The sequence below is a fragment of the Eleutherodactylus coqui genome, chromosome 1, assembly GCF_035609145.1.
Source record: "Eleutherodactylus coqui strain aEleCoq1 chromosome 1, aEleCoq1.hap1, whole genome shotgun sequence".
In the NCBI taxonomy this organism is placed as follows: domain Eukaryota; kingdom Metazoa; phylum Chordata; class Amphibia; order Anura; family Eleutherodactylidae; genus Eleutherodactylus; species Eleutherodactylus coqui.
In genome coordinates, this window is record NC_089837.1 from 452,726,233 (window position 1) to 452,870,411 (window position 144,179).

The following is a 144,179-nucleotide window of genomic DNA, read 5'->3' on the forward strand; positions in this document are numbered from 1 at the left end:
ACCACACTTTGCAGAGTGTGACATTCACCCAAGGCGTACTTTTGGCCACAGTCGGGCTGGTACAGGTCGGTATCCTTTCTGTGCTATCCTACACAGTAGAGAAGTCTGCTTCACCATTTGTATACAAAGACATCCAGCAAGACAAAAGCAAGCTATATACCACAACAGGATGTGTACACATTTTTTCTTTCAACATGGGAGCCTATGGGAGATGGATGCCACCTAATGCCTATGCAGTGGCAGCTCCCCGAGTATAAACCAAGTTGGGATATCCTAGAATAGAGAATCCTTCAGCCATGAGACCTGAACACAAATACGGGACTAAACTCCAACATAAATCTGTCTCCGGCTCAAAAATGGGTGAAAAAAGTAAATAAAAATTCATAAGTCTGGTCTCAAGCCACATTAGTGGGCTCTAAATAGGTCTGCAATACATGCCAAACAGAACATGGCCACGTACGCCGAATGAAGAACGTACAGGTCAACAGAATGTACCTAAGGTCATGTGCATACAGCGCCCATCACCATGTACAAACCAAACCGTGGACTCCAACCTAATCTGTCAAAGGGCTTGAGGGGCTTTTTAGATTCTTGGTTTACTAGGAAGCTACAATGTAATATACTGGACGGCAGACCCTTGTAATGTGCTGTGTCGAGTCTATAGAAACGCACCAACTTCACATTTAACAGAAATTTTACAATTTTTCCGACATAAATCAACCCTAACCGTGGGTGGTGGAGATGGACAATTCTAATCAAGCCTTTAGTCCTCTTTAGTGCTACCAATGCCCTGAAATCACCGTCTTTGTGCAGTATGCATAGTGAGCACACCAATTGGGATGGTCCAGGCCCTCTCCATTATCAGTAGAGTCCACTTCCGCCATCTCCTGACCCCCCCTTCCCCCGTTTGTGTGCCTATTCTGGAAGTGTGGTGCATAGTGTGTGGACCACATGCCATCGCCCGCTGAATGGAGTCAGAGCCACCAATCATTAGGCATGGGGCAGGGTCTTGTGGGGTGAGGAGAGACCAACTCCAGCAAGCTGATCAACAAATGCACAGACAGTCCGAGCCACCTGTCAAACTGATGTGGGGGCTTTGGCAAAGCGCATGTTATTATTCATCCGTGTTCAGAATTTATAGATATAATTTATGTTCTGTTTATTCGTGTGCTTCTTCTCATCCACAGTGGGACAGCCAAGTGTGGTGGCTCAGTGGTTAGCACTGCTGCTTTCAGTGTTGCAGTTGTATGTTCAAGTCTGACCAAGTGCAACATCTGGATAAGTTTTCATGCAGACGTTACCCGTGAGGGGATTTGAACCCAAGACCCCCAGGCACTGGAAGGCAACATCGGAGTCACATTCCTAGGACAATGGGGATGTTCTAGGAATGTGACTCAAACCTCTTCTGTTTCTATTTGTAAAATGACTTTCAGTTGACTTTTGCCAAAGATTGGGTCGGAATGACCTGATCGAGTTCTGCGAAAATCAGCTCAATTTTAACCCATTAGTGACTAAGCTTTTTCTTCCAATTTTTGTTTTTTCCTCCCCTCTTAAAAAAAAAAAAAGCAACTCTTTTATTTATCCATTGATGTAGGGGTATGAGGGCTTGTCTTTGCGGGACGAGTTGTATTTTTCAAGGTAATATTTAATGTACCATATAATGTACTGGAAAAGTTTTTAAAAAAATTCTAAGTGGCAACAAAAAAAAAAAAAAAGGAAAAAGTTAAATTCCCCCATATTTCTAAATCCCACCCTGTTTCTATGCCGCACAAACTGCAACAAAAATGCGAAATTTTATGGGTCTTCATGATTACTACGATGCCAAACTTATAGTTTTTGTTTTGCTGTACCATTTGTATTTTTCTTTAAAGATATTAATTTTTTTTCAGCTATTTTCTGCCGCCATCTTCTGAGCGCAATCACTTTATTTTCCGTTGACGCAGTTGTGCAACGGCTCGTTTTTGCGGAACGTCCTGTGGTGTGCGTTAGTACCATTTATTGCATTTTTTTCCTGGAGACCGTGTGACCAAAAAAAGCGCATTTTTGGTGTTTTATTGGACAACGTTCACCATGCGGGGTAAATAATGCGTTAATTTGATAGATCGGACTTTTACGGACGCAGCAAATACCAAATATGTGTTTGTTTTATTATTTCAATTTTATCAACATGGCAAAGGGTTTTTTTTTTCTTTTTAAATAATTAGTAAAACTTAGACTATTCATCTTTACTGCGATCTGACAGGCAATCAAGCCACCCCACAAAGCTATTGCTGCCGGGTGTGGGCTTAAAGAAGCAGTCTGCAGCCAAGATGTATGGAGGGAGATAGCCATGAGATCTCTTCATACATGTCCTGCAACGGCAGGATGTAAAAACACCATATAGCGGTCACTAAGGTGTTAAGTCACCCGGCCGATCATAACAAGCAACATTATAACTCAGTATTAACAAAAAACACAAATAGGCAAATAAGATTCTGATTTACAACAATTTAAAAAACAATTGAAACCAAGTCAAAGCTACAAAAAAGAAAAAAGTAAAGTGCACAGGAGGAACTTCAGGGAGGTGCGAGACCCAGGGGCCGTTTTCCCAATTTCAGATTAGGATTCTACTGTGTATAGGGAGGCACCCGGATGAAGACCTCTTCTGCACCTCACACATGGGCGTTACCCACAGCAAACCTGTCCGATGGGGCAGATTTCATATTCACTAGTCTGCCCTACACCAAGATCTGTGTGGATGTTTACCCCCACTTGTAAGGTTTGTAACACCAACCACAACATACTTCTGAACTCTGGATTTTTAGTGTAAGATGTCAGCAGAGATGAAAACACTAAAAATCCACAAAGTATTATGAACTCGCCTGTATAGAATCCAGTCCAATAAGCAAGGAGGGAAAGGACTTCTTGATGGACGCCAACCAATAGGCACCTTCTAGCACCACAATTCGTCTTATGAATAAAATGAAGGGATTTTCAAGATTTTTTTTGTGGCGTTAAAAGATACATTTACTGGATCCTTTAAAACGTGAACATCTCACGAATGTGGCCTTATACCGGGATGGACTTCGGAAAAGGACCGAACACAGATCTACATGGAGTGACTATACGGTCCCCCAGAGCTCCACCACACTGTTGTAAAGCGGCGTAGAGCAGTATACCTGTCAAAAATGGCTACATTTTTGCACAAGTTGGCCTGTGACTTTTTAAGCCAAATTAAGTCTTCATACATCTGCTCTTTATGTACACATTGCATCCATGGAGATGGGTTCACAGATGAAGGCAGCAGGAAGCAGTCCTGGAGCATTACACCATTCCTCGGTTATTCTTCATAGAAATGTAAGGATATGTTGGAAAACTGGGTGTAACCAGTGGGGGGGGGGGGGGGGGGGGGGGGGTCCCTACACTATCTGATATTGCCCAATCAGTGCTGTCGGTATCACTGTATGGACACACCCCTTTGACAAAGGGAATGGTAACACCCAGTTGTACATTCATATATATTGAGCAGGAATAAACAAACAGCCATTAAAAAATTAGACGATCAAGTTAATCTCCATTAAATAATTATTGACCAGACTTTCACAGACGCAGCGATACCAAATATGTATATGTTTTATGATGTAGAATCTTATTATAAGTACACAGTACTGCTATCTGACAGGCAATCTATCAAGCCCCCCCCCCCGCCCCCACGGGGACAGCTTGACAGGAATTCTGGCATGACAGCCCGGGGGCCTTTCAGAAGGCCCCTGGCTGCCATGACACCTCCATGGCTCCCTGCAATCTCATCGCAGGTGGCCGCACGGGACCCCTGAACATCGTTTGGGTGATTTCAATGCCGCTCATTGCAGCTGTTGCCGTTGGGTGTCGGCTGTAAGAAAGAGCAGACACCCAGGATGTATGAAGGGAGGTCGCCCCGCGATCATCCTGCATACACGTCCGGCTTCTGCAGGACGTAACACTATAAGGTAGTCACTAAGGGGTTAATTTCTCGCTCTGTCGCTTAGCGATTGCGCGCATAAACATGTACACAATGTTATTGCGTATGTACAGTGTTTATTATGCTCCCATGGAGAATAGGGCTCTATTGGGCGTAACCCGCTGTAAAATAGAACATCAATTATATGCAAATGCGAGTGGATCAGCGAGAAGCAATGTACTTTAATTGGATCCAATCACTGCGTATTATGCCTGTGTAATACGCGATTAAACTGCGCTCGGCTTAGGCTTCACGGGGGCACAACCCTGTTTGGGACCCGCGCTGTGTAGTTCCTGTATATGGCGGCGATTTATATCAACGGGTGTAAAAATACAGCAGCAAAGATCTCTATTGTAAAGTCGGGACAAAAAGAGAGAATCCTCGTGGCGGCCGCTGCCTGGGTGACCGATGTGAAGAGCCTCTATCTCAATGGTCTCCATTCTAATAATACTCATGCCCAGATTTAGCACAAGTGGCCGCATTTTAGCCGATTTCTAAGCTACAAAGACTATTTTAGTAATATGTTGTGACGCATTTGTAACTCCAAGTCCCCTTCTGTGATAATCGGTCCCGGCATCCATCACTACAGCCGACAGGCCCAGATGACACCCCCCTCCTTACACCAGCGTCTGTCTAGAGAAGAGCTGTCATTTTTTTTTTTTGAGTTGTGCAGTTTTTGCTCCTTTTTAACCCTTTCAAGACCAGAGATTCTTTGCATTTTTCCATCCCAGCCATCCAAGATTCATAAGAATTTCTAAAACTAGCCGTACGGGGCCTTGTTATTGGAGGAAGTTTGGTTTAAAATGGTACATGACATATCTGTAGTAACTTAATACTATCCCCCTAGGCCGCGGGCTGCCACGCTACCCCATCAGTACCATCCCATTGTGTCCTGGGGAGGGGCTGATGGTGTGCCCCAGCTGCAGCTGGCCGTTTAGACGCTGTCACTTTGCACAGTGGCATCTAAGCAGTTAACTATTGACACCAACTCAGTGAGGAGCAGACACGGCTCCCGGCATTCACTCCATACATCCTACATGACATTTAAATGAGGTGAACCAGAAGGGGGGAGAAAGGGGTCAAAAAAAGTTATTCCTAAAAGGTGTCTGAATCCTGGCCTAGCAGCGAGCCCCGCCAACTTTCCACTTTAGCTTTGCACACTGTAACCGGTTGAGGTCTCCTGCGGAGGTTAGACAAGATTTTGGCGTGAAGTGTGCCAGAAAAGAGTGCAAATCCATTGATAAATGTGGGCCATGAAGGTCATGGGGAGCAGACCCCTGAAGCTACGTGCCTTCAGCAGACATGGATGTATTCTCCTCTGCAGAGTGAAGCCTTCTGGGTATTGTGAGTCCAGCGCAGGCGCGGCCGCCAGACATCTGCTGCTCATAAAGCGCCTCCTGCACAACCGCGATCTTAGGGGAATATTCACACATGGCACCGCTGTTGCAGAAAGGTCTACAACATATGACACCGACATCTCCGTGTAACCAGAGGCCGGATGGTTCGGCTGTATGACCGCACGCAGCGGGACCTGAGCCACCAGGCAGGGTTCTAACGCAACTGCATCGAAAAACACACGCAGCACTCTATGGCCCGCCGGAATAGCCAAACATTAACATCCAGCAGGCATACCGAAGGGTTTCTAAGGCTCGCAGTGTAAAAGCCGAGCGAATCTCATCGCCGGCCGATGTGTCATTTCAGGTAAAGAAATACTTTTATTTAATATATTTCTTTACCTGAGGTGACACATCAGTCGGCAAGATAGATAGATAGAGAGAGATAGAGATTATATCTATCTATCTATCTATCTATCGCGTAACCCCTTTCGGGTGGACCGCACAAACTACTGAAGGCACTGACCATCATATTAAGGATGCATTCAGACTGGAGTTAACAAAAAGGAAAAAAAAAAAAAAAGTCTTTTTTTAGATTAACTGCAACCAAATCAAAAGCCATGGCACCTTCAGATACAAGTGCATGCAGTTTTTTAATGAAGCCCGAATTGGATTGTCTGAATACTCTATCTGCTGCTTATAAGTGCAACCCTAGGTGTATGCTCACAGCCGGAAGGGTGTAAAAAAAAAGACTAAGGCCTCATGTCCACTGGGTAATTGGATTTAGCAAATCCGTGCGGGTGTCCCGGACTTGTGATCTGCGCCCATAGGGATGCATTGGACACCCGCAGGTAAGTAAATACCTTTGGATCGCACGTGCGGGAAGTCACCTGCAGCATGCTCCATTTTCTGTGGGTTTTTCTGCACGGACGGCTCCTGCAGGCTTCCATTAAAGCCTATGGAAGCCGCCCGGATTTGTGGCACACCCGCAGTTGAATTTCTGCTCTGCCGTGGGAGAGCAGGAGTTCAAAAAAAAAAGTGCTGAGCACATCTGCCAGGCCGAAGAAAGAAGATCCGTCCGCGACGGAGGAGAGATCCGCAGCGTCCGGACAGGAAAGTAATTCTTATTTTCAGGCCTCATGTCTGCGGGAAAGAAGGGAGCCGCTGCGGGATTTTGCATGGAGAATCAGCGCGGGCCCGAATTTCCTAGTGGACATGAGGCCTAAAGCCTCATGGCCACGGGGAAATTATATTTAGCAAATTCAGGCATGAAAAACAAACAAACAAAAAAAACCACACATCCGCATCCCATAGGAAAGCATTGACCATCCGCAGGTAATTAAATAGTAGCTGCAGGCTGTCTGCAATGTCAATTGCGGATGAGCTGCGGGTCAGACGGCTTCCATTAACTTTAATAGAATCTGTAGGTGCGGATTCCACGGAAAGACAGAACATGCTGCGATTTTAAATCCACTTGTGAAGAAAAAAAACAAAACAAAACAAAAAAAACAAAAAACGCAATCACTACCTGCTCAGCTGAGCGAATATGCAAATGTTCTATTTTTCAGTGTGTGTGGAATACTGCGTATTGTCCACGCATTCCACAGTTGAAATCCGGTCATGAGACTGGCATATAAAAAAAACAAAAAAAAAAACAAACAGGTAAATTACACACTGATAATGGGCGGCCATACTGAACAGATGAAACCCAGGAGGAGACCACCATACACCCATGACATCATGCAGAACGCCCCCCAGCATTATAGGGGGATGCTCAAGAATAAGAGCGCACTGTGCTGACAGTCCCGCGCACGTGGCCCACAAATACGTGATATGTTAAGCCCCGGATATGAGGCTTGTCTACCAGCGCTTTATTTCACAGCAGAGAAGCAGAATGTGCTTTACAGAAAACCTTGACAGTTTTACACCTCGTTATGGAACACTTAACCGAGTGACAAGATGAGCGGCAAATACACAAAAGACTAATGAAAGCATCTAACCTCGGGGCCAACAGATACAATGTAACCTCCCTAAGAGAGAAGGTAAACAACAACACACTGCAAATGAGCATTACTATACTACACATATTAACTGGTTAATGCCCTGTGCGTCAGGGCACGAGTGGCAGCCGCTCTGTCATGGCGCTCACGAGGTAGAGACCGGAACCTGTGGCATCCGGAGCACCATAGTGCCATTTAACCAAACAGTGGTCTACCGGACTAACGGAGTCAGTGGCCATATATGAGGCCCTCACAATCTAGGGGCTCATGTGTTAAAATGCTGTGGGTCTCTGCCGTGTCTTACACATTTTACAACCATACACTGTACCGGCAGAGACTGTGAATGGCACTGCCCACATATCGCCCACGCATGGACATGGTGTGTTTTTTTTTTTACATTTTTTATTTCATTTCTTTTCAGGGTACGGATGTGTATGAAAATGCTGCCCCTATCCAACTGTGTAACGATCATGCTGCGTACGCACGCAGTTAAATAGAGCATGCAATTTATTTCTCTTGCGTATCAGTATGCCGTATCCACACGCCGGAGTGCATCAATGAAAGTCTATTGACCATCGGGGACTCCATTGACCACGTATCACGCGGCCGTTCAATACACGAGATACATGGTGAAAGCTCTGTCGTGGACATGAGTCCTAAGGCCCAATGTCCATGTGCGGATTTTATTTAGAAAATCCGTGCGTCTTGCTGCCCGTAGGGATGCATTGGCATCGTTAGGGCAACTAAAAGCATGCAGATGGGATTTCTTCCTGGTGTGCGGGTCGCCTGCACAGGAAGAAATCGCAGCATGCTCAGTTTTCCTGTGGATCTGAAGCAGACGGCTCCCATTAAAGCCAATGGAAGCCGTCCGTATCTGCGGCACGGCCACAGCTGTATTTGTGCTGCTCCGCGGGAGAGCAGGAGATTTTAAAATAAATAAATGAAAATAAAATGAAGGTGCGCGTCGTTGTGCTGAGCGCATCCGCTGGGCAGAAAAAAAAAAGATCCAGCCGCGGAGGGGAGACCTGCAGCGTCCAGAGAGGTAAGAAACGTCTTTTCCTCTCCATGGCCGCGCCCACGCACTGCGGGATTCAGCAGTCGCATCCGTGCGTGCAAGTGGACCCGAGGCCTAAGGGGACACGTCCCATCCGGAGCCCGGTCGGATTACATGCAGTATTTAGCAACATTTTTAATATAAGTTTAACTTCCTAATATCGAAGCCTGTTTGCGCCGTAACCAACAACGGGGTTTTCAGTTACATTCATAACTTTTTTTAATTTTCCAATCGACGGCCACGAGGACTTTTTTGTCCGACAAGTTATATTTTTAAATGGCCTTTTTGGTTACATACAATGTATTGTATAAACTGACATTTGTTGTGGGATTGAGGGGGGGGGGGGGCTTCCATTTGTTTTTTGGATTTCATGTTTCTGATAACACTATTCTCTCGGTCGGCACAACTCCGGGGTTATACAGTTTGTTTTGATGTTTTTGTCCACAAATGACTTAAATTTAAATATGTGCTTTGGTGTCGCCTCATTCCAAGAGTGTTGGTATTTTTCCACCATTAGAGCTCTAGCAGGCCTTGTTTTTTGCAGGATGACCTCTAGTCTTCATTTAGCCAATTTTTGGGGAACATTTTTGTTTCTTTTTTTTTTAAGGCAAGATTAACAAAAATCTGCCCCTCTGGCGCGCTGGGTGTTCTTAATCTTATGTATTTATTTTTAACAGCCCTCACCATGTAAATATATTAAAATAATTCTGCAGGCCAACACAATTCTGTAAATACAATTTTTTTTTCTCCAAAAAAGTGAAAAATCTCAGGTTTTTTTTTGCAGGATAAGTTATACATTTAAATGGCTTTATTTGCTGATCCTTGCAAGGTTTAGATATTTTTTTTTTTTTTTTTTTTTAAGTCAAGAGGCAAAATTAGCTATTTGACATGTTTTTTGTATTTTTCCATGGCCTGTACTGCGCGGGTTAAATAATATACTAACTTTTCTCTGGGTCGTAACAGACGCAGTGATACCACATGTAATTGTCTTACATAGTAAATGGCGAAAGGAGTTATTTCTGTTTTCATACTTTAACTTTGTTTTGTCCCACTAGGTGCCTTGAATCATTCTTCTAATGCACTACTATACATCAGTAGATCAGTGTATTAGAAAGCTTATGAAGCTGGCAGACACAAAGGCTATATTCAAGCCTCCAGGTGCCTTGGCAACCCATTGGGACCCGGTGATAACTTTGCAGGGGTCAGATGGGCGATAGTGCCCCGTTTCCCCTCTCAGCATGTTAAAGGGTTAAACAGTGGGGATCGAAGGTTTCTCTGGTCCCCCGCTGTATGACCAGGTGCCAGACTATTTTCCAAGAGCCAAGGGCTTTAATGTTGAAAATGTATCGCATGAAAATCGCAAGTACGTGTCACGTGATGCGATACGGGAACCCTGGGCTACAGAACATCGTAAATCACTGCAATATTCAGCAGGCAGCCATTTATTTTATTCTAGCAACATAGCATGAGACAAAACCCTGCTAACGTGAAGGAACACATTGGAAACCATGGGCTTCACATACAATACAGACTCACAACATATTACAAATGGAATAAACTAAAAATGGACTAAAATTCCCAAGATCCCACATGATACACGTTATTCCCACAATCCGTACATGTATCAGCATGTGGGGAGTTTATTTAAAGCATTTGTTAAATGTATTAGCTTAATGCACAGGAAAAAAATAAAATAAAATTACAAAATCCGCGTCCCGTAATAAAGAGGGTCTCTGGCAGCGAGATCAGCCTAAGAGGAGAGGTGCGGCCCCGGCTGTCTGCATTTTGAAAATTTCTTCAGGTCCTCCGGGTCTGACTTTACTGGGTTTTTAATGCAGTCAACTAGTCAAGATATTGGGGAACCCATTTTATTATACAATGAGGTTACTAGTTCCATCAACCACCTCCATACCAACCAAGGCAGTTTTAGCACTAGAGACTGGAAGAATTTTTGCTAGTAGCATTTTTAACCTCTGGAGGACGCAGCCATGTTGGGCCTGGTCAAGTGCCTTTTTGTTTTCTTCATACCGCGGCTTTGTTGGCAGCAGGTGTGGGAGCCAAGCCCCGTCCATATACAGCAGGTGCCAGCTGTAAAAATAAAGCCCACAGCTGGAAATCGGGAAAGTGTCCGATCCCAACCGTTTACATGCCACTGTCAGTAGGAGGAAATCGCAGTATGCTTTATTTTTCTGTGGATCCTGCATGGACGGCTTCCATTGAAGTCAATGGAAGCGGTCCGATCCGCAGCACGCAGATTTGCGGGAAAGCGGGAGATTTAAATAAAAAAAAAAAAAAAAAAGCATGGCGCATGTGCACCACCCGGTGTGCCAAACGCATCCACCATACAGAAGGGAGAAGATCCGGCCACGACGGAGGAGACCCGCACTGCGTCCGGGCAGGTGAGTAAATATATTTTTTGACTCATGTCTGCAGACACGTGTGTAATCCGCTGCGGGATTCCACACTCAGAATCTGTGCGTGCCCGTGGACATGAGACCTTAATAGGCTGATGTTTAAAGTACAATATGCAGCAATACAACCGATTCAGCCCCTATGCGTAAGAGAAAAGGGGAAGTTTGCTTAGGCAATAAAAAAAAAAAAAAAATTTAAAAATACACCACACCCTTTTTTCCCATTTGGGGAAGGACTTGCCATGCATGTAAAAGTCCAGTTAAAATATGGAATTATCCCGCATGGCAAGCAATGCCAGAGTTGAGCTTGTAATCACTCCATCTCCACCTGAAAAAAACATTTGAATAAAAAGCAATCAAAGTGCCCCAACAAAAAGAATCTATGGGTGTCAGAACCTAGTGACCATTGCAGCATTAGGGTTTTTTTTGAAGTATAACCCCCCCTCCCCCTCCAAAAAATAATAATATATAATATATATATTTTCACACACATAATAAATAAATAAATTTATATCAGCCCACAAAGTCAAATTCAACATCATTTTTACTACTCTATCTACAGTTAGTCCCTAAAAAATTGCAATTGTGTTTTTTCCTTATTTCACACATTAAGTTTTCAATATGATATACAGTACATTAATGGTGCAATTGGAGATTATATATAATAATTTCCCCCCCTTTTTTTTTGGGGGGGGGGGGGTAGAAGAATTAGATAAATAACATCAACCCACTATTGCCATAAAGATAAAAAAAAAAAAGAAGAACAAAGCTTGCTTTTCTAATGCCCCGCTCCTTAACACTACAGAATGTACATTTACATCCTGGAGGTTCGGGTTATGTATGGAAGAGAGGTCGCAGGTCCATATAATGCGGGTGCCGTCTGTTTCATACAACAGACACCTGCCTGCAACAGCTCCTATAAGCAGAGCCGCTGATTGGAGCCGTTAGCCCCCAAGATGCTGCCATCAATTCTGACAGTGGCATTTAAACATCCCAATCAATGTTTGGTGGGCCACACTGCCCCCCTGCAATAAGATCACAGGGTGTCATGTGTATGCCATGGCAGGGCCCCAGGTCTACCATTGCGGAATGCCTCAAACCGCCCTAAAATGTAATATGGCATTACATCATACTGCAGGAGCGATCAAACCATCACAAGTTCTTGTTCCCTATGGAGAGCAAGTTTATAAAAAAAAAAAAAAAAAAAAAAAAAAAGGGTCAACTCCCCACTTTGCCATATTTATAATAAATCTACATAGGCACAAAAAACATATTTGGCATCGCTGAATCTGTAAAAGTCTGATATATCAATGTAAAGTATTATTTAGCCCGCATGGTGAACATGGTCAGAAAAATAAATAAAAAACAACGCTAGAATTTTTTTTTTAACACCCCGTCTCCAAGAATAATAAGCAATCAAAGAGTCATATGTACGAAAAACGGTACCAATAGAATCTATAGGATGCCTCACAAAAAATTAGCCCCCATGCAAAACAATCAGAAAAAAAAAAAAGTTATGGCTGCCAGAAAACAATTAAAAAATTACATGAATCTTTGGGGGGGGATGCCACATGTGGATAATAAATCGCAGCAGGCTCTATTTGACCGCAGATCACACGCAGACACACTCCATTTATCTCTATGGGAGCTTACAATCTGCAAATACAGCTGCGGATTTTAAGGTTAAAATCAATTAGGGAGGTGGGGAAAAAGGCTGGGAGGTGGGGTTGCAGATTTTTAAGTTTTTCTTCTGCGCAGATGATCCGCAGTACGTGCATCTGTGTACAATAAAAAAACAACAAAAAAAAAACCAAACAAAAAAAAAAATGCTATCTGCTATTTCCGCATGAAAAACTCACACATGCCGCGGACATGAGGCCCTGGAATCTCTTAAAGTTTTGTAAGTACATTATATGGTATATAAAATCGTATCATTAAAAAAAATCCAACTTGTGCAGCAAAACACAAGCCTGCAGACATCTACGGCGATGGATAAATACAGCATTAGGATTTTTTTATTTTTTTTTAAAGGGGCAGTGGGGAGGAAAAGACAAAAATTGAAAAAAGAAAAATAGGGTCGTGTCCTTACGGGGTTAAAGAAAAAGAAAATCAGTGTAAATACAACAGAAACCCTTTAGGACACTTCTTTGCACAACAAGGTCAAAAGTCTGTGGCTTTTATTGGCATCGTTTTGGGGTATTTTCAGGCTTTATGAATCCTTTATCTTTTTTTGTAACAAGAATTCCTACATTTTGAGATTCCTACAAGGAAGTATTTATCAGGTACAACATAGTGGGATTATCTTTACAGCAGTCACTGTGCAGGTTACTTCAGCTGTTACAACGGCACAGCAATGCCAGGTCTGCCCCCTTCAATAAAGTAGTAAAGGGGGTTTATTTTTCCTTTGTAATGACTTTTTGTGCTTAAAAAAAATGGCAATGTGTATGTCCCACTACAGCAGGGTTTCTTAAAGGGGTTGTCCCACGCCGAAAGATAACTTTTTTTTTTTGCCCAGTCCCCCAGTACCTGTAAAGGAAAACCGCTGACATGTGTTATTAAAAAAAAATTCTCTTACCTGAATCCCCGTTCAGCAACTTTAAAAAAATCTTCTGTCCAAGATGGCTGCCGCTGGTCTTCTCCCATGGTGCACTGTGGATGTTCTTCTGCTGTCTGTGTTCCACTGCCGATTCCAGCTACCTCATTGGCTGATCGGCACCATGTGATGGGGCAGAGCTACGTGATGACGCTGAGAAGGGGGAGGAGCCAGGACGTAGCTCGTGAGCCCGGACCATCCAGAAGAGGATTCCTCTCTGCGCAAGCCCGACTGTTCGTGCGACCAGAGAAGAAGTTTGATCGTCGCTATGGAGACGGGGACGCCAGCACCGGAGGGGGTAAGTGAATAACTTCTGTATGGCCAATATTTAATGCACGATGTATATTACAAAGTGCATTAATATGGCCATACAGAAGTGCTGAACCCCACTTGCTTTGGTGGGACAACCTCTTTAACTTCAGTCCTTAAGTACTCCCAACAGGCCATGATTTGAGGATATCCTACAGAGAGAACACTTGCGGCAATTTGAGGGGCTGACAATTACATCACCTGTGCAATACTATGGAAATCCTGAAAACCACCCCGCTGGGGGTGATAGGTGTGTAAACACAAGTCCCCAACCAATAGTACAATGTTTAAGGGGGCCTTTTTACAGTTTGTGCAGACATTAACAGGCAGTCCTTCATCTATGAATGACTGCCTGTTTCCTGTGACTGGAGGCGGGTGGCAGCAGCGATCTCTGGCCTGCTCCACCTCCATTCTGAGCGATCGCACAGTAGTGATTATTGCTTGAAGGAATGTGCTGAAGGACCCCAAGCTGACAGACTTGTGGGCCTTTGTAGTTCCCCAGATGACACAGTAACTCTTGAGCACCTCATGATCACATGGGCAGGGGAATAAATAAAAGAAATGTCCAAAACAAACAAATTATATATTTTTACACATACACGCCACTTCTCAAAGCAGATCTGACGCATTTGAAATTGCACATGTGGACGTTGCCCATCCACAAGGGCCAGACCCGTGTGCAGATCTGCAGCAGAAGTATGCAGCCTATGTGCGGAATCCACGTGGCAAACTCCATTGGATAATGCAATGCACATAGGGAATGAAGATTCGTCTGGGGGATATACCAATGGTTTCTATTCCACTTGGTTAAGGGGCTGCACAGTTGTAAAGGAACGTTCTGTTACATCACACAAAGAAAATTACTTCGTACAATTAATGATTTAAAGTCTTACTTTACGGCACACGCTGGAAATGTGAATGCCATACCAATTTAAATTTAGATTCGAGATTAAGTAAAAACAAAAACGCACGCGAGTATTTTGTATTTCTTTAACCACGTCTTTAAACTTATGCCAGTACTAGATAAAAACAGCCATTTTTTGCAGTGCACCTAAAGCATGCCCAATGCACAATGAATGGCACCTGACCACCGTAGCTTCTTCTAGGACCAGAATGGCTGGTACACATAAGGGACTAATCACACAGGAAGGGATTTGTCCATGCAGATCGTTCCATAAGGCCGCATTACCCTTTGGGGCTTGAAACCTATGCATCAATTCAAATCCACGTCTTTTCTGCAACGGAAATGGTTACAGCTGCAAAATGAATGCCGTTGTCGACCGGTTGCACATTGCAAACATACAGGTGGAATTATGCAATTAAATCCACAATTTCTGCAGAATGATTTACTACAAATTTCATAAACTGTTGCACAGAATGCAGTCTAGACAAAAGTGCAACAAAATCCACATTTGACAAAATTGGCAACTCTGCTCGCCTGTATGAACGGTCCCCACTGAGGTGTTTTTTTTTTTTATTACATTCCCTGCTTATTAAAAACATAATAAACAAAAAAAACAATTAAGTCCCAGAAAACCACTTTATGGTCCTTGTTGACAGTTTAAGAAATGAAAGCTGCGCTCTTGTTGGTATGAACGGTTTCAGAAAAGTGAATGTTGCCCAGGGATTGGTTATGGTCAAAGGTTTTAGTTTTTCTATTAGATGGTTTTTATAATTAAGGCCAACTATACATGGGGGCCTGGAGAAAAAAATGAACAGGAAGACTGAACCTACGAGGCCAGGAAGCTGGATGGAATGGCAAGAATTGATGCCCAGAATGACATTCACAATGATCATGTACAGAGAAAGGTGTAAGGTCACTGTAATGCAAGAATGGCGCAGATCCACTTACGGCGAGAATACAAAACCTGGTGTCTGTTTCATAAATGTGACAGATCTCCTGCACTGGTACCAAGTCCCAATGACTTTACAATTCCTTACAGGAGCACTTCTGTACAGGCCAAGTATTGCAGCAGGCTCGTGCGGAAGCCGTCTAGTACTGCTAGCTAGCAAAATACAAACCAGTCAACAAAACTAAAAACACGCAAGAAGTAAAACACTTTGAACTATAATACTCGGAGCATTTTGTCTTTTCCTAGATTAATCTAAGATCAGTGATAAGACGTCTACTGGTTTCCAGAGAACGATGGGCTACAAAGCTCTGGTCACACGTGCGGCATCCTTTTCATTGTTGTGAGGGATACATTGGGGAGAAGCGGTCCGCTTCCATCAACTGAAGCCACAAGGCTAGTCTGAATAGAGACCAGAGCTGCCATAGAGGTTTGGGGTTTTTTCTCCCTTTTCTTTTTCACAATTGAAGGGGTGAAATCTGCTGCAGATCCGCATCAAACGCTGCACCAATTGCATGGATTTCAACACTTAGGCTGGGTTCACACAAGGCGGATTAGCCGCGGAAATTCCATCGCGGCAAATCCGCCTGCGGCCTCTAAACCTGGGGTTGGCCAGTCACACGGGACGGCGAATCCATTGCGGCAAAGCCGGCCGCAGCATGTCCATCTTTTTTTTTCTGCTGCGGTCGCACTCTACTCTGTGGGAGCACCGACCGCGGTGGAAAAGCGTGCGGCCAAGCAGCTTTAAAACCCGCGGCTAAGTGACACGGGTTTTGAAGCAGCGCTTTCCCGGCGGAAAGCCTGCGGTTTTTCGCTGCAGCCAAACTGCGAGATTCCTGCCGGGAATACGTCCCGTGTGACCCCAGCCTTAATGCAGATTTTCTGCTGCGGAAGACTCACATTACTTTCTGCCACGTGCAAACATAATCTACCTTCACACTTACGATTAAATTGCTCAATGAAAACACAGAATTATGAAACCAATGATTGAGGAAGGGGGGGGGGGGGGGCAGAAAAAAAAAAGTTAAAAAAAAAAAAGAAAAATCACAGCATGTCCTATCTTTGTTTTTCGATCTTTTTAATTACCCATGTTTCCCTATGGAGCCTCATTTTTAATCGCACACACTAGCGATTTTTGTGCAATGCGTTTAACATTGAAAAGTCCTATTGAGAGCCGTGCTAAAAAAAAAAAAAAAAAAATTCTCACAAAATCACTAGCGGCAGCGATGATCTTGCAAGTAAAAATTGCGGAAACAAAGTTGTGATTTTGCCGTGACCGTCCGTGTTAAGGAGCCCTTAAAGTCCCATTTGCTGCGTGTTACCAGGAGACCAATTCTAAAGCAGATACTGGATGGTACTTTGTCCATGGGGATTATAAGACATCCTCTAGGGCCCCCACTGTACTATTTGAGCACCTGAATACACATTTAGCAGACATGTCCATTATTACCATCCCATTGATGTTCTGTTAAGACAAACGATCATTTCGGCACAAATCTCAAGTGAGACGAAGGTTGTATTTCTAAACTTCACACTTTAAAATGTATTCGTCCAAAATGGTTAAAGTTGTATTTTTTTAGTTTGTTTATTTCAGTCTATCAATATTTTTGTGGGATATTTCCTCAGTTCCTTCTCTTTGTACGCTATAATGTTTTTGGTAGAACCAGTTAAATGTATCACAAAATAATCCTCGAATTCAGGTGAGTAGCCATTTCTAAGTTACTTGTGACAGACCACCATTACTGCGCCGCAAAAAAAATACCTCTGTCATCTATGGGGCATCTGGACCTGGTGGAAAATTAGGTGGTTGCAATTTTTTTTAATTTTATTTAAATTTTTTTTTTGTAGGATTGATAGAAATAACAGAAATGGAGAACAGATTATTCTGTGGCGTTCGGGAAGCCCACAATGCTGTATCGTATGGGGAACAATGTGGCATCAGACAGCAGCATTCTGATCCACGTTATGCAGAACGCAGGATAAAGGTGTGCCTGCGAGGGAACAGGAGCTGCTCTGGTCATTTTTAGGATTTTTCCTAATAGGAAGGAGAGAAGAAATTTTTAACTTCTGGGAATCGAACCCTTAGATTTGTCACCATTTTTGGTTACAATTATTTCACTTTGTCACATTAGGTAAGCCAACTTATCACCACGACATCCTGATCCGGAAAACTGCAGTGTTCTTTTAAAAGTAATCAGCTAAACTGCTGACATGAATAGAAAGGTCATCTTTAAAAAAAAAAAAAAAAAAAAAAACTAAAAAAGATGATGTTCCTCTTCTTTGCAGCATGTAGTCTAGTTCTTAAGTACTGCAAGTCCCACTATAGTCCGACATACATATAAAATGTAAAATTACATATTTTAGTTTGTGTATAGCTAGATTTTTTACGTTTATTTTTAATCAGCCCACCAGTCCGGGAAAAAAAAAGGAAAAGCCAAAAAGCACATCTGCATAGCCCCATGCACTGTAATGGGTCAGTGTGCCGTCGGCTGCAAACACAAATGCAAGTGGTGAAATACGCTGTATATTCTGACGCAGATTTTGCACATGGTGGAAAATCTGCAGCAAATCCACCAGGTGTGAACATAGATCTCAGGGAATTGTTGCAGAGTTTCAGCATCAAAATTCCACAATAATGTACAGGACAACGTAAGCGAATGTGGTTTAATAAACTCCATTCACGGGGGGGGGGGGGGGGGGGGGGATTACGCAGTTTTCAAACCCACAGAAGGGTCCGTCACAGAAAAGAGACACCTTTTTACTGCAGGTTTCATTCACTGCAACGAGTGAAATCCACACCAGTCGCCACAAGCAGACTTATTCCACAATGTCTGCATATATCCTAAGGCCTCATTCACAGACTATGCAATTTTGGCAAGGAAAAAAAAAAAAAAAAAAACACCATTTTAACTGTGGAAAAAAAATGCTAGGCCCAATTAATACCAGTTTGTCACAAACCAGAGAAAACAAGCAGTATAAGAATCAAAAAACAAAGTGAATATGGATGCTAATGCATGCTCACATTTTTTTTTTATTTTAAACACCCCCCATTGAGTATGATAGGCAATTTTGGTTTGTGAACAAAGATATGCTGCGATTTTGTAAATTACAGAATTGGACTTCGCAAAAAACCGCACGTCTGAATACACCAATTTAATTCACTGGGTCCATAAGCAGTCTAAATTCAGTCAGTAAAACACAGACCGAATACGGATAGAAAATCCACCTGAATTAACGGGCCCCGAGGCTCATCTCATGCGGATCTATGTAATGTACACATAACATCTGCATGCAGCGTTTTTGCTAATAGTAAATTTGAAGCAACTCTGGCGGTAAGTTTTTTTTTTCTGTTTTGCTCAGGCATATTTCTAATAAACTTCTCAAAAAGAAACTCAACTTTGCTGGGAAAAATATAAAAAATAAATAAATAAAATAAATCACCACCCAAAATGCATGAAGCTTTTTCAAACAAGCTTAAACAAAAAACAAACAAAACACACACCAAAAAGGGTGTATGATGGAAGCCTAAGGGGGTGATATCTTGTCTGGTTTACACCCATGTTGGATGAGGTTTCGGCACATCCCGTATTCAGGGCTTCATATCAAATGTAGAATATTTCTGTAAGGAAGGTATAATCTGTGTTGTGACCAGTTATTTTCGTAGAGCGTGTTTTTGTATATGAACTTTGTATGACCACAATTAAAAGAAAATAAATGCTAGATATTTACGTAAGCTAAGGTTACAGGGGCTTTACTCTGCTTTAAAAGACTTTTGTTTAAAAAAAATAAAAAAAAAATATATATATATATTTTTTTTTTAAATATTCACTTTGGAGCAGAGTAAAACCTTTGTTACCTTTAGCTTACATAAATATCTCAAAAAAAAAAAAGAAGAAGATTCAATTGTAATTCTGTAAAAGTTCACATACAAAACCATAAATTCTACATAAATAACAGCACAGACCATACACCTTCCTTTTGGACATATTGTACATTTGATCTGAAGCACTGACAAGTGTGCTGAAGCCTCATCCAATATAGCTGTAAACCAGACAATATAGATTGCCTCTCTGTAAAAGATACAACACTAGTGAGATGGAAACAAGCCCACCATTAAAATCTGAAAAAAAAGGATTTTTGTAGAGCAGACAGAATTAAACAGCACAGTATGCATAGAACATGTGTGCACTGCAAAGTTACAGCCTACATGCATGACTATGCATACACAAAGTATATCACCCCCCCAATACCCCAAACTACAACAAGCTCATCTCCCACAATACAGAATGTGTTACATGATAAATATAGAAAACAAGACACTAAACTGACATATTCAAGGGACACAATGACTCATTTACTAAAAGCTCCCATCAGATTGCTGGACAGTTTTGGTGGAAAGTGAAAGGCTCGCAGTTCTGAAATGAATGATTTAACAGGTTGTGCCTTATGATCTGCAGCTCCAAAACACAAAGGCCATTCGCGGTCAATAGGATTTTAAACTGTCAAATTTTACCAGCCCCTATAGAAAAGGCCCAGCTCTACTATACCTGATGTCAGTCCGCAGGAATATCAAGTTCTGTTGTAGTTCTACCTTCAGGGCATCTAAAAGGGATAATAAAACAAAACACCACGATATTAAGATTAAACATCTAGTAAAAGTTTCCTCTAGCTAAGATTCTAGCAGGACCATCAATAGACAAGAACAGATTCTGTGTACATCGACTTCTAGCAGGAACACCCCCTCCCCTCGCATCTTAAATATTGTAAGGTCAAAACCTGCAATAAAAGTGCCATGTAACATCGCAAGATGACACTCAACAGATGTCCAGGAGCAGGATTCATTAGTGATCCTCTAACAGGCCTACAGGTCATCAGGCTGACCCCATGCTATAGGCCACCATTAGACATTAAAATTGAATGGGAATTTATAGATCACTATTAAGTCGCAAAAGGCAAAAAAAAACAAAAAAAAAAAAACATTCAAAATGATTATAGGGCAAGTCACATCTGATAGAGGACTGCTACGCCAGCAGTAAAGGACAAGCACACGAACATCGTTACTGTATATACAGTAGGCAGAGGAGCATGTAAGTGGAAAAACACAAGCCATGGACATCCGCTTCAACAGAAGAGGCCGACATGTGAAAAAAATATTAACTAAACCGACCCCAGTTATACGAGAAAAGAGTAAAATATATCAAAATCAGATGCAAATATTGCAGTGGGTGGGATGGGGCCAAGTCTCAGCTGCAGCTCTTCACAAGGTCACCGCTGAGAAGTCGGCCCGACACATTTGAATTTCCAACGAACATTAACCCCTTTTCCACTTGAGGAGCCACAGTTTAACCCATGGCTGCTCCATTACAAGAGCTCGGCTCTGTTCACACTCTAGTCACGGATTTCGCTCCGTGTAACCGTGGATGTTATGATGGAGCCATTTTCCAACTGATTTCAATGACCATCAATGACTAGGAGGCATAAACTGCACTTGGAGGCAACGTTATTCTGATTATATTTGATGGAACAGGGAAAAAAAAAATAACAAAAATTAGAACCAGTAGTATTTCAATAGCATCCGAAGGTGCAAGCGCAAGGCTACGCTCACATGGGTGACTGCAATCCAGAAAAATGGCACATTTTTAATGTGGTTTTTATCTGTTTTTCAAACATGTAAAACACAAAAATGTACAAGTTCTGCACTTCCTGATTCTTCTTTTTTTTTTTTTTTAATGGCTTCTGTAGTTATCGAACTCACATCATGTTAGAGTAGTCTTTTTTCCCAAAAACATCCATTGAGAGTAATTGTCGATTTTCATCCAAAAATATGGAAAATAAGCAAGCTGATTTTTTTGGTCTTTTTAAGATTCAAAAAGATGCAAAAAACACCCATGTGAATATCTATTCCAATCAACGGGTCTCATTTCGGGGCAATTTCAGTTTATTTTGTTTCAGCCTGACAATTTACAGAAGAAAAAAAAAAAAAAAGAAAAAAACACCATGTGAAGACAGCCTAAAACCTACAAGGATACCGACTGACAAGCTGGTGTATTTTACTCAATCAAGGCCCAAAGAAAATATTTTAAAAAAATACTAATTTGCCTTCTGAGATCAACTCTCTGCTGTAGAATGTTAGTTATTGCACAAAAAGTATTAAAGAATCTTCCAAGCCCTCTGAAAGCGGCACTAGTGGTTTAACAATGATGCTTTGGAACTCCTGTCCTGCCAGGAGGTGTTACATGTGGAACAAATAAGGATTCGAATTAGGAAGAAAAAAATATATATATTATAGCCCTGCAAATAAAAATGCAATTAAGTGCAAAACCTCCAAGTCCATAGGAGCCTCCGAGGGAGGCCCGATCTAGAAGAATCCACAGTATATCCATCAGGGCAGCCGCACCCAGGAGAACTAGAGGGCTGATGGGGATGACAGATGAGGAGCTCCGCACCTGCCGCCATGTAGTAACCCTGGCCTTGCCGGTAGTGTGATCGGCTCCGTACACCGGCCCCATCCGTCTCACCGCCCCGGGGTGTACCGTCCACAGCACCGCATGTCCCGCTATTTTTAGCCGCGTCCTATACTCCGCACGGCTGCCGGATTACTACGGACACGTGTGCAGAGCATACGGTATATCGCACAGCGCCCATACTGTACACTACATGTAGTTGCTGTATATCTGCTCCTTCTACAGCTACAAACAACTCCCTAACTATCGCGATATAACTGTAGAGTCCGGCTACCACGTATTCTATACCATCCATCAGCATACATATAACATCCACTATCTGCACGGATGTAGTGGCATATAGAATACACTATATATAGTGACCATTACTTGGCATCCGAGTTACTCGGCACTATACATTAATTATCCACCGAGCAGCGTATATACATTTATCCACCGAGCAGCGTATATACACATTCTAGTATCCACTAACGGATTCTACATTGTTACAAAGTATAATATGAAGGGTCCATTAATAGAGCCCACTAGCAGTATATACGAATATATTACACCGCACGAACGAGCAGTATATACACGTCCATCAGCTGGCACTATACACACATTTTAGAGTCCACTAACTAGAAATATATAACTATTACATGTTTTATTACACACGTCTTATATGGAGTCTATTAACTAGATGCATATCATGTATTAACCAGCACTATATCCAGCTGTACACCGCAGGTATAAGCGGGGGGTCGCGCACCCCTCCACCACCTGCAGGTGTCCGACAGAACCGCAGCGGTGCCGCCTCCCCGACCACACCAGGAGGCTGGAGGATACGTCCTGCAACTTATGGCAGGGCATCATGTAGACTGGCACAGATGCCCGGTATACCCAGGATGCCCCCACGTGCCTCCTGCCACCTCCACATGTATAGCTCAGCCCTCCCTTCTATACTGTCCACACATATAGAATGCCCTGTAAGTAGCTACTGTATATCAGCCGAGACTGACCGGACAGATAGTCCCCGCAGTCACCAGACCGGATCATATCCACACGTTCCATATTGCGGTTACATCACACGGAACTTAAAACAAACAGAACGTCCCATATATTATAGCATAACGTATCCCCGCAGATACAGAAAGTTGTGGTGACTAGAAAGTTACCAACACATGCGATACATAATAGAACTAGTGAGTAATCTCAGAACACAAGCGGAACCTACTGGTGGTGGAGAGGGACTTGCGTCCAGAGGTGCGATCAGCGGCCATAAACGTGTAACACGCTGATAACGGGGGAGATATGGTATCTGCTGGGGGCTTATTACACGTGTATTGCTTCCTTCTATACCCACCACTCCATCCTACACAACCACCGGCAAGCCTTCCCCGACCCAATACAAGACACCCCGGGGGGCTGAGCGCTGCCCCCTACCTCCTTACACAGCCGCACTCCCCCGTGACTGACACGCCACGAACAGCCGAGCGCTCCCGGCACCTTATATAGAAGCAGGGGTACACCAATGTGCAAGGGGTGTCCTGTCAGTTGCTGTCATCTCCTCCATAGAGCCCGCTACCTGCAGCCCTGGACTCCCCCCTCATAATGACAGATGCCCCCGCCCAGCCCCCCCCTCACAGTCCCGCTCAAACTGCAGCCCTGTAACCGTCGCCCGGCAGGCCGGCTGTGAGGGCGGCGGGGGCTCCGGGGGTCTTACCCGATTTTTTACGATTTTTTTCTGATTTTTCGGCGGGTCCTGACAGGTGTTGTGAGGGGAGGAGGAGCGGCGAGCGCCGGACGGAGCTGTCAGCACACACGGGGGAGCTCGGCGAGTGCAGCGCGGCACGTACAGAGGACTCCCGGGCCGGTCCCGGTCCTGACACGTTATAGACGTGTAGTAGTCCGTCCTGCCCTCCTTACCTCCTCGGAGTGACAGTGCCAGCAGCCCGCCGTCCTCAGCGGCTGCCTGCAGTCCTGCGCCCAGGCTGTCAGCACACACACGGCCGCCGGCACCGCCGTACATGTCCCGTCCTGCCCAGAGATCACCCCCGGACAGCTCCGGTCCAGTCAGGACTCGAAAATGGCGCCGAAAGCGCAGAGCTTCTCATTCAAATTCGTTAGTACCAGCCCCACGAGCCCCGGGGCATGCCGGGAACTACTCCGGCTGTCAGGGAAGCCACACCCACGGACACGCCCACCGCAGGCCGGCAGCGCGCATCTGCCTACAGCCTGACACAGTCCGACTGGGAGAAGTCCTCACGCTCCAGAGCCGGGGAGCCGTTAGTAGCTGCAGCCCCTCCTGCCGCCAGGACAGCCGAGCCCTGGCGCGGTTACAAGTGCCACGGGCGGCCAGAAACTTCTGCGTCCGTCCCCGCTCACCTCCCCGGCACTGGGGGACTACGGCTGTGCTCACCGCTGCAGGTTCTGCCCAATGAGAACAGAACCCAAACGGCTCCACTTCCACAAGGGATCATCTAACTTTGGGGAAAAAACCAAAACCATTCGCTGCTCGACCGACTTCTGTGCGATTCTTCAAGAATCGTCCATTATTTTGTATGTGAGTGAAGAACCAAAAAGGAATGCAGGGGCCTGACAAACGCATAGAAGCTGGGCTGCGGTCACACGGCACAAAGCTCGCACCAATATGATGAGCAGTGCTGTCAGGTAAAGCAGGGGGGAAATCCTTGACGATCCTTAGAATAGGTGCTTCACTGAAGTCATGCCAGGCGGTTTGGACTGAATCCCTCCTGGCATTTGTGGGTAAAAACGCACATTGACAAGCGCGATACTGGCTCGCCCGTGGGAGGGTAGCCTTAGACCAATGGAGTGACGAGTACATGTCTTCGGCTCTGGTCAAACTTCTCCTCTGGCTAAGAAGGTCAGCCCCCACCAATCTGAGGCCGGTACCACACGGGGGATGAAATCGCACAATTTTTATGCAATGTAAGAGTGAATTATGAAATTACACAAGAAAAAAAACCCCACAAATCGCAGCATGCTCCATTTCACTGCGGATCTCGCACGGATGGCACCCATTGAAGTCAATGGAAGCCCACTGATCCGCGGCCCGCCCACAATACAGCTGCGGATACTGCGGGGAAGCAGGAGTTTAAAAAACCTGCATCGGTGGTGAAAAAGAAAAAAGATCCGGACAGGACACAGAAGACCTGCCCTGGTAGAATAGTGTCCTCAGCCGTGGGCAGGGTGGGATTCCGCTGCGGGCTCCGACCCGCTCATGGACATGAGGCCTAATGGAGCTCGTTTACTAGAAAGGGACGGAGCTACAGCAAGGACATGAGAGATGGCCTCCTCCTCGGCCAGTAGCATCATGTCCAAGGGCTACGGCCTCTGAACCGATGAGCGGGGCAGCCCAGAATCGGACCCCACTGATCTGATATTTAGGAGCCATCCATGGGATAGATCATCAATATGCAGTACAAGGGGAACCGGTCACCAGGTTTGAACATTTACACCAGTGCCAGCGTGTTAGAAGGGAGGAAACTACCATTTAAAAAAAATTATGCCCTATTAGTTAACTTAAAAAGGTATGTTGTGCCATTTAAAAATCCCAACCCATATGCTAATTAGATCCAAACAGTCCAGTAGGCGTAACCATATCCTTCGCTCCACCCACAGCCTTCTCCAGAGGCGTAACTTGAAGGACCTGGGCCCCAGTGCAAAACCTGTAACAGGGCCCCCAACTATAATGCTTTATTCATAATACTGGACTCCCTATATGGAGAAGAGAGGTCTTATGGACCCCCTAAGGATCCTGGGCCCCCTATAGCTACACCAGTAGCTTTCTCTACTCAGCGTCTCTCCCTTAATATACATAACGTTTCCTACATTAGGCACAGGCCAGTGAAGATGCCAATGGGCTGGACCAGAGGTGTAACTTGAAGCTCCTGGGCCCCAATGCAGGATCTATAACAGGGCCCCCAACTATAATGCTTTATTCATAGTACTGGGCTCCCTATATGGAGAAGAGGCCTTAACATAGTAACACAGTATGTTAGGCTGAATGAAGACAATGTCCATCAAGTTCAGCCTGTTTCAACCCTGTTGTTGATCCAGAGGAAGGCAAATTATGGGCCCCCCTAAGGCTCCTGGGCCTGGGTGCAACCGCATCCCCTATAGTTACGCCCCTGGGCTGGATGTCAGCAGGACTGGTGCATGCGCAAGGAGGAGCCTGTTGGTCTGCCCACAAAAGGACAATCGATACTACAACTGTCCAGATGTCCATTTGCATCAGGGATATAGATCAGTGCTGAGCGATAGCCGTAACGCTGGCACACTTTCATCACTACCAGAGCAGACGCAGCAACTTCAGAAGCGGCCGCTCGCTGCACCAGGGATCCCTTCACATGCCAAGCAGCGCAGAAGTAATAAGTCTGGTATGACCACCTTGGAACATTACATTCTAAAGTAAACCAAAATTTACAGCTAGAAGTGAAAGGAGGGCACTTGTTGCTTCCAGCTCCAACGCTTCGCACTTGCTGAGATGTAGGCCGCCTGCAGATGAGCGTGTCGGATCCGGCGGCGAGGATTCTCGCCGCGGGACCTGACTTGAACGTCTGCAGGGACGAGCGTGTATTTACCCGCGCCTGGCGGCCCCGGATCTTTCATGTGCCGGCTGCCGGGCAGCTGGTGCATGTGCAGACTGGAGCCGGCGCACAGAAGTAGGACATGCCGCGGTTTGTTTGCTGCGTGAGATTTCGCACGGCCAAACCGCGGCCGTCTGCATAGGATTGCGTTTGTTAACGCAATCCTATGCAGGCTTTCAGTGGCGGAAATCCCGCCGCGGGATTTCCGCCCGTGTGCAGGGGGCCGTAGTCTCCATTTTTGTCCCGTTTACCACATTCCTGTTCTGTAAACAGATGCATAAAAGGAACCTTGTTTTGTGACTGCATGGAAGGACATCTTTGTCGTTAATGGACGTGGCTGCCATTGCAAAACAAAGCAAAAAAAAAACCAAGAGCTGGGAGCGCCAATGTTCTCCAGGTGATTTAAATGAATCAACTATAGAAAACGAAGAATCGGCTCAGCAGCGCAGTCCAGATCCACGGCGAGCGCACACTTGTTCAGGCACCCACATAAGCAAGGAATTCCAGCTCATCCAGAGACCCATAAAAATATTAAAAATCCACTTCATTAAAAAGTGAAAGATGACCGCCACTACAAAAACCTCTCCGTAACAGCGCCCTAGTCGTAGCAGAGGGGAACCACCAACACGTAGTTTACAAGCATGTCGAGAATTACAGACACTTGATCAATTAACTGGTGGCGATACAGCAGTTACCAACACCATGAGAACATCATGTTACATAATAGCCAAATAGGACTACAGCCCTACAGAAAAGAATAACCCTGTAGCTCACCCCTATACACCTAAATACAAGCTGAGCTAACAGACAAGACAGACTGCATTGGGCCCTCATGCAAGTACATGGGAGCTTCCTGCTCGCCATCTTGCACACCCATAAAAGGGCTATTCTGGGAGGGGGGGGGGGGGGAAGAGTACAGTTTTACATGCATCTTAAAGGGGTTGTTAGTTACAGTTTTTTTTTTATTAGCGTTCCCTGTGCCAACAGATAATAAAATAGCATATACTCGCCTTTCCTGGCTCCCCGCATGTCCCACGCTTTCCTCTCCATCCTCCGCGTTGGGTTTGTTAGTACAGGACATCACAGGCTGCTGCAGCCTATGAACACAGCATCAGCGGGCATGCAGGATCCAGAAAAGGGGAGTATACGCTATTTTATTATGTTGGCCACAAGGAATACTAATTTGTAAAAAAAAAAAAAAATGGTGGATATGTACTTAGAACATGGTTATAATATGTATGAATATATGAACATTGATCCATAAAGTGAGTGAAGGTCGAATGCGACTGAATGGATAATCAACATCACGTGTAGAGATGAGCGAACCTACTCGGACACGCCCCTTTTTCGCCCGAGTACCGCGATTTTCGAGTACTTCCGTACTCGGGCGAAAAGATTCGGGGGGCGCCGTGGGTGAGTGGGGGGTTGCAGCGGGGAGTGGGGGAAGAGAGAGAAGGCTCCCCCCCTGTTCCCCGCTGCTACCCCCCGCGCTGCCACGCCTCCCCCCCCCGCATCTTTTCACCCGAGTACTGAAGTACTCGAAAATCGCGTTGCTCGATCGAGTAATTACTCGAAACGAGTATATTCGCTCATCTCTAATCACGTGTTTTATATATAAACACACACACACTGAGGGGAAAAAAAAATAAAAGCCCCTAGAAATGCTTGTCGTCTTGTGCAAAACTCGGCATGCAGTTCCATCTCAGGCAGCTATGCAAAGGATTAGAGTTGTGGTGTGATTAGATGAACGGTCCTGCCATGAGGCCCTAAAACTGGTTCCCCCCTTGGTCTATAAAAAGGCTCAGCGGCTCGTGTGTAGTGACCTCTTTCTCGGCTTGTGTAGAGCTTGTTGACCACTAGACGCCTCTACGACGCACTCAGGAGAGATTTTGCCGAGTTACCCGAGTTTGAGAAGGGCACATTATTGGAATGCAAGGTGGTTGAGGGTCGTATCAACGCATTGCTGGCCACCTAGGCCATTCTGACCAGACACTTAGGAGGTGTTGGGACCACTGGATGCGCGAGGGCACTCACAAGGTAACCGGCCTCAGGATGCCCCAGATAGACCACCAGTAGAGATGATTGTTTTATCTTCCAACAAGCCCATCAGCTTTAACTGTTTCATTGTCCGCCATCCAGAGGCACATAGCATTATCGTTACAGGCCCCTGTATCTATTAGAACCACTTCCAGGCGCTTAGCTGAAGGACATCTGGTCTCACCGTGCCCATTACCGGTACGGTCTTTGACAACCACCCACAGTCTCCTCAGTTTGCAGTGGTGTCCTGAATTACAAAAACTGGACTGCTACGGAATGGAGCCACGTTGTCCAGCGACTGCATGCGCCCGGGTCGGATCCTGCAGTGGAGTCTGAACTGATGCCTGGCTGGTGAACCCTGCGTACCTGTCTGGCGTCTTCTGTCCTGTGCTGTGGATGTGCTGGCCAGCGCACGCGCACAGTACAGATGATGCCGCGCCGTCGCTGGGCGATGACATGGATCCTGTGACCATTTTGCAATGAAGATTGCGGAATGGCTGCGGGACGTACGGCTTCCCTTGACTTCAAACTCCAGGTTGTTGAAGTTGATCTAGAGCCTCAGTTACAGCATATTTGGACCAATAAGCCACAGGATATCATATAGAAACCTGTATGCCTCCATGCCCAACTGTATCACATCTTGTATCCAAGCTAGATGCAGTACAACAGGGTACTAGAGCCCCCATGCCTGCCCGTATCACATCTTGTATCCAAGCTAGAGGCGGTACAACAGGGTACTAGAGTCTCCATGCCTGCCAGTATCACATTTTGTATCCAAGCTAGAGGCGGTACAACAGGGTACTAGAGTCTCCATGCCTGCCAGTATCACATCTTGTATCCAAGCTAGAGGCGGTACAACAGGGTACTAGAGCCTCCATGCCTGCCCGTATCACATCTTGTATTCAAGCTAGAGGTGGTACAACAGGATACTAGATCCTCCATGCCTGCCCGTATCACATCTCGTATCCAAGCTAGAGGCGGTACAACAGGGTACTACATCCTCAATGCCTGCCCGTATCACATCTCGTATCCAAGCTAGAGGCGGTACAACAGGGTACTAGACCCTCCATGCCTGCCCGTATTACATCTTGTATCCAAGCTAGAGGCGGTACAACAGGGTACTAGAGCCTCCATGCCCGCCCCTATCACATCTTGTATCCAAGCTAGAGGCGGTACAACAGGGTACTAGAGCCTCCATGCCTGCCCATATCACATCTTGTATCCAAGCTAGAGGAGGTACAATACAGTAATTGAGCCTCCCTTCAAGTGTTCAATTCTCTGCAATAAATTCTCCTTTTGCTCTGATATTGTAATCACTTATAGCAACGTTACAGTTACATAGAGAAAGTTTTATCTGATTCCAACTCCTCCTAGGCGAAGGATTTTTTGTGACAATGTGTGTACATACAGTGTACACACACAAAGTAAGTGTTTTTGAATGGATCTAGCCTATAAATAAGCTGTATAGTGGAACCTAAGCCATGTTAGCCTTGGAAGATTCTATTGCTAGTCATTGTCCCTACAATGGTGGATTAGACACTGGTACAGGAGTATTTATTTACACAATCCATAATTTGAGAATTTTTCATCTGCACCAAAAAAAACACTAGTAAAGTATAATCCAAATCCTCGTAATTAAATCGCCTGATGGGGCAGGAGGACAGGGAGGGACGGGAGAGGAGGGGACAAAGTTTTTCAAGTTAGTTAACTCAAAAAAGTAACGATGCAGCAAAGTTTAATAGGAGTTATAACGATCTGTGCCGCAGTATTACTCTTCCAATTCATTTACAAATGCTTATGTAGCACTAAGAAAAATAGCTTTTTAAGGTCTTAAGAGGACGACAACTTTGTGGGACAAGTTACCACAGACAAGTTATAATCTGCTACATCTATAGGTAAACTCTTAGCAACACAAATTTCCAACTCGCAGCAAGGAAATAACATATAGGGCATTTGTAAAACAAGGTTGATGAAGATAAAACCTTTATAATGTATAAAACACTGTGTCTGAGTCACCAGCCACCACTAGAGGGCAGAATTGTGAGACAGCAATCTTCATCTCCCAGAAGTGCCCACTCAAAAATACACATATGACCCATGTATAGAGCTAGATGACAGATTTGTAATACAGGACCTCCATCTAACATTTAGGTTATATGGAGATTCAGGTTTTCGTGGAATTATAAGGAATACGTGAGGGGGAAATATGCCGTATTATTGAGGTATTTCGCTAGCAAGATTGCCTCTATGATATTACAGAGGATCCGCACCGTGACAGCCCAAAGCCCAAACTGTGCTACTGTACAGGGTACATGCATGCGGTTTCATCAGGGGTAAGTTTGCTGCAAGTCAACAGAATAAGAGGAGATCCACAACAATATGGGAGACTTATAAATACTACGCAGGCGTTGCCTAGAACTACCGGTATTGTTTCATTTAAAAAAAAAAAAGGAGTTTCTGAAATAAGAGATCAGAACATGGATTGGTGCGGTGAAAATATATAAAAACACTTGTAAACTGTAACCAATTCTGAGAAATCACCGGGAATTAGTTTTTGCTTGTGGTGTCTGACCCATCTGGTAATAATGGATGTAGGAGGCCTTAGGCCGGATTCACACTGTAGGCTGATCTTGCAATCATCTATCTGTTCCCTACCTCTTACCAGTTGCTGTTTTTGGTTTTAGACTAAGCAGAAACACCCAAGAGCTATAGCCTTATTAAAAAAATGCCCTAAAATTTTTTTATGGGATTTTCCATAGAAAAAAAAAAAAAAGGCCTGGGGCAGATGAATGTGGAAAAGAAAGAAAAAAAGCTACCGTCACCTGTCCAATGGCATCTTGTGTCCAGCGTTGCTGCTCTGATGGCCATGTGCTGGTGATTGCTCGCCAATCACAGGCTCAGTGGGCATCTATGCATGAACGGCACGTGACTGCTGAGACGTGATTGGTGAGGATCACATGAGCAACGGATGAGCGCGGTGATGCTGCGCAGATAAGGATTTCCTTTCCTCCCTTTATTTTCCACCATTCTCTGCCCTGTTTTTTACTCATCTGAAACCCCCTCTAAGTTGCTTTACTGCAGATTTTGCTGGGAAAGTGTTAAAGCTGATGCAAATACACAACAGGCAGTATACTGCATCCACACAGCATACAGATTTTTTTTTGTAAAGCCTTATTCAGTCCCACTGTCCTGTCTACATTGTGGAGGACAACAATTACCCTATATGTATACTTCGCCTAAAGAGTTATACGCTCCTGGCAAAAGGTCAATGACTAGAAAATCTGCAGTTCTGTAGGGTGGAAACCTAGAAGCTGCTCCCTTGCAGTGTAAGTTTTCAACACAAATCCGTCGTCCGCTTAAAAGGTTTTCTTTTTGAGTCCCGTCTGCTTTATTTTTCCAGATGTTGCTAATAGCTTGTGGGAATGGCCAGTAATGTCATTAGGACAAGGATGGGTAAGCCTAGTCTATAAATATGCCGTCAAATGGGTGATAAAACCAACATAAAGGACAGGAAGCGCTACAACCACCCAACACAGGAAAAAGCATAAGTGGTAAACTAGTGGCATGCTAATACAGTTCAGAGAAATCGTTACAAAGTGATTCATGCAAGACACTGCTATAGGCAGCCATACACACCTCTATATGAAATTAGAGCCATAGTGTACCATGATGCCCATAGGTCAATACTGGACCAGATTCCCAATAGGGGTGTTTGGTAGTACATACATATCACCTGGGCTTGCTTATTTACCATGTCTAATATTGTTATTGTGGTGTCAGATGAGATGTAAGCAAAACAATACAAACTAGGCAAGGAAAAAGGGCTAAAGCTCTCTGCTCATTCTAATGAATCTGATGGCTAGAGGGATTTGTCCAAAAATTTAAAAAAAAAAAAAAGTATACACTTGGCTCCTCTTTGACAGTTTTTTTTAATAAAATGAATGGATTTCTTAATCTGACTGAGGCAGACAAGTGCTGTGTACTTCTGCACATGAGATACCTTGAACTTACATCTTTGTGTGGGCAATAGAGTACTGCTTTAGTTCCTGTACTTTAACAGTTTCCATAAGCGAATATAAGAAGCTTTGTGGTATAATCTTATCACAGAAATATGCTTCTTTCCTTCTCCCACCTTCCTAAACTGAACAGAATATTTATGCTGCTCTAAGAAGTCTATAGCAGGGGAGAGGTGCGAGCAGCAGCCGAGTAAGGGCTCAGTCACATGGGCACCGATCCGCCCGTGTTCTTGCATGATGAGACGGCCGCACCGTGTGCAGACGACGCTCTGTATGACCGGCTCCATTGCCGGCCAGGTGTTCTTTCTTCCGGCCGGTGCGGAGAGTCGTCCGCAACTGCAGTGTGGCCGTCTTATCGTGCAGGAACACGGGCGGATCGGCGCCCATGTGACTGAGCCCTAAAGGTGCGTTTAGATGTAATGATTATCGTTCAAAACAAGCGAAAGTGAACGATAATCATTCGGTTTAAATGTGAGCCAACAACTGGACAAACGAGAATCGTTCCATTTCCGTTCACCGGTTGGTTTCAGCCGGCATAAAAATAATCTTTGGTGTTTATACAATCCCCGCTCAGTGTTGCAGATAGGAATGTGAAACACTGAACAAGAAGTGAACACTTCAATGATGATCCACCTGTCTAAACAGCGTGACCGATTTAGCGGCGACGTCAAGCACTTGTTCAAATGAGAATCGGCTAGTCTAAAAGGTGAATTAGAGAGAAGCAGAGGGACAAATAGAGATGCTGCTGCAGCCAACAGTAAGTGTTTTATTGTCTCACCGCTACTAGAATATTAAGACCTTCTGGACACAGGCAAATATTTGTGCGGATTCCACAGTCGGCGTCCACAGCAAATACTGCCCGTTACTTCATATGGAGATCCGCTGCTTTCTACACATGAGCAGAAATCAATTGCAATTTCCACTTGCAAAGGAAAAACACAACATGCTCCATTTTCATGTGGGCTCCGGACATACAGCTTTTATTGAAGTAATTGGAAGCCGTCCGACCCGCGGCCTGTCCGCAATGAACATTGCGGACAGGTCGTAGATTCCGTGTTATCGCCTAGCGATAGCGTGGGAAGAAAACTTGAGAAAAAAATAAAACTCGCTGAGTCCATCTACAGTACAGAAAAGCCGGCGACAGGGCAGGTAGGAGGACACCACTGCTGCCAGAGCTGGATTCCGCATGCAGGCGGCCTTACACTGCTCAGTACAGCTCTATAATGTCCCCCATGCTGCTGCTTCTCTGTATATGAGAGACAAAGGGGAACAAGATCTTTGTGTGCGGTGTGTAGAAGACAGCTAGTCTTTAGTCTTCCCTGAGCCAATTGGTAATCAGATATATGGAGTGCAATGGGGAAAACTGATGATAAATTCAGAATACAAGTCTTATAATGGTCACATCTAGTCATTTCTCATGTACACACGCCTGCCTTGTTTCAAAGAGTCACTAGAAACAAGCTAAAAAGAAAAAAAAATATATATATATATCACATGCCTGATATTTTATGCCAAAAGTTTATGCCAAAATGATACATACTGCACTCTTATGCCACTCTCACATATGCGTTCAAAGTGTCACGTTCAAAATTATGACATTTTAGGCTGGGTTAACACTGGGCGGATTTGCTGCGGAAATTCCGTCCGGAATTTCGCCGCAGCAAATCTGCCTGCGGCCGCCAATCCCGGGATTAGCCAGCCATGCGGATTTGCCGGCCACAGCATGTTAATTTTTTTTCTTCTTCCACTGCGCCCGCACTCTTCTCTATGGGTGCGCCGTCTGCAGCGGAAACGCGAGCAGCCAGGCCACTTCAAAACCCGCGGCTAAGTGCTGGGGCTTTTGAAGCAGCGGAAATCTCGCGGTTTTTCGCTGCGGCCAAACCGCGAGATTTCCGCTGGGATTCCGGTGTGTGTGAACCCTGCCTTACAGCGATTTCGAACAACATTTTTGAACACAGCATTTTTTCTTACCGCACCTCATCGTGGTGATGGGGTACTTTAAAAAATACAGAATGCTCAAAAAATACCACAGACAGTGCTTGAAAATCGAGCGCAGGTCTGTGAGGCCCCATTGAAATCGATGGGAGTGTTGTACCATGATTAGCACGGCTCTCGGGATACCACGCTAATCGTGGTTAAAAGCAGTGCGTACAAGAGTGGCCTGAGGAAAAAAACATGTCAATGATATAGCAGATAAATCCGGGGGGCCTTAGGTATGCAATTTCATCTCCCCTGACGAAAACGTTAGTCTTTATTTAACTTGAGGGAAAAAAAACATTTTTTCTTTGCATGAGGTCGCTTTTATTGCTGATAGTGACCTAGTGCCTGGGGACTGCAGACCGCAGCCCCCCGATGTCTCACATTCCGGGTCCCTCTCTCTAATGCGCTTGCGCTCGCCATTTTGGCGAGTGGGTGCAGGCGCAGCGAGACCTGACGCCGGGAAGGCGGCAAGGGACTGCTGCAGGCAAGCAGTTTAAGCCCCCCAATGCGATCCGATCGCTGAGGAGAAATGAAATGCTCACCCTTTGTATGCGACCATTTACTTTCATCCGGTTGCCGAGGTCTGTTCGATATTGGTGAACGGATGACTTGCGACTGCAAACCGCAGCTCTCAGTGTGTGCACTTGGGACTCCCAGGTCACAGCCTGAAGCTGCGACACCTGCCAGGCCCGTGGCTCTATTCCATGGTGAGGCCATCTTTCGACGGCCGTGTGGAATAAAGCCCAACACGGGAGGCCATCAAAAGGCATATCGTCTGTCGTTTAGGGGTTAAAAAAACGGATATAAGCACACCCTTAGGATGTGTGAAGATTGCTTTTTATAGTATTAAATATCACTTTTCTGTGCACTGTAAAATATTTATATATAATAAACCTAAAAAGGAACCATAAGCCAATGGAAAAAACAGACCTCAAGCGCATAGTATATGAGGGCTTATTCACCCGATGTGCACAAAACTATCACAAATATGAAATCTATTCTTTTGAAAATTTATTCACACAAGGGGTGGAAACGGGCTGAACTGGATGGACTTTTTTCATCGCAGCATCATTGCAAGAGGGGGAAAAAACGCAGCATGTTCTACATTTGGGCGTTCCCTCAGAACACATTGCTCATTTTCAATGGGACCTGAATGGTATCGCTTGGCACTCATATGCCATGCGATGTGCATGCAAGTGCGATGCTGTTTTTCCCATCGAAGATAATGAGAAGCGGTCGCTATATACGGATTGTATATTCTTATCATATTGTCTGTACAAGACCATGGGGGCAGCAGTTTTGCCCAATGCACATTTACCAGCGTTTAGAGCTATGCTTTATAATAGCCTCATGGACCATTCACACAATGGACAGTCCCCACTAATTGACATTATATATTTATTACACACACACGCACGCACGCGCACACGCACGGTTAAAAAATCCATCCGCTAGGGGTAGTTGTCATTTTGCTACAAAACTTGGCACAAGGAGACGCTGCTCAGGACCTCCTCGGCAGACCTCTAGTAGAGGATCGTCTGACAAGCACAAGCAGCTCCAACTGTTTCATTGTCCGCCATCCAGAGACAGGCGGCACCATCGTTACACCCCTGTGTCTATCAGAACAATTTCCAGGCATTCGGCTGAAGGACATTTGGTCTCCTAGCACCCATTAAGATACTGCCTTTGGCACCCAATGTCGCCTCCATTTGCAGTGGTGTTGTGAATGACAAAACTGGACTGTTGTGTAGTGGAACCGGTTGTCTTCAGCAAGGAATCCAGGTTTTACTTGGGCACCGACGGCCTAGTGGTGAGCGCCCCAATCCTGCATTTAGCTATAAAAGCATTTTTAAACTGCTAGTGAGGCGCATTTTAAAGTACATTTTCCAATCCTGCCTTTGTTGTGGAGTGGCACACTGCCCCCACTGCTGGTGTGATAGTCTGGGGGGCCATCGCATATGACAGCCGGTCAGTCCTAGTAGTGGACAATGACAGTTGACCAATACGTTGAGGACAGCCTGCATCCACGTCTTTGTGTCCCCTTTTATTGTATTCTTGCCTCTGATAATGAGGATTGCTGAAAAGTTCTCTCTACAGAACAGGAAGTAGCCTATTAGGCTCTGTGATCAGTGTGAAAAATGCAGATTTTAGGAATTTTTCTTTAATATAGATTGTGACCAAAAGCTAAACATTTTTTTAAGAATGTTTCTTTTTTTTTCTCAACATAAAAACTTGATTTACACAACAGGTTCCCGGGGACACGTTCCTGTTAGGTCCTGTGGCGTCAGCTGTGATGCTGCACGAAGAAACATTGCACACAACATCTGTGACTAGGACAGACAAATTCATGCGCCATGTTTGAGGATTTGCTGCAGTTTTTGCTCTAAAGATGCATGAGGTTTTGTTACATTTACTTTATTTGCACCAAAATTCTGTTACTAATCTACAAGTCTGCAGTGGACAGTTTAGCTCCTCTGGTGTAGTCTGGCTTGCTGCATATTGTTAGGTTCTACGGCCATTGTGCCGGTCTTATGCCCGCTTAGCGGTGATCGTGCCTGCTCTGCACCTTATCAGATATTGCATTTTTGGCTCTTTTCCAGTGAAATATGGTTACAGTAGTAGCCATTATTTTCTGTGACTGATACCAGGGCTGTGGAGTCAGTAAGTCAAACCTCCGACTCCAGCCCTTTCATTTTCCCAGACTCAGACTCCTTCATATAGGACTCTTTATTTTTTTTTTTACTGTATTAAGATGTATCAGGCTTTTCATCACCATTATGATAAAATAAGCTACATCCTACATGCCACATCTTAGTGTTTTTGATAAATAGGGGCTTAGATGATCATTTATTGGATATTTCAAAGCTTTCCTCAATTCCTATGAAAGGAAACATATTATAAATATGGTCTAATTCAATGCAGAGTTTTTTTGTGTGTTTTTATAAGCCGTCGTCGGTACATCTCTGTTTGACACCATTAAATCTGCAGACCCTACAGCTGCTCGACTCAAGGGATCCTCAGCCAGCGACTAGAACTGGTGGTAAAGCCATATATGCCCAGGACTTCGCTCAGAGCCGGAGTGCATGCATGTTCATCCAAAGCAGCCCCTCTGCGCCAGAACAGATTTCCATTGTATTTTCTGCAGTAAATCACTTACGTCACTAGAACTTTGTCATTAAACCGCATATTATCCCAAATATGGTTCTAATTTTATATTTTCAATGTAAAAGCAAATGAAGCCCTGAACAGTTTACATAAAGAACAGCATGCACCAGGGACATTTCCTGATTGTTAATGGAATAGCTCTAAGGACTTGTAAAGGCAACCCAAACTGCTTGCATCTTCCTTAGTTTAGATCTCACCAGGCACCGCCAACACGAATCTGTGGAAAAGGGGCTTCGTAGCAATATACTACTTATTCTTACTCTAGAAAGCTTCTGATATTGGACTACAGTTTAGTCTAGCCTCCTAACAACCACACAAAGGACTCTCCAGCAGGTGGAAACAATAGGTCAGAACTAATCCGGCCATCAAAAGAAGTTATTTTACCTCATTATCCACATGTTCTGGCTATTACTGCCCCAACAGGTGTATAAGGCAGAGCAATAGAACTAAAACTATATTAAATGGGGTTTCCATGACCTATGAGGACCCTTGAGGAAAGGACATCAATAAAAGTCCCAGACAACTCCTATAAAGGGGATTATCCAGAGCACAATTTTTTTTAAAATCTGCTCAGTGGCAGAAAGAAAATTGCAGCCATACTTACCCCAGCCGATCCCTCACGTTTCCCATTGCCTCGCTGCTTCCTACCTCTTGCTGCAGCAGCAATGATGTACCAACAACAGAGCACATGACTGCTGCAGCCAATCACTCAATCGCTAAAGTAAGCTGGTTATTGGCTGCAGCAGTCACATGTCACAGGTGTCTAATGACTGCTGCAGAAGGAAGCAAAGAGCAGCTGGGATTTAGATACCTGAAAGGGGGGGGGGGGGGACTGCGGGAGAGAGGGCCCAAATATGAATAGTTTCGTTGAACAGGTTTTTTTCACCCCCCTGAAGTAGGAGTATTTATATGTATGAATATATTTTAGTCAGGCTTATATTATTTGGTTTTGTGGAAGGGTATATGATATTGAGGACCCCACATGAGTTCAGCATTTCAGAAGACAGACAGAATATGCACGAACACTGAACCAGATCATATGTTGTGTACATGGACACTGTACATGGGTCCCATGGGTCCATAATAAAGATTTGTAGACACTGATGTTGCCACCGTATGGGGTTTGTGACAAACCGCATTCTCCCGTATAAGCAATGCTTTAAGAAGGGCATACATCTAATGTGTCATGGAATGCAATAGTTCCTCTCTTGTGAATTAGAGTAGTGACAAACATCTCCACGCCTCGATGTAAAATCAACAGTACAACACGGGCTTACAGAATTCTAAGGCCCATTGCGAAGGTTTACTTCATGTCAGACGATTGGTGGTAGACAACCTTATGAAAGGTCATCTTAGGGCATATTCATTTTTTGAGGAACCATCTCTATTAGCTACAGTTGAGCTATATCCAGAACAACTCATCTCCCGAGAAGAACAGGTCGCTTCATGGGATGAGGGTTGGTTTTACCGTAGAGTTGCATCCATTATTGACCAAATGTAGGGTCTCTTCGCAACACCACTGTGCGTAAACCGTATTGGTGGATGAATAGATTATCATGTACTGTGACTACTCTATGCAGTAGCTTAGTTTTAGTGGCCATCTATGCCATGTTCTGGTAGGAACAGTCATTTAAGCTAGTCTACAGCAGTCAAGAGATGGCAGAAGGCCAACAGGAATACAGCCATCTACTAAGAGACAGAAGCAGCAAATAGACACATGGCTGAGGATTGCTTCTCTCGTTGTTCCCAAGAATTCTTACAGAAATAGTGTCAGTTCCCTCACCGAGAAGTAGGCCCCACTATTCTCATGTCTATATATGGTAGCCCAACACTAATTATATAAAACTAACAATAAGACTTTTAATAAACCACTGCACGCAGTTTTAATTGAAGCCTACACAGCCATGAACAAAAAATTATTCAAGTGGAACAAATACGTTACATCATTTTAGCGCTTATTTTCTGTCTACTTTCTCTCCAAGCTTATAAATTTGCAATGCATACACTCTAGAAGATGGGCAGCTCTGTTACACTAAATTATAGTACTCCGGCTCATCTAAAAAAGGACGTAATAGTCTAAACACTTCCTGTCTTATTTCCAGCATGTGCCATGTACAATGGGGTACTGGCAGCAGAAGGGCAAGATTCTAAAATAAAAGTTAGGGCTAATGCCCACGGACGGATTATCGTTGCGTAATTCATGGCCAGACGCCCACCGCAAATTCCGCAGCAATGACCATCCATAGACATGCAATGGTAAATGATTCTCCTTTGCCCACGAGCGAAAACCAGCTGCGATTTTCCGCTCACGGAGGAGAATCGCAGCATGTTCTATTCCGTGCGGAAAATTTGCACGGACGGCTACCATTGCAGACAATGGAAGCAGTCCGTCCCGCAATACTATATTCAGTGGGCACTGTGGAAGAATTCCCGTCACAGCATCAGCGCCGGCGCGTCATGCCCTGCACTGTGCATGCTCGCCGGCCGAGACACTCCCTGCGGATCTGGAAAGGAGAGTACGGGATCTCTGTGGAGTGCCAGGTCAGATTCCGCTGCGAGATTTCGCAGTCGGAATCCGACCCGGCCGTGGGCATAAGCCCTCAATATCTCCATTATAACGTTGTAGGCCGCTAACAGCATCACACCATTGATAAGGGATTGGGCCAGGGATTCCTCCTAGTCCTTGCACATGGCATATCCCATGCTCACAATGTTGCCCCATATAAGTCATTTTCAGAGCACTGTTGCTGCAACTCAGGGAATGATTGTCCCCATATTCATGTAAATACAGAAGACACCATACAGGATAAGTCAAAAGTCGCTATATAGGTGTGTTTTGCAGGTCCACATAAGCAATGCCACTGACAAAAGTAACATATCAATGTGATACTGCTACCAAAGTCGAGGTCAACACATCACGCCGCCCAGACATTGAATGTGACAAATGCCATGCCAGTAACGCATGACTGTATTACAAAACGTATTCAAGATGACAGGATGCATGGATGATGCCGCACGATCATGGTGCCCAAAACCACTCCGATTGAAGGGATGTCCACCATTGTCCTAACAGCCGTTACCAAGAGCCCTAGGAAGAGCACCTAACATGAGTCAATCAAGTGTAGTATGGATCATCCACACCAAACAAGTGTCATCCATGCAAGATGCAGCTGCTGCACCACAGGGCAGAGCACAATCCAGAGAAGCATGTGCAAATTTGTGATCGGGCTATGGCAATGAATACTAACTTTCCGCACTTCTCCAGTGAGATCCTGTCCTATTCTCAGATGAGGCCATCTTTTATGTAAGTGGGGAGGGTAAATCGGCAGAACATGCAGTAGCACAGTGACAGGAACCCAAACTGGACTGTGCCTATTGAATCCAAGGATGGCGACAAAGTCATGTTATGGTGTTGCATCTGAGGAACCAAACAGAGTGGCTCCATCGTCATAGATGACACCATCAATGGTAACTAGTATCTGCAAACTGTAATGCCAAATATCCTCAATGACGATGCGTTACTACCACACTGCTTCCAACGGGATGTCGTCCCACCACATTACGCACTGGCTGTGTGTCAGTGGCTGCAAGAACAATACTTGAAAGTATAGATTGGTCAGAAGGGGCCCATGCGGAGGTCGCCGGCAATTCGACAGTTTATCAAGAAAAAAAGTAGACTTTTGACTTCCCCTGTATAATTAGAAAATCAAAACCAATCTTAAAAAAAAAAGGGTGCATTTCAGTAGGCCTGTTTAGTAGTAATTAAGGTAACGGGCCCGTAAACTGTTAATAGGTCATGTCCTTTAATAAAAGTCTTGATTTGATATTGTAACGTTAAATATTATATTCTGCGTCATAGTTGAAAAATTGTATAGAAGTGTTGGCTTAACATATCCCAAGCGGGGCGAGATTACAAATAAATTGCTACAATAAATACCTAATACTACAAACCGTATACCTGCACCACACATTTGACAGAGGCTATCTGTACCCCATAATTCCCCTTGTTTATTTAAACAGAAAGTATACATTTTATTTATACTTTACTAGGTGGCACGATTATATGAAGTTTTTGTATCTTGAGAGTTTGCAGCTCTTAAAATTCAAGACGACTTAAGAGTAGACACATTTCTGTAATAAAATTGTATAATGTTAACCCCTTCATGCAATTCAACATGCAGAAAACATGGGATGTGCACAGATTTCGTATGGAGCAGGCTTGGCAGCCAATCCTGCTCCAAACGCAGCGGGTGTCAGTTGTGTCTGATAACGGACACCCAGCTGTAACCGGAGAGACCTCAGATCACTGTTAAACATTTAGATGCTGCTCTCTGACAGCGGTATTTAAATGGCCCGACAAAGGGAAAGTCCTCCCTCTGTGTCCCAAACGTCATGGCATCTTGGGAATTTGATGCCGTGTATTTCTGCCCATTAGCATGCCTCAAAAATACAATATACTCTAATAGTGTATGGAATAAGTGATTATATATCTGATATAGTAAAATAATGCATTATCTATCCCACATGTTGAATGCCGTCAGGAGGATAAATACACAATGCCAGAATTGTGCTGCTTCTTTAGTCATCCCTTCTCCAAATGAAATCTTTAATAAAAAGCAATGAAATAGCCTATGTACCTCAAAATAGTACCAATAGAAACTGCAGGTCGACCCGCCATACAAGCCCTCACGTAGACCCATCACTGGAAAAATAATGTTAAAGAGGGTTAGAAGATGGTGACTAAAAAAAAAAAAATCTCTTGCGAAGAAAAAATCCTTTTTAAGTAGTGCAGTTAAAAATTGTATAAATTTGCCATCACCATAGTAGTACAGACCCACAGAATAAAGTTAATATGTTATTTTTAATAAAATCCTTCAAAAATTGTGGAATTGAGTCCCCCCCCCCCCCCCAATTAGGCCCAATGTTCACGGGCAGATTTTAATTATAAACTCCACGCGTATCTCCTGCGCGAGAGAGATTCACAGATCTAGAAGCCCATATGGATGTATAAGCATCCGGAGGGCAATTTAATGCGGAAATTGCAGCATGCTCCATTTTTCCGCGGATCCCACAGGGACGGCTTCCACTGCAGTCAATGGAAGCAGTCTTATCCGCAGCACAACCACAGCTGCATTGTTGCTTTGCCGCGGATCTGCGGGAGATTTAAAAAAAAACAAAAACACAGCGCATGCACGGCACGCTGCCGGCCAGAAGAAAGATCCAACCACGACACAGGAGAGCTCCGCAGCGTCAGGACAGGTGAGTAAATGTCATTTCTGGCCTCATGTCTGCGAGCACAGGTAGAAACCACTGTGGGATTCCACACTTGGAAACAGTGCGTGCAGGTGGACATGAAGCCTTAGGGCTTCTATCCGCTTGCGTTTTTCTAACGTTCCGTTTTTATTTAATGTGCACGTCAATGGGACTTTCTAATGTTAAAAACGCATCACACAAAAATCGCAAAGCACAAACTTGCAATGCATTTTTAACACTAGAAAGTCCCATTGACTCTCGCATTAAAGAACAGTAGCGTTAAAAAAATGCAAGTGGGTAGGAGCCCTCAACTGTTTTTCAATAGGTTAAAGAAGTGGTTCCAAAAAAATATATATATATATAACTCATCCCCCAAGCTCTCATACGGCTAAATCTAATATAAAAAAATCCTACAGGCTTTTTCTTGCCCCACACTTGGACCTCTTTGCGTGTTCTTTGCTGGATGATTTGAGTTTGATACATTGAGTGACCCATCAGGCGAGGTCAAAGTTCCTATGTTAAGTCTAGGGGCGCCCTTGTGCTTCAGCCAACAGCGCCGCTGGGGAGAGTCAAGTGTTGCTAAATGACGTTCATATCAAGTGCTTACCAATTTGACTGTTGCCATGTCCCCAAAACGTGGAATATCAAATCCTTGGCTAGACAGTTCCTTCTACATTTACTACCATTTTTCTAAACCTTTTATGTTTGCATAGCAAACATCGTGTCAATATATTTGACAAAAATATAAAAACAAAAAAGGACCCCCCCCCCCCCCCAAATCTCTGGTCCTCAGAGAATATGAGTTCCATAGGGAAAAGGACTATCAATGTGTCAAGAAATAAAATTTGCCAAATTGCGAATTGTAAGCCTGTGCTAACCACACTATACAGGATGCATCTTTAGTTGGAGGTTTTTTAACTTTTATTTCGGTCATAGTCTCCCATCCACTGCTGTCTTTTGAAGCTTAATAATTCTAATTTGGTAGACTTTGCCTGTTCTGTCTCTGGAGCTCCTGAACCTGCTAACCCCAAATACAGTCTTGTATCTACTACAAGCAGAGGCGTAACTTGAGGCTCCTGGGCCCCAATGTGAAATCTGTTACAGCCCCTAAGTATAATGCTTTATTCATAGTACTGGGCTCCCTATATGTAGAAGAAAGGCCTTATGGGCCCCCTAAGGCTCCTGGCCCCGGGTGCAACCGCATCCTCCATAGTTATACCCCTGACTACAAGCACACATTGTGTCAATGGCTGTTTTTAGCCACACACACACACACACACACACACACACATACACCCCCCCCCCCCCAAGGAATCAAGAGGAAGACTGTAGGGTTGTGATGGTTCCCAAAACCAAAAATCAAATCAAAGATTTGGGTCACAGAAAAGGCTAAGCTTCACAGATATGAAGATGCCATCTTTATTACGTCCACAGCATACAGCAACGTTTCAACTGCTGCCGTGGTGTTTGTTAAGCGGCAGTGGTTAAAACGCTTTGGGGCGGTGTTGGAGTAGGAGTCCATATCCTTAGCGGGCACATTTTCCCAGTTCAAAGCTTCCCTCTGTAAGGTTATTGTAGTGCAGCTGACATTGCATGCTTTTCTGTTTCCCCAAAATCATCTGAGTCTCAGCAATTTCTCATAGGGGAATAGGGCTGTATTACTAGCATAACTACATTTAAGGAATGATTAATACATTGTATTTTAATGAACTGGCAACAGATCACAAAATATATAGAAATCAAATGCTTTGTGCACCTTTCTAAAAAGCACATATGTCATTAACTCTGAATAAAAGTAAAGGCTATCCATAACATCCAAGATCTATCGTATGGGCATGATGCCAAGGCTAAGGATATTCTCAGCAATTCTAAGAAATGGCTTTTCTGTAGCCAGCACAGGATGTCCTGTCCAGCAGGCTTCTGTTGGCAGGACTGATGTTCTTCGCCAATATTACCAGTTAGGACTATGAAGCCAAGGGTGACGAAGTTCATACAAAAAAGGATCTGAACTGTTCAGTGATGGACAGGGAAGCAATTTACATTTTACTACATTGATTGTAGTGCATTACTATAGATGGCACAATGCTAACATATAAAGCCTTAACTCTCAACCATCAGGACAGATTGTGAGAAGGAAAAACTTGATTGTAAGAACAAAACTGGATATTGAAACTCCAAACATTTTACATACCTTCAGTAGGAAAAAGGTAACTCATGTCCTCTCGTTTCCAATCCCTGGTAGTGAGGGGTCTCTGGAGCCAGCAGTTCTGGAAAGTTAGATGATTCCATGAGTAATCCTCTGTAAAACAAGGTGTGATATGCATTTTGTTAGTTCCCAAGATGCAAGTGACACATTCAAAAAGACTACATTACTGTATGTCTAATTGTAGCTGCCTCAATGCTGGGACCAGAGACTCCCTTGTAACTAAGGAAATGGTATTAAGACCTATATAACATATTTGACCTCTTCATGTGTTCTGTATTCTCAGATATACTTTACATTCCCAGAAATACAACATTACACAAAATTATTTACATTAGAAGGCATTGTTTTCTGCATTTAATTGCCAGTTTTCCACCTCTACAGGCTGTATATGTAATTTCAGTCTTCCCTGAGCTGTTGGGTGAAGACTAGCTGCAATGATGTCTCCATACACTGCACATAGAGAAAACAGCAGACTGTTTCCCAACTTTCTATAGCACATACAAATACAGCAGGCGGCAGCCCCATTGACATACAAAGAACATTGTGAACAAGGTTTTCTTCATCTCCATGGGGAGTCCCCTTGTCACTGAACACTATGACAGCATTGTCACAGTGTCCAGTGACAATGGGACTTCCCGCGGAGATGAAGAAATCCTCTGCCACAGCTGTCACAGCTGTGGCAGAGGACTGCAATGTTCTCCCATTAAATTCAATGGAGCCGTCGCTACAGCCGGCTCCATTGAAAGCAATGGGCTGCCGGCAAGCCCTGCATTGATTTTTGGGAAAGAGCTTTAAATATAAGCATCCCTAAAAGGTGTGAAAAAAAAAATATAAAAATGAATGGGTGAGTGCTGCCTCTGATTGGCTGAGCGCAGGGACCAATCACAGGCAGCTCTCATTCAATAGTTGAGTGCGGCCTCTGATTGATCACAGTGCTCAGCCAATCAGAGGCAGCCCTTTCAGCAGGCTGGGATTTTAAATCCCCGCCTGCTGAAATCACTTCACAGCAGTGCAGGAAAATACCTGGCTGGACGCGCCTGAGCCCCGGCAGCTGCTGAGAGGGGAGTAGTTTTTTCCCCCCACACATTTCAGGGAAGGGTTTATATTTAAAGCCCTCCCCTAACAATCAATGCAGGGCTTGCCGGCAGCCAATTGCTTTCAATGGAGCCGTCTACAGCAGAGGTTCGTGATTTTTGTTATATGTTCTCAATGGGGTCGGCGCTGCTGCCGCCATCCCCATTGTCGCATCCAGGGGTCTCCCAATCAAAAAACACCAGCTGCCGCAGTTATCTGCGATTTCAGAAACGGTGTCCTATAATTTTCACCGCAGGTGTTTTTCCGCATGTAAAATTTACACGTGACTGCTGCCATTGAAAAGCATTGGTTTCATCTAGTGCGTTTTTTTTTTTTACGCGTGGAACAACGCCCGTTAAACCGTCTGTGTGACTGAGCCCTTAGTCTCCTTCCTATCCTCCATACAGACAGATCACAGGTGTTTTCTCATGCCATTACTAGAGATGGATTTCACTTGACAACAGGCAGTTGACAGCAGAGGTGAAGGAGACCCCCAGAACCAGCACTTTACAGGGATTTTTCAGCACAAAATCACCAGTTTGGGTACATAAATGAATTTGCACTTTTGCTAGTTATCACATTGGTCATCATTAGAGATGAGCGAGCGTACTCGGTTCGGCTGTTTTTGCACTCGAGCACCGCTTTTTCCGAATAACTGACTACTCGGACGAAAAGATTCGGAGGGTGAGCGGTGCTCCCCCGTTCCCCACTGCTACACCCCGCTCCACCACGCCGCCCCCCAAATCTTTTCGTCCGAGTCAGTTACTCGGAAAAAGTGGTGTCCGAGTGCAAAAACACCCGAACCGAGTACGCTCGCTCATCTCTAGTCATCATATTAAAACAAGTTGTCTCGAAGTGCAGTGACCATTTAAGTTATGCCAAAACATGATATAATTTAATATTAGACGGTGGAGCCATGTGTCATATTGAAGGTATCAATTGTGTAGTTTATATATAAGCAAACTTTACTTCCTGAGATACAAGATCCTACATGCTGGAGTGGGTTGCAGCGCCGGTGTTACCTCGAGTCTCCTGAAATATGGACTGAACTTTGTATGAAATCTCACTCAGCGTGTGACACAATTGAATTAACAGATGTGAGAGTATGTTACAGATTGCTTGTTATACAGTATGCTTACCTAGGGTAATTTGAGAGCTTAGACGTTAGTTAGGCCAAATGAAATAGTCAATTGGAAGCCACTGGGTATTTTGACATGAAACTGAAAAAAGGCTAGAAATATTGAATTTTCTGCTCTGAACCACAAGTAAAGGTACTATTGAATTAACGTCTCGTGGGATGTAAGTGGTGAATGCTGGGGAAGGGTGAAGGCCAACACATTATATAAATTTACACATAGATCATACATCTAAATGGCAACACAGCTTCTGAGATTAAAAACTGGTCACAGTAAATGAGCGCGGGATGATGGGGCCAGCTAATACTTTATGTGTATGATGCATTACATTTGCTGCTTCTCAGTATCAGCCAAAGTGTCAGGTTCATTACTAGACTAAACATGTACAGAAAATAAAGTCCAGATCCCGTTTCCTCACTCGCTTTAGGTAGCACTCTGCAGAAATCAAGCAAGATTAATATCTATATATTAGTCTCTAGGAAAATAACTGGATGTGACCATCATACCCCCTTATATTCAATTACAAAAAAAACCGGTAAAAAAACTGGATCACACTTCCATGATCCACAACGTCATGCTTCAGCCTGTAAAGCTCGTTAGTGGTGCTATATATTCAAACAAAGGGAGTAAATAGTAACTACAGGGCACCGTAGTACAGTTTAAATGGAACATGTCACTAGGACACCTAAACCACCATTACCACAGTAGTATATATGGGTAGGGCATATGGAGATTGGGATTTTTGGCAAACTTTTCCCACCACCATGAGTCCAATGTGCCTCTCCTGTTCCTTAGGAGTCATGCTCTTCTGCAGTTATCACTCCCCTGTACTTTGACAGGCCTCTGCCCTCACTAGGTCCGGTGTTCTCTGCAAATCCTGTGTCTTGTCTGTGAGATGTGGCGCAGGCATAGTGGAGGATCCAGACTGACCTCATTGATCATTCGCGCATGTGCTGGGTGAGACAAAGGCATCGGCAACTCATGATGGCACCTGAACTCAGATGTTGTGCCAATGCTGCCTCCAGCCCCAGCGCATATGTGAGTGATTGATGAAGTCAGTCAGGATCCTCAGCTACTCCTGCGCCACATCCCGCAGACGAGATGAAACAAATCCCACGCAGAAATCGGGGTCAGATGAAATCAGCAGAAACCAGGAATGCCTCCCAGATCCTGTTATATTGCTCATCAACATACAAGGTGGGGAAAGTTTACATTGGGGATTTCTAGCTTAGGCAAAAAAGTAGTAAAGTATTTTTTTCTTTAAACAGAAAAAAAAAAAAAACAAACAAAAAAAAAACCACACCATAATCTCAATACAGCCATGTAGTTCGCCCATTCTGGCGTGTTCGTGTGCACAAATACATTGCGTAATTACATGCGTAAAAATAATGCATAAAATCACATTGATTTTGTGCATAAATACGCAGGTTTCCTGAGTATTTATGTACGCCCATTAATTTCAGTGTGTAAAACGTACCAAGATAGGGCGTGCTGCGTTTTTTTTTTTTAAACACATGATCATGCATCGCATGAAAAACTAAAAAAAAAATTATAATAATTATATATATCTATCATGTGAACAAACCCATTTAAATCAGTAGATTCTATTCACTATGTATGATGCATGCAGAAATTGCACACATAGTACGCGGCTCAAATACGCCCGTGGGACTGAGTCCTTAAGGCCTTATTCAGACTAGCGTATCCAATTTCAGTATGTGAAAAGATGACCATTTTTAGTGTGTGACATACATGGATATAGGAAAACATGGGATGCACATGCGTGATCTGTGTGACATCAGTCCTGTATTTCTTGTGGAAACAACTGAAGGCCCAATTCTTCCATGTACACCCAGTTTGGTTTTTATTTTTTGTGTACCCACTGATTTAAATGGGCAATTTAATGCTTCATAAAAAGGACCTCAATGGACCTCTCACACATGCATCTAAAGGCCCATTTACACTGGACGAATGTCAGGCACTCGTCCCCGCATACACTGGCTCCCATACCGTTATGCAGGAGCGAGTATCACTGGCTCTGACAGAGCGGCCAGCAGGGGGCCGGGGCGGCTGGAGGAGAGTTCTCTCCCCGCTCCCCCCCCCCTCCCTCTCCATTTACTGTAAGCAATGGCCATTCAGTACTGAATGACTGCTGTTTATGCTGCTTAAAATTCTGACGATGATCGATCAGTGTAAACAGCAGCCATTCAGTACTGAACAGCTGCTGCTTACAGTGATTGAAGCGGGGCGGGGGAGAGCAAGGAAAGAACTCCCCTCTAGCCGCCCCAGCCCCCTGCCGGCCGCTCTGTCAGAGAGCCAGCGATACTCACTCCTGTGTAACAGCACGGGAGCGAGTATGTGCGGGAACGTGTGCTGGGCATAATTTGCCCGAAATTCATCCAGTGTAAGTGGGCCTCAAGGCACAGCTAAAGATGCAGCTCAATCTGCTCTATAGCCCTCAATGTATACATGCAGATTTTGGTGCAGAATTTTCTGCACCTTTAGGCTGGGTTCACATGACGGGGAATTGCCACGTTATTTCCGTGCAGACTTTCCGCATGGAAATTCCATTGGCAATCTTAAACCCGAGACCAACCAGCAAAGTGGACTAGATTTGCAAAAATCTTGTCGACACGCTGCAGAGAAGCCATTCTGGCCAAGCCGCACTGAAGCGGACATGCCGAGCAGAGTTCAAAGTCGCGGCATGTCAATTGTTTCGCCGTTTCCACGGCGGTCTCTCTCCTCTCTATGGGGAAAGATGGTTGCAGCAAAATACAGCAGCGAAGCCTCTTCAAAACTGGCACCGAATGGCGATGGTTTTGAAGCTGCATTCCGGCCGCAACTAGATCGCGGTAGTTCTGTGCGGACCCGCTGTGGTCATTCTGTGAGCTTTCCGCAGGATTTCAGCCCCATGTGACTGCAGCCTTAGGTGTGTCTTGCAGAAATATTCCACACCTGTGAAAGGTACTGAATAGGGCATGCTGCAATGTATTTATTTAGGTATGGAACATACATAAAATGCATGTGTGAATAGCCCAGCTGACCTCATTGGGTTTGTGGGATGTCCATTATGCAGCACAAACCAAAATTATGACTGTATGAATAAATCCTAATTCTGAATAGAGTTTTCAGACTTTAGATGTTAAGACTATTCCCAATTATTGAGAGAGATCCTAAAAACTGTGTGCAGCTGAAATAAAAAGTGGAAGATTTACTTATTGTGTATAAGTTTGCCTGTTTTAAAATATCTAAAAATATGTCAAATTTATCTCAGTGACTAGTACTAAAATGATACATTTTGTGTATTTTTATATATAAAAAAAAAGGTGTAATCCATTGACTGGCTTAATTTGGGTCACAATTTTGGCATGTCCCATTTAAACTATTAGAGACCGCAATATGCCTTTTTACTGACCTCACTAATGGCCTTTAAACATGTATCTTACTAAGGCAGTGGCTAGGCTGACTGACAGCCAGGCTCCTACGCTAACAGCCAGTAGTAGAGAAACCTTATATCCTGGCAGTTTAACCATGTATATGCCACAACCAATAGCAACTGCAGCATGTAGGCAGATGACAGGAAGGGAGCTCCTTCTGTCACCTATCAGCACCTCACAATGTAATCGCAAAGTACCAATTGGCTCAGATGGCAGCTGGAAGGCTGACAAAGTCCTACATGTAACTCAGCCTATTAGGCCCAGCCTCCTTCAGAGTTTCATAAACTTCTGTCATAGGCTTAGTAGAATGCACTACATGAGTAATTCAGTGTGCTATTCTAGCAATTGAACCATCTCATCTTTAAGTCCCCTTAAGGATAAATTACCCCCAAATTTTTTAAAGCACCACTTAATAAATAGGTAATACTGTGTTTGTTACAACGCAACAAATACTTTGCTAGTTGTCTTGCACAGTGAATGTTGCAAAAAAAAGTAATGCCAGAATCTTTTGTTCGCCTCCCAAAAAAAATGCAACACATAGCGGTCCAAAAGGTCACATGTAACACAAACTGATATCAATAAAATCTACAACTCTTCCCACAAAAAAACAGACCTCTCTAATTTCTGCTGCCAGAAAATTAAAAATAGTATGGGTCTTAGGGTGCATTCAGACGACTGTATATCGGCCGGGTATTCACGCCGGCCGATATACGGCATCTCTCTCTGCAGGAGGAGGAGGCTGGAAGAGCTGGGAGCAGGGCTCTGAGCTCCCGCCCCCTCTCTGCCTACTCTCCACCCCTGCACTATTTTTAATGAGAGGCAGGACGGGGGCAGGGCCAATTCCCGCCACTTAGCCCTGCCCTTCGGCCAGCCTCCTCTCATTGCAAATAGTGTAGAGTGGTGGAGAGGGGGTGGAGAGGAGAGCCTCCTCCCCCTGCAGAGAGATGGTATACGGTCGTCTGAATGCCCCCTTAGAATGTGGTTAAGCCGATTTAATTGTTTTTCTTTAAAAACATGTTTTTCTTGTGCAAAAGTAGTTTAAAAAAATTTTTAAAAAACTACAGAAATTTGGTATTGCAGTAATGCGTATCTATGTAAGAAAATTATTTTTACCGAATGGTGAACTCTGTAAAAACAAAACCCAAAACAATAGCGGAATCTCTGCACTTCTTCCCCATCTCCCTCCCTAAAAATTGTAATAAGATGTACGGCACATTAAATGTACCCCAGAGTGGTGCTATTAAAAAATACAACTCGTCCCATGAAAAACAAGCCCTCACACGGCCATGGCAAAGAGTTATCATAGAATGGTAGAGTTGGAAGGGACCTTCAGGGTCATCGGGTCCAACCCCCTGCTCAGTGCAGCATTCACTAAATCAATCAGTTATGTCTCTTGCAATGTGATAATAAAAATCACTTGGTCCTTAAAAAGGCACAAAATAGGCTCGTATCTAAGGGGTTAAACGTAGCCGCATATCTACTATGCACGGTTTACCAGTTATATGGAATACAAGAGTCGCAATTTTGGTGCACGTGCCAAAATAGCATCTTTTCAGGCATTTACTCTGAACTCACCAACTTTTCAAAAAGGTGTGTGAACCTAGCATTAGGAGCTTGGCCACATGCACCCCACCACATTTTAAACTGGAGTACATTTTACTAGAAACCTATGCCAGCTTGTAGCTGGCATAGCTTTCCATCTGGCACACGAGGATGCCACCCGATGAGACCAATGTATTAAAAAGGTTTGTGCCTTTTAATACATTAGTCACTTGTAACTAGGAACCAAGTTTACTTAGACCGGCATATGAAAACTAAATATATCGCATAGTCTTTGAAATGGTTCCCCCACAACAGCAAGCTTTACTGTAGCATATTGCTAAGGTGTGTCATATCTTATTGATCTATGAGACCACCACTAACAGTTTTAGGAAAGTTCCCTGCGGTGGTCCCTTCATCAGAGAACTACAACATAGTACCAATCAAGTAAGTAATGGGTGCCAGTTGCAGCGCCGGCTCTGAACACCGTACGCTGCCAGGAATATTCGAAGATGGCTAAAGGTAAAGCTTTAAATACTACACCCAAGAGCTTACAGTATAGAAGAGGCTATATTTAAATCAGTAGTCTGGACATTTATAGCACACGCACAGCCAAAGACCTTGCAGTTTAAGGACATTGGTAATATTAATACACCATACCTAACACATTTGCCGTACGTCAGATCATTCGTCCACAAGCACATTTTAAAATTGCAGCTTTTGGCAAAATGTAGTGTGTCGTTTTATTTTTGCACTAGTCCACAGATGTGCAGTACACATGGTTTAAATCATATATACTTTTCTCTTGCCTGTGGTCGACTTGAAAATCGGTTTGGAAATATTGCTGAATTTTAACGGGCCGCTTATTTAAATGCAAAATACCGCAGCGTTTTTGTGTTAACTTAAATGTGGAGGAAAATATGTGTTAAAGGACATGTTTAAAAACATCGCAGACAGCTGAAGTCCTCAGATACCAAGGTTTTTTTTTTTTTTTTTAAGTGAAAACCCTTATCTGAGCAGTCTAGTGATACACGAGTAATGCCATTCGCCAGACTGTAAAGTTACCGCTGGTGGAGCCTGCAGGCCGTGCTACAGTGTTTTTGGCTTTTGACCTTTCAGTTTGCTTCTTTCTACATAGATCATGCACATGACCATGCTAAGGGTGGCTTTACATGGGACGACTGGCCAATGGATTATCGCTCTTGTGGTTTTACACAGGAACAAGAGTCGCTGACTGAATGAAGCAGAGCGGGCCAGAGATCTCTTCTGGCTGCCTGCCTCCATTCACAGTAAACAGGCAATTCATAAATGAACTGCCTTTTTACACAGGCCGGTGATCCCTGTCATAACCCATCCTAAAAACCCAAGCAACCAAGTCTTGAAGTTTTGGGTATCCCACTGCAGTTAAAGTTAAAAGCTTGAATTCCCGGAATCCACAATTATTGCTTCTCCTGTGTTTGAGGCCCCGATTCACATTGAATCCTAATAACCGTCTAGGTGCTCTCCCTAAGGTGAAAATATAGTGTTTCTGAACCCCCCTGTCACAGGCCTCTCACTAGCAAAGCCTGACTCCTATTGTATGCTGATGAAGGGCAAATACCCTGAAACAGCTGTCTGTGCATGGAGGCTGGCTTTGCTTTCAATTCCCAGTCATTGTTACAAGGCTTGTATAAAAGGTTCTAACTTTGACTTGAAGGAATGCTGCCTACCAATAGGTGGCACTGTGGAGGTATTATTCCATCACCCTTATTTACACATTACCCAGGAGGAGCATAAATGGCCTTTTGAGTCTCCTCACTCACCATCTAGATAGCGTTTCTGACCCACATTAAACCCTCTAACATTATATAGTATAGTCAACATGACATACATATTAAAGAGATGCCACCATTTAGGGGAGTGTTGTGAAGAGAAACATTCATTCATGGGTCGGTTATTAGGATTAGTTATATGAAGTTTAGGCAAATGTCTTAAGAAATTCTTTAGGAAAGAGAATCTTACTACTTCCTCTAATATGAATGCGGAAAGTAGTAATATAGGTTCTTATCCATTATTAAAAACGGGTGTTTCAGGTACAAAAATGGAAATTCTGAAAATACTGAAATCTAGAAGGTACAGCTAAGTAGCAGCAATCTGTACCTTTTATCTGCCGTTCTGGACCCGCTTTGTCCTGTGCAGCCACTGATCTGCCACAAGGTTTACATGCATTACTTCCACAGTAAACCCAACAGACTTGCCTACAACCTACAGCATGTATAAAGTTTGTCTCCCGGCCAGCGCTGTAGCTCTGCCCACAGCTAGCAGGTCTTACAACTTACTGGCACCAACCTCCCTCTCATTGAAGCAGACAGGAGCTTCCAGCACTAAGCTGCACATAAGCAATGTAGCGCAGTACTTCCTCCCCTGTCCTCCCATCATGCACTGCTCACGGCTATGGATGGGAGGAAGTAGGAAATGCTGACAAGATGTCAGAGGAAGTAGAGACATTTTTCAGGCGAAGGGTCACGTGACACAAATAGAAAGTATCCAGACCAGGTACAGCAAACCTTTTACAGAATTACTTATTGTGATGATGTACATTAGACTTTAAAAGGTTAGCCTGTGCCTGGAAAAGCCCTTTAAGAACTTCATTGATGACCAGCTCTGTACTTCCTGTTTGGGTGTGGGGTTCGTGTGACAGCGCTCTGCTTTTTTTCCTCCACTTCCTTATTTCTTTTACTGTGCATGCTTGGCTTCCCATGCATTTCTATGTAACGTGAAGTACTATTGTATAAAAATACAAAAAAGTATTACGGAGGCGAACCTTTTATTGGCTAACCAGAAAAAATATATATGCAAGCTTTCAAGGCTTTTTAATTCCCCTTTACCAGACTGCCTGCAGCATTACTAGATGTTCCATACAAAGTCAATAGACCCCATAGAAATCTATGTCTGAGCATGTGCTGTAATAAGCTGAGCATCTTGGCTAGTTGAAAGACTTCCTTCTAAAGCATGACTAGGTAATGTTTTTTAACTGCTTCACGATTAAATTTTTGTGCGCTGTTGCTCACTGGAGTCTCACCTTTCAGTTTCTCTCAGATGTCAGCGGCACTTGAACTAGTTATCTGCTGTTATATCCAGGGGGGTAAGTAAAAGCCCTGATGCAAAAGGTGAGCTGGGCCCCCCCCCCCCTCTATCTGTACCCATACCTAAACCATGCTTCACAGAGACATAACGTGAAGCTCTTGGGCCCCAATGCAGAACCTGTAAAAGGGCCCCCAACTATAATGCTTTATTCATAGAACTGGGCTCCCTATATGGAGAAGAGAGGACTCATGGGCCCCCCTAGGGCTCCTGGGCCAGGGTGCAACCGCATCCCCTGCACCCTCTATAGTTACACCCCTGGTTATATCCCATCGATGCCAATGAACAATGACTTGTGCATTCAGCAGCCTTAGCTGGCATGGCAGTGTAGTATTTGGCTGCTGTTTGCCAAGCTGTGCATGCCTGTTCATCAGCATTACGCTTGACATCCTCCTCTGACGCCTTCCGTTGCCGAATTGTTGAAATCCATAAGATTCCCTTTTATTGGACGTTTTTACTCAGTCATGTCCCCGTATATTCTGCACACAGTTTCTCTTGACAACCCCATAACATTCATAATTTTTCACATTCACTCCAGCCTAGTCTGGCGCCGATGGGCAAGGGAAAACTTGCTCACTTTAGATTATGCCACACTGCAGGGTCATAGGTCTACTCTTAATACAGAGAAGCTCCAATAGTGAAAGGGTAGCTGTCTCTATAATACCTCTACTTCTTCAATGGCACCTTTGTTAAATATATAGAGTGGATATAAAAAGTCTACACACCTCTCTCTAAATGCCATGGGTTTTTTTGTCGCCATCTTAAAAAATCTGACAAAGGCCGAATGCACACAGCCGGGTCCAATAATGCATGCAGGATTCCACAGTGGAATCAGACCTGGTGCCTGGCCAGTGACCCCTGCGGATCTGTATTGAGGATCTGGCGACCGGATGGATTTGATGTCTGCAATTGGCTTCCGCACGGAATCCGGCTCAAAATAGAGCATGCTGCCGCCCCCTCCCCGCAAGCGGAAAATTGCTATTGTTTGTGGGCGTGGAAATACATTTTTACATTACATGCTATAGCCGGCATTTGCTGCGGGATCCAGAGGCAGACGCCAGCTCCAGATTCCGAAAGGCACAATCACTGAAAATTGCCATATACTTACTGACTCAGGAGGGCAGAAGGCTGCATCCCCTCAACATGCAGGTGGCAAAATGCCAAATGAGGGAACCAATTACAGAGTTGGAGACAAGTCGGTAGTTGGCAGCATCAGTCAAGTCAAGAGTCTGTTTCTTTAGCAGTAGGGATATGATGGCGTGTTTGAGGAGGGGAAGATGCCAGAGGTCAGAGAAAGATTGAATAAAGTGGTGAGGTGGGATATAACCACCGGGGAGAGGGACAGGATGAGGTGTGAGGGAAGAGGGTCGCTAGCATAGGTGGTGGGGTAAGCAGAGGAAAGCAATCTGGAGACCTCATCAATATGCAGGTAGCAAACTGCCAAATGAGAGAAACAATTACAGTGTAATTGGTTCCCTCAATTGGCAGTTTGCTACCTGCATGTTGAGGGGATGCAGCTATCTGCCCTCCTGAGTCAGTAAGTATATGGTTGTTTTCAGTGATTGTTGGTTTTTATATTTCCCCTTCTGTGACGAATTCCAAAATGCAAATCCGGCCGTGTGCATTAGGCCAAAGATAAATTGTTTCAGATTTATTTCCACCTTCAATGTGACCACTTATCTGTACAATTCCACTGAAGAAATAAATTAGGATGGAAAAATAAAAATATCAAAACTAAAATGTTGTTGCCTGAGTGTGATTGACCACAAACTCCTCCTCAGTATGCTTTGCTCTATTGAACTTTTGTGTTTGTAGCTTATGGCAACCGTGATCTAGGCACGTGGGAAAACAAAATGGCGGAGTCTAAGGCGATATTCACAACAAATGAGAGCAGAGGAGTGATACAATTCTTGTTTCTGCAAGGAAAGTCCGCGAAGGATATTCATGGTGATATGTCGCAGACATTGGGGCATCAATGCCCTTCATATTCTACAGTTAAGGACTGGGTTGCCAAATTTAAAACGGGCCACTTCAGTACCAAATGATGAGGAACGTCCTGGGCGACCGAGAGAGGTTGTTGTTCCGGAGATCGTCGATGCTGTGCATAACCTCATACTGGAGAATCGGTGAATTTCAGCTAAATGAATAGCAGACATCATGGGGATTTCTCGTGAACGTGTTTGTGTCATTATCCATGAACATTTGAACATGAAGAAGCTATCTGCAAAGTGGGTCCCCAAATGTTTGACAACAGATCAGAAAAGCATGCGACTGAAAACTTCCCGGTCCATTGGTCAGCGTTTCCGGACTGATAAGAACTTCCTGGATCGACTGGTCACTATGGATGAGACCTGGATTTATTTGTATGACCCTGAAACCAAGGAGCAGTCAAAAGAGTGGAGACACAGCGATTCTCCTCGCCCAAAGAAGTTCAGCCACTAAGGTGATGACATCTGTGTTCTGGGATAAGGAGGGCGTGCTGCTAGTGGAATGCCTTCAAAATGGTTCCACCATCAATGCAAGGTATTACATTGAACTTTTGGACCAATTGAAGGCAGCTCTGAAGGCCAAAAGATGTGGCAAGCTGTCCAAAGGAATCTTGTTCCTGCAAGACAACGCCTCTGCTCACACTGCACAAGCGACCACGGCAAAACTGGTGGAGCTAGGCTTCCAGCTGGTTGACCACCCACCTTACTCACCAGATCTAGCTCCCTCCAACTATCATCTGTTTCCAAACCTGAAGTAACACCTCAAGCGTACCAAATTTCACACCATTTCTGATGCCATGGCTGCTATGGATGACTAATTTGAGGCACAGCCGAAATCCTTTTTGCAAGGCTTAGAGAACTTGGAATACCGATGTAAGAAGTGTGTTGACATTAGTGGAGAGTATGTGGAATAAATGTAAAGTTTCATCTTTCTATCTGGTTTCTTTCTGGGTAAAGCCAAAGACTTATCAGCAGCCCCTTGTATCTTACACAAACACCAACATGTTAAAAGTCATGACACAGCAGTATGTAAATAGGTTATGAAGTGGTGTTACCTCAGGTGACACTTGGGAACGCCCATACCTGTATAAAGGCTTATTTACACAGGACGAATGTCGTCCCCGCACACACTTGCTCCCGTGCTGTGACAAGGGAGCGAGTAACACTGGCTTGTTCACAGAGCAGCCAGCAGGGGGCTGGGGTGGCTGGAGGAGATTTCACTCCTCGCTCTCCTCTGCCCCTCTCCATTCACTTAACAGTGGCCGTTCAGTACTGAACAGCCGTTGTGTTAAGTGAATGGGGAGGGGCGGGAAGAGTGAGGAGTGAAATCTCCTCCAGCTGCCCCACCTTCCTTCGGAGCAAGCCAGTGATACTCGCTCCTGTTTAACAGCACGGGAGGGAGTACACAAAGGGACAAGCGTCGGGCATAGTTTGCCCGGCATTCGTCCAGTGTAAGTGGGCCTTATGTGGTGAGGTATTCTCTTGCGAGTGAGGTTGAACACTGGGCAGGGTGCTCATAGCAAGATGACAATTATTTATCAGAATTCAAACGAGGCATGATATCAGAGTAGATACTACATAGATGGGACATTCCATTTCTAATATTGTGCAGGCATTTAACATTTGTACACAGTGCCATGTGTGTAACAGGAAAATGCCATAGGAGCCATTACTGCCCAAAGTGGACACCCACAGGTGCTTAAACGATCACGACCAGTAGCATCTAGCTACAATTGTCCAGGCAGACAGACAAGTGACTGGCAGAAATCACATCCACAATCAAAGCAAGAGGCAACTCAGTGGACCGTTCTTTAGGTTCCATGAGATATGGGAGCAGAAAACCCAGAGCGCCGCTCCTGGCCTCGTGAGGCTGCCAACTGGACACTAGAAGATTGGTAGTGTGATGTGATGCAATGTGTGAGTCACTGTACCAGTTGTTTAGGGCTGATGGCAGAGTTCGTGTGTGGTGCAGACCCCATGAAGTCATAGACTCCAGTTGTCAACAAGGCACTATACAGGCTGGTGGTGGTTCTGTACTGGGGTGAGATGTATTCTCATGGCATGGGTTGAGGCACTGATCCACCTAAAACAAGCCATTGATCAGTGTTCACTATGTTTCACTCCTTAGTGTCCATTTACAGCCCTTCATGTATCCCCATAATGATAGGCCAGATGGCCTATCCCAAGTTATCTGGAATTGGTTTGAGGAGCATTGTGGAGTGTTTCTATGAATCGTATGGCCTGCACATTTGCACAATATGAGTAAAATTGGACCTCTCCACCACATCCCATAAATGCTTAGAGACCCTACAGATATCATGGAGCTGTGGGTGGCTAACCAGATGGCACGGTTAAGCATCCCTCCAGAAGTCTTCTGTCCACTTCTGGATTTGATGCCACATCAAGTTGCAGCACTTCACCAGGCCAGAGGAGTTCTACATGGTATTCATTCCCGAGACTTTTGGCGTGTCAGTGTGTTAATGCATATACGCACTTATTTCTAACTATATATAGTTACACTTGGTGGTTCATCAGCTTTTAACAGTCGCCTACATGTAGCAGAATGTAGTCGTATGACTTGCGTAAGAATCTGCAGGATGGAGAAGGTTTCCCACATAACTAGGACAGAAGGGTTAATCGGACATCTGTTGTCTCTTTATTTTTAGATCAGTGGAGAATGGTTTCACTACAGTATAGTTGAAACCATATGTTCCATCCCGGCAGCCTTGTCCCTGTGACTGTGTAAAATAATGATATTTCTTGGAGGTGACACTACTTTTGCAGTTTCAGAAAGACGAAGTTCGGCAGGAGAGAGCCGTAACCACAGCATTTAAGGGAAATGGCTAGGACTTGTAATCACAGCACAAGACAGACACTATGGCACGATTCAGTGTAAAGTACATCCATTCTGCAACTTCAGCTCTGTGCGTTTATTGGTTCAGGACATGAAGTTAAATTACAGACTGCATGCGATCAGTCCATTTATATCCATTGTAGTAAGCTAGAAGAGTAACCGCTATTAGGTCAAAAATGAGTCAGGTAAAGTCCCCTGGTGCAAGTACTGAGTCATGACCGACTCTTAGGGTGACGTCACGTCGTGACATTTTCTAGGTAGACTGTTTTTGCAGGCTGGTTTGCCATTGCCTTCCCAGTCATCTTTTACTCCCCAGCAAGCTGGGTACTCCTTTTACTGACCTCGAAAGGATGAAAGGCTGAGTCAACCTTGAGCCGGCCACCTGACTATGTGGGGATTGAACACACAACCTTCAGGTCGAGAGTGAGAGCTCAAGACTGCATTTCTGCTGCCCTAATACTCTGCTGCACATGGGGATCAAAAAGGAGTACATTAGGCCAAATATATGTATAACAAAGTCACCATTTACATCACAGTGCTTTATGACATTTTCCTACTCCGGTATAATGTACTCCAAACCCATTACAAATGGACATTTTAAAAGTCAGTCCATTTAATATGTATGCGAAACACCAAACAGCATTTCCAGGGAAGGTGGTAGAAGGACTCTAAACTACAATAACGATGATTGGAGATCCGCTTTCTAGAATCCTTTGTTTAAAGTATGCAAGGTAAATTGGGTCATCTTAGGGACCTTTCACATGAGTTGGAGTGGTTATGCATAGAGAAGTCCAATGTGCAGATTTTGATACAAAAAATTGAAAACTGGTTTAAATCTGTCAGCAATTCCGCATGTCTAAATGCAGATTTTTGAAGTGGCAAATTCCACTGAGTGTCATGGAAATATTCCATCGCGTGTGAAAGGTCCCTTAACTGTGCACCCACTTTAAAGCTAAAATCTGTGCAGCCCCATATGAAGGTGCAATACTGCAGATTATCATAACATGGGCTGTATCCACAGTGAAAATGCTGCAGTGATTTACATTACAAGCCACGTGGAAGAGATTTTAAAAATCCCCTTCACATGGTGCAGAGTATTTTCACAATTCTAATTCCGCAACATGTCTATTTATGCTGCGGAATCGGGCTGTGAAATGTAGCCCTTGAAATACGAGGTTTAAATGCTATAGGCGTTCTGCAAGTGAAGAAGCGGCCAAACCCACACTATTCACAAAAGAAGGTGGCCGAAGGCTGCGGCTCCACTCACTTTTTGTGGCAAGCCTTTCTAATTTTAGTGACCAAGATTCAGGCTGCTTCCCCACAGTGCGACAAATCAGATGTATGTAGAGCATGCATTTCCTATGGGCTCTCCCACACGAGCAAGGTTTTGTAGCCTGCTACATTGTGAGACTACCAAATCGCCACATGTTCTATAGAGCTGCGATTTGCGAGGTTTTGTAGCTCATGTTTTCCTCTGGACCCTTCCTATGTGCTGCATTGCACGGAAACAAGGTTTTCGTGTGGTTCAACTTTTTACAGTAGTAAATCCTACTGTAAAAGCCCTGAAATAAGCCCTAGCTGCAAACCCCCCCCTCACCCGTTCCCTACATATATCACCTAAGAGGCACAGTCAGTTCGGATGCATCTTCTTCCTGGTCCCCGGCAGCGCTTCTTAGGAAAAAAAAAAACCATATCCCTTTTATTGATGCAACTAGGGCTTTTTTTTCGGGGTAGGGCTCATATTTTAAGGCTCTCTCCCTGCCTCCCTGAAAATCCTATCACATGACTTTGTAGCAACACAAAAGTCATGTTATCACCATGAGAAACCGCAGTGATATCACACGGACCAGCGATGCGATTTTCTGGTGGCTTTATCGTGTCGCCTGTGTTAGCAGCCTCAGTTGGCATGGAGTTCTGTACTTCTGTGGACTACAGTGGTTCCGATACAAGAAGTATTTTGGGGAAAGGGGGTCCTGAGAAGAGCCACCCCCCATGTATGTTGAATATGACCTACCACTATCCTTCCTGATCAGCCACCTTTTTAGAACACTTTGTTATTTGCTGCTCCAATGGAGTGTATAATGTGTACCCTAATGCCCGTGTCACACAAACGTATTTGCTTATTGTGCCTATATTTTTGCGCGAACGAAATGAGTACAAAATACACTCATGTGAACAAACCTATTGAAATCTGTGTGTTCTATTCACTGCATATTGCGTGGTCAAATTTTGCACGCATAATACGCATTTGTGTGAATATGCCCCAAGCATGGGAAAAAAAAAAATAGTTTCGAATAGAGCATATGGGGAGCACATCCCCCCCTCCCCCTTTTTTTTAGTTGCTTGAGCAGACGCATCCAGCTCCAGGCAAAAAGTAATCCAATATTGTGACATTTGTTATAATGCCAGGGCAGCTGGGTCTAACACAGAATCAGCTCTGATTCTAAGGCATGCCAGTGAATATGGCCCATCGCCAATCACCAAGAACTGTTAGTGCTCTGTCTGTCCAGGAAGGGGGTCAAGAGATCAGAGAAGAGCTGAAATAAAACACTAATATTGGTTAGACTGCAAAGGCCCAACGCTTGTAGCTGCAGAATTCTATCAGCCCCAAGCCTATGCACCTTCTGAAAATGCTTAGGCTCTAATTTGTTATTACTTACAAGATCTCTGCCTGCTGGCAGTGAATGGAAACCTTCTCCATATGCCGAGAAGTCCTACAGACCCCATACTTGTCACAGGTTTGCTATAGGCTAGGGTTCTATGACAACTCTTGGTCATGGTCGGGAACAAAATACTTCTGTAACAAACCAAACGAGGTCTTATTCAGATGAGTGTCCGGCTTAGTGTGTGAATAGAAAGATTTTCTCTTTTTTGATGTGTAAGATGTCCTCTATCTGCGCTTTTTTGTGAACTCACCAACTTGAATAGTCAATTCTGTCCTATGAAAATGGATCAGCATAGGAGAAGCTGCAATTTTCTTTCTGTCACATGGTTGAAAATCTGGCAAAATATAACGCTAGTTCTCCCCTAAAAGGGAAAGCTGTGGGTGCAGTAAGCCATTGTGGATCCCTTGCCAAAATAATTGTAATGACGGCAGAGTTTGTTATAGCCCTGCGTGCAGCACTATTTCTTCTGGTACTTTGTGTGAGATCTGCAATGTAACCTTCGAATGGAGGTTCCAGCGCAGATGTTAGCCCGGCCTAGCAGTTTTAGCGGTTACGGTCATCAAGTTGTGTACAAGCATAATTATTACAGTATGTAGTAGAGGTACATTGCTTTATTGTTCCTCTCACACTTGGTGGGCACACTCCCTTAACCCTTTCCAATCCAATGTCGGCCCTTGTCCAGCATTAAGACTTCCCTGCATAGCTCCAATGTCGGACAAAGTTAAACATGTTTCTAACAGTATGCAGGACAGAGCTCCATTGGACCTTTAATAAATAGCTGGGAAGTGTGCGGGGAAATTGGATTAGAAAGGGTTAAAGTCACCCTCTGGGCTTGGACGAACAAAGATGTCTGCACCGCTTCTCTGCTTACCCAATGCAATGGTAATCTAAGACATGACATGCTGCTCTGACCGGCCAGTGCATTCATGGGGATGGAAAACACTGCGTACTGTCCTAGATTAATGATGAATACTAAATACACTGTATATCAGGGAGTTAGAGAAGCTGGGCGGCCATCTTTGTTTCTCCAGGCCCACAAGGTCGCTTTTAATGGCAGGTTAGAAAAACAGTTTTAGAAAACTTGGAGGCCTATGGGTCCAGTTTCACCCCCGATAGTTTAGGCTACTTCCAGACGCAGTGGAAAAAAAAATCTGTTGTATTTCCGCATTGAAATCCACACACGATTTAGAGCATTACATTGAAATGAACGAAATCCACACTGAATTTTCTACAAGATTTCAAGATCCAAAACATGACTCAAATCCACAGAGGATCTTTCCACTATTAGCGAATAGGAATTTGTTAAAAGCCTATTCACCAGCATTGTACCATACGTAGTTGTGAGGTTGTGTCGCGGAAAGATCCTACAACTAGTGCGTGATGTACGAAACCAGTTTGACAGGTCTCGTCTGAACCTCTCATGCTGCTATGGGCCTCCTTGACCTATCTAGGCCTCATGTCCACAGGGAAACTCGGGCCTGCACAGATTCTCCATGCAGAATCCTGCAGCGGGTCCCTCGTTTCCCGCAGACATGAGGTGAGAAAATCTCATTTACTCACCTGTCCGGACGCTGCGGATCTGCCCTCAGTCACGGCAGGATCTTCTTTCTTCGACTCGGCGGATGTGCTCGGCGTGCCGAAAGCTTGCCATGCGAATGCGCCGTGCACTTTTTTTGCCTGCTTTCCCGCAGTACAGCACAATAACGGGTGCGGATGTGCCGCGGGACTGGATGACTCCCATAGGCTTCAATGGAAGCCTCAGGAGACCCACACAAAGATGCAGCATGCTGCGGGTGTTTTCCCGCACGTGCGATCCGCATCTCAGGGAAAAAAAAAAAATGACATCTGAAGGTATTTAATTACCTGCGGGTGCCCAATGCATCCCTATGGGTGCAGATCACGCACGTGGGTCACCTGCGCGGATTTGAAAATTCTAATTTGCCTGTGGACATTGGGCCTTAGGCGTCCGAAACATTAGTTTTTTCATCTGTGTGTTGAGTGTTTAAAAAAAAAACGAACAAAAAAAACCAAAACTGACTCCACACGGGCAATATACAGACCTGTATTATTCTATGGTGCAACATACCTACTACATTTTTCACACAGACAGGGACTATGCAGAAGGAAAAAAAACAAACAAACAAACATTCAGTATCCTGATTCCTGATCCATATTACAGGTGAGATTTCAAGTCAATGGAGAGAGGCAAAAAAAAAAAAAAAAAGTGTTTGAAGAATGACTTTTTTTGTTGTGGTTTGTTTTTTGCACACAGTTTAATTGCAGAATTTCTAACATGCAGGTTTCCTGCATGTTAGAAATCCGCAACAGTTCCATAAGAAGTCCTTAATTCTGCAGCAGAAAGTTTTTTCACTGCAGAATTTAATCTTGGGGTTTTGCAGTAAAAACAAGCGGATTTTAACAAGTGAGGAATTCAAGCCCCAAAAGGATAACATTGTGATGCAGAAACGTCCATGTGTACTGATTCAGTCCTCTGTGAAAGGTCTCTCAACTGACAGGGCTCCAGATGGTGACCAAAATGGTCGCAAATGAACCTGAGATCTTTTTAGTCTAGTTGCCATTTGCGACTAGCCGCGCCTCAGCAAATTGTGGCTGTAACGAAATGGCTACTTTCTTTGCATGCAGCAGTGTGTGAGCTAGGTACAAGGTGCAGACCTCCCCCTAAATGGCATACATTGCCCATGCTGGTGCCTGCCAGGGGCAGGAGAAAGCCCACTATCCCGCTTCCGCTGTGCCTATCCCAACTGATCTTGCTACGGGAGTCATATGTCGTGTTGTCTCACAATATTCTGCCCATTTTCCTTCAGTCTGGCCCCTCTGCCTGGTCCTGATGAAGGTTCTACTATGCCTTCTCCACTGTCAGCACCACCACCACAACCGCTCCACTGAATCAGGACTGTCTGGCTGCCTGCACCCAGGACTGATGTGTCACAATCTGCATATTAACCCTTTCTAATCCACTGTCTGACATCTAAAGACATTCTGATTGAAGGCTGTACAGTTTCTGATGTTGGAAGACATCCAGCAGGGTATTCTTACTGTATATTACTGGCCGCTCTGTTGTCGGGGGCTTCTCCAGCATGTCCCATACCACAGTACGTGCTTGAGCCAGCAGGTGGCGCCATTGTATAATGTCAGAATGAGAAAGCCCCCTAGGAAACCCTGAATCCAAAATTCGATTGCATAGGGTTAAAAATTACTCAGTTTTTAAACGTGCAGATTTTAGCTCACAGACATGGAAAAATAAATTAGTTATTTGCACAAAGCACAGGATTACTACAGCTCCCAGCATGCCCCGGGACTGCAACTGTCAGGCCATGCTTAGAGTTGTAGTTTATCAACATGTTGGTCCTCCATCTGTTAACATTTCAATAAAACTACAACTCCCAGTATGCCCTAATAGGTGCAGATTTTACCAAAATCCTGCAAGACTGAGGGATGAATTGTAGTTTTATTTTAACAAAGGGATAACATACCATTTCATGTACTGCAGGTTTAGCCTAACAGTCAGGAAAATAATATAATAGGAGTAGTTAATAAGGCTAGTTTCTTCCTGCGATTTTTGAGCATGAGTGATGCTTTTTCTCGAGGATAACCTTGCATCTCTGCCTCGAGATTTTTGTATTGTGAAAGTCAATAGGACTTTAAGGTTAAAAACGCATTGCATGAAAATCACAAGTTTGTGTGTGGGGATGTGATCAAAATGAGGCTCCATAGGGAAAGAAGAGCGATTTAGTACATGGAGGGTAAATAAGTACATGTCCAAAAAAATAGAAAAAATAAAAATTCAATCGCAGAAAGATAGGACATGCTGCAATTTTCCTCTTGCAACATCGCATCTTTGCTGGTGTGACAGAAGCCATTGAAAATCAATTGTCTCATAATTCTGCTTTTTAGTCACCCTCTCATTGCATGATTTAATCGCTCGTGTGAAGGCAGCCTAAAGAGGATTTTAGTTTCCAAGGTTCCTGGTGCTGGATATTGGCATAGGACAGGTGACTGTTGTAGCTACTCACTAGCTGATATGAGCCTGTGACTGCAGTCAGGGGCGTAACTATAGGGGATGCAGGGGATGCGGTTGCTCCCGGGCCCAGGAGCCTTGAGGGGCCCATAAGGCCTCTTCTCCATATAGGGAGCCCAGTACTATGAATAAAGCATTATAGTTGGGGGCCCCGTTACAGGTTTTGCATTGGGGCCCAGGAGCTTCAAGTTACGTCTCTGACTGCAGTGGTCACCTATGACTGCGGATACCATGACTGCTGCAGCAGAAAGAAAAGAGCCGCAGGGAATTGGGCACCATTGGAACAGGACCAGGGGGAGGATAGCAAGTACTTATATGTTTGTACAGCAGGCTGAGCAACTTCCCGAAAAGCTTTTCTTGCCAAGATAACCTTGAAGATTTTTTTTTTTTTAACAAACAAACGAAAGAATATACATACATACTAAAAGAAACACCTTCTGTTATTTATCCATTTATGTAATACTTCATTGCTAATGCTAAACACATCTATTTGCATTGATCACATGCCGCTGGTGCCCTGTGAACATTATTACATACAGATGGAAACATTCAAATTGTTCCAAAGTTATATTCACCCATTTCATTTGCATTGAAAATCATCTTTCAGTAAGTCCGGCCGCAGTCTTAAGTCAATATGGATGTGCAGGTTCTGTGAAAACACGGCAGTGGACTACAAGCTATGTACAAGCCAGGCTCTATGCAGAACACGTATGAGCCTTCAAAGAGCACCAGTGTCCAATACAAAACCCTAAAATCCACACGGAATGGGATTGCAATGGGAATAGAGCAATAAGTACACAACTAAGGGCTCGTTCACATCTGCACTTTTATTTTCCATTCAGCTGTTCCCTCCCAGAAGCAGCCAGACAAGTGTTTCAGTTCAGTTTGTCTGTTACGTTCCCTTTCCATTTTTATAATGGACCTAGCGTAGACTGCTGCACTATTGTTTCCGTGGGGAAAAGGGAAATCAAACTTCCTTTTTTTAATTTAATCACATTATAGACAATGGATGACAGAACTGAACAAAGTCATGTCAATGTAACAGACCCATTTTTAAATGAGCGTGCACAGAAGGTTAGAAGACGAAGCATACAAGACGGATCCATGAAGAGTCCACGTAAATGGAAGCAAGCCAATAGAAGCCATCTCTTTACAGTAGACAGATCACTTAAAAAAATACAGACAATGGTTTCAGTTCGTTATGATAGTAAAATGGAATTGAAATGGAAACCAACTCCTGCGGCCGAGGATGTGAGCGCTGATGTCAAGAGGTTCCATGGTAATGTTGTGGTCTCCGATTCCACGGCGAAATGGAGCACGCTGCGATTTTTCTTCCGTTCGTGGAATACCAGATTCATATCCGCAAGTATTAAGAAAAAAAACTAAACTGCATGCCATTCAATACTGGCATTTTACACACGGACGCCGATGGCAGAATCCCATATACAAATCCAGTCGTGTGAGCCTGGCCTTCTAGAAAATCTGCCAGCTCTCCAGCCTTGTCCGTTTTCATTACTATGTACATTCCCCATGAAACAGCAGGTTTTCCAATAACTCTATATTGTGCTGTTCCTCTGTTATTCCTAGTAGAAATGAATTAACTTGACAGCTGGGCGTTACCAGTCCTGCCTGCCTGCCTGCCGGGCTGTCGCTGTACGGTCTGACCATGTCCAATCCGTGTTGGCTGTAGAGATACATCACCGACTGCTAACACCCAGTTGGCACCTTAATCTAATTTTTAAGAGGAAGGACAGATAAACAACAGAGGTCTAAGAACAGATACCTACAAGCATTTACTAAAATGGAAATCTATGGAGAGCTGACAGGTCCTCCTTAAATACAGCATTTTACAGAGATGTTAAGCCCTTAATAATTAGGCCCTTTTGTCCGTCCCCCCCCCCCCCCCATTTTCATTTTTTACTCCCCTCCTAAATAAATAAATAAAATAAATAATCTCCTCTATTTATCCATCGACGTCGCTGTATGAGGGCTTTTTTGTGGGACGGGTTGTATTTTTCACTGGTGCTATTTAACGTACCATATAATGTACTGAAACGTTTATAAAAGTGGAGTTTCTACGGCGCACAAACTGCAAGAAAAATGACATGATAGCTTTATTCTCTGGGTCAGCACGATTACTACCATACTACCAGTTTTGCTGTACGACTTGTATTTTTTTTTTTTTCAAAGATTTAATTTTTTGTAAATTATTTTTCCGACCTAGATGTGCGAGGGCTCATTTTTTTGTGGGACATCCTGTAGTTTGGGTACAACTTTTTGAACGCTTTTATTGCATTTTTTCTTGGACAGGGTGACCAAAAAAAGGGAATTCTGGCACTTTTTCTGATGTTCACCGTGCAGGGTAAATAATGCATTACTTTGCTAGATCGGACTTTTACGGATGCAGCAATGCCAAATATGTATTTCTGTTTCATTATTTAGATTCTTTTGTTAAAAATGACAAAAGGGGTTTTATTTAAACTTTTTTTTTAAATTCATAATAAAAAGGTAAACTTTATTGATCTTTTTATTTATTTTTAGCCCACAGAAGGGACAACAACTTGCGACTTGCCATAGAATTACATCATACTGCGATCGGGCAGGCAGTCTATCAAGCCACCCCACGAGCATGGCTTGATATGCATTCTGCTAAGACACTGTAGAAGACTACTGTTCTTGTCGTGGAAATTCAAAAACCTTTATTATTAGAAGTGCATACATAAAAGGTCAAATGCTATGCAGATGCAGGACGCGTTTTGACTCTATGGAACAGAGTCTTGATCACCTGATTTGGGAAGTTACCTCACTTCCTTAAATAGCAGACAGTGTTTAAAACCAAGCTAAAAAAAAACAAACAAACAATCAGTAGCAGCTGGTAAATTAACCCTTAATGATAATATATAAGATTAAATTCAGAGATCTTTAAGATGGGCCACTTTCAGAAGATAGACTATTTAAATACAGCCTAAGGCCACCTACACATGACAGAGCACGATAGCCGGCCCAATTTAGAGCTCACCAATGTGCGTTTACACACAGATGCCAAGCAGTTTTCTTTACCTGAAATGATGATAGGAGGTATTTTTAAAGTAGAGATCCTCAGATGTAGCTGATCGACACAGGTTTCCCATAGGAAACTCGCACACAGTGCAATGTGTTTTCCTGTCCCATTGAAAACAATGGGTGATGCATTCAGAGCAACGCAAAAGTATAGGACATGACGTGATTTTTTCCGGCACCGCATCACTCATGTATATGACTCAAGTCAAAAGAATAGTGTTCATATTTGTGCATCTTGCAAGATTTTCTGGGCCTAAGGCTACATTCACACTGGTGAGAATTTCATGAATATGAACTCTTCTTTTGAGTGGACTTCTTCACATGAGCGATTTCTTCCTCGCAGCAAAACTGCGAGGAAAAAAAAAACAAAAAAAAAACCCAGCAGGTTTTATTTTTTGGCATTCCCTTGGAACACATGGCCCATTGTTTTCAATGGGACTTTTAAAGACATTGCATGGCACTCGCATGCTGTGCAATGTGACACTTCTCCTAGAAATCAATAGGAAACACTTGCGATCCTCTGATGCACCTAGAACATATGCCTGAGGATCACGATTTCACAGAACTGATGAGAGGCGTTTTTAAACCGTCTCTGTGGACTGATTTACTGACTGGTGTAAATCCTGAAGTTAGTCGGTCCACCATCTAATGTAAATGCTGTGGTCAGTCAGTCCTCAGTCTAGTGTAAAGGCTTATTTATTTTACATGTAATAATGTGGAGTTTATTTTGGAGACCAAAACCTATAATCCAGCTCCTAAATTTTTTGACAGGAACCAAAGACGCCCAACTATTTTTTTTTTTAAATTTGGAACCCTGCCTGTATTATAATCCAGACCCACATAGTTCTGTGGGCTTTACAGCTCAAATCTGCTAACATTCCTAGTTGTCACAATGTTTGCACACAGTTTATTCTAGCAATGTATGTCCTGGGAAGCACAGCTGGTTTTTACTAAAAATGGGGTCTTGAGCAATAAGGAAAGTAGGACCACTCAATAATCTATAGACCACCTCTCTCATACTTTCCAAATCTTTAGATATCCAAGTCAGGGAAGGGGTTCATTTTACATACCCTGGTGATCTACTCTGTTTCCCCAAAAATAAGACATACCCCAAAAATAAGACCAATCACGATTTATAAATAGTGTCCAGGCAGCTATACATGTAAAAAAAGAAATATTTTAAAGCAAAAAATTAATATAAGACCCTGTCTTATTTTCGGTGAAACAAGGAAGGACTGTGAAGAGGTCAATAGCTGCTACTGATTCCCTCTATATTATGGAAGGCCAGTTAAAGGGAATGTGGTGTGTATAATTAAGGTTCTTTTTTTCTTTATACACACACGTGATTATGTTGGCAGCCATATTGCATGAGTTGCCGTTATCATTCCGAGTTCTACTTTACAGCATCTACAGGAACCTGCAGTCTGGGGAGGGAAAGGGGACTTGTGTAACTATCTAGAGTACTATTATAAAGAGTGCAGAAACATTTTAGGTGGGCCCTAGGCTATCCATTGCACCAATTCTAGCATCAAAGAGTTGCAATTTTTGGTACAAGTGAGGAGTCGAGCCAAAATATGTAGTTTTGCAGTTTTAGGTTTGCTCTAATACTTTTTAAAGTTGATGGGGCTTAGTGGTAAGGGACAGGGGTGCCAGTGGCCCATGAGATGTACTGTAGATTACAACAGTACCTTGCGTAGTTCATAGCTGGTGCAGATTTCACATTTGATATATGGGCAGCCCAAAAAAATGCAACAAATGTATTGAGTGGCTTGTGCATCTTAATAAGTTTGTCAAACACTTAGATCAGCATGTAAAATGCCAGACAAAGCGAATCAGCCCCGTAATGTGGAAGCCCTGGATGTATCCCTATGTAGTGGCATCTCTGCATATTTTTAGGGGTGCAAGTGCATTTGGTACAAATAAAGTTGGGTTTTGAGATTTTTCATGAGGGTCTAGCAACTTTAAGTAATGCCTCAGCACGCCCCACACATCAACTTCACAATCTATGGAACCCACAAACTCATTGCTTTTAACAAAACCCCAGCAAACTAATCGTTAAAAATGTAATGTCACATTTTATAGTTTTCATGGGCATTTGGTCCCTGCTTTTCTAAATATAAAGGTTTGCACAGATGGTGCTGATCGTTTTGAATATATCAACTTACTTGAAACAAGAACTCCTGAAATCCAGTTCTTTTAGACCTGTACAAATCCAAGATCCAGTGTCTAGAATCTGCACACACGTCCGCAGGGTTTATACTAGTCAGTATACGTCTTCCAAGAATGTATACTGCTGCAAGGCCACTAGTGAGGGTTTAAAATAACCCTCGCCGCCTCTGGGGAGAAGGAGATAAAAGTTGGTCAAAAGCCTGTCCAGCCCTCCTCTACAATCTCCCTGCTTCAGCTCTAGCTGAGCTGTAATACAGCTAAAAGATAGGGACATACACCATAATGTGCCATGTAAACCGACAGGAGTAAATACACTCTACTTCCATAACGTCTAAATAATGGATATTCATAAAATATTGTCTACCTTCTGGGGCGCACATATGAAAAAAAAAAAAGGGGTTGGTACGTTGTTAGCCAGTTAAGTGTGATGGTTTCTCAGCAGGAGAAATAAGTAATCTTGTAGATATGATACCCTTTAATAGCTAACACAAATACATGTTACAGCGAGCTTAGCCTGATGAAGGGTCGATAAGAACCCGAAAGCTTGCCATTACATCATGTATTTTTGTTAGCTATTAAAAAGGTATCACATCTACAAGATCACTTGGTTTCTCTTAAAGCCCATTCAGACACAACGATCATCGCTCAAAATTCGTTAAGTGCCCAAAGTGAGCAATAGTTTTGCTTTAAAGACAACTGTTTAAACGTAACGATTATCGTTGGAAAACGGACAATAATTGAACGATAGTTTGTTTGAATGGCACGTGCATCAGTGAAGGTTAAAAAAAGAGGGAAAAATCGTAGAACGAACAATTTTCATTTAAACCAAACGATAAGCGAACTACCAAACTATGGATTTTAAGCGGACTGAACGAAGAGGATGAACAAATGACTTAACGAAAAGTGCATAATGGGCGCACGTTTACGCGTAATGATTATTGCTCAATTGCGACACTATGAATTTTGAGCGATGATCGTTGCATCTAAATGGGTTTTTACTGAGAACAATCACACAGAAGGTCGACCCTTACTGATAAGTTGTTACACACACACACATACACGTGAAGTGTAGAACCATCTCAAGACACATGTAAAGATACGACAAATTTATTATTATGTGACAATATGATGAATTTGGTTCTGAGAGGAGGGGTGGTGGTGGTGGTGACATGTCAGAAAAGTAGCATCAAAGTTTCCTCCGATGAGAACTTCCCCCAATGTTCCATGTCAGGTTCTCATCACTACGGGGCGATCACATTTTGATTATTGATAAGTGACAGCAGTGACAACTGTGAACACAATTTGACTAGGTCATCGCTATGTCTACCTGTCGTGCTGAAATAGTCATGGACTAAGGGACCTTTTACATGGGACTGAACTGGCCTGCGTAGACCTTTCTACAGCACAATGGAATCCCCATGAATTCCACACCTGTTAAAATCTGCAGGTCTTTACTTCAAAACCACAAGCTTAATTCTGCAGCAGAAAACTTTTCCACTGTGGAATTTAAGGACGCCTTGCAGACTTTTGTTGCAGATTAATTACAGAATTGCATCGGCTGTAAGTTAAGTCTGCATAAAATAACGCTAGACCTTTCAGAAGTCATTCTAGGTTTAAAAATGCAACACGATCCACATTGGTTGAAAATTCTGTCCTGTGCGAAAGGTCCCTAAAACAATCAACCTCAGCTGGTGACACAGTAGGGGACCCTGGTACCAAAAAATGGTGCTGTCCATCTGAAAGCAGTTGAAATATGAAGCATGGCGTAAAACGGCAAAAATGCCACAGAAACACCACAAACCAAAATGTTTTGTATAGAGTGAGTTTATAAAGTAATTAGAGCAGTTAAATGACTAACAGATGGGGTCTCAAAGGACAACCCCTGTCCATATGGTTGTCAGAGGAAGGGTCTCCTGCTTGGGACCCCTCTCGGAGTCAAACCTGCTGAAGAGCTGCAGCCCTCACTCAGTAGCATCTGAATGGCCACAACATAATACAGTATTTTCCCTCGTAGTGAACAGTTCAGGAGGAGAAGGTCTGGTTGGCTGCAAAACCTCTGTCCGATTCTGAGCACGCACCATGCGGGGGTAACACCGAGGAGGGTAATTCTAAAGCCATCCATTGATTAAGTGGAGCAAGTTGCTACATATATTGTTGGTCGGGTCACTGCAACCAGTTCAGTACAGAATGTACTCTTGTGGTGTTACCATACTGTTCTATCCATTTGTATTATCACAGAAGTGCAAGTTATGTTATCAGTCCGTCACCACTCAGGCCAGTTGGATAGTGCTGATATACGGTAATCAGTTGCAGACATGACACGACATTTCTAAAATTAAGCATTTTGTTGCCTTGCTGTATCCTAATCTGGCCTCATATTTGGATATTCAATGGGAAGCTTGTAATATAAAGCAAGAGAGTAGCATCATAGAAAAAAAAGATAAATCTGAAATAAGTCACATTTAGGCCAAGTTATCATGTAACGGGAAGTTTACTCTTGCAAAATGCTGCTACGGTGTGGATGGAGCTTTAGGAAGTGTCATACATGGGCATCACCATACTGTACTTTGTGGACATACCCGTACCAAAAAGCTGCATCACATATCCCACCCGAGAATGCAGTCTAAGGCTTCTTTCACATGAGCGCATATCGCTTAATTGCCTGTTAAAATCAATGGGACCATGCTTGTGTTTTTTGGGGGCACACAAATATGCAGGACATGTATGCACAGAAAATACAGTAAAATACTCACACAAAATGTAACGCCCATCACACAAATATGCAGCACAAGTGTGCTTATGCCTGTGTGAAGTTGGCCTAAACAGTGTAGAGGAAATATAGATTTATTTCAGTTTAGCAAATTGCTGTCATAATTAATGTCACATTCTAAAAAAAAAAAAAAAAAAGAAAAGGAAAATTTCCCTATACATCACTGCAATGTACGTCTAAAGACTGAACCGAGTGGTGATGAGTCACCTATTCACTAACGACTATAGCATGATGAGGCGATTCCATTGTATAACAGAGCCATCCCCGGTACCATACATTATTTCCAATTCACTAGTTAATTGTCCCCTTGGGAGTGAGGACTTGTGGGGGAGAACTAGAGATTAGACTGCACTGAAGGGGAGTAGTACAGCTCTGCTCCACATCACTTTCTTTTACTATTCAAAATCAGTGGTAGGGCTGTGGAGGGTCCCCTTACATTTATAGATATCGTCACAATGACTGAAGGCCCATATACACCAACAGATGATCGCTGAAAGAAAGCTCAAACGACAGTTTGAGTGAATACTTTATGCAAAATGATCGCTCATAGCAGTAAGTAGCTACTCAGCTACTTAAGTACCAATTGGGTATGCAAATAAGCCTTCACTGAATGTAGTTAATAGCCCAAGGCTATTATCTGAGCTCAGATCCCTTGTTCTCCAGGGGGAAACAATGCCATCAACACTCCCCGTGGAGAACTACTGATAAGGCTGACCAATGATTTTTAGGTTGAACTGAATTTAACGATCAGCTAGCAGTGCCTGAAAAGCGCACGATGGGCGCACATTTAGACACACCGATTAGCGATCATCGTCTGGAGTAAATGGGCCTTTACGCCATTCTCACTGATTGGCAACAAGTGATCAGCGGCATCTTCGCATGGCTTGATTGGGTAAAAGTATATTCTTACGTTCTTGCCTAATTATCAGGCTGTGTAAAGAGACCTGTGAGCCTTACCTACATTATGGGTCGCAAAAAGGTGAGGGAACGGGAAGTCCAGGGAGCAGCGTTCCATATTCTCTGGTCAACCCGTTCCAGCACTGTCCTTGTGAAGCTGGCATGCACACAATTGATGGTGCACACATTTCCAATTCATCTCTATGGGACATGCACGCACAGAAAGTCATGCTGTCTACGTGCACCAACTTTGCGCGGACACAATGCTGGAACAGGTCACCTCGTGAGTATGAAACAGTTTCCCGGGCTCCCTTGTTCCCTCACCTTTAAGCCCCATAACAGTTTACAGGACTCAAGAGTCATGACAGATTCCCTTTAAAGGCTTCTAGAATAACAGGAGACTATATAGGCTGCTCCTTGGTATACTGCCTACAAGCAGGATTGACTGGTGCTGAAGGGCTCTAGCAAAAAAAAAAAAAAAAAAGTTGCTGGGGTTCCCCAACACCATCTTGGGAATTCAAAACCCAACTGACTCCTATCACCGCTACGTTTAAAAGCACTGCATGCATATGCAAGGTGGCCCTCTCCACCAAAATCCATGGGAGTTATTGCTATTGTGGAGTCAGGGATTCCCTTAAGGCACCTTAGGGTTTAGTTCGAACCCGTGGAAAACCGCGGGGCTGGACAACTCAACTCTAACAGCATATTCACATGGTGAAATCAGAAGCAGATCTTTTGGCCTCTAAACTATGGCAGGAACCCACAGGTAGGTCTTAAATTGTCACAAATCCACGTGTAAATGGGAAATAGCAGGATGCAGAATCTCCAATGCAGATTCCGCATAGCTCCATATTAAAAATTAACAGGTCACTTTTTCCTGCAATGTGAATTTCAAATCCATAGCTCATAAACTGAAGACAGTGACGTGACTTACCCTTCAAATGAATGGGACATGGATTTGGCTCGGATTTTGGAACAGAATCTGTGCCAAAATCCGTTGCATAAACATACCCTTATATATAGGGAGGGCTCAACCGTCCTCAACAGATGACGTCAGGGGGAAAGAAGAAGGATTGGAGAAGTTGAATTTTAACACCCAATCCCATTGCTTCCGATGTGATAAGCCCGCGCCAGAGCCTTCTGTTTAGCAGTGTAAACTGCAGCCATACACTCAGATGAGCCAAACAATCGTGTATAGGGGGAAACAGGGAAAATTGCTGTCATCTGGCCAATAGTTGTTGAAGGTGCATGGGCCCCTTTAAACTCCGTAACACAGATTTTCCTGCCTGGACAGAATCACTGAATGGCTATCAAGTAAGTTGGGTGGTGGCGGACCCAGGATACATGCATTATCTTTCCTCGGTTTGCAAGGACAGTCAGGCAGTTCACTAGAACACAGTAGTTAATGCAGAATCCAATATTTAGGGATTGTAATAAGGAAATATTACTGTCCATAATCAGACCATGGCCTTGATGTGCGCTGTAATAACCGAATTAACCGGATTCATGCTTCCTGTTGCAAAAAAACAAAATTCCTCACACATAAGAAATGTTGATCAAAGGCTACAGATATGTATATAATATGGCTGCAATTTTCACAATCAGGGAAAGTCCCAGGTTGTTAGACCTCTTCGTCAAATATCACGCCATTGTATAAGACAAAGAGCACACCTCAGAAATCCCCCAGTTTGTGGGAGAGGATGGACATGGTCTGATAATACATGGAAATAGAGTTAATGAATCATACAGTGATAATTAGGCAGGAACTGAACCAGACAATACCTCATCTACGGGAGCATGTGCATTGTTGGCAGCCATCTACAAAGAGGATACCCTGTGGAAATGGCAGTGATGTGAGGGCCTCATGTTTCATACTGTCTCAATAGTATGCAACATGGTTCTCTACAATACAGGCACTGCAAACCAATAGGCTGTAAGTACATATAACTCCACGGCGGATATTACATACACACCAACAACTCTTACAAGGCCATTTTTTCCTTCAGTCTATTTTGTGCCCTCTAGTTGCCTCTCTGCCACTGCAAACCTAGGCCTCCGGCACAATAACATGTTTTCAGGCTGTGTGCTGTCTGGGTAATTCCATGGCTAGCACAACAGCCCATTATAGCCTATGGGGCAATACACAGACATTTAAAAAAATTTTTTTTATTATTTATTAAATTTTTTTTAATGCGGACTAGTGGTCTGCGTGAAAACGCTGAAGCACAACAGCGCCACTAGTCTTAACATAGGAACTTTAATACATTGAGTGACCTGTCAGGCAAGGTCAAACTCAAAATGTTAGGATTTTATGTCCGTGGTGAGGATGTAACAAATCTAATGACACCAAAATCATCCAAAAGGTAATACAAAAGGGGTCAAAGTGCCGTGCAAGAAAGTCTGTAGGCTTTTTAAAATTAGATTGTAATTAAAAAAAAAACTCTTATTTTTGCTTTGTTTTTAGTTCTCTTCGGGGCTGATAGCTTTATTGCTCCTACAGTATAAAGCAATGCCATGGTATAACATTATACTGTATTCTGACTGTCAGTCTATTAAGACATGCCACAGGCATGCCTTGATAGCCATTTGTTCATGGCAGTCCTAGGAACTTCAGAAGTCCCTGAGATGCCATGAAAACCAAACATCTCCTCATGAACTCATCCCCGAACTCTAAATCAGGGCATTTAAACAGTTATACAGACAGGTATCAGCTGTCAAAAGCAGCAGCACCTGTCGAGTATGGAGCAGGATTGGCTTCTGATCCTGCTCCGTACAAACCCTACACCTGAAGGATGTATATGTACTTTAGGGTGTAGGGGGTCAAAGTGCATCTTTAAGTGAGTCTTGGCAGAAACACTCCATATGTGCAAAAAGTCTTACAGTTCTTTTACATAGCAGACCTTCTAGAAAGGAGCCTGAATGAGGTTTTTATAGGTCAGTCAGAGCTTGCTCAACTCCATTTTCATGGAGCAATTAGCACTACTGCCTGGACAATCATTAGTGCGATTGTTCAGACACATGTAGTTCCATTGCTGCTGAAACACATCAGTGTTGAGCGCAGGATGATGTGCCGCACAAAAGATACAATCACTTGATCAATGAGTGTTTGCTTGTGCTTGGTCCGATTAGAATTGGTCATTTGCACATTTGTTGGGTGATCAATGGTATCTTCATTCAGATAGATGATCAGGTGAATGAAGGTTCATGCACGATCATCTGCCTATGTAAAAGACCCTTTAGCTAGATTAAAGGGGTTGTGTAGCGAAGCGCCCATGTAGCTTTTCCAACACCATTCCAGACTTTGCAGTGGTAGCAGACCGCCCTTGTTAGAAGTCAATAGGGGGTCTGTGTGTCCACCATCATGGTTTTCAATTATGAAGGAAACTACGACGCAGAAGTGAACAGAGCCTCAAACCGCCAAACACGTAGTACAATAATAAGTTATGAGTTATTGTAAGTGCTGTAACGCTGAGTAGCGAGTACAACTCAGGAGGAAAACCAGTTTGTGAAGCTGTATAGTACTAGAATGACTCCAGCCAAGAGATATGCATACCGTTAAGAACATATTGTATTTCTCATACATGTAAAGAAACAGGACCAAAAATGTAGACTGAAAATACGGAAGGAATATTTGAATTACAAAACCTATGTTGAATATATGTAAAATGTGCGACGTGCAAAGTATCACTTCCTCATTTCAATTGTCAACCGTTGCATAAGACAAAGATGATACTCCCCAACTCACGAGTACCACAGCAACCGAAATCTGCAATAACCAAGAACAAATGTGCTCTGTGAAAATGCTTAAGTCTAAACTATATTTAAGCTATATATTTTATTAGGACTTGGAAAGTTTCCTGTCCATTGTATAATCTAACAATTTACATTATAATTAGGCAGTGGGACTAATAAACCTCAAACCCCTCTATAACCCTCTCCCTCCCCCAAGGTGGTGCAAACTTATTCAAGGCATCCTTTCCTAGACTACCAACATCTCATTAAAAGGGATTTTCCTGGCAAATACTATTGAGGACTTATCCTCAGGATAGGTAATCAGTAGTTGATCGACTAGGGTTCACTGCTCATGACTGCAGCCGATTGGATGATCAGGCACACAATGTCAGTGCCACAACAGACAAGGGTACAACAATGACCAACCTTCTCCATGTATGTGGATACCCTAATAAGATGTCAGGAGGGGCAGAGCCAGCATGTGTTACAAGGACCACCATTATGGATTGGCTATAAAAGCATATTTCTGCATTTCTTCTGCAGCAGCAAGTTAATAGTAGGAATAAATCACTGAAGAAGTCATGCTCAGGACCCCCAAGAGATCAGGTGTTCTTGGCAATTGCCTAGTTTGCCTCCACCTGATTGTGTTCTGCATCTAGTGCAGATGCTGTGACACAACAGTGACAAGTTATTTTTTTTCGTTTTTTTATGTTAAACTAGAAGAGTGTTTTTCAGCTACATAAACATCGAACAACCAGAATGCCCATTGTTAAGCTTCTAAAAATAGTTGTTTAATGATACTTTCCAATTACAATCTTAAGGACCTTTTATACACAATGATTATCACTCAAAATTGGCTCAAAAGCCTTTTAAGTGATAATCGTTCGGTGTAAATGCGCCCATCTTTCACTTTTCTGCTGAACAACGAATTTCAGTTTGGCATAAAATCCATTGTTCAGCAGAACAGCTAAGGACTGCACGCTGTGTTCTGCCCGAGGGGGGGCGCTGATAACATTGTCTCAGCTGTCAGCCCCATGGCAGAACACAGAATTTATTCAGAGAACAGCGGGTTGTCTGTTCTCCGACTACAGCTCCCGATGGCTCACACGCTACTAATTGGTACTAATAGGCATTAGTACAAAGTAGTAATTTATTCAAAATGACCTATGAGCGATCATCTTTGTATGTAAATGAACCCTTTGGCCTCTTTCACACAAGCATATTGCAAGATGTCCATAATATAGATAAGCAATATGGATGTATTAGAGATGAAATGGCATCAGTATGTAATCCGTATTTGTTACAGCTTTCATTGACATATTTTACTGGGCAAAGGCATCGATTTTATGCCATATAAAAACCAAAACCACTGAATGCAAATATGGATGTAGCTTGTTTTAATCCTTCCCCAGATAGTGGGTGCATTACATCTGTAAAATGGATGAAACGAGTGCATACTGCATTTTTAAAGGTGTGTATTTTATACGCCCATGTAAACAGCTTCCTAGATTTTCATTGGTCTGCACAACCTGAATTAAATAGGAAATACACTTATCTGAAAGAGGCCTTAACAGGAGGAGGTTCTGAATGGCAGAACAGATTTCCAAGGAGCAGACTTGGCAACTGTATGCACAGTTTAATTATTACAGAAACTACATCTGAAAGGCTGAGTCCATTTGCTGGCCACCTTTACACAGGGCATGTGTGCGGCAGGCTTTCCACAGCAAATATGTCACAAATCCACAGTGGATAAATAAGCATCTCAGCGTTGCGGAATTTACTAAGTATAGTGATGTGGATCTGCTAAGAGTTTCAACCCTTGTATTTCAAGGGTTAAAAACTGCATCATACGAGACCCATCACATGTGTCGGAATAGGCCACACAATGCACCGCAAGCCAGTTGGTTCTGCACCAAAATCTGTTGGCTACCTGCGGATTTTGATGCCGAATTGAAAATGGCTTAAAACCTGCCTGTAATTCCACATCAAAATCCGCAAGTATACTTGCGCATTTTGGTATGCAATGCTGCAGCTGCGGATTTGGCTGTGTCCTGCATTGCGTTTCCGTCCAGTGTGAAAGGTACCTAAATAAGTATTGTCATGTCACTGCCAGCACACCTTTACTTCAGTTGGTTGTGTTCTGACTAGTTAGCAGCAAGGATAAGTTAACCCTATTATCTAAGGCTGCATTCCCACGAACGTATATCGGCTCGGTTTTCTCACGCCGAGCCGATATAAGTCGTCCTCATCTGCATGAAAGGAGGCAGGACGGGGGCAGGGCTAAGTTCTGAGAATTAGCCCTGCCCCCGTCCCGCCTCTCCCCATTGCAAATAGTGCAGAGGGGTGGAGAGGAGGCAGAGAGGGGGTGGGAGCTCAGTTCCTGCTCCTGGCTCTTCCATCCTCCCCCCCTGCAGATGAGGACGACGTATATCGGCTCGGCGTGAAAACCGAGCCGATATACGTTTGTGTGAATCCAGCCTAAGGCTGTGGCTGGTGATTGACAGCTCTGTCAGCTAATCAGTAGGTTCATTACTTATGTCAGTCACTGAGCAGTCTGTGTTGATTGACAGCTCTGCCAGCCAAACAGCTTCTTCCCTTTCCCTATATAATCCAGCTCTTCCTGGCCAGACGTGGTGGTTATACTTCTGTTTCTCTGGTCAGTTTACCGCTCTTGTTTGTCTTTTGGTTAGTTCCTGGTGTTTGTTTTGTATTCTGTGTCTTCTTCTCCTTTGTTGGCAGTATCGCTTTGTCCCCAGCTTCTGTACTCTAGTTCCCCTCTGACTTTGAACCTGGCTTTGTGCAAGTAGTGGGGTTGTCCCTTTCAGGGCAGGTGCTCTGCTTAGAGTCATATTCTGTCAGAGGGGTTCAGAGTGCCCCGCTCAGTTTGGTACCCCTTTGTTCGATCAGCTCTAGCACCTAAGCCACTTTATTAGCGAGCATACATGCTTGTCCTGACTGCTCTGCTACCTTATTGTCCATGGTTTTGTCAGCAGTCCAAGACAAATGCGACAAGTATGCTGTGGATTTAGTCTAAAGCATTTTTTCTAAGACGCTACAAACTCTACAGTAATATTCTGCTCCATGTTAGGCCTCCCTTAAAGGCGTTTTTGTACAGAAGTTAGCGCTGCGCTAAACGCTGTTCAACGCTTCCATCCATTTCAATGGGACTGCTCACACAAGCGTCAAAACACAGCATCACAGCTGTGCTTTGACAGCGATGCAATTCTATTTTTGGCAGTTTTCAGCTATGCTTTGCCCATTAAAAAAAAAGGGCAGCGGTTTCAGCGCTGCTGAAAACCGGGCAGAACTTGGTACTGCGTTTGACAGCCAAAACGCATGACAACGCTGCTGAACCCGCAGTAATCGCAGAGTTTCTGCAAATTCCTGTGTGAGGGAGGCCTCAAGGGGACTTTTAAAATCTCCTCCATATATTGCTTGTACTGTAAGTGCCGCAGAATTTCCATCGTGAAAAGTCCTCAGAATTTACAACCTGTGTGAAGCCGGCTTTAAACCAGCAATTGCAAAACTACAACTCCCAGCATGCCCTGACAGATGCAGACTTTAATTGTAAGGTTTTTTTTTGTAGTTTTGCAAGAGCCAGAGAGCCCCACGTTGGGGGCCACCGCTCTTCACCAAGATCTATTCAGTGTCTTATTCTCCACAGGAGTATTTGCATCCAGAACATAGAATGTGTTGCTATCCTGTTGCTCATGATTGCATAAATGATGATAAACGGTTGATTCCTATACGGTCAACAGCTGATGGCCACAATGACGTCTGCCTAATTATGTGGCTAAACATAGACCATGAAACCTAAACTGCTGCCATTTTGAATGGTTTATTAACTCGTGTTCACGAAGTCAAAACTATCTAATAAAAAAAACAGAACTGTAATGGCTCATCTAATTTATACCCTTCATATACACTGATCCTAATGAGGAACAGATGTGATTACTGCATGAATCACACACTGTGCATATATGTGGAGATGTCAGAGCACCACTGGATTCCTCCATTCATGATGCTCTCCAATAACTACATCTTACCAGCAACCTTCTCCACTAATTAGCAGTGACCATGATTACCCAACGTGTGACTCAGGCCTGGAGGTGGCAGTGAACACAACTCCGCTTCCTCTACTGATAAAATGGTTGTACAGATGTTCACACTATGACACAAGGCTGAGTGATACATATTAAGAATGCAGCTAGTATTCAAAGTATTTGCATAAATAATGTGTTAATACATGAGACAATTGCTCGGGTCCATTTTCGTTCAGTTGTGCACGAATGAAAAAAACAAAAACAAATGTAGTTAGTAACTGCATATACAAAGAAAACCTCATTGTATTCTGCATGTATCCTCACCTAGCAGCCACCTGACTTCTTGTCAGGTGCCCACATTTGAGTGCAGAAAGTTACAAGTGGTTGCAGGAAATATTTGCTATACAGCTCTAGTACACAAGCCTTTATCCCATCCACATGATCTACCGCAAGATGGAAAATAAAGAATGCTGCGGTATGGTGAAGACACACAAACGTGCACGTATAATAGATTGAAAGTTATACACTATCCTTGTGCTGAAAAGGGAACTTTAGGAGTGATAACAATCCTGCAGGAGGATACCTGCTTGGTAGAATAAGACCAATAAACCAAGGTCAGGTGCGAAATATTAAGAGTCACCCACACAATAAACTACTCTAGACAATTGTCAATGACAGTTCGGTCTATAGCATCAAAGTAATGGATTCCAGGTGATGGCATCAAACCACAGGAGGAGGTTTCTAAAACTTAAGCCGCGCTCACATGGCCACATGCGGAATCTGCTTACGAAGGCCCACAGTGGATTCCAGCTGGGAGCCCGGCCGTGTCCCTGCATACGGTGGCATAATGTACGGCATATGACTCCGTACTCGTGCAGGCGGTAATGCGCAGTACGCTTTGTTTCTACTTCATGTGCCGTCACTTGACGTGGATGCCATATGCAGTCCATACACAAGGTTGCAGGTTTATCTTTGACAGTAGAGAACAATAAGCTCTATGCCGCAGATATCCGCGGTAAAAAAAACAGCAGACCCTGATCAGCTCTGCCAGTGACTATTGGCCCTACAGAGGAGGTTCTCTCCTGTAACTGGGGCTCCTATGGATGCCTCAGCTACAGTGGAAAAGTATCAAATAAATTTAAAAAAAGTCATGTGAATGTCCTTCAGCGGTCTTCTATGACGACATGGGGGAAATACCGCGTGACCCTGAAAATAAGACAGGGTGTTCTATTATATTTTGGAGCAAAAATTTTCATTTTTACATGTATAGCTACCTGGACACTATTTAAAGATCATACTATATCTTATTTTCCAGGTAGGCCTTTTTTCAGGGAAACAGGGTAGATAGTTAAAAAAATAATTATAAGTAAAACAAAATTACAGAATAAAATAAAAAAATACATAGAAAAGAAATTAACCCAAAGCCGATGACAACCAAAACTGTCACCGCATGGGCCCTGTAATCCAAAAGCATACATATTACTGTATACATCAAAATGTCTAACACATGAGGAACCCATTCCTACACTTTATTTTAGTGTAATTATATCAAGAAAAGAAATAACTATAAGTGTTAAAAAAAAGCCACACACACACACAGAAAGATATTAAAGAAAAATAGCCCTACTTGTCACAGGAAAAAAAAAAAAGTCTAAGGTTGCCAATTTCTTCCCAGCCTGCATGTCAGGATACCCCTGGTAGGTTCTCATGGCACCCCAATTGGGAATCCCTGTTCTATGGTTTCTTTTGATAAGTTAACAAAAAAACAAATTTCCATGCCCTGTAGTGATAATCCAACATCCAAGGAAACAACTGTAATATATATAACATACGGTGGTGGAAAGGATTGACCAATGTCCCTTTACCAACGAATGTGCTGATATCGAACAGGCCAAGTCACATTTCTGACTTTGGCTAGTACTACACCACATAGCCCGCTTTCAGTCCATAGATATGCAGAACAGAGCAGCAAAGTAGCAAATAACTTCACAGAATGTGGGTGCAATATGCTTCCAGAAGTCAAACGAGGAGAAGACCTCCAAAGAATCAAGTGAAGTATGGATTTATTCACCCATTGTCAACACTGCAGCTCCACCATGGAACAGTAACATGGTCTTGTGACCAGTGGGTGAAAAAAAAAATCCACATTTCACTTGCTTCTTTATGGTGCGGCTTCCGTCGCTGTCAGTCAGTGCTTCATCATCCTCTCCGGCTCTCAGATTTCAGTCCAATATTTATTTACAGAGTAAATATATCCTGATGAATACAAAATAAAGTCGAGGCTTCTGTAAGCAGTGACACAGCCAGGTGTCCCCTCCATTGTTGGGTCCAATGTCTGACATCAGATAACTGCTATCTCCTTCCATATGAAACCAAGCAGAAATAGGCAGAAAAGAAAGACTGTTTTTGTACAATTGTTGTATTTCATCCAGCAGGCCAGCTTCAGTCCTTGTGGTATTACTCGTGATCACGTATTTGAAGTGGTGAATTTGGGAGGCAACCAAGCACTTAACTTTCAAAGCTGAATTGTCAGTCAGACCAGCATAAACCTATCCTTCAATCAATAAGTACATGAAACATAAGCATGCGTGCCAAAAATCTGACCTACCCTCTGAGTATAACCCAAGGTAAACAGAACCAATAAAGCACAAACGTAGATTCCTGGCAGGGTTGCTGAAATCTCTTGCACAATGCACATCTAGACCAGTACTGGCTGAGCAAGTAGTCTGCACATAGCGTTTGAGGAAGTCATACCACATCGGCAGACAGATTCATATAGGGAACGGTGATTGTGGCCATATTCTGTACAGCAGTCAGATGTGCAACGTTGGGGTCAAGAGCAATGTGACATCTTTAGATAACTTTAGAAAGAAAGGTCTAAAACTAGAATGGGTCAGTGGAAAATTTATTTACAGAGACCAATAAAGTTGTAACTAGGATATTTAAAACTGCCATACTCTTCCTTATTCTGTATCAGGAACATAATTGGCTCCCCAAAAGTGACAGACGTTTTTAATGTCAGTAAAAAGGGGGGGGGGGGGAAACCATAAGAAGGGCATTAAGTAACAGACTCACAATGGCTGAGATTATTCAATAATACAGACTATTTTTTTCTGCCATCATAACTTATTTTCTGCAGCATTATAACACCACAGTTCAATAGAAACTTGATAGCCATCTTTTACACAATCTAATGAAGGTAAGGGACAACTCTTCATGTATAGCACATTGTCATTGGGGTCTATCTTGTATAGTAGCATACAAACATCTTCCTATAAAAAGCAGATTTTGTGCTGGTCCATAAGGCTAGGCAACAGTGACTTTTGGAGGGGTGACCATAAATTGCCATGTAGCCCTCCAACCTCACATTGCCATTGAAGTGAATGGGGCTGCGGTGCAAGTCACAGGGCAAGAAAAGGCCCTAGCCTTATTCGGCTATACTTTGAATTTATTTTCCTTTACTTTATAAAGCACTACATTGTCACTGTATTCATTAATATGGTCTTATCCACTTCACAGCTGTGACCACAGGCCATACAGCAGCACGTTCCACCTATACACAACTGTAGAACACCACATTTCCCATACATATAGAGACTCATGTTGCCATACAGGGTTGTGTATATATAATTCTGTACTGAAACCACAGGCAACTCCACATGATGCTGTATGTGTTCTGTACTGTATGTGTAACGAGATATATCCCTTTCTGGGAAAAAAAACACCACATTTTTTGTAAAATTTTGCTTTGGGTTTTCTGTGTAGCCAGTTACGTTTAAGTCTACAGGGGAATATAAAGGGACTTGAACTTGTGAATCTATGATCCATTACAGTACTTCTGCACAGTATGTCTGGCATCCAGTGTTCTCACTGATCCCCGCTGTTGCAGCAGGAAGCTGCAGCAGTTGTTGGCTGTGACTAACTGCCAGATGCCATGGGCTTAGCTTCTGAGCCCGCACCATCCATGGTACATGAACTTACATCCTGGGGAGGAAACCACTTCCCAGCCAGGATGCAAGTTTAGGTCCTGGGGAGCGAAAGGGTTAAGAAACCCCATTCACTCAGTGGAAAAAAAAGTCCACAGCAGAAGATAGTCATGCTGTGGATTTTCAAATTATGCTCTACCATGGAGAAGCAATTGATTTTCACCACAGATTTCATTCATTGCAATATTGGTGTGGATCTACTCCACAAGGTCTTCACATCCCCTTTCCCATGTTGATAAAAACCTCCATTACAAATAACAAAAAACACAAAACTGTAGTATTTTGTTACAAGATGTGCTCTGTAAAGCTACACCATGTGGTACAAATGATTAGGTTTTTTTTCTCCCAACTCGATGGCTCTAGGCACATGGCAGATCTGCTGCAGAGTCCAAAAGTGTACCATTACTTTGATGGCAATCTTAACCAGTCTATACTGGTGAATTTGGGGGGGGGGTTAATTCTTGACCTGGAAACCATGTTGGGAGATCAATGGGTGCATCAATGGCTGAAAATTATGATGTGGAGCCACCACAGATTCCAGCGTGTGAACATGGCAGAGCACATCTAACAAGTAGCAGTGTTTCTGCTGTGGGAAATCCACTGCGGATTTTGTTGAGGACTGCATAAAAATCTGAATGTACTACATAAAAATGTCACCTCTTATTGAATAGATTTTCGGCATTGGAAAATATGTTGCAATCTCATAGCAGAATTTGGGATTAATTTGTATACGCTACAGGCAGATTTGAAAAGGACATCACCTCTCCCACGCTGTACGGGGCCCGACACTGATCTTCATGCAGCCAGGCTGACAGCGCGTCTAAGGTGATGTAAGTGAATTTTTTTCCCCCTGCAGTTAGGGCTTAGATTATAGCTTTGTAACACTGTTTTCGTGCGATGCAACAGAGAGGAAGGCTCCATAGGGAAACATGGGCTACAAAACCTCACGAGTCGCGGGCACATCGCTGGACGCCATAGGAAAGCATGGGCTTCACATACATGCGATTCACAGCATCGTAGCAATGCGACATCGCGTGACTTTGTCGCCCGTGTGAAGGAGGCCTTAGTAACATCTTTCATACCATGTTGTGGATTGCAAACTCTGCAGCATTCATACGCTATGTGAATTTATCCTGAAGCCTAAATGACATTCTAGAATTCTTACCCAGCACTCTGCTTGAAAATGCTTCTGTAGCCCTTCCCCAAAATGAAAAACAAAAAAAAAACACTTATTAGGATTCTCCCTGTCACTGGAAAGACAAAATGCTGTCTCCTTTACAAGTCACTTAAAACAACTTAGACTTGATCTCCCAAGAAAATAGCTCATGGAGTGTTCTAAACACAAATATTTGAAACAAGCAATCAAGAAGGATAGACTAAAGAGGGCACAAAATCTGCGGCTCATTCTTAAGCCATACTAATATGTTCCATTAGGTAAAACTAAGAAAAAAAGAAAAGCCAACTTGATATACGACACTGGAACTGGAATCTTTACAGCCACCCTGTTTCAGTTTTCTACAACTAGCCATGTCCTCACTCCTTTTATTTGTGTGCAGAGGCATCACCAGAGAAACATTGCTCAAACTTCATGCCAATTAATCAAAGACCCACAAGATGGTGACGTGGCACGGATGTCCTCCTCGGGATTTCAAGCTGCAGTCACTATAGCTGGCCTTAATTTGGCTCCGAATGAATCCCTGTCATGTTCATTAGTGTAGCATCCTTTGTCATTTTTTCCTCTTGACCAGCCTCATTGAGCAGTACCTTGGTTATTCACCAAAGATGTCACCTCAATGTATTTAGTATTCAGCTGGATATTTTGACCGTTGTTGCGTATTTCCTGCCACAAACGGCCAGATTTATCTTTGGAGCTTCATAGCATTTTTTTGCCAGATTTTTCTATTTGGTTATAGTAGCCGTTATTGTAAGAGTGATAACCTCCATTTGTCAGGTTTCACAAAGTTATTGCAAAAGTGACAGCCAATATGAAGAAGAATCAGCCCATGCCATCCCAGCAGGTTCTGATAACAGAGTCAGGGGTATATGACTGACACAGCAGATTTGTTCAAAGCACTGCTGGGATTCCCAGTTCAAAACTATGTCAGTATATATAAAAACCCTGTCATATTAATGAGTTCCACGTTTATATCTTAACACATACAGAGTCTGTTTCTTTTATCCGTGATGAAAGAATCTTTTATTTTACATGGGAAACTCTTAAAGATCTTATGACTACCCAGAGGTTAGAGAAATATTCCCTTAGCCAGATGCTGTGGGTGTCAAAACAGAAAATCAGTAGTTTCATTCGGGCACAATTGATTCCAAATATACCGCTGTCAGTCCTCAAATGTGGAATATCAATTCCTCAAAGAATTTCAGAATAAGTTGATAAAACCCATCACGATTTGGAGATATGAGAGCTAAAGCAAAGTTTCCTGAAACTTATTTACATACATTTAGGCCATCCAAAAACACTTAAGAAATGTTGACGTCGCCCGCTAATAACTTTAGAGGAAAAAGAAAAAAAAAAAAAAAAAAAGTCCCAGTCCTGGTCTATACTTTAGCAACACTAGAGACATATTTCAAAGGCTATTAGTTAGGCTAGCTTCTAATTATTGTATAGCATCCAGAAGATTAAGTAAGACTTCCCTCAGTTTTTTGCAGCGCTTTTAGACTTAAATATACCACAATCATGCAGTTCTTAACGCTTTTTTTTTTTGGTGGCTTCTCTTTTCTATGCAAACTATTTTAACATGCTCTTTACCATGAGGTTCTCCAGTCCTATGGGAGACCACATGAAAAAAGCCACACCTATGGTATGCAGCATTTTGGTAAATGCCACTCACCCAAACACCAAGTGAGAAGGAAGAATGCAAGAAAATTATTTTGCCTGATCAGGCTGTAAAAGTGCAAATGATCAGCCAACGATCAAGCGTTCATTCATTGGCTGATCAGTGTGCATCTTACTGGTCGCATAAACACATCTCCCCATGTGTATAGAGAGATATACAGCTGACTAATAGAAGTAGAAGGACAAATTACAGTAATGATAGCTAAGGGGGTTACTGGAGATTGTCAAGCACTGTCCTTGGCTGGTCTTCATCAGTCACATAGAGCTGAGTGGAGAGGTAGCCCACATGCTCAGCCGTAGCACCATTTATTCGGGGGACCCTATTCCTTAAGGCTGGTAGGGGTCCCAGTGGTCAGACCCTTATCAATCATACACTTATCCCTCATAAGGGATATGTTCGTATCTTTGCATAAAACGGAAGAATTAACCACCGTAGTTAGTAAATCTCTCCCAATGTAATTTGTATTGCCTTCAGTCTTCTTGCACAGGATTATACTCCGGATCCAAGTTGCACAAGGAAGGTTTTTCCTTAGGAATCCATGAGAGAAACCCTCGCTGTGTCTGCATATAAAGTTGCAAAAATGGGGAAAAAGTGGCATGTTCCATCACATATTTTATGGAGTTCTCCTCTAGAAGCCTAAGGCCCAATGTCCACAGGCAGATCTGATTTGCGGAATCTGAGCGGTTCACCCGCGTGAAAGGTATGCAAATCAAGCTGCCCACACATGAATTAAAGCATGCAGATTTGTTTTGCGGACCTTTTAGTCCAGAAAACAAATTGCAGCATGCTCCATTTCAGTGCGGTTCCAGCAAGGCCAGCTTCCATTGAAGTCAATGGAAGGCGTTCGATCCGCGGCAATTGAGTTGCGGACAGCCCACGGGTTCCATGGGAAAGCAAGAGTTGGGGGGAAAAAAAAACAAAAAAACACTCCACTGCAGCAGGCCCTTCCCCACACATCCACAGTGAAGAAAAATAGAAGACCCAGAGGGGCAAGCAATTTCTTTAGCCTTGGGCAGGGTCGGTTTCCACTGCAGGCTCCTGCATGCAGAATCAGTTCCGCCCGTGGACATGAGCCCTTAGTCTGAATACAATGGCTGACTGAGCCTGCACTGTTCAGAACCTAGAGAAGTGTACTTTTGCAAATAGTCCACTCAGCAAGCCCTAGTATTTGATCTCAGTAGGAATACATTTAAAATATTGAAGTGGCCTACAGAACTAGGCAACATTTATGGGACATAAATAGGACATAGCCATTTCAGGAACTGCACCCCCTCCTGCCTGGAGGTGACCGAATGTTTTACATGAACAGCCAGGCGGACTGTTAAATATAATTTCCTTAACTCCAACTCCTTTCTATAGGAGCTATGGAAACTGTGTAGAACAGTCCACTTGACTGTTTTTGAAATGCTGGCCACCACTAGCTGCAACATATAGTTGAGAATATCCCTTTTAAAGGGGTTTTCCAGATACAAAGTATTGACGATCTTTCCTCAGGATAGGTTATCATAGTTGATCAGCAGGGCACTGCTGCCTGAGACCATTGCCAATCAGATGATCACTTGGCCAATATCAGTTTACGGGGCAGAAGACAAGAGCTCCAGACAAACTGCAGTGAGCCAAGATGGAACTTCCTGCAATACCATCCTGGGACACTGCAGTCTGTGTCGCTGTGTTTTTGGGGAACACATTAGTTTCATATGGCCAGATAATCTGATGATCGACGTTGGTCTGTTGCCTGGACCCTCAGTTATCGACTACTGGTAACCTAGCCGGAAGATAGGTCAACAGTCCAGTCCTGGAGACCCCCTTTAAGCCTCTCCTGATAAGTCTAGTGGTTGAAACCTTCCATCATTTTTGTAGACACTATTTGGACTATTTTATCAATGTCTTTTTTGTATTTAAGTCTCCAATACTGAATACGGTGGGACACATTTATTAAGACTGCTATTTCACACACCAGTCCTAATAAACAATGCACTGGAAAGAGGTGCATAGTATAAGATATGCATAGTCAAGCCGCTTAAAACAGGAGCATCTCAAGCTGTCAGAGCGCCATAAAAAGAAATGACATCAGCTAGGATGTGGAGTAGATTTATGGTATAATTTACGACACTTTCTGGCATAAGCCATACTTAAATCTGTTGGGCCAGGGTGACCATGACACCTCCCACTTTTCAAGATGACGCCGGTGGCTTAAAAAAAATAATTAAAAAGTCAGTCTTTTTTGTGCAAAAACAAAACTGCACATTTTTGCCACCAGAATCCTGGCACAAATGGGTTAATAAATAACCCTCAGTATTCCAGATGTGGTCCAACTAAAGCTCTACTCCGTAGGATCAGCAGAAAACAAATTATAGCAAAGACAATGGAGAATATTAATAGTGCTGTTAAACTGGATAAATTGTATCAGACTGATCTATCCAGATTATTACATTTGCCACAAGTTTATAGACACGTTAAATACCATTCATCATTCTAGAATTACTATACAACACCTCCTGGCTGTCCTTTATTACGCCAATATTTTACACCTCCCTTGATAAGTTTGCAACATCCCTTTTTCTACACATTTTAAAGACTGTCTAGCAGAAGTTGTGTTCCACATTTTTGGCACAATTTGTGCCAGAATTATGATGTATTTTAATATCCCCCAATGGATTACAAGTTGCAGACAGTTTAAGTATATTCATTTAATAGACAACTGGGAGTGCCATGTAAAAAGGAAAGGTCCCTTATTGAGGTTCCTGGGGATACATATACGTAGTCATTCAGATTTAGCCTTCACACATTGCATACAGACAACCACAGTGACAGGAGGGGAGGGGGGGGGAAAAAAAAAAAGTTACCCGCTGCTCATTTTTGCAAGCACTAGTCCATGAAACAAAGGGTCACCTATACTAGCAGACCAACTCACTCCCTTCAGTTCATTTAAATAATAGGCATACATGTCTAAATTGGCACGCTTCGCAATCCCAAGAGTGTCCCTGTGACAACCTATTTTTCGGCAGCAGCTAGGTACAATAAAGCCATTCTGTAAGCTAACAGATCAAAACCTAGTAGAAGCTAGGTGAATCTGCACAATATCAGGAAGAGATGATCAGCTCTTGGTTGATAGGCATGTTTTGGTCCATCACACTAGGTGTTGTCTCAATTCTTTCTCCTATGGCAACAATATAAAAAGCTTTAACATGGCAAGACAGACGTGCCATTTTGGCTACTGTAATATAGAACACTAGTAACTACTTGAATGGGTATTATAGTCATATGAAGTAGCTGTTTTAAGGTGCTTTTCAAGACAATATGTACCCATTTCAATACTTTCACCACAGAGTTCTAAATGTACCAAATAGAGATGAGCAAACTTTTCTGAAATTCGGTTTAGCCAGTTCACCAAATTTTATTAAAAAGTTCAGTTTGGTCCAAATCAGTTAGAACCGAACACAAAATTCATAAAACCTCTAAACACTAGTATTGAACACTGCTTAGGAGCCTCGAGTGGTGGTCCTTTAATGGATGTGGCTTAGTAGTTAGCACTGCTGTCCTACGTTCAAATATGACTAACAATATGGCATTTTACAAAGTCCATGCAGATGCTAAAGTCCTCAGTCAGATCTAAACCTAGGACTCCCACAACGCAAAGCAAGAGTGCTAATCACAGAGCAACCAGGCTCCTTTTTTCCTTCTCCAGAGAAAAAGGAATACAAAGTTCATACGAACTCCATGCAGACGTTGTCCTTGGTCAGATTTGAACCTAGGACCCCAGCAGTGCAAGCCACTGAACTACATCCATTGAAGCACCACCACCACCACACACTGTTTAAAATTACTTTTATGGGGTTTTAGGAGCTTCCAGTTTAGAAGAAACAAACCACTTGAGGTCTTGGTTCTCGCTGAACTGAAGTTTTAGCAAAGTTTGACCTAAAACCATGTTCTACTGGTTCTGTTCACTCAACACTAGTTAAAAACCATTGTCCTCCCAGGTCTTCCTTATTCAAGGTTGCTATTGGATAAGTTCTGTAGCCCATGATCTGAACTTCAATGACCCAGGCAAAGTTGTTGTTATTCTTTACAGACTGGCAAGGTCTCTTCTCCACCTCATGCACAGAGGTCTATGTACTCAGATGTATGCTTCCTAACCTTTCCTTTTGGTTCCAGCGATATTCCAAGATTACTGGTGCAAAAGACCAAAAATTTGTGTTACTCACATTTTTGTTCAAAAGCCAGTCATTTTCCAACTCCCATCTCAGAATATCTTAAACCAAGAGGAAAGGTAAGGAAAGACACACACACTTGTTGTAGGCCTGCCTGATTCAGGCAGAGTAGGAAAGGTCATAATTATTTTTGCATGGAAAAACCTCTTAATCTCAATTTGTTAACGGTAGCTACCCTTCTTGTCCAGATCTCAACTGCATTGGAAGTAATAGCATAATAAGCAGTCCATGTACATTAGAGTTAGTGAACGAGGGTTAAGTGGGACACTGGGGGGATCTACTATACCTGTGCAAGGGCTCCTCAGAAGTTAGTAGCAGATTGTCCCTTTGCTTACTATAGAGATAGGCTCATTTTATCCTTCTTAAAGATGCATGGTAAAGCAGTGAACAAGTCTGGGCCACAATATACAGCACTTCCCCAAAGTAAGACCTACCACGATTTTCACAGGGGGCTTGAAATATAAGCCCTACCACAAAAATAAGCCCTACGTACACTATGTGAAAAAAAGGACTACCTGCAGACGTCGCTGGTCCCTGCAGTTCCCGGCTGGCTTGCTTGCAGTTCTCAGCGCCGACAGATCACTTGCTGGTGACAGGGTTTGTAAAACCCGCCTCCAGCAAGCGATTGCTCTGATTGGTTCTCGAGCGCAGCGGCTCAGCCAATCACAGCCATTCAATGGGTTTTTTAAATAATCTGTTCAGAACAGTAAAATTAAAGCGACCCTCCGGTCCCAGAAAAACCAAGGCGGCCCTACTGCTTCTCTGACTACTTGATGCACACTGGATTGATTCATGCATCCAAGATCACGTAAGCAGCACTGGGCAATCAGAGCAGTTTGGAGTGTCTTAGCCTACCAGTGCAGTGTGCATCAGGTAGCTAGAAGCGGTGCGGCCATCAGTTTGTCCGATTAAACATTAAGGTCAATCTACATAGAATCTTATGGTTTGAGTCTTGCTAATCTTACATAAGAAAAATCCCAGTGAAAAATTACCAGGGATCTGCCCAATTTTCCAGCGTGCATTGTGTCGATATTGCCCAAAAATTGAAGAGAATCACAACAGGATGGTGTGAGTGAGAAAACAAAAAAAAATTATATATATTACACACACACACACAGCTTAGTAAGGGTGCCACTGTGCAAGATCAGTTTAGCCATTTTAACATTCAACAAGGATGTTCTTCAGTTTTAGGTCATGTTTAAAGCAAAGCAAAGAATTCCCTAATCTGATATTTCAAATGAACCAGCTGACATTACGTTGGTGCTAAACCTCTTTAAATATAATTTACTTTAGAGCAACCCACTCACATCCACCAGGCTTCTATCCGGGAGGAATTGTGACTGTTCTTGTTTTGTGACTCATGGCAAAAATAATTTCAGGGAGAAAGAAAAAAAAAAAAAAATTATAACCTCCATATCATCAAGAGGCTCACATCACGTCATAGTACTGTGAGTCATATACTGGGTGTAATGGAACATGGTAACTGCGTGAAAGGTGGCACGTACCCAGCCATTTCAAAACCATGTTTTCTGAAAAATAAGAAATACCATTTGGCACCGTACATATTTACCATATATGCCCGGAAAAGAAAAACTGTCAATGAAAAGAAAATAGTTGCCGTCAGCGATGTTACAGCTGAATTGTAATAAGTGCTAAAAATGGGGGAAATCAGCTGAGGTAGTTGATGAACTTTTGTAATAGCTTAACATGGAGTCATGAGAGGATGTGGTAAGACCGGCACAGAAGGTTTAGGAGAAGTGTAGGAGGCGATTACGGGAATACTTTCCAATGGGTGAGCAGACTTCTAAACCATTGTTCAGATCTAGGAATGGTAAAGGCAAGTGAAATCTGAATGAACTCCGCATTAAATGCTCTAATTTGTCCTGTTTACTTGTGTGGTTGAGTTATTACCGTCATTCTACATCAGCAAAAAGGATATCTAGAGCACAATATATGCCAGATCTTAAACTGCCTGATCATTGAACTTCCCCACTTTTCTGCTACTCAACCTTCCCTTTCCCTTCTGCATCTGCCATCGGAAGATTCTCACATCAGATTCTCTCATTTCTGATGCTTACAGATCATAATTGTAGTTCAATAACCAGTCTAAAAAATGTCCTCAGTTGTAATAACAGACAACCCACCCCAATTAACTCAGAATGACCTAATGGGGTACATTTAAAGGGGCTGTCAACTTTTAAACGTTGGAGTTTACTTGGATTCGGTTCTGTTGTATCACCATATTCCTCAGCCCCTATTTTGCCAGAATTATCTTGATTTTGATAAGGGGTCATAAAATGTTGAACACTTTGCCACTTCCTCAGATCCATACAGATGGCTATTAATACATTTGTACTAAATGAACAAAAGGGTTCTAGTGAAACTTATGGTCATCCGGTATTACCTCAGCCTTTTCTATATATCCTAAGCACACAAAGGGTATTTTTTTTACACTGAGCAACTAATGATTAGTCACCCAGAAAAGTCATTGTAGAGTGAACGGTTGGTGTAAAAGCTTTCTACCGACTAAGTAGTATTGTTGAGGCTTTTACATGGGACTATCTGTCGGGCAACAGCTGCCCAACAGGTTGTCCCAACAATAATTGTTCCTGTACTTTTACACAGAAAAGAGCATCGCTAGTAAATGTAGGTGAAGCTGGCCGGGGGATAGTTTACAGTAGGCAGGCAGTTGTTCTTAAGTGTAAACAGGCAGTCGTTCACGGGCCGATCCGATCTGTTGCTCGGTCTTCTGCATACAGAAACTGAACGATAAATGAGAAGCAAACAAACTTCCGTTCATTGTTTAGTCAATTCATGCATTTACACTGAAGTAAATTGATCAGATTTTTGCTGGATCTCAGGATGATTATCAGTTTGTGTAGAAGGGGCCTTTAGAGAGCGATTCGCCAGGGAGAGTTATCAAAGCTTTTGCGCCTGGAATTTGTCTTAAAATGCAACAGTTTCTGGCCTGGTCACGGTATGCCTGCTTTATGAACCTTCTGCGCCCGTTTTTTAATCTATATGCCAGTTCATGCCATTGCTGTTTTAGTCTAAAATTCTGGTCATGATTTAAGCGATGGTGTTTTAGACCCAATTTATATCATAAAACCCAAAAAACAAAAAACACACACACACCTTGTATAAAACGTCACACAACTACTCTAGTGCCGAGGAAGTGCATCTTCAGCACAAACTTTACACCACGGAGAAAGAAGGCATTTGTGCTTGATTTAACATGCTGCACATTTCGGCATAAGCCAAGCCAAAACGTGGCGAGTAAAATAATCGCAACAAAACGATGCATATGATAAACCTGCCGCTACGCCTTTACACCGGACAACTTTTCATTAACCAACAACTATTTTTTAAGTGAGCTGAAATGAAGCGATGAGCAAATTACCTGCTCGTCACCCAGTTGGTGGTTGAGTTTATATGGGATGACTGTCATTTGCATTGAGTTGTTGAAGTGATTATTTGGCTGACAGTTGTCCCATATAAGAGGTACCTGAAACACTTACATTTCAGATTTCCTAAAAATTGGATTATTTTAATAAATTCTAGTTCATACAATTAAAGTCCATTGCCTCGAAAACAAAGCGGGAATCCTGAACCGTTCACTTGGAATCCATTACTGTTCCTTCTTCCCTATTTAGTGAGTATTCTTCGAGTCTGCATGCAGGCTTTTCATGCCGTACTAGTATGCAAACAGACTGAGCACTGTTCGTGTCTCTACAATTCATAAACCTTCGAGAGAAAAAAAAAAAGTCAATCTTGCTAATGAATATCATTTTTCCAACACCATGATGCACATGACAGAACACAAAAAAAGAAAGTAAGTAGAGCAAAAATATTATAGCAGACCATGCATGCTAAACAAAGAGGATTCTATTGCCTCATTCCAGACTGCTGAGCCAGCAACTTTACACGCAGAACGACTCTTAACTTGGGAAGCACAGAATCTCAAATCTCTTTTCTTCGCTGCGCTTTGCTCCCAAGTTGTGAAGTATTTACAGTGCTAAGAAGGTCATAAAAAATATAATAAGCAGCTACAGTACTAAGACTGTATTTAGTGTTTATGGCATAGCAAAGACACCAAAAAGGGTCTTTTCTTTCTGTAATGCCATCATGAAAAGCATAATTTATCCTTGTCAATGTACGCGGGACTGTAAATCCAAAAGCCATATTATAGTCATTTTCTGGGCTGTTGAATACAGTCTATTGTTCCCTGTAGTCAGCCATCTCTGGCTGGGGACAGATGACTGTAGTCATAAAAAAAAGTAGTAATCATAAAGGACCTGGGGAAAATGAAGTCAAAGATAATTAATATGCTTCTATAGTAGAAACATTTATTTTGAATTATATATTACAATTACCGATACACACAAACAGCTTTAAGGACTTTATTAGAGATGAGCGAGCGTACTCGGAAAAGCACTACTCGCTCGAGTAATTTGCTTTATCCGAGTATCGCTGTGCTCGTCCCTGAAGATTCGGGTGCCGACACGGAGCGGGGAGCTGCAGGGGAGAGTGGGGAGGAACGGAGGGGAGATCTTTCTCTCCTTCTCTCCCGCCCGCTCTGCCCCGCTCCCCGCTGTGACTCACCTGTCAGCCGCAGCGGCACCCGAATCTTCAGGGACGAGCACAGCGATACTCGGATAAAGCAAATTACTCGAGCGAGTAGTGCTTTTCCGAGTACGCTCGCTCATCTCTAGACTTTATGGACATTTGCCAACAGTCACCTACTTTTATGGACCATCCATGATTTTATGGGCATTTGGTAACCATGAGGCAGATCTCCAGAAACCAGGGAAGCCCCTTTAAAAGCTGTGCACTTTAGTATTGTAAGCTCCTCCATGTAGGGTCTGCTCTGTTTTTGTTTTATTTCTTATGCAGCCTCCAAAGTGACTAATGACAATTCGGCTTAGAAATACTGACTTGGTTTTTTTAAGGAATTTACAAAGATGGCCTACCGTCAGGCAGACTGAGTGATTGATCAGAAGGGATCCCATCAGTGGGATCCCACGATCAGTAAAACTAAGTAATTCTAGGCTGGAGTCACACAGGGAAGATTTGCCGCTGAAATGCCCTCTGGAGTTTTGCTGCTGCAAATCTGTATGTGGACGCTAAGCCAGCCATGTGGACGAGATTTGTGAAAAATCTCGTCCACACGGGATGGCCAATCTGTCGTGGCAAAGCTGGCAGAAGCCGGCACTGCGGCGTGGATTCCCTGGCCGCAGCATGTCAAAGAAATTTTTTTTTTTTTTTTTTTACCGTTGCAACCACGTGCTCCAAAACTTGCTTTTAAAACTATGTTTTCCCGAGGGAAATCACGTGGTTTTTTGCTCCAGCAAACCGCGATATTCCTGCCAGGAATAGGTCCCATGTGAACCCAGCCCTACAGTAAGCAAGAACATATCAGTGTGTGGTCATTTCTGGAACTGCAGCTCCGCCCTGTTGACTTTGCTATTCTGCTCAGTGAAGGGTATACATACCACAAATGAATGTTGACGACCAATCCCTCCCCAAGTATACAGATGTGCTGCTGACAAACAGACAAATAATTCACGTGGTTGTTTATCCTCCAAGAATTGCCCAGTGCAAACATTTCTTCAATAAGCACCGATCAACTTGCGATATTGTCATTTGTTTTTGAGGTTGCTTCCTGCTTCACTGCAAGTATAGCACACCAAGAAATGCTATTCTTGAAGTCAACCATTAACAGAACCCGGACGGGCCCCCTTAGACTAATGGATCCAGCACAGCTAACACAGATCTCCATAAGAAACAATTAGTAAATACCACTCTTTGGCTTCCTTTCTAAATTTGGACTAGCCATGTATCAGTCAACTTTATACTTTGGGTGGAAATTAACTCTTTAAACGCGATACCATTTGTGTAAAAGTAGCAGAGATCTCTAGCCTTGTTACGCATAGGGATATTTTTGTATACACATACCATTTATACAGTAATTTTATAAACAAGCTCCTATATATTCATTCATCCAAAGAGTCAATCTTGATTTGGCCAAGTGGTATGCTTGAGGACCATTTGCAGAGTGAAGAGTGTATTAAAGTTATAAGTCCTTCGTGCTGAAGTGAACTCCACCAATTCCTCTTGGAAACAAACACTTTTCAGGCACTTTCTAGCCTGGTACACATGCCAGATTTATCGCCGATTTAGATATTTGTGTCTGTAGACAAGATTGAGAAGACAAGATTCTAAAAGACAGGACAGTTCCACAAAGCCATCCAGGAGTGTTGGTGACAATGAGGGGCTGTAAAGCTCTGGTCCATTAGCATTACAGACACAGAGCTGTCTGCCACTACCTCAGCACGGTCTAGTAACTGAAGACCTCTCCCACATCTCGGGGGACGTTTTGTGGAGTGATTTGTGCCTGTTCTGTGTTGACAAGCCCAAGACTTTTAAAAAACGGTAAAGTCTTAAAAGCTCACGTGTCGTTCTAATGTCAACAGGGCCCATCGGGGGTTTGATTACTGCTCAGTAATCCCTCACTTTGGTTCTTTGAGAGGCAGTTAATCTGCGAGTAACCCAACTCCTGCAATGCCTCAGAAATAACACAAATCGTAAATGGACAGTGCTCAGCTATGCATCACGAATTATGTCAGTTCTCCAACTGGAGTTCTCTTAACCCCTTAGTGTTACCACATACGGCTATATACGTCCTAACCCTGTGCAGTTATTACGTATATAGTGGTTCACAGCCTATGCTGTGTACAGAGTGGGTTTGGGTGCCGAACCCGGTTCATACACCGCGAGTATCTACTGTCTTTGAGAGCCGACACCCGCTGGCAACAGCAATAGTGACCATAATATAAGAAATTTCCACCAGTCTTTCAAAATGGAGTTTTATCGGGGAGCTACAAAAATACGAAACTTCAGGACGGCAAAGTTCGATCAGCTCAGAGATGTCCTTAACCTTATTGGCCGGGACAATGTCCTCAAGATTAAGAGTTCAAACAATAAATGGGAGAGATTTAAAAACCATCTTAAAACGTATTGTGAGCGGAATAGGAATAGGAGAAAGCCAATGTGGCCCAATTAAGATGTAAGGCTGCCTGTCCACTGGCGTTTCGGTTTTCCGCTGCGGATCTCCCCTGCAGGAGCTGGCAGACAGATCTCTGCGGTGAGCCTGACAGATAGGCTGACCGCGGAGAATTGCAGTGATTTGCAGCTTACTGCGAATTGCCATCCGCGAGCGGAGAATCGCAATGATTCTCCACTCATGGACAGTGGGTGTTGCGCTTTCCATAGCAACGCTATGGAAGCGTGCATTGCGTTCCCCACGACTGGATTATTGCCGCGGGGAATGCAATGCAAACCCGCCCGTGGACAGGCAGCCTAAAGGAGGCAAAAAAACAACAAAGAGAAAAGTATTTAAAACTAGTAAAAACAAGAAAGCAGCGAAGAATTAAAACCAAAAAAAAAAAAAAAAATTTTTTAAAAAGGTAAAAAGCAGATAAATGCAACGAGTGTGGAGACAGACATTGCCAAGGAGAGAAAGGCTGGGGTCACACGGGGCGGGATTTCTATGCAGACTCTGCACGAAAATTCTGCCGGCAATTTTATCCCAGGATAAAGCAACAAAGTGGACAAGATTTGCAAAAATGTCATCCATATGCTGCAGAGAAGCAGTTGCGACCAAGCCACGATAAAACAGACATGTCGTGCGGAATTCACGGTCATAGCATAATGCAGGCGGCAAAGCCGCTTCAAACCCACGTGAGTTTTGAAGCTGCATTTCTGCTGCCGAAATCTTGCGGTATTTCCGTGCGGTCATTCCGCAAGATTTCCGTGGGATTTATGCCCCATGTGAACCCAGCCTAACACTTGTCCTAAACTGTTCAATTATATAAAACGTAAAAAGAAATATTGATGAGTAACAGGCCGAACATATGTATTTTTTCAGCCTAACATACCAGGTTACTTGGAGCAAGCCAAACTCTAGGGACACTACACCTGGACCAGAGTATTCTGCAATAGCAGTGCAAAACATGCTCTCCTGCGGAATATTCAGCCCCAAAATCTGCAGTGCTAACGTGTGGACTTGTAGTTAGCAGTGCATATTTTGGTACGTTATTCAGGGACACTGTGGCTCATGGTGCATTCTGCGGCCTATTCTGTCCCGTGTGACAAGTCCCTTAGGGCTCATTCACACAGGCATATGCAATTATGGTCAGTTGAAAATGCAACATTTTCAGTGCTTGTGTATAGGAGTATCTGGTGTGTTGTATCTACATTCAGTTCTAGCTCACAAAATAAAAAAAAATTAAAAATCCAGAAGGCTCAATTGATGTATTTTATGAAAAAAGTGACATGTATCGTCTGTATCCACTGTGGGGTTTGTTGTTTTTTTTAAATACTTGACTTTAAGGCCTCGTTCACATCGGCGACAAAGTCGCGCGATTTTATAGCAATGCTACAAATCGCATGTATGAGAAGCCCATCCTTTCCTATGGGTTACTTCACACATGCGATATTTTGTAACATGCAACAACCTGACACAAAAAATGCGCAGGTCCAGCGATATGCCCGCGACCCATGAGGTATTGTAGCCCATGTTTCCCTATGGAGCCTTCCTCTCTTGCATCGCATGAAAATGCGTTTTTCGTGCGGTGCAACTTTGACAGTAGGAAATACTGTCAAAGCCCTAAACTAAGTCCTGGCTGCAGGAAAAATAAAATAAAAAAAAATTATATTATATATACATACATACATACATACATACATACATATATATCACCTTAGAAGCACTCTGACACAGCAGCAGCTTCCACCTGCTTCCCGATACCGTTTCTCTTCATCTTCTGGCCGGGGACTGAAAAAAAATCCCCGCCTTCTGAAATCGCTGGCTGTGATTGGCTGATGCTTAGCCAATCACAGCCAGCGCTCAATGAGTGGCTGGGATTGAACCAATCACAGTGTTACCATACGGCGGCTGCCGGGGGTGCGGGTGGCTGGTCGGCGCAGTGCGCGCGCTTGTGGGTCTGGGCAGCGACGTGCGCGCGCCTGTGAGTGCAGCTCTGTGCACGAGCCCCTTTATGGGATGCTGCTGGGAGGTAGTCTCCTCCCTCTCTCCGCCCCTGGGCGGAGGCTTCTGTTTATAAGGCTGGCAGTGATGTCCATTCCCTGCCAGTTATTGGTTTCTGTTCAGTGTGCTTGCATCTTGCCTCTGTCAGTCTCCTGTTCGTCAGCTTTTGCTATATCTGCCAGGTTTTCCCATCTGCCTCGTGTATTTCCTGTTGGTTTTCTTCATCTACCCTTCCTGTCAGTATTCTACCCTGTTCCATCTTGGTACGCCAGTCCCCCCCTCTCAGTCCCTAGTGAGAGCAGGGAAAGCCGCCCCGTTGCCTGCCTGGGGTTAGCCAGGAGTGAGGCAAGTAGGCAGGGACAGGGGTTGCGGGTAAGTTCTAGGGCAACCCAGGCTGGCGTATCAGCGGGTAGGATACCGTAACACAGCCATTCATCGAATGCTGGCTGTGATTGGCTAAGTATCAGCTAATCACAGCCAGCGCTTCCAGGAGGTAGGGATTTTTTAAATCCCCAGCCAGAAGATTAAAAAAAAAGAAAGAGCCGAGGACCGAGAAAAAGCTGCAGCGACGCCCTGGACAGCACGGGAGAGGTGATGTATAATTTTTTATTTTTTCTTCGGCTACGGTTTATTTTCGGTGTAGCACTGCGAGAAGACACTGCAATAATCGCACGGACCAGCGATGTGATATCACTGCAAGTTTCTCAGCGATGCCATGTCGCTCGTGTGAACGAGGCCTTATGGGCAGTTTAATAGGACATGCTACAATGGTTTTTTTATGAGCGTAAAAAGTACAAGTTCGGATACACCAATTAATTCAAACAATATTCAGACTGACAAAAGATAAAGACAGAAAACACACCCCTGTGAACGGGCCCTTATATGGGAAGGGGGCTCTTGAAGGTTTCCATTTAACTTTGCCAACCCTACAGATTTGTCAATGAGATATACAGAAAACGGAGAAACCTATAGATATGAATACATGTAATGCCAAACTATATACACCTTCCTTTAGTGCACGTCAATGAAAAGATTCCAGACTCACTGCAGAAATATTGCCATGAACACATGACTAGTCCATCACACCTATAGCCTTTCATCACTGCTAATACTTACTGGTCAGGAAGGGAATTTGTACCAGGAAAAGGGTTTCTTTGATGGTCAGGAGTTTATTTTGTAAAGGGTAGCAGAAAAGGCAATTTCAGCCACCAATTTCCTATTACATCAGTCCTCATCATTGTTGCCAACTTGATCTTTTTCTGTACAAGTTGTCCAAAAATCTAAGAAAGGCAACAGTTATGGACACATCTATATAGGAGAATGCATCAGATTATTAGGATCTAAGCTATAGACTTCCATTACTAACAAACATCAGTGAACTGTAAAATCTTCATAATTACAATCACAATAATGGCACAAGCTTCCCCAGCTGAATACACAAATGAGGGATGCAGCAGATTTTTCCAGGCACTGGAAAAAAAAAAATCCTGTTTTTACAGGCTGCCCAGGAATTTATGGATGGTTGGCAACCCTGGTCCTTATCACTACTGTACACTTAACATATGAAGCTCTGGCTAATCTTTCAATGACTTACTTTGGGGCTTTTACCCACTAGCGGTTTTTTTTAACGCTGCGACATTGCTTCGTTTTTTAATGAAAATATGAATGAGACTTTCTAATGTTAAAATCGCATCGCACAAACTTTATGAGAAAGTCCCATTGAAAAAATATTGCAGTGATATCGCAGTGTAAAAAAAGACACACAGACACACAGACACACAGACACACAGACACACAGACACACAGACACACAGACACACAGACACACAGACACACAGACACACAGACACACAGACACACAGACACACAGACACACAGACACACAGACACACAGACACACAGACACACAGACACACAGACACACAGACACACAGACACACAGACACACAGACACACAGACACACAGACACACAGACACACAGACACAGACAGGTAAAAGCCCTTATGCAAACATAAAAGCGGTTTGAGCTAAACAAGAGATGAGATACAAATGAAAATTATTCTGCAACACGCAGAACAGTTGTGAATTTCGTTAAATAAAGCAGATTTTGGTGCATTTTTAACTGTGGAATAGGTTTTGCGGTATTTATAGCACTTTTTACCTTCAGTAATTGCGGATTTTATTTGGGAATTACACCTTTTCTGCAAGTTAGAAAACCATTAAAAAAAAAAAAGTGTTAATTCTGCAGGGGTAGCCTTTTCTGCTGCAGGGAAAACAAGTAGAAACATGTGGATTTCAAGCCTCATAGGAGAATGTGGGGGCTGCAGAATTGTCCGTGCGGACAAAATTCCATCCTGTGTGAAAGGTCCCTTAAAAGTAATATGGCAGCCACTAACCCTACCCTTAACAATCCACTGTCTGACCTCTGAAGACATTATGATTTAAGGCTGTACAGCTCTGATGTTGGAAGACGTCCGTCGGGGTTCTCTTACTGTATATTGCCAGCCTCTCTGCTGTTGGAGCCTATCCAATGGGTCACATCATGCAGTACTGGCTTTAGCCAGCAGATAGCGCTGTTGTATAATGGCAGAAAAAGAGTAAGCCCCCTAGGAAAACCAGGATACAAATTGGATTGGAAAGGGTTTAATAAAAGAATATCTAAAAAAAAAAAAATGCAAGCAAGCCCAGTCCAAGCAAGGGCATATTGTCAGTGGGCAGTGCATACATGTGATGCCTAATGTGCTTCACAAGACCTATGGATGAGCTGCAGTGCTAACTAGGAATACACTAGTATGTGGCATAACTACCTAAACTACAGCATAAATACAAGGGGTCATGTAAATGGCCTTTGACACATGTACAAGTAGGGAAGTTCTTAAGTAAAGATAGACAACTGTACTTGAACATGCAGAGTGTCTTCCATCATACGATAATCATGCAGAATAAATAAATAAACCCGCCTGGAAGGATTCGTAAGTACAGCTTACTCCGAGTCCCTGTGATTTTAGGTGGCGCCCGCTGCAGTTATGTGCAGGACTGTTTTGTACAATCACTAGTGGTGTGGTGTTTAGGGTTGATGGCAGGTTTATTTACATCATGTCCTCGGCGCCATACTGTATGTTGTATTTATACACCACAGACAGAGCAGGAACATTGCTTAGGCAGACTCCAGAATACACCCCAGGCCTGCCCTTTCCATTAGATCACCGCTTCTCCCGGGAACAGTCATTTGTGGAAGGTCAGCAATTGGGCAACACGTGAACTAAACCTAATCTCGTATTTTCTGACCTTCGAAGAGTTCAAGACTCGGTTTACTGTGTTTTCTCAGATATCATCTACAGTAATCTCAAATGACATTAGATAAGCATCGTGAATGGGGATAGACCTGTACATGTAACATAAACCAGGACTTAACCCTACAACTGTATCGGCAGCAGAGGAATCACAGTGGAAACAGTATACACATGGCATCGCTGATTAATACTGGGCATCCCAAGGGGCCACTTGTCAATGCTTACTAATGCTGTTTCTTCACATACTGCACCATACAAAGAAAAACATCTGACAATAATCAACTGGGGCGGCTACACAGTAACAGCTAAAACTAGGGCTCCGTTCTAGATTTGTACTTCTAGAAAGATGGAGTTTATGTATCGTGTTTATGGTGTTCCATGTGCATTTTCTGTACATGTAGAAGTCCACTAAAATTATAGGTCTGTCTGTATCACTATATACATGACTGATTAACTGATATTATATAATGAAGAGGACACAAACACCACTCTCCGTAGTACCTGGCTGCACCCTTGGCCTCCATGTTGCCATGTCCTACAATGAGCATGGATGTCACCATTGGATCAGTGGCTGGTTGCAGGAAACTCAAAGATGATGTATGCTGTGATTTTCTAAAGGCCAGACAGATTTTTACTGATTGTAAGATTTTTTTTTTAAATCCCATTTTCTACATGACTATGGCTGGCGGCCATATTGCTTGAGATAGTTGCCAGCATTTTTAGAGAGATTCTTTACTGAAGAACTTCTAGGCCAAAGACACAATGGATACATTGAATTCTATCAATATCGTAAGCATGCTTGGATTTGTGCAGAGATCATTGTGCAGAAAGGGGGAGGTGGTGAGCCCTAATTCTTCCATAGTATGAATGGGGGAATACTACATTATCTATATACAGGTGTCACATCTCATTGTAATCCTGCCTGTGATAACGACATTGACTACTGAAACATAATCTCTACAGTACAATGACAGCGAAATCAACGCTACAAAGATCACAGCGATATCACAGCTGTGTTCCTGCAGTTTTGAAAAGTTAGCAATGTGGTTTTCTTGTGAACACACATTGCTATGCTGCTGCCAGTGATAAAAATTGGTTTAGGTCCTCCCGCTGCTCTCCGGAGCTCCACTGGGCGTCCTGCACTCCTCTTTTGCCCACAGAAGATCATTTCCTGGTTGCGGGACTCAAAAATCCTGCCTCCAGGAAGCAATTGCTCCGATTGGTTCATCCAGTGCTACTTAGCCAAGCAATGCAGCGCTCGATGAACCAATTCGAGGGCCGTGATTGGCTCTTCAAGAGCTGGAGGAACCAATCACATTGTGGATGTAGGATTTATGAATTGGCTGAGCCATGGCATTGATTGGCCAATTCATAAATCCCACCTCCACAATGATTGGTTCTTTAAACTCTGCTCAGCCAATCAATGCAAAGCTGGATGAAGCAATCACAGTCCTCGCATTGGTTCATCGAGCGCTAGATTGATTGGTTCATCCAGTGCTACTTGGCCAGTCAGAGCCATCGCGTCCTGCAGGCGGGATTTTTGAATCCCTCAACCAGGAACAAATTATTGTTCAGCACACAGTCACTGGCAGCATGTACATGGGGTTATTACACAGGCCAGCAAAAATTATTTTTTCGAGGTGCCAGTGAAGTTTTAACAAATATGGGGTATTTTGGTATTGCGGAATCTGAATCCGCCGTTGCTTTTTCCAAATTGGCTCTAGTTTTGAAAATACAGGGTGATCAAATAAGCCTAAAATGTGTGCTATTACACAATGGTAATCACTATGCATCTCTCCCACTTGCCCACTCAAGACTTCGTGAAGAATACAACAACATTAAGATAGTTCTGCAGGAACTTTGTTATTATCAGCACAAGTGGCTTATTGGTGTTGATTTGAAGATGGTCAACTTCCTGCTTGGGCAGCAAAGTGGATACACCAAGCACCCATGCTTCATCTGAATGTGGGATAGTAGGGCTAAGCAAGATCACTGGAAAAAGGGGACATGGCCTTCAAGGGAAAATATGACAGTTGGTGCAGCGAGCATCATAAATAAGTCTTTGGTTGATGGGGGAAGGGGAATCTCCCCCAGCTCCATATAAAGCTAGGCCTCATGAAGCAATTTGTTAAGGCCTTGGACAAATTCTAATTGCTTCAAGCACATTTGCAAATCCCTCCCTGGACTCAGTAGGGAAAAACTAAAAGCCGGAATCTTCAAATGGTCCTGAAATTCAAAAGCTCATCAACGATTCCAATTTCAGTAAAGTCATGGCTAACATTGAAGCATCTGCCTGGTGTAGTTTTGCCTCTTTTGTAAGGAACTTCTCAGGGAACCATAAAGCACAAAACTACGAAGAATTGGTTCACAACATGCTAACCAACTTTCATAATTTGGAGGCTAATATGAGCATCAAGGTACACCTTCTCCATAGCCACGTTATAGATTTCCGGTCAATCTTGGTGATTTCAGTGAGGAACAAGGGGATAGGTTCCATCAAGACAAAGTTACAGAGGAAAGGCATCAAGATGGGACAGGCCCATGATGGCAGACTACAATCTCCAACACGATTGTCTTGATCACTCGCATAGGAGAAAAATCAGAGTTTTCTCATAGGATTGTGAAGAGTATTTTGCTTTCTGTTTTGAACTGATACCAGAGGGTCACTGTATTTAATTTACAATGATTTGGTATGGTTTCCATTAGGTTTTGTGAGTAGCTTATACTTTGTGCTTTTTTTAAGTTTTTTTTCAAGTTTTTCGGTAGACCTTACAATATCTCAAAAACTAGAGCCAATCTGGCAAAACCGTTGCCAAATTAGGATTTACCATCCTAAATTCAACCTAAAATCACTGATGTAACTGGCACCAAATGGTTGTTGAGCAGTGTTATTGTTCAGTTTAGCTCGATCCAGTAATAAACTAAATGAAAAATTCTTACGTTAAAAAAGGGCAGTTAGAGGAAAGTGTGTAAACTGCAGGATTTTATTTTTTTAATAGGACCAAAAAAAAAAAAAAAAAAAAGCAGTCCCTTTAAAACAGGCCATTTGCCTTTTTCTTCTGATTAGGCATTCCCTTCTATTTTTCATTGTATTCACCAATGACTTCCAGCACTATATCATTTATTTACGAGCTCTAATTCATAAGAGGTCACCGTGCAATCTCAGCCAATCTCCGCTGCGCAGTGTGATGTCACCATGGTAGGCCTTGACTGGCCGCCACAGTCATGTAATTATGGAGCCTGCCAGCAGAGTCAGTACAACTTTTTTTTTTTAACACTAATATTTTTAATGTATCAAGGTAGAAATCCTTTATGCATGCAAGTACATATTGGGTTGCCACTGCCAAAAGGGATAACTACCGTCAGCAGTCTAAACATACAGCCGTGGTGGTCAATGTGCCGGCAGGAAAGCAGAATACTGAATATACAGACAGACATCCTTTTGCGTCATGTTCTTTTACTGGATTGTGGTTAGAGAGCAGTAACTTTCTTCACATACTGTACTGGGGATTACCACGTAGGTAAATATTTAATGTATCTGTAAAATTATGGCTGCCCTTGGACATAAAGCTGTGTAAAAAAAAAAATTCTGGTATAGTCCAGATTGTGAAGTTTCTTATATAGCTATATATGTACAGGGAATAAGAGAAGTACAATTTATATTGGCGTCTAACATCTTAGAGGAAACCTTCTCCCCCAAAATTAATAAATAATGAACTGTGTGCACCCTTAGGCTGGGTTCTCACAGGGCGGATTCTCGGTGGAAATCTTGCGGTTTGGCCGCAGCAAAAAAACGCGAGATTTCCGCCAGGAGAACTGCTGTTGCAAAACCCGCGGCGGCTTTGAAGCAGCCCGGCCGCTCGCTCTTCCGCTGCGGCCAGCGCTCCCATAGAGGAGAGTGCGGCCGCAGCGGGGGGCATAAAAAAAAAAATGGATATGCTGCAGTCGGCAAATCCGCGCCGCAGCGGCAGCTTCTGCCGGCTTAGCTGTCCTGTGTGGACGAGATTTTTGAGAAATCTCGTCTACGTGGCTGGCTAATCCTGGGATCAGCGGGCCGACCGTGTGAACCCAGCCTTACCATTAGCACGTTTTGGGTATGTTCACACGTAGTGCGGTTTTCTGTAGCGCAAAATCTGCACCAAAATAGACGTGTTACCGGTGTCTTTCTCCCTGCTCATTCCATGGTGTGACATTACTAGTGAAAACCCGTAGCATAGATTGCTAGGAATTTAAAGTCGATTTACGTTCCAGATTTTTCCCGCACTGCTTGGCTTGCACTGTAATTTGCTGAATATTTTCTGCATATCCGCCATGTGTGATCATATCCTCAGGTTAAGGCCACACATAGCGGCCAAAAACGGGACCCATATAGGGTTTTTACCACAAATCAGTACCGTTTTGGAACGGATTGTTAATGTCAGCAATACTTTGCAGGTAAACCCGAAAACTGAGTCTGTTATCAACTTGCAAACGGCATCGATCTGTGGCATGAACCAAGTGATGGCATTGTTTTCACACACTGCCTGTGGTCTTCGGCTGCTTTCAGATGAGCAGATTTTAACTCCTTATTTTGGCAGTGGTTTGTAGACTAATACAGAGCTAATGTAAATCTGTAGATCTAGTCGGTTTTTCTCATAGTTTTTTAAAACTGCTGCATGACCCATTTTTCGGGTTTTTGCCTCCGCATTAGTATATGACCAATAGAAAAGAATACTAATCAGTATTTGTCCGATAGAAAATAAAGGCAAAAATACTGATGATATACTCTTGTAATGTCATCTGTAACATCCATAATATGCATCTATAGTATGAACAGGTCGCAATACGATGGAGATACCATTAGGCAAAGTTCACACCATGTTAATACCCTTTATTAGATTTTTTTTTTTTTATCATTTAGGCCAGCTTCCCACGGCCGTGACGGGCTCCACCGCGGAGCCCGTCACGGCGTCCCCCAGAGACCCCAATACTTACCTTTAGATCCAGCGTCTTCCGTCCCGCATGACTCTTCGGCGCGGCTGGCGGGGAAGCGGTTTCACGCTATCTTCCGCTGTGCTACAGCGGAAGATAGGGTGACAGCCAGCTTCCATTGACTGCAATGGAAGCCGTCCGTGCGTCCACCCGCCGCAAATAGAGCATACCGCGGGTGAGGTCGGGTGAATTCACGGTGCGGAATTCCGCGATGGAATTCTGTACCGTGAGCATTGAGCTATTCGGTTCAATAGAACCTGATAGCTGCGGGCAACGCAGCGGATTTTCGCCAGAAGTCCGTCCGTGGGAAGGAGCCCTAAGGGTGGGCTCAGACAGCTGTGACCCTGCGTACGACAGTGGAATTGTACTGCGCGTGACCACGTACTCACGAGTAGTACGCTTTGTTTATATTTCCCTGCTGTCGTAGTTGTGTATGACCTGCGGGTATATCCATGACCATAAAGAACAATGGGCTCTATGTTGCGGATATCCGCAGTAGAAATAGAACATGCTGCGTTTTATTTTCTGCTCGTGGATTAAGCAATTCTGACACACTAATGTGAACGGAACTGCGCAAGTCAATGCATTTCATTGATCCGCATATTACCACAGGTCATATGCTTGCAGAATCTGCAATTCAAATCCGAGGGTGTGAGACCAGCCTAACAGTTCCAGCAAATGATTAGTCGAACAGGCATGCAAGACCTCACAGCGCAGCACTGGGCGGCAGAGATTGTGCAGGTTTCAAACTGATTGTGGCCACGCAATTCTTTAGAAACACATAAAACCATTTAATGGCCATACAGTTTTTTTAGGTGAAGCTTAAAGACGATTAAGCCCCAGAGTCAATCTGAAAAACGGTCACCTTGATATTGCTCCATGTGACATTACCTGTATAATATGGCATTAATTTGAGGGTTTGAGCCTAAGGGGTTTTCTGGGCAAATACTATTGATGACCTATCCTCAGAAGAGATAATCAACAGTTGATCGCTCTTGATCCCCGGCGATCAGTTGATCGTTCGGCCCATTATCAGTGTAGCAGGACTATGCGCCATCATCGGGGCTGAAACAGAAAGTCTAAAAGGTAGCTTCACTCCCATTGAAATTAATGGCAGTGAGGTCACCTATTAAACGTCCATCTCAAACCCCAATGACGCCCGGCCTCATTGTGCACAGCCTGCTGTCGGTAATCAGTCGATCGTCGGGAATCCTGAGCGCTCAACTATTGATGATCTCTGAGGATTGGTCATCAACAGTAATTACCCAGAATACTCCTTTAAAGCATAGCAGCCTATGATTTCCATACCGTCAAAACAGATATCTACTAGTCACATTTAGGCATAGGTCAACCACAGAAGCCTATGAATACTATATATGCCACGATACTTTAGATTCAGATGTATACGGCCAATTCTACAACATGCCTGTAACAGAGGCGTTTATATACTGTATGCATACAACATACACAGCTCTATAATAGCTTATAGCAGTGTGGGCATCGGGCATTAACATGGCACATTCATTTTCAAAGCACCCTTTTTGTAAAAATCACCACTTTTTTTTGAGTTGCCTGTTGCATTTCGTCATTGAAACAAAAATTGAAGATTTTGGTTTCAGACATCAGAGCAGTGTTACCCGATTTTAATGTTGCTGGAGGTAGAAATGAGAAATCATATGTTACATTACTGTTCCCAACAGACCAGTTTGCTATACTCCATGTCCATATTTTCAGGACATTGTGAAATCAGCGACATTGTTGCTATATTTAATAAGTCTTCAGCGATGACACAGATGGAATCAGCGCAATAACTTTTAATTGCCTCCTTTTACGAGTCCCTTTTCATAGCCCATGCACCTGTGTTTGTAGGTCCCCATAGTGAGCGGAACAGGTACATCTGTAGGAGGCTACCTGCCAATGAAGTCTATCCAGCGCATATTATGTGTGATTTTTACACTGAAGCAAGCACACGGGCCTGCAGAAACAATTCAGTTACATTCACACACTGCACCCTGGTCATTTTACAAGACTTCTCATTCACTCTCAATGGATTATATAGAAATTTGCTCCACCGGCAGGAAATTGCCGTTTTAACCCTTAGGCTATTGATTGTGACAGTAACCAGTTTTGTTTAGTGCTTAAGTCCGTTTAATATGAATTCTTAAAGCCCTTTTCCAGGTTCTAGTTAAATCGGTTATAGTGTTACCCCACCCAAAGTCATACACTGACACTGGTGTTGGTAACTGGACTGAGACCCAGATTTGTAAAAAGCTAGAAAAAAAAAAAAAAAAAAAATTCTACATCAAAATTCTTTTTACATGTTGCTGTACGATGACCAAGTCGCAGCCTTGTCATCCATAGTAACACATCCCATAGTAGCCATTGGCAGAGTGTCAATGCATTACATCACCATGGCCGAGAGAATCAGAGGGAGCACAAAGCCACCATACAGCCAACTTCACACATGGCGAAATCACTGCGGGTGTGCCACAGCGGAATACTGCCGACAACCCACACCGAAGGCAACCTTCACACAGGCGAACACGAGACATATCTCACTTGCGAAGTCCATTTTTCACGCCGATGCAAGGTGGTTTTGATTCAAAACAGCCTTGCATCACTTCTGCAAAATTGAGATTCTAAAGCACGCATTTCAGGCATTTCCCATTGATTTCACGTATGAGTGCCATGAGATCTTTTAAGGTCCCATTGAAAATGATGGGTTATGGAAATGATAAAAGTCGCAGCATGTTCTACATCACTGCGAGTGGGAAGGAGGGTTGACGCTGATGTGATGGTCCATTCAAAAGACTAGAGTTCATATTCGTGAGAGTTGTGCATATCACAATGCACAAAACTCAAGCAAGATTCTCATCCTTGTGAATAAGCCCCAAGGCTAACTTGTTCACTAACATGCGATTTCCCTGCAGATGCGAGACGTTTTCATATCAAAACTGAATCATTTCGGGGAAGTAGCGACCCCATTTTCAATGGGGAGACCTTGCACTCACGTGCACCTAGCATGCGGTGTGAGGCTGCTGCCAGCCCTATTGAAAACAATGGGCGATGCAAGGGTAGACCCAAAGATAGGACGTGGCGCAATTTTTTTAACCACGTCGCGGTCCGATGAGCGATTTTATTTTCTCTTTTTTCCGCATGTGTATGACCCCATTCAAAAGAATAGGGTTCATATTGATGCGTCTTGCAATGCACAAACCTGGTTTTGGTGCAAATCCGCAACAAAGCAGTTATGTGTGAACACACTCTTAAGCCGCTTTCACATGGCCAAGAACATCGTGTGAGATTTCTGTGTTGCGAGACTAACGAATATGAACCCCATTCTTTTCAGGTATATCGCACTCAGCTGCGTGTGGGTAGCATCGTATAGATTTCTTTTATGCTACATCCTTACCTCATGAAAGTCAATGAGGAAGGGGGGGGGGGGGGGAGAAGAAGAAAAAACCCACACCCAAAATGTCACAGGCAAACAATTTAGCAATGTGATGTCTAAGAACGTCAGTTATTGCAACAAAGTGTGTCTACAGTGGAAGATAAATTATGATAGTGTGTATGAATATACCCTGAATCTAGTAGATGCGAGTGGATCTGGGGTGTAATATTAATGACTGCAGAGATTATTTTTCTTCTACAACTACTACAATTGCAATAAATTGTCATTTTAGTTAAAAAAAACATCATTGAGTTGTTGGCTTGATAGGATGTACATTTTAACATGAAGAGTCTGTATGTAGACTAGATGCTGGGTTTTCTCTAGGTACACACAATAATAGGTCAATCTGCTTCCTCAGCCCCAATGTGTGAGCCTGAGAGAATAATCAGATTATAATCCTCAGGAGGTTCAGTGAATGACAGGAGCAAATACAATCTGGCGGCCGTTCATCAATAACACCCAACACAGCATTGTTCATAGGTCAGCGTGATTGTAGTTCGTACTGGTGTGAGCGCGCTATAGAAGAGCCCGGCCATCAGGCGGATTAACTAACATTATTTCACTGTCATAAAAACAGGGAGATTCAAAGAGAACAGTGCAAAAGTAAAGTAGATTTCTTCCTACATGAACTGACATACAGCAGCCAGAATGACATAAGAACTCTTGTTTTGACTGCACCTTATAGATGTTTGATGTAGGTGTCGCCGATGATGCGGCAGATGTCAAGTAGTAGTCGTTCTGTCCACACACATCCTCTGTCATCTATTCCACTACAATGGGGATGCGATGTTTTATGCCATATAGGGTCACCAACGGCGGCCACAGCAAACATCTGTAAGGTGCAGTAAAAACTTGAAGAGTTCTATCTTTTCATGTCATTCTGGAAGCTGTAGGTCACTTCATGTATGGACTAGGGCTCACTCACATCAGCGCTGGGGGTTTCAGTTTTCCTATGCCATTCTAGAAGCAAATCACCCTCTATATTGTATCAGATGCATCTACTTACCGCGTCCCTAACTGCAAGAGGATAAAAACGCCAATAGGTATCCCAAAAAAGGAAAAAGGCAATTGCCATATTGCATTGCTAAAACTAGCGAGTTCAACGAAGGCTACCTTCACACATCTGTTTATTTATAAGGCTCCCATTGATTTCAATGGGGCCTTGCAGACATGCACTCAATCACGGCGCTAAGAAAGTGGCGCGATTTTTTGAGCTCTGTCTGCTCCATTTTGCCGCACCTCATCATTCATCACAATGATGGGGTGCATTAAAACTCGCTGTCAGAAGCAGTAACCTGCATTCAAAAACCTGTGGGATAATTGCAGCTTGACACCGCAATCGAAATTGCGGTGTTTTGCCGAAGGCACATGTGAGTGTAGGCTAAGGCTGGTTTCACATGAGTGCAAGAGTATTTATGTGGGCAGTTGCACAATGAGCATTGCATTTTTGTGCTTTTGTGTATTTTAACACGCGCTTGCCCTGCTCATGCAACAGAAAAAAAACACAAGCATGCTCCCATTGATTTCAATGGCCAATTAAGTATGTTATTTTTGTGCACAGTACACCTGAAGATAGGACATGCTGTTTTTTTTCACAACCAAAATGAACATGGGGAAAAAAAAACAAAAAAAAAAAACACGCGTGTTTGTGGGGATAAGCCTTAATGGAAACGGACGTTTCATGTGTCCTTACTGACTCGCTTCCAATATTTAATCACATAAGATATTTGTACATCAGAAATAACATATGCAACAACCAGAACCTGTGGGCCGGTTGTGACCTTGCGTACTGCCGCATCTGGCAGGAAAATTGTACTGCACATGACCGTGTACTCATACACTGTGCCATGCGCAGTACACGGTTTCCTTTGTTAATCTATATATATTTCCCGCCCCATCGCCATGCAAAGGCGTATATACCCGCCACCCATACGCAATGTAATTGCATATATATGTGCCCAAAGAGAATAGGCTCTCTTGTATATATGCCACAAAAAAAAGAACATGCATTATTTTTTGCACTCGCATATTACGCAATTTCAATACACTAATGTGATCGGAACTTCATAAGGCAATGGAATTGATTGCCTACAAGTCACCCCGTATCATACGGATGTACAGAACCCATGTAATATGCTGTAAACATATGTTCATGTGAGCCTGGCCTTGAGGTGTAAAACTCCAGGTGTTTGCCCTTTCTTATACACTGCTAGTTATGGGTATAAATCACTAAGCCATTACCTTCTCATCCTGTCCTCAATTTCTGAGGTCTCCCCACATCGCCATTTTCCAAGGTGGCACCGCATCCATGACATGCAGCTTGAAACTATATCACAATTCCCTGCTCCGTACTTCCTTCTTGTGTGTCCCCACTAAGCGCTGCCCTTCTATTGGTCAGTAATCCGGTCCTGAGAGCCATCCATGGTCATTCTGGGCAAGCCTGACCTGCAGCGCTGAATGCCTACAGGTCGTATCCAGGGGCAACCTGTGAATAAACACTTGTGAAGTGCCAGGAGAAGGTGATGGCATTTAGAGCTACAGACACAAGATCCAAAGCAGAACCGTATTGAAAACTTTAATAACATTTGGTTAGCAATCAAATACCCCAAATACCCCTTTAAGATGAAGCAGATTTTGTTGCATCTATAAAGATAAACAACCAAACATTAAATACACTGTGGCAACAAAACAGAGGGGAGATCTGTGCATCAGAGATCATATCTGCAACAACCAAAATAAGGCCCATTCACACAAGTGTATTTTCTGCTCATATTCAGTATGTATTTTTTAGGCCGCCTGCACACGGGCGTATTTGCACCATGGCACCCGGAGTGGGCATCAGCCTCTGGATTCCGCAGCAAATACTGCCCATAACATGATATGCAAACCCACTTTTCCCTGCCCACAAGCAGAAATCAACTGCGATTTTCTGCTCCCAGGAGGAAAATCACAGCAAGTCCTATTTTGGTGCAGGCCTCGCATGGACGGCTTCCATTGATATCAGTAGTAGCAGTCCATCCCGTGGCCCTTTCGCAATGGGCAGTGCAGACGGGCCGCACGTCATTGCCTAGCAATGGCACATCACTCTGTACTGCGGGTGTGTGACACCCGGCACATCCGCAGTACAGAAGCTGCCTACACACGAAGCCATCGGACAGGTGTACACCGGGGTAACAAGGTTGGATTCCGCTTGCAGACGGCCTTACTGACTGAATATATATATATCAGAGCAATGTTGTGTGTGGAAAAAAAAGTTAATTTAAAAAAATAAAGTAGCAGCATGTCCCATTATTAGTCTGTAATGGGCAAAATTGTCCATTAAGGGCGCATTAACACAAATAGTCATGTGCAAGTTTTGTACGTTGCACACAAAAATCACATAAATATGGAATCCATTCACACAAGAGATGGTCTTTCCTCACACATTGCTGCAGGAAAAAAAAAAAAGAGAAAGAAATTTGCAGAATTTTCTATTTTTGGATACTCAATCCGAAAGCCTCACCCAATGTTTTCAATGGGACCTTCAAAGCCATTGCATGGCACTCGCACACTGTGCAAAGTGCATGCGAGTGCAATGCTTCCCACAGAAGTCAATGGGGGACACTTGCAATCGTTTTGCATACGTAAAGATCGCAATTTCACAAAAGCAGTGATTTTTAATCCAAAACGTTTTCATCGCCGTGAAAGATCACATGCTGGCAAACCCGAAACGCGGCCTGATATCACGCTCGCCTGTGTGAATGCTACCTTAAGGCTGGGTTCCCATGGCATGGAAAACCCGCAGAATGTCCGCAGTGGGACCACATAGAAATTCTGTGAGATTTCCACAGCGGAAAGGCTGCTTCAAAAGTGGCTTTTCTGTCTGTATTCCGCTGCGGAAATCTCTCCCCACAATTGACATGTCCCGTATTTGAATTTCGCGCCGCATGTCAGTTTTTTCACGTAACTTCTCAGCGGACTGTCGGCAGCGTGCGAATGAGATTCTTACAAACCTTGTCCCCTTTGCTGCTTAGTCTCAGGTTTAAAGACACAGGCAGAATTTCTGCATGGAAATTCTGTGGCAATTCCGCCCCGTGTGAACCCAGCCTGAGTCTAAGGGGTTGCGGTAAAAAAAAAAAAAAAAATTAAATAAGCAGTGACTATGATTAGCACGCACCCCACTTTCTGTGGATTGTGACAAAACCGGCATCACTTTGACTTTTTTTGCGTGTGTGAAAAATGCATGTAAAAACTGCAGATAGTTGAAAACGGTGCATTTTTTTTCGACAGACCAAAAAAAACTAAAAATACCCACTCCAGTGTAAATGATCCCTGATCAGGTGTATCGGGTTTACTATAGATATGCCTTTAGATTTGCTCCATGAAGCCTGAGGAAGGACCCTGTGTAAGGTGGAAAGCTGGCTGTAACATCATGTACTTGTGTTAGCCATTAAAAGCTATCATATCTACAAGAGGACTTGGCTTCTCACATTCTGATCCGGATGATAACAGTAACTAGAGTGTTACTATAAACGATACAGAATGACATCCTCCTCTCCCCAGCAGCACTCCTGGATGAAGGGGAAGGCGCTACATGATGCCGGTTACATTGTATCCATCCCCACAGCCTACAAGAAGTGCCGGAGTTGCGGCCAGTTTCAGGGTTATTGTCTCTCCAGGAAGCATTGTCCCTCCGGCTGTCACTTCTGGGTCTCCGATAAGGAGGAGGGGGGGGGAGCTGCCGCTACTGTTGTCAAGGAGGCGATGACGTCACCCTTTGCTTAAATTAGCCCGTTGTCAGCCGCTGGCGACTTCTCCCTCTGGCAGCGCGAGCTGTCAGTCACGTGACGTCACAATACGCCTGTTGTAACTGTAAACAGAGCGCTCTCCGCGCTGCGCCCCCTCCGTGCAGGGCGCCCCTTCTGCCCTGCTCGTTGCCCCCCCGTCCCCCCTCCACCTAGCGGGCTCCCCATCCTCCGTGCAGCCTTAGAACTAACCCATAAGCAGACAATTCATTGAGAAGACTGGTAGGTGACGTAATGTCCCCGGCAGCGGCGCCTCCTCCAATGGTCTTACGAGCAAGACAAGTGGATATTAACCCCTCCGCTGCCGCCCGCTACCTGCCTATTACCTGACGCAGCGCCCAATGTCAACAAGCCATAGGTGTGCACTGCGACACCAGCCTATAGAGAGAGATCTATAGATAGGAAGAGTCCACTAGGTGTGCAGAATGACACTTACTGAGGGAAGCCGCCGTCAGTGATAGGAAGCCGGCTGTCCAATGGTAACATCCAGCGCGCCGCCTCAGTCCCCTCTCTCCGGGCAGAGCAGGGGAAGCTCCGAGGAAGTTGTCTTTGTTCCACTATTTATACATTGCGTCAACATCGCGAAGGGGCGTGGCCACAACACAGCGCGGACCCCCCCGCCGAGGATCACACGAGTCACGTGGCCGGGGATCGCCGGCCCCGCCCACTCTCCCCCGCCCGCCTGTCACTAGACGGGACGCTTAGCTCGAAGCCGGGCGTCTTGTCCGTAAGGCAGGCGGGAAAACCAGCAATGGGGCGGAAAAGTGTATAAAAAATGCTTATCTCCCAGCTCTGGCACGTCCTGTAAACCTTCTTCTTCTTTCTTTACGTTTTGACTCCCTCTTGACAATTTTAGGGAGTCAATGAGCTGATTAGAAAAATAGCTCAGCTCACCTGCAACAGTTCAAAAACTGAGCTGGGACGGAACCATTCAGTGTCATTGGTGGAGCAAACGCCAATTTGGTCTCCGTCCGCCACGTTTCCGTTCGCTTCCGTTGGAGTCTAGGATAACGTAGTTAATTATAGTTATTCTAAACTCCAAATAGAACGGAACCCCCTGACAAATGGACACTAAATGTGCGTCCTTCTCATTGCATTCGGAGGTTCCGTCGCAGCGCTGTTTACCAGACCCGTGGCGTAACCCTCAGGCGTAGAGAAAAACGCTTCCTTAGCGTGCGTTCACACGACGCTGATTTGCTGCGGTTGTCACGTGGATTTTGGTGCAGACTTTACCGCTTCAATTTGAATTAAATCTGATCTGCACCAAAACCTGCAACCAAATCCGTGACGCGTGAACGCACCCTTACGTGAAGACTAGAAATGGATGTGAAATAAAAGAAGTGTCATTCCCTTAGACTTTCTCTCCTTTAAGGATGCACTCCAAAATTTGGCTTCAAAAACCCTGAACTGACCCTGCAGGCGTGACCGCGCGCTGATCCGTGATTACCGCGGCAACGTACTGCTGAATAGTTATTGCAATCAACCATCAATATATGAGTCAACCTTGTGCCGGATACCTGAACCAAGTGGGGATTGAACCTGCAACCTTCAGGTTGTGAGCAAGAGCTTAGGACTGCATTTAACATGTTAATAAAAACTGACTTTCTACGTCGTGTTACACACCTTATACCTCTAAATATCGTGCGTCTTTACTCAAATCAATGAAAAAGTGCGCCACATTGTCATTTTTTAATGGTTTTTCACATAATTTGATGTACAGAAATAATAAAATAAGATCAGAAAGAATCGTTTTAATCTGCAAGAGAATGTAGCAAACCCCAGTAACAATCGGAAAAGTTTCATGTCACGTAAAAGTCGTGAGACTTTGGTTGGTTGGGTCCGCACACTGTGGTTCCTTGTAGTCACGGTTGGGGGCAATTAGCTCCCAAATAAGTCACATATCTCTGCTTCCTGGACCCCCGCGAGTGTTTCATGGAAGGACTGGGGTGATAGTGGGGTAACGTAAGAAGGGTTTTCTGATTTTACGGTTATAACGCTGAATTGCAGTGTAATGAAAAGTTCTGCAACTTTTTTAGACAGCTTGTGATTCAATTTGTCGCCATTTTCAAGATCTCTGTTTCCTGTCAGTGAAGGAGAACAGGTTGAAAACCTGTACAGACCTAATACTGTGTAGTGGATATGATCACTTGCAGTATAGACAATCTTCTATATGCTAAACAAACAGGACTGCAACCTCATACCTTTTAACGTCACTGATATATTGTATTTAGCTCACAGACTGAGCACAATTGTATCCACTGCTGTGTGTTACATATGTACAGTTTTCAGCTTTGAACAAAAAGATGTTCTCATGTTCTAACAATCAGCAGAGATCTTGAAAATGGTGAGAAATGTAAACACAAAGTATATCAGAAAGTTGTAGAACTTGTCATGATAGAGTTATTAAATGGTTATTCCCATCTCAGACAATTATAGCTGAGATGGGAATACCTGGCTGTATTTGGTAGCCACTAGCGGGCGGGATTACAGAAGCGGCCAACCTCGCTGTTCTATGCTGTCTCCATAACTCGTTTATTACTGGATGTTATGACCTATTTTTTGTATGTTTTCCCCAATTTGTAAAGCCCAGCAGAACATGGTGGCGCTATATAAATAAAAACTATTATTATATTATAACTCCCATGGAAGTGAATGAAAGTTATGTAAACAGTGTAGAACAGTGAGCTCAGCTGCTTTTGTAATCCAAGTCACGTCCCACCACTGCATACAAATGGGTATTCCCAACTTATCCATAGAGATGGGAATAACTTTTTGTGTTTTATTTCCATAAAACTGGAACACCTTTAAGTGATCAGTGGGGATCACATAAGAAGGACAGTGTGCCATTTAGGGTCCTTTGAACTGGACATGAAGTAGTAAAGATTTTCCTTCAAAAAGATCATATTTGGGGCCATGGCTTAGGATCCGATTGCCTTTATGCAGATATACAATGTGAAGCAGCACTAAGGATAAGATGCTTCCATCCATTTCTCTGTACATGTCTTGTCCCTGAACATTTATAAATATACATGGCTATGTAAAAAGAGTCTTCCTAGAAACCCATTAGTCTGGCATAATTGATCACCTATGTTAAAGGTGACTGTCCTTTTGTCATGTCTGTTTAACTAAATACCCATAAAATAACAATGGTGCAGTATCTTTTCGTAGAATTCTGTGTTCTGCAATTCCTCTGTTATTCCTCCAGGAAATGAATAAATATATTGACAATTGGGTTACCATTCCCTTAGTCAATGGAGTGTGTCCTTACACAGCCTGATATTCTGATACTGTTTAATTAGTGCTGACAGTGTCACAATGTGTGGAGGCATGGTGCACTATTCTTTATTTTCAGTAAATCAATAGCTGAACACAGGAGGGGTGAAAGGGAGGGGGAGGAGGGAGATGAGGCTTCAACCTCATTACTTTAGCCTGTATTTGTGACTCATGCTGTAAGAGAGGAGAACAAATGTTGAGGCAACTATCATAGCACACAGCACAGCTCTCTGGGAAGAGCTTAGTAAAGGCCCATCTGCACAGCACAGTTATAGAGCAAAAATTAACAGAGATGCAGAAGGAAGGAAAAGATCCAAAATATGCAGGTTATATACAACATTTCTGGCAGCACTACAGCTGACCTATTCTCAGCTGCCTACAGTATTTTGTAAAGACATATGTACGCTTTATGCCTAGCTGGAAAAATCTACAGTGACCTCCCCCCCATTGATTCATTAGGGAAGAGGAAGACAAGCTGCTGCCATGCTCAACAGTTTATCTCCCAAAAGGGCAAAATATCAAGCATGCTGAAACCTAACATGTCTAACCCTTGTTTACCCTGATGTCTGCCATCAAGGAACAGTCAAGAGTCCACTGTGCATTTTAGATTGTCTGCAGATATAAAAAAATCTGTGTGATTTTCAAACATTTATCTAATGGGTATTGGCGGTTTAAGGCTAATTCATACTAGTGTTACAGTTTAGGATTAGACTGACATATTTTGTCAAAAACATAAAAGAATGGACTAAATGACTGTCAATGGGAAGCTAAAGGATGCTAAAATAGCTTGATGGTTTGTTACATTATCTATCTATCTATCTATCTATCTATCTATCTATCTATCTATCTATCTATCTATCTATCTATCTATCTATCTATCCATCCATCCATCCATCCATCCTGCATGAATATTGTTGCATTGTCTAGTCATATCAAGGACCACTATGTGTAAATGGGCCTTAAAGCTCTTTGTGAGCCTAGAAAGCTAAATAAAATACCCAAATCTATGCTGTACTTACCTCACCAGTTCTCCCTCCACCCATTACAACTGGGGTCTTACTTATAATCCAGTGTAATGGCATTTTTATTCTGAAGATACCAACATGACTAGCAAGGACAATGCTGCCAAGGTGTGTAAAATCACTATGCATGACATACCACCATAGCAAGGGCGGCAAGGGGGGTGTTGGTTGCCTTGGTAATGTGGCATTTTGTGAGGTATGTATAGTAAGTATAGCAACATTTTTTCTTTAGTTTTTACGCCCTCGGGCAGTTTATAGAAATTAATGGAAACTTATTTAAATAGTCTATAGTTGCTAGTGTCATATAATATTGTGATCATGGTACCCACAAGAAGCTATGAGTTGAGGTGTATGTACAGCTGATTAGTAATCACCAAATCCAGTGATTTGATGGCTAAGACAGGCTCACTGACTTCTTGACCAGTATACATCATGCTAGTGTTGGTAGAACATTTGCTTTATCTCATATTTTTCTTCCACTGATTATAGTTTCAAAATGTCTACACATAGCTTTCATAGTGTGGAACTATAAATCCCAGCATGCTGGCACTTGTAAATCAATACCCGCTACCATCTACAGCAATGAATAATTAATAATAAAATTGGCAAATGTAAGCTATATGTGAAAACTGAGAAAAACAGGTTACAGGAGGAAAATCATACATTACTTTAAAAAATGGCAGGATACAAGTTCTCCAAAGTCCCTCTCTACAGTGTTGATCACTGAAGAGAAAGATTACTCGTGTTTCTGTTTCATTGCCTAAACAACAATTTCCTAATATATTCTTACTCCCTCTACAGGCATGTTCTGATAATAAACTTGCAGGGAGGAATCAAAATGCCCAGTGTTGCTGTGGGGACAGGAAAATTACAGACTGGCTTAAAAGAGCCTGTAGTCTGCTTACAAGGAAGCTATTCATTGTTACCAAAAGAGAAGATCCTATCCTAGGAGTCTTCTTCAGTGCTGCACTGAAACAAATGTTGGTGAATCAAGAATAATCCTTAAAAATGCAAAAGAAGGAAACATTTACACATCTCTCTGGCTTGCAGCCAGCCCATGGCTACAAAGAGTTCACTTTGTGGCAGATGTGCTGTCTGTTTACTACTTGCCATAAGGGTTAAGTAAAGGCCTTAGTAGCTGCCTCACTCTGCAGACTGGATGACCCTACAGGCATTGTCTCTCAATAAAACGAAGAGTCCAACCTAAAGACATATGACTATATCCACATTCTCTCATTCTCAATCACTTTCTTTTATTCCCTTTCATTTTCTCAACTACCATCTCATTCTCTTGTTCATCCTCACTCACCCTATTATTGTCTGTTGATACCTTTCACCTAAACATATGTGATCCAATCTCATTCTCTCTATTTTTTCTCCCATCATTCTCATTTGCTTTCTTTCATATCTCTAAGTCCCTTTCATACTTTGGCTTCCTCTCCTACTCATTTTTACTGTCTCAAATTCTCTACTGTTCCCTTCCTTTCATAAGCTTTCTGCAATGCCTTCATTCTCACTTATTCTTTTTTCCATTACTCATTCGTTCATTTATTCTCACTTCTTTTATACACCTTTCCTGTCTTTTATTCCCTGTCATTCTTACTCATTCAGTTCTGCACTGTATCTTCATTATCACAATATGTTTTATCCTCACTCTTTCCTTTTATTGTGCATTCTTTCATTCTTATTATATCTATCCTTCATACTGTCATTCTCATTCAATTTTTCTCTTTCATTATTCCATTTTCACCTATTCCTTCTATCCTTTATTCTTTCATTGTGTCTATTAATCCATCCTCCAGTCTTTCACTCCAACATTCTTTCTTTCTCATTCTTTCCTTTATTTTCATTCTTTCTATCTTTCATGTATCCACACTCATTCATTTTATCCACCACACTCTCCCTTTCAATTCTCTCTTATTCTCATTCATTCTCACACTCTTTACTACAGTTTCGTTTATATTTTGCTCTCCTTCTTACTTACTGTGTACTCCCTCAGCTCTAATCTCCCCCCTCTGCTGTCCCTCCTTCTCTCCCTCCCGGTGTTTCTCTTTACTTTTCCATTGTCCCGAATTCACTCTTTCCTTTATTCGTCTTTGTTTCTGAACTTTCACTATTCACTCATCTTGGCAAAGAATTTTACAGACAGGAATAAAAGTGTAATGTGTAAATGCATAAATAAATGATACATAAATGCAAAACAAATGCCGTGAAAGCAGAAACATTGTATACCAGCGATACATATTACATTACAGACGGTTATCAGAGCTCTGTCTCTCTGCAGCATTTCATTAGATGAGATGTGCAGTATTTAGAGCAGCTCCGGGACCTGGATATCAATCTAGTGGCCGATCACATGCAGATGATTCAACGTCCGCTCGTGTTATTATAACATGCATAATATACACCAGATGTAATATCTTTACAGCTTTATAAACTCCTAAACAGGGACGATACAGATTTCTTTTTCCAATCCCTAGAATCTACTGAACATGGCTTCGTATATTACGTTATAACCTAGGGTCATCATCACTCCTATAATATGCAATCAGCTGCATGCATGCTGTGTACCTTGCGGTATTATTATCACTAGCCTGCAGCCACCTATAGTGTCTATCTCTACAGACATGAATGTGATGTAAATGTGTGGCTGCAGGCAGAATGTGACACTTGTCAGAATGCAGTTCTCACTCATCTGCATTGGAGAGTAATGGACTATTCATGACTGGCAGCACAATAATGCTTCTCACATGTATAAATGCTCATATTGTCTAAAGACTTGGCAAGGGAATGTTAGCCATGCTCACAGCATAGCACACAATACTGGACTTCTATCTACAGTCCCAATGCTATACACAACAATTACTCACATGCATATATCACTTTCTATAACGTCTGTTATATCTAATATATATTATATATAATTATTATTATGATATCATCATTACTGTTTTTTTTTTACAATTAAACTTTCGTGCATGACAATATTTTTTTTTAAATGCAGTTTATTTTATTTTTATTATCTGTTATTTTGGATAGTTTGGTCATTTCTGCATTGACAAACTTAATCGATTATGATTCACAGAGTTATTTCGTCCATTACATGTTAGAAATGAGTCACTAAAATACACTGATGCATCTTTACAGTAGATGACTATCAGATGAGTTAATGCACATTTTCTAGGATAAGGAAAGGGTAGAGTTTTCCATTTCTGTACATGTGGAGTAGCTGTGCTATGGGTGATGATGGGGCATAGCAATACATGAACACCACTGCTGGATTAATTGCTCCTTTCTTCTATACTGCAAGGATTGCCTGCATTTTCCGGATATGTGTGAGAAGGAGGAGAAAAGAAAGGTTTGGTGTCTTCTGCCAAGTCCTCTTCACAGTAAGAAAGCGATGAAGGCAAAAATGTGGAGGTACAAGCAATGCCAGCTAACATGATACAAATACCACATACATACATATATAATGTGCACAACGTTTGCATACGCAGCTTGTTTTCTTTTCTTTTTTTTTTTTTTACTAATATCAATGTATGACGTTGTTAGAATAACATGAAAAGTCAGGATCCAATAAGGAAAAGGATATTGTAGCACCTGTAAATATACCAGTTTATTCTCGTTTATAAAGCAGTAAATTGGAGGAAAGTCTGAAGTCTACATATGGACATAGTAGATGCTAGTTTGTCGTCTAGCACAGCTCATTCTGAAAGATGCTTGTCTCTACTAGAAAGAACATTTTTGAAGAATTTCAGTTTTAATTTCAAAGTGAACCTGCAAAGTCTTAACACGTTTAAAAATAAACAGAATTTAAGAGAGACAATAAATAAGATTCTATTACATAAAATATAGTACTTACTGTGTTTTACTTTCTCATTAATTAGGCTGGTCTATTCATTTGATCTATTCCAAAAAAAATAATGCTGACATGTATGAAATCATAGAAAAAGAGAAACACATACTAACATTTCTGTTTTTAAAATGCTCATTTCCATATTTTATTATTGGATATCTACTACAAATTTTTTTTTTTTAATGCATCTATTGTTATTTGTTAGTCATTAAATAGTATGTCATATGGAATAGGTGTAAAAAGAAGTATGTGAAATACCATTAGATACACATTGTATAGAACATGCATATATTAATAGGTAACATTTTATATTAATATATTTGAATAAAAATTAGCATTAGTTATAGTCATACGCTTATTAATTATTGCATATTAATTATGTTTGATGTTTTTAAAATCTATCTAATCTATCTATATTTCTTGATCTATCTGTCTGTCTAATCTATGTATATATCTGAAATTATTACTACTACTATTACTAAAATAGTTGTAATAAGAATCAAAATAATAACTGAATTAATCTGTTTTGTAAATATATTGCTAGTATTTATTCTAGTCTTAGTATTAAAAATTTACATGAATCACTAATATTATAAGTTAATTACATTTGTTTTACCCAGGATAGTATATTTTGTAAATGTTTCATAATAATATACTTAAAATAAATAAAAGATAATTAGATGATAATTGAAACATTTTATTTTGTTCTATAATAGTTGAGTTATCAAATATATTCCACATTTGAAAAAGAACTACAGGCATTGGTTAATGATCACATTTCTATTGTCTATTATCTATGTAACTAGCATAGTTGTTGTTTAGTTATAGTGGAGGTGAAGTAATTTGCCTCTATATTGATTTCTGTGTTCAGGGCATTATTACTATTTGTGTTTAACAAGTGCCAGTGACAAGGCAAGACAAAGTGATCAGACATCCCAACAAAAAGCTTTGTACTGGGTGAAAAGAAATGCAGGTCTATTGTGTAGATAACAAGCACACGTAATTTCACTACATTTATCCATTTTGTTCTGAACTTGCTGTAATAGCCACATACATTTAGTGGTTTTTAAAATATATGATTCAGGTGATATTATTTTATCTTTCTGCAACTGTTGTATCATAAAGATACTCTTCGATTTTATTTGAGCTTTGTGTGAAAAATGTAAACATTTCTATTTTATTAGCATTACATATACAATATTTCATATAATAACGATTATTATTTTAAATAAAATCTACTTCAGTAAATAAACAGTAAGGAAATACAGCAAAAACATTGTATATTCATATAAAATACCAGCAGTTTCATAATACTAATATTATAATATGTATTTCTGTCATAACATTCCATTTGTTAATCTGAAGGTTGCTATGTCAGTATTTTCAAGCAAATTAAGACCCCTTACTTTAGAATTAATTGTAATAACTGTAAATAAAAAGGAACTGGACAGTTTAAAGTATATTAAAATATGTTTGCCAGCGCTTACATAATACATGAAAGAATATATATGTCTTAGTCACTAATTAATTTGTCCTAACTATATTGTTACCTAACCAAATATTAAATAACAGAAAATTATATTGTGTAATGTATTTGAATGAAGGAGGTAATATTAGACACAGTTACAGTATATGAGGTAGCAAGTATAGAGTGATGAGAAAAGCTGCTTTGATGTATTTGGAATTCCTGCCTTTATTTCTAGTATAATAATTGTCAGTGTTTTATGTATTATATTTGCTTGTATTCTATAGCCAATTATGAATTATATTCCAATAGTATATCACTATATTACATACAAACTGTTCTTTAGTGTATGGGAAATAAACTCAAAGTTTTAAAAATTATCATCTAATTATCAACTGTTGAATATTGTTTGTATATAATTAAGTCAATATAAACAGTTTTGGAGATAATCTATCTATCATCTATCCACATTATGTCAATCCATAGTATCTATTTGTTTATCTGTCTAGCTATCGATCTGTAAATAAGGCACTTGACATTTATATATAAGGTGATGCTATTTACCAAATAGGCAACCTAGGCATGAGCCATTTACCAAATAAATAAACCCTTATAATTTACCATATAGGCAAACTATTCATATGCCATTGTCATATTGGGAAAAAATATTATTTATATTTTATTAAGAATACTTGATATTTAACATATTTGGCACATACCGTATACCAGATACTAAATAGGTAAATTTAATATTATGATACTTACAAAAAAGGCTGATGTCATATAGGTAATTAGGTAGATATCCTTAAAGTGATTGCTCAGAAACATACATTTTTTTAAGCTGCTTAGAATGAAATTAAAAAGGAAAAGCAGTAATACTCTTCTTAGCAATCCCCTCCCACATCCCTGCTGTTTCTTTCCAGGTTCCCTGCTGGTCTCTGTTCACCTGTTCACCTGTTGATAAAGTAAGTTGTTCAAAATTTGAGGAGGCTGGGCAACCCATTTAAACATATAATCAATTGAGACACATAGCATTTGCGATCTATCTATCTATCTATCTATCTATCTATCTATCTATCTATCTATCTATCTCTATATATTTAATTGTATGTTATCAACCATAACTTTTACCATGTAAGCAAACTAGGCAAAAAGTAACATAACTTTAATGCCCACCATTTCATTTTTAAAATTATGTGCAAATTACCTTCAGAATGTATCTAAGCCTAGGACATTACTGTAAACAGACTTATAGAATTAAAGTATCATTGATATGCAGAAAGATTTTAAGCTTCCCGTAGTGGTGGCTAAGTGGAGAGATATTTTACTAGTTTGCTTTGAGTAAAGAAAAGCAGTCAATTTGGAGTATTCCACCAATGAAATCAGATTAAGCGCCCCTTTAACTCGAACCTCTCAGTCCCACTTCCATGACTTCTCCAGAGCAGCACAAGTCCTCTGGAACGCGCTACCCAAAACTATCCGGTCAATCACTGTCTCACACAACTTCAGGCATGCTCTAAAACGCACCTCTTCAGGGAGGCATACCACATTTCCTAAGCCAAACCCCGCCTGATAACATGCTCCCTGTCTTACTGACTGCAATCCCTGCTAGTCGCAATCAACCGCCCCCTACAGTCAAACCAATTTAGCCACTATACGGCTGAATTTGACCATCATATGTGTATAGCATCCCTCACTCTCCACCTCACCATACCGTGCACACTGCCAGCCCCTTTATCTTCTGTATCACCCCATTACTTGTAGTATGAAAGAGCATTGGAGCAAGACCCTCACCCCTACTGTTTTCATCAATTGATTACTACATGTAACCGTGGCTTTGTTTCTGTTCCCCCTGTCTTGTAAGTGCTGCGGAATGTGTTGGCGCTATATAAATAAAGATTATTATTATTATTGCAACAGAAAAATGGTGCTTGTACCCTTATAAAGATATATCATGACATTAGCCCGATCGTGCAATGTGTCATGCATTGAGTTGTGCCGGGCAGCCTGCAGTTGAGGACACGGGTGCAAAAGCTCACGTCCTGAGGCTATGGCCGAAATGGAAGATAACTCTAATCTCGGCAATTAAAGGCCCGTTTACACGGAATAAAAGTCGGGCAAACGATGCTCAACAATCGTTCCCATGTGTACTTGCTTCCATGCTTCTGCACAGGAGCGAGTATCGCTGATTTGCTCACAGAGTGGCCAGCAGGGAGCTGGGGTGGCTAGAGAAGATTTCACTCCTTGCTCTCCTGCGCCACTTTCCATTTACTTAACACAGCAGCCGTTCAGTACTGAACAGCCGCTGTGTTAACTGAATGAAATGAGGCGGGGGAGTTAAATCTCCTCTCGCTGTCACGCCTCCCTGCTGAGCAAGGCAGTGATACTCACTCCTGTGCAGCAGCAAGGGAGCGAGTATGTGCGTGGACGATTGTCGGGCATCATTTGCCTGACATTCGTCCCGTGTAAATGGGCCTTTAACCTATTAGATGTTGCAGTCAATAGTGTTTAAAAAAACACAAGGTCAACCTACACTTGCTAAGCTTTTGGGGCCTTCATATTTGCAGCAGGACATTAAATTGTTTTATTGGCAATTGTCTCACTAAAAGCAATTCCACTCTGTGGGCTCATCAACACACTGCTCTTAACTATCTATTTACTGTAGAGCCCTAAAGGTGAAGCATCCCATTTAGTAACCCATATATGAAGTATAGCACAGGACCACTATAAATCAGTTGAATGCTTCAAATACCTGAACCATAAATGAGCCTGGACAATGACTTTACTATTGATCACCAAGTACAATAATGCTATCTGTCCAAATACCGAATACTCCATTAGCCACTGTGTGCAAAATGCTATCACTCACCACCACGGTCTGTATCTTGAATGCCTGATGATCCCAATGAGACACATGCTGAATTTGGAGTATAGAGATGGGTGTTCCAGGCCTTGGCAAGGGGTTCTTGTTAATTCCCCAGAGTTAGAGCCGTTGATTGTTAGTGGCTCTACATTTTGGCTTATAGAAGGTAGTCTTGAGTAGGGACTACTCTAATTATGATGCCCGAATAGGTCACACTTGAAAGGGGGTTTTGTGATAAGACAATCACTTTAATGTATCCTAAACACTAAATCATTGCTTTACTTCTACACTACTTTGCTGTCTATGCAATGGAACCCTCAATGGAATCCTGATGGACTCTATTATGACAATGGGAACTGTTCGAATCTGTCATAAATAGGAACCATTTTCATTTGAACCAAATAGGAACCATCCGCATTTGAAAATTTCAATAATAATAATAATAATCTTTATTTATACAGTGCCAAGGTTTACGTGAAGAGACATTACACAGTAACCAATTAGTTAACAATTCAAGCAACAGAAGTGAGAAACTTGCTTCCAATCTATCGCGTTTCCCCAAACATAAGACCTACCCTGATAATAAGTCCTATGCTGATTTTCGTGGTGGTGGGGGCATGAGATATAAGCCCTCCCCCGTAAATAAGCCCTAGATACATTCACCTAGTAGACAGCGTTCGGGCTCCTTGCGCTGGGCTGCAGCGCTGCTGCAGACTTCCGTGTAGTTCTGAACGCCGATAGAGCATTTCTTTCTGGTAGCAGGGCTTGAATACTCCGCCTCCTGCAAGCGATGGCTCTGATTGGCTCATCGTGCGCCGCGTCAGCCAATCAGAGACAGTGCTTGATTAACCAATCACAGCCATTCAATGATGTCATTCAATCAATGGCTGTGATTGGTTAATCGAGCGCCGACTCCATTGGCTGATGCAGCGCTGGATGAACCAATCAGAGCAATCATTTGCTGGAGGCGGGGAATTCAAGCCCTGCTACCAGGAAGAAATGCTTTGTCGACGTTCAGGAGTACACGAAAGCCGGTGTCCCGAGCACATCCGCCGTGCAGAAGAAAGAAGATCCGTCCGCGACGGTCCGGACAGGTGAGTATAATGTGTTTTTTGGCCTCATGTCTGCGGGCCGGGTGGAATCCACTACAGGATTCTGCACAGGAAAACCATGCAGACCGGTGGACATGAGACCTGAGGCTCATTTGTGATTGTTATGTTGTATGCAATACTGAATAAGTATATGAATGCAGTATAGCTTTTTATTGATATATTTGTTTCTATTATTGTAAATGCTCAGGTCTGTTCCCAATTTTGCTATAAATCCGAATCGGCAGGATTCTCACTGCTCCTGAAATAATTATTGAAGTGGTAAAGTCCCTATGACACAAGCTCTGAAATTAAATATGTGATGTCATTGTTGCAATGCAAGTTATATGCATGAGTATGCTGTAGTTATATATAAATTCTGATGCAATGACAGGAGAGGCTAGTGTAAGAAGCCACAGGATTGGTAATGACTCACATGGTGTGGGGGAAGTCCAGTAGTAACTGAACTAATGAGACCTGAACTTAAAATATAGGGTCAACCATCAGTTAACATTGGCAAGAACTTGTTAAAAAGAATCTTGCACTCTTTAAATGTAGCCCTATTATGTACATATGACTGAAACGGGGTTGTTTAAAATGTAACCTTTCAATGCAGTACAATACATAAAAGCATAAAAGGCAGATCCAAGTGAGTTTAAAAGTTCAGTGGGACCAATATAGATAATGCAGAGTTGAGAGAGACAGAAGTAAAGAACTACCTAAGACACTGCTCATCGGATCCACTAGATTTCAGGTCATTATCAAATAATTATACCAGCATGGCTTCCTGCAGACGGCTGGGTCGGATCCCGCTGAGAGAATTCTCGCAGCGGGATGCGAGCTATGCCCCTGCAGTGACCACCAAGGCTCACCTGCTCTGTCGTCTACTCTGCTCTGCTATCTGCTGGCTGCCACCCAGCTGGCACATGCGCAGAGCAGAGCCGACGCGTCAGAAGTGACGTTTCTCGCACGGAAATAGGTCATGTCGCGATTTGTTTACAGCGTGAGTTTTCACGTGGTCAAATTGCGGCCGTCTGCATAGGATTGCATTATCTAATGCAATCCTATGGCAGCGGGCACAGGTGGAAATTCTGCTGGAAATCCCGCCGCAGAATTTCTGCCCATGCCTGTGGGATGTCTATACCAGCCTGTGGGATGTCCCACAGTGCAGGTAGATTAAAAGACGGAACGCACATTGCAGTAAACAAAAACAGTCTGTACTTGGCAGCTGACTTATTAATATAGTCACTTTAACTGGGCAAACAGAATCAGAACTTTGGCAATGCTGGCTTTACTACTTGGTAGCACTGTCTCGGCTTGTTAGCCCATGCAGGATCAAGTGTCAGTCTCTTTATATAGTCACAGTCTCTTAGTTACTTAGCACGCCTGGTGTAACTCAGTAGACACCATTAGCAGTTCACAATGATAGGCACTCACAGTCTCTTAACCCTTTCCAACCCAATTTGTGTCCTGGTTTTCCTAGGGGGCTTACTCTTTTTCTGCCATTATACAACGGTGCTATCTGCTGGCTAAAGCCAGTACTGCATGAGGTGACACATTGGATAGGCTCTGACAGCAGAGAGGCTGGCAATATACAGTAGGAGAACCCCGACGGACGTCTTCCAACATTGGAGCTGTGCAGTCTTAAATAATAATGTCTTCACAAGTCAGACAGCGGGTTGGAAAGGGTTAGTGGAAGACTTCCACTCTCTCAGCAATACAGCAGTTCTACAATTAGAGCACCCGCAGCTACGGGAGTCCAACTGACCAAGCACTTACAGATTTAACTGTATGCAACCTCTTCTACAGCAGGCTTTCAAGGCTTCTTTTGTGGCTCACAACTCAGGCCACACCCAACCTTACTTCAACCTCAATTACATGTTGAGTACTCGACCATTGCAGCCAACACAACAACTTCTGTGCTGCGGGATATATTGGCACTTTACAAAAAAAGTTTATTATTATTATCAACTTGCATGTCACAACCTGCCTTTTTTCTACCAAACACAGACACCACTCTTCGGGACAAGATGTGTTTTATTGTTTGTTCATCAGATGCACATGCCCTGCCCAGCATGGTACCCAGTTATGCAAACCCTTAAATTGGCTACCGTGACTGAGATAGAGACCACTCACATAATGTCCATGGTGGCAACAGCACAGACTTACATAAAGAAGTTGCATAACATACATTAACAATGCACAAATGCACATTGAACTTCAGTAGTTATGCAATAAGGGGACTTGTTAGGGACTTTTTATTTTGTACAGCGCTAACTTATTCCGCAGCGCTTTCAGGTAATTTTTATTATTTATTTAATCAATCACTATAGCATTTCTCCCACTAAACGTTAGTATTTATATGATTTTTCTAAAATGACTCAGTATTTTATATCACCCCTCTAAATAAATTCTACTATGTATAGTACACGCTTTGTAAAAAAAAATCAATCACCTAGAAGGAGTTGTCATTTTGCTGCAAAACTCGGCATGCAGTTGAATCTCAGGGTGATATGCAAATTATTAGAGTTGCATGATTAGCTTAATGGTCTTGCCACCTGAGGCCCTAAAAGTGGTTCCACCCTTGGCCTATATGAAGGCTTTCAGAGGATACTTGTATGTAATGGACTTCTTTTTTCCGCTTGTGCAGAGCTTGTTGACCGCTAGACGCCTCTACGACACAGAGAAGAGATTTCACCCAGTTAGTAGAGTTTGGGAAGTGGAGCATTATTGGAATGTAAGAAGCTGGATGGTCAGATTGATGAGTTGCCTGCCACGTGGTCCATTCTGACCAGACTGTTGGAAGGTGTAGGGACCAGTGGCACCAGGGCACACACACAAGGTGACCGTGCTCAGGACACTCTCAACGGACCACCAGTAGAGAGGATTGTCTGATCATCCAACAAGTACGAGCAGCTCCAAATGTTTCATTGTCCACCATCCAAAGACAGGTGGGACAATTGTTACAAGTCACTGTGTCTTTTGGAACCATTTCCAAGGACTTGTATAAAAGAAATTTTGTCTCACGATGCCCATTGTGTGTACTGCCTTTGACACCCACCTACTGTCACCTCTATTTGGACTGCCACGGAGTGAAACCGGGTTGACTTCAGCGACAAATCCAGGTTTAGTTTGGGCACTAACGACAACTATGTACATGTCTGTACACCTAGGGGTGAGTGCCTCAATCTTGCCTTTACTATTAAGTGGCACACTGCCCCCATTGCTAGTGTGATGGTTTAGAGGCTATTGCATAAAATAGTCGGTTACCGCTAGTAGTGGTAGGAGGGATAACAACAGCTAAGCGATATGTTCAGAACATCTGGCAGCCACATGTGTTACCTCTCATGGCTGGGCTTCCAAGAGGCATTTGCCAGAAGGATAATACTCAAACAGCAAGGATGTCACAGAGTGCCTCCATAACATTGTCACACTTCTGTGGCCTGCACAGTCAATAGATTAATCGCCAGTAGAACACGTGGGACTATCTGGGATGCCAACTTTGACAGCCTATGAGTTTGCATGATCTGGAGGCTCAGTTATAGCAAATGTGGAGCGATATGCCAGAGTATACCATGCGGAATCTGTATGTCTCCATGCCTGCCTGTATCATATCTTGCATTCAAGCTAGAGGAGGTACAATAGGGTACTAGAGCCTGCCTTCAAGTGTTTAGTTTTTCACAAAGAATTACCCTTTTGCTCTGATAGTGTAATCACTTACTTATATCAATGTTACAATCACACATAGAAAGTTTTATTCGATTCTGACAACTCCTCATAGGTACTTGATTTTCTTTGACAATGAGTGTATTTGCCCAACTGCACAAGGCCAAGTTTTTATCTACGTTACAAAGCCTCACTAATCACCCAAAAAGAGACAGGAAGCTCACCCAACACAGTTAATAGTTTCATCCCTGCACATTATATCCTCAAATATCATTATATACACACCCTTTCAAAATGGCCATTCTTTCGCATATGGTGGAAAGTTCCACGATGGACAAATCTGCACCAAAATCTGCATGTAAGACGTGGATTTTGGCATGTTTTTCTTTGTGGTGCAATTCTGACATGTATGAAAGCATTCTAATAGTTAAACGACTTTTCTCTAATTGAGCATCTGTGGACAGATTGTTACAAAATAACTTTCAGAGATGTTATCTATCAAAAAGACATATGGTATGAAAGCAAAGGGGCCCTTGGAGAGAGAGGACCCAGCTTTGGTTGGTTCTGTTCCCTTTACTACTAAGTGATGAAAACCTGCCCCAAACTCCCTTTCAAGGGAAAACTGCATTGTCAGCAATAATGTGGGTAAAAAAAAACACAAAGGACAGGGAAGTGGAAGGAAACTCCAGACCCTTGTGTTCTGAGTGTTAAAACCCAGCAACATAATAGGGGCTTATTTTGATCTCTGTTTGGTGCCTCTTATCTTCTGTGTACATTACTGCTTTCCAGATAGCAGACAGCACCTATGGCACAGTTCATTTTCCCCTGGTTTCTCTTTGCAAATTCAGAAAACTCTGATAATAAAACTATACATTTGGAAATGGCCAAAGCTTCTATTTCTATAGAATAGATATAAAGGTATACTTCAATCAGTTGTGGACAACCTTTGCTTCGCAGAAATCTGCTGATCCCTACAGATCTGCAAAAACCCACTAAGGTTTATCCAAATGAATGAGTGACTATGTAATACATGGTCTGCCAAGTCCACTGCTGTGACTAGTAACAGTGACTCCCAAGTAGATAACCCACCTCTGTCACCAATGTGTCCAGGTTGAGATAATACCTTTATTATTAAACTAGTGATTTATGATTATGCCTCTTCCATTGGGACTCCACATTTAAAAAATATTAGACCATTTAATTTTGTGTTAGATTGAAGTTGTTCTATATTGGAAGTAACTATGAACTAAGGAAGTAGATCTCAAATAAAGAAGATAGACAGAATAAAGTGATCAAAAAATAACTTTTATTAATAGCTTTTCATCTATATAAATGTTAGCCATCCTTGACAGTTTTGAGAGTTTACTGCAAAATAAGGTGTGAACCAGAGGAAGGCGAAACAACCCCTATGTGAAGGGGAAAAATTTCATCCCAACCCTAATTATTGACAATCAGCTAATCTATGGTTCATTAGAGTGCAACACTGGATGAGGGGCCCCGACATATTTTGACATAAAATACATTTGAGGGCTTATTCACACGTCCATATATTGGCTGAGTTTTCACGCCGGCCGATATACAGTCTCCCTTTCTGCAGGGGGAGGAGGCGGACCGGGAGCAGTGCACTGAGCTTCCACCCCCTCTCAGCTCCTCGCCACTGTTTGCAATGGGAGGGTGGGATGGGGCGGAGCCATGTTCCGCCCCGCCCCTCTAATTACAAATAGAGGCGAGGGGCAGAGAGCGGGCGGGAGCTCAGCGCACTGCTCCCAGTCCGCCTCCTCCCCCTGCAGAAAGGGACACCGTATATCAGCCCAGTGTGAAAACCCGGCCAATATATGGACATGTGAATAACCCTAACTCTAAGGTTATGTTCACACGGCAGAATACACTGTGGAAAATTTCATGTGAATTCTCTCTAAAATCCATGTCAAAATCTGCATCTTTTTAAATCCGTTTTGCAACTATAACAATGTAGACATATTACCTATAACTACATGTGTGTGCTATAAAAAAAACCATATATGGCATGCAGAATATCTTATACTAATTAAATAAATGCAATTATTTTTAGACTTTTAGTTTTTTTAACCCCATAAGGATATGGCCTATTTTGACCATAAAGATTCAAGGATTTTTTGGAGATTTTCATCTCCACTTTTCAAAAGCCATAACTTTTTTATTTTTCCATCGACATGGCCGTTACGGGCTTGTTTTATTTGCATGGCAAACTGTAGTTTTTAGTGATACAATTTTTGGGTACATATAATGTATTGTAAAACTTTTATTCATATTTTTTGGAGTGTAGGTAGAGAAAACACATCTATTTTGACATTTTGTTATAGAGTTAATCATGCAGATTAAATGACAAGATACAAGTTTTGCGCGGGCTGGTATGATCACGATGAGATCAAAATTTTTCTTTTTTCTTATAGGTATTTCCAATTTTGCACAATAAAAATATGTATAAGATGTAGTAATATCATATTCTTATAGAAATTAGATTAGAAACTTTTTTTTCTTAAAGGGGTTTTCCTTTGAACAGTCTATGATTATGGGGCTTCTGTGTCTCCCTGTTTGAATTACGTACTGGTTATGCATATGTCCACTGATGTACCATTCAGCTCTACGGAAGTACCGAAGATAGCCACATACAGTGCTTGGCTATATCTGGAGGTCCTCTAGAATTGAACCATGTGGCAATGGACATGAGCGGCTGCCACTTCATTCAAAAAGTGACTACGTTTGAGGAAATTTTGGGAAAGATAGTCTGATATACAATAGATAGTTTACATCAAGTGCTGGTTGCATTGAGGTATCATAGAAAAGCTGATGGGATTTAGAAGGGATGGAAGGGCTTAGGGAGAAAGCTGAAAAGGTGGAGAAGAGTTAAGTTTTTTTTTTTTGTATGTGCCGAAATATTTATTTTTATTTATTTTTTGTTGGGGATAGGGGTGATTATGACTTGCTTAAATACAGTTATGATTGGTTGTATTGTTTGGATGGGGTAATGATATATTCTATGTATATTAAACTTATTTATGTATTAATGTCTTGAAATTAAGGGATGTATTGTAAACTGTATTCAAAAATAAAATTTCTATAAGAATGATCTGATTTTGAAAAAAGGGAGAACGCAGGACCACTTTTCTTGTCATCGGCGATGGGACATTGATAAGCATAGGAAATAAATGTTGTTTATGAGAAAACCTCTTCAAATGAAAAGAAAAGCTTCTAAGTTAAATTCTATAATTAGACAATACTATTACGTTATAGTATTTGTATATATTTATTAAAAGCGCCAAAATTGGGCAAATTTTAAAAAATTGTCATTTTTTTACATTTTCGACTATAATATCTCAAATATGTCCTATGAGGTCTTCAAATAATGTCCTATGAGGAACGGTTAAACGATCTGGGAATGTTTAGCTTGCAAAAAATAAGGCTGAGAGGAGACTTAAAGGGGTTGTCCCGCGCCGAAATGGGTTTTTTTTTTTTCAACCCCCCCCCCGTTCGGCGCGAGACAACCCCGATGCAGGGACTTAAAAAAAAAACCGCTCAGCGCTTACCTGAATCCCCGCGCTCCGGTGACTTCTATACTTACCGGTGAAGATGGCCGCCGGGATCTTCTTCCTCCGTGGACCGCAGCTCTTCTGTGCGGTCCATTGCCGATTCCAGCCTCCTGATTGGCTGGAATCGGCACGTGACGGGGCAGAGCTACACGGAGCTACACGGAGCCCCATTCAGAAAAGCAGAAGACCCGGACTGCGCAAGCGCATCTAATTTGGCCATTCGACCATTTTAGACGGCGAAAATTAGACGGCAACCATGGAGACGAGGACGCCAGCAACGGAGCAGGTAAGTGAAAAACTTTTTATAACTTCTGTATGGCTCATAATTAATGCACAATGTACATTACAAAGTGCATTAATATGGCCATACAGAAGTGTATAGACCCACTTGCTGCCGCGGGACAACCCCTTTAATAGCTGTCTACAAATATCTGAAGGCTGTCACAGTGCAGAGGGATCAGCCCTATTCTCATCTGTACAAGGAAAGACTAGAAGAAACTGAAAGGGAGGAGACACAAATTAGATATTAGAAAAAACTTTCTGACAGTGAGGGTGATGAATGGAACAGGTTACCACAGGAGGTGGTGAGTTCTCCTTCAATGGAAGTGTTCAAACAAAGGCTGGACAAATATCTGTCTGGGATGATTTAGTGAATCCTGCACTGAGCAGGGGGTTGGACCCGATGACACTGGAGGTCCCTTCCAACTCTACCATTCTATGATTCTATGTGCAAACATACTGTACACATTTTTGATAAGATATACCGTATATTTTCATCTGTTTACTTTATTCTGGAAGCACATTTGAGAAAGTTTAGAAGAGACAAACTTAACATTAATTATTAAAATTTTGAGGAACACTTTGTTTTCCTACACCAAGCCAAGATTGCAAAGGCTCATATGTGTCAGAATAATAGACACACCCACACATGACCCAATTTTAAAAACTACGCCCCTTAGTGTATTCACTGAGGGGTGTCATGAGTCTTTTAACCCCACAGTTTTTTTCAGGAGGTAATGCAATTTAGAGGAGAAAAAAAATAAAATGTCATATTTTTGCAAATATGTCATTTTAAGGACAGTTTTTTTCCTATAGTGCACATGAAAGTGAGGATTTATACCCCTTAATGGATGCTATTGTTTGTCCTGTGTTCAGAAACATTGTGGCCCTAATATTATGTTTGTATGCACAACAGGGCCCAAACCGAAAGGAGCAGCCGGTGGCTTTCCGAACAGACATTTTGCTCTTAAATGTGTTTCAGGCCCCATTGCCCACTTGTAGATCTCTTGAGCTGCCAAAACGATGGAGAACCCCCCAAAATGACCACATTTTAAAAAACTATACCCCTGAATTCATCTAGAGGTGTACTGCATATTCTGACCCCACAGTTTTTGAATGAAACTAAGCAAAGCAGAAGGAAAAAAAATATGATTTTCGTTTTTTTGGCAATTGTGTCATTTTAAAAACAGGGTTTTTTTTGTACAGCACACATATGAATGAAGACTTGCACCCCAAAATAGATACTCCTGTTTGTTCCGTGTTCAGAAACATATCCATTGTGGCCCTAATCTTATGTCTGTTTGCACCACAGGGCTGAAACTAAACGGAGCATCAAACTTCAACTGTCTTTTAACTTTTATGTGATCGGCAATATCCAATGGATAATGGCGATCACGTGACCAGACACCACTCACTGCGGCCCTCGGTCACTGCTTCAGGCTCTCGGCTGCCTTTAGTAGCCAGGAGCAAGGAGAGTTTAAATTTCACGGGCCCTTACCAGCTTCTGCACTTGTGTCTGCCAATTTGCTGATGGACACATGCGCTCAAACTGGGGAGAGGTCCGTGGATAAGGACCCCATTGGGGAACATCACCGGAGGCCTTAGGTAAGTAACCTCACCTCCCCTCAGTAATCGGATCTGTGATGGAAGGTGAAACTTTAACTTCTTTTTATTTTTATGTGATCGCCGTTATCCATTGGATAATGGCAATCACGTGACCAGGGACCGTGTACCACGCCCCCCAGTGAAATCTCCAGGCTCTCGGCTACGTTTGATAGCTAGGAGCTGGGAGATTTAAAATTACTCCGGCAATCCGTGGCTTTTGCCCATGCGTCTGCCATTTTGAAGATGGTTTGTAGTAAAATCTGGGGGCCTTTGGTACGATATGATCCGTGAGGGCAGATGAAACAAACTTTTTTTTTCTTTTACAGTTTTTTTAACTTTACATTATCGCTGTTATCCATTGGATAACAGCGATCATGTGACCAGGAACCGCATATATCGGTTCCCAGTTACAGCTTCCTGCTCTCTTCCGCACGTGCGCGTAACATAATGACATCTGGCTGCATAGGCAGACACCGGTGTCAGGTCCTGGAAGACCCTCACTTCCCTCATGAATCTGATCTATGAGAGGAACTAAATCTTTAACTTTTTAAAACTTTTTATTCACTTTAATGCGATCGCCGGTGTCCGGCGGAGACCGGCGATCATGTGACCGGGGGCAGGGGGCTTCCCCTGGCCCCCGATGACAGCTCCAGGATGTTGGCTATCTCCGGTAATCGTCAGCATGGAGCTGTCATGTCCACAGCCTGCAGGGTTTTAATCCTCAGAGGAAGCGTATTTTCACAGCCCTGGCGATTAAAGCCCAGCCAACCAAGATGTAAAAAGTCTATGGGGTGGTCACTAAGGGGTTACAAATAATAATAACATAAATGTTATAATGTGAATATAATCTTATCCCAGGATACATAATAAAAATGCCAACAGGTACAGCTGCATATTTACTTAGTCTTGTATGCCATATCTGGCATACAAAAGTCACAAATTATGATGCACGCCATAATTTTAAATTTTTGACATTTTTTGTCTGGCACTTAGCATTTTTCTAAAAGTGGACAGAGTGAGGCTAAATGGGGCGTGCCTGCACATAACCCTGTAGATGTATTATAATTTACTTTAGAAACTGGCATAACTTATATCTGAAACCTATGCTAGCTCCTAATTGGAGTTGAT

General features: G+C 42.8%; 1 long non-coding RNA gene across 1 annotated transcript; it reads right to left on the reverse strand.

The window, feature by feature from the left end:
* Nucleotides 1-45,231: 45,231 nt before the first annotated feature.
* Nucleotides 45,232-120,919, reverse strand: LOC136612863 (uncharacterized). The gene is made up of 4 exons (XR_010790423.1): nucleotides 120,802-120,919; nucleotides 117,823-118,066; nucleotides 72,322-72,492; nucleotides 45,232-45,333 (listed from the first exon to the last, which is right to left on the reverse strand). It is a non-coding gene; the product is annotated as an uncharacterized lncRNA (long non-coding RNA).
* Nucleotides 120,920-144,179: the final 23,260 nt, after the last annotated feature.